This window comes from Meriones unguiculatus, chromosome 20, assembly GCF_030254825.1.
Source record: "Meriones unguiculatus strain TT.TT164.6M chromosome 20, Bangor_MerUng_6.1, whole genome shotgun sequence".
NCBI lineage: Eukaryota > Metazoa > Chordata > Mammalia > Rodentia > Muridae > Meriones > Meriones unguiculatus.
The window spans coordinates 22,443,167-22,587,345 of record NC_083367.1 but is presented as its reverse complement, the minus strand read 5'-3'; the positions used below and the strand labels follow the sequence as shown (position 1 = coordinate 22,587,345).

The 144,179-nt window shown below is 43.6% G+C and overlaps 2 protein-coding genes and 2 long non-coding RNA genes across 5 annotated transcripts; 2 read left to right on the top strand and 2 right to left on the bottom strand.

The window, feature by feature from the left end:
• Positions 1–23,824: 23,824 nt before the first annotated feature.
• Aldh8a1 (aldehyde dehydrogenase 8 family member A1) lies at positions 23,825–47,397 on the bottom strand. The gene is made up of 7 exons (XM_021640304.2): positions 47,185–47,397; positions 43,032–43,179; positions 41,825–41,980; positions 40,053–40,202; positions 31,353–31,609; positions 27,654–27,815; positions 23,825–24,551 (listed from the first exon to the last, which is right to left on the bottom strand). Exons 1-7 carry the CDS (start codon positions 47,320–47,322, stop codon positions 24,099–24,101), a joined length of 1,464 nt encoding a protein of 487 aa, XP_021495979.1. The 5' UTR covers positions 47,323–47,397; the 3' UTR covers positions 23,825–24,098.
• A 6,686-nt stretch (positions 47,398–54,083) lies between these two features.
• Hbs1l (HBS1 like translational GTPase) lies at positions 54,084–119,107 on the bottom strand. Of its 2 annotated transcripts, XM_021640302.1 has the most exons (18): positions 118,911–119,107; positions 116,162–116,227; positions 111,683–111,784; positions 109,707–109,901; positions 81,407–81,515; positions 76,121–76,383; positions 75,533–75,698; positions 72,768–72,885; positions 71,924–72,070; positions 69,765–69,839; positions 66,435–66,552; positions 65,874–65,942; positions 63,837–63,941; positions 61,149–61,239; positions 60,725–60,833; positions 57,141–57,241; positions 55,184–55,328; positions 54,084–54,715 (listed from the first exon to the last, which is right to left on the bottom strand). In XM_021640302.1, the coding sequence occupies exons 1-18, from the start codon at positions 118,951–118,953 to the stop codon at positions 54,704–54,706; spliced, it is 2,034 nt and encodes a 677-aa protein (XP_021495977.1). In that variant the 5' UTR covers positions 118,954–119,107; the 3' UTR covers positions 54,084–54,703. The 2 variants fall into 2 exon arrangements, with proteins under 2 accessions (XP_021495977.1, XP_021495978.1); XM_021640303.2 differs by lacking the exons at positions 54,084–54,715; positions 55,184–55,328; positions 57,141–57,241; ... (9 more) ...; positions 76,121–76,383; positions 81,407–81,515 and adding an exon at positions 103,582–108,381 and having other exon boundaries at positions 118,911–119,098.
• Positions 108,008–109,226, top strand: LOC132649452 (uncharacterized). The gene is made up of 3 exons (XR_009587894.1): positions 108,008–108,136; positions 108,537–108,624; positions 108,816–109,226. It is a non-coding gene; the product is annotated as an uncharacterized LOC132649452 (long non-coding RNA).
• Positions 119,108–119,221: 114 nt separating the features above from the next.
• Positions 119,222–121,852, top strand: LOC132649464 (uncharacterized). The gene is made up of 2 exons (XR_009587912.1): positions 119,222–120,727; positions 121,493–121,852. It is a non-coding gene; the product is annotated as an uncharacterized LOC132649464 (long non-coding RNA).
• Positions 121,853–144,179: the final 22,327 nt, after the last annotated feature.

The window sequence follows — 144,179 nt, the reverse complement described above, 5'->3', positions numbered from 1 at the left end:
TTTTCATGCATGTACGTATGATTACCGCAGGCATGCCTGATGCCTGCAGAGGTCAGAAGAGGGCATCAGATCCCCTGGAACTGGAGTTTTGGATGGTTGTGAGCCATCATGTAGGTACTGAGAACCAAACCCAGGTCCTCTGCAAGAGCAGCCAGGGCTCTGCTTGTTCAGCTATCCTTCAGCCCCTCTCTGCTAGCTTTTGGACTGCTTCACTCAAACAAAGATGTAGAGAATCATGGTGGACACTTAACTGCCTTTTAAAAAGACTATCCATTTGAAAATTAACTGGTTTTCTGTAATAAATTTGTGTTGACCTTGATTTTTTTAACTTTTATTAATTACACTTTATTCACTTTGTATCCCCCCCATAAACCCATCCTCCTCCCCTCCTAATCCCACCTTCCCTCCCCCTTCTTCACACATGTCCCTCCCCAAGTCCATTGATAGGGGAGGTCCTCCTCTCCTTCCTTCTGATACTAGTCTATCAGATCTCACCAGGAGTAGCTGCATTGTCATCTTCTGTGGCCTGGTAAGGCTGCTCCCCCCCTCAGGGGGAGGTGATCAAAGAGCAGGCCAATCAGTTTATGTCAGAGACAGTCCCTCTTCCCATAACAATGGAACCAGCTTGGACCCTGAACTGCCATGAGTTACATCTGTGCAGGGGTTCTAGGTTATCTCCATGTATCATACTTGGTTGGAGTATGAGTCTCTGGAAAGACCCCTGTGTTCAAATGTTTTGTTTCTGTTGCTCTCCTTATGGAGCTCCTGTCCTCTCCAGATCTTACTATTTCCCACTTCTTTCATAAGATTCCATGCACTCTGCCCAATAGTTGGCCATAAGTCTCAGCATCTGCTTTGATAGTCTGCAGGGCAGAGCCTTTCAGAGGCCCTCTGTGGCAGGTTTCTAACTTGTTTCCTGTTTGCTTCTTCTTCTGATGTCCATCCTCTTTGCCTTTCGGGATGAGGATTGAGCATTTTAGTCAGAGTCCTCCTTCTTGATTAGTTTCTTTAGGTAGACAGATTTTAGTACATTTATCCTATATTATATGTCTATATGAGTGAGTATATACCATGTGTGTCTTTCTGCTTCTGGGACAGCTCACTCAGTATGATCCTTTCCAGTTCCCACTGTTTACCGGCAAATTTCATGATTTCCTTGTTTTTCATTGCTGAGTAATATTCTATTGTGTAGATGTACCACAATTTCTGTATCCATTCTTCAGTTGAGGGGCATCTGGGTTGTTTCCAGCTTCTAGCTATTACAAATAAAGCTGCTACAAACATGGTTGAGCAAATGTCCTTATTGTGTACTTGAGCCTCTTTTGGATATATGCCTAGCAGTGGTATGGCAGGATCTTGAGGGAGTGTTATTCCTAGTTGTCTGAGAAACCGCCAGATTGATTTCTAGAGTGGTTGTACAAGTTTACATTCCCACCAGAAATGGAGGAGGGTTCCCCTTTCTCCACAACCTCTCCAGCATGTGTTGTCACTTGAGTTGTCCATCTTGGCCATTCTGATGGGTGTAAGGTGAAATCTCAGAGTCGTTTTGATTTAGATTTCCCTGATGGCTAATGAGGTTGAGCATTTCTTTACATGTTTCTCTGCCATTCGATATTCCTCTACAGAGAATTCTCTGTTTAGTTCTGTTCCCCATTTTTTAATTGGATTACTTGTTTTGTTGCTTTTCAGTTTCTTTAGTTCTTTATGTATAAATATTAGCCCTCTGTCAGATAGAGGGTTGGTGAAGACTCGTTCCCAATCTGTAGGCATTCATTTTGTTTTGATGTCCTTTGCTTTACAGAAGCTTTTCAGTTTCATGAGGTCCCATATATTGATTGTTGCTCTTAGAGCCTGTGCTGTTGGTGTTCTGTTCAGGAAATTCTCTCCTGTACCAATGAGTTCTAGGGTATTCCCCACTTTTTCTTCTAGCTGATTTAATGTGTCTGGTTTTATGTTGAGGTCTTTGATCCACTTGGACTTTAGTTTTGTGCAGGGTGATAAGTGTGGATCTATTTGCATTTTTCTACATGTAGACATCCAGTTAGACCAGCACCATTTGTTGAAGATGCTTTCTTTTTTCCATTGTGTGGTTTTGGCATCTTTGTCAAAGATCAGGTGTCCACAAGTGTTTGGGTTTATTTCTGGGTCTTCTATTCAGTTGATCCACCATTCTGTTTGACCTTGATTTTTTAACAAACCTACTTTATTTAGTTTTATTAAACATTTCTACCTCCCTTTCAACCCCCCAACACCGGGTAGAAGAGAAAGAAGATTAGTGAGAATAGAGTGTGTAGTTCTCTCTGCTGCTTCCTGCTGGGTAAGGTTGTAGAATTCTTTGGGGGGCAATAGCAATGTCAGTCATCCAGAATCCCAGAAGTCTAGGTGACCTGCAAATCGACAAACACCAAATGCAACAGCAGGACGAATGAGCAGCAAGCAGTCCTAGTGTGTTGTGCTCCAATCACAAGATTCAAAAAGACCACCAGGAGTCAAGTTGAGTCCTCCATTGCAAAACACATGAGGAGCTTTTTATTACAAGCTATAGCTTGGGATCACACCCTCACCACCACAGTGGTTGAGAGAAGAGAGCGTCCTGCTCAAGGTAGATGGTTGTTTTAAAGATTCCAGTCCCTCCCAGCATGCCCAAAGCAGGGGAATTCCTGCCTGGCAAGTGTCTATTGGTTGAAACACAAAAGGAGATGTTGCATTTTGAACTGATTGGCTATAAGAAGGCCCCAAACCCATTAATACTCTGGTTTCCTTTGTTTGGCTGTCTTAAGGGAAAGGGGCGATATGGGCTGGTTTCCCAGCAACTGTATCTCTAGTGTCAGGAAAGAATGCAGTAAGGCTGGTTCCTCCCCACGGGTGGCTGGACATTTTCTGTCTGGCCTTTGTTCAGGCTTGTGCTTTAGACTTTAAACCAATAACTCAAAAAAATAATTTTTAATTCTTTGGTCTTTCACTGCAAAGCAACCTGTCCTTCTTCTTCTGGGCTTTCATATTTATACCCCTCAAAGTCCTCAGAATTCAATTAATTCCAGCTGGCAAAGACCACACTCCGCACAAGACCCTTAACAGGTGTGGACAAACTAAAACCCCTGACTTGGAATTTTAACAAAACCATGTTTACACATCATAAACGGATATGTCCACAACAAATTCACCCCAGAATTTCTCCGACAGTTTGGTAGAACCTGCCGTTTTTGTAATGGTCAGTGGGGGGGGGGGGAGGTTATAAGTTATTTAATATCCACAGAAGTGCCTGAATTCTTTGCTCATTTTGTTAATGGCCTTGGCTTCCAAATTCCAAGTCTGGGCTAGTTTTGATCCCATTTGAGAAATGTGTGCAGAAGCTCCCAAGTCAGCTGTCCTAACACCTTTCACTGGTGTATTCACACCCGTTTGAGTGGTGCTAATTAGACATAAAACTGATCTGAAAAAGAATACAAACAAACTTGAAGCTCTGACTAAAACTTTATTCCCAAGTAATAAGCCAGCATGCCCCATGGTTCAGAAGCAGTCACGTGTACTGGGATTCCAGGATCACGAGGTGCCCCGCCTTTTCGCCTTTGAAACCTGAGGTGACAGACAGAGCAGCGGCCAAACACAGGTGTGCGTCCATTCACACACACCTGCTGAGTAATGCCCGCACACTGTGCCATGAGGAGTGACCAAGCTTCTTTAGAGTAATATTTCAACCTATTCAGTCCCCGAAGTGACGCAAATGTCCCCAACTTCATCTGCCCTAATCACATGTAAACAGTGCTAACCTGGAGCCAGCCTGGACCAGCTGTGGAGAGATGATGGTTAGGCAGCCTCTCCTTCGAAACGGTGCCCAGTGACATCACACTCGTGACCTAAAATCAGCCTGATAAAAATGTGTGCAGCACAGAAAAGCTCGACCCGCATAAATCAGGGGGACCCAACCCTTCTTCTTCTGCAGGGCCGGTCTTTAAACCTTTCCCAGCAAGTGACTGCATGTAAACAGCTCTTCCCGTTTCCCTTCTACACTTCAGCGCTCCCAGCTTAAACGCAAGCGAAAACCTCAAGAACCCATATGCAGAGATGATTCCAAAGGTACAAGAACCCACTTAGAGGTCCATGATGAAGACCTGGCCTGAATTCCTTCTACATAAAGTAGACAGAAGGGGAAATGGTTTGTAAGAACCAGAACACACTGTAAGTCGGTGTCTAATAGAAAAAGAGCAAATGTCCTCTGAGCCAAGAATTAGTATAGGCCAGAGGCTCAAAGGTAAAGCGTTCACTGAGAATGGTGTAATGAAAGTTGTGGGCAGTTGAGGGAGACAAGGACAGTGATATGTCCAGAGACCAGCAACAGGGAGGGCAGCAGCCGGTTGCGCAGAGTCAGTCACCAAGAGCTCTAGACCGAGAATGTCCGGAACTGTGTGATGAGGCACACAGAAGCAAGAGAAGATAAGGGCTCAGGCAGCTCTCTTTGCCTACCTCCTATGGCACAGCCAACCAGAGGGCCCAGGGTGAGCCCAGGGTGACACAGGCATCAGGGTCTGCTCTCAGGGCACACAACAGAGAACACCAGGGGGAGACAGACCTGGACAACAGAAGCAGAGGGGAATGGCCCACCCAGGCTTGCACTCTCCTTTCCCTTCAGTTTTCATTTGCTCTTCCTCCTCCGTGTGGCTTCAAGAGTGGGTAGGAGTCACATGGCTCTGCCATGCATTCACATGGTTTGTTTGGTTTAAAAAAAAAAAAAAAGCAAAAGAGTCTTTAGAAAGATGCAATGTGGGTTTGGAGGGCAGAACTCGTTTGAGGCTAGCCGGCTGTTCTCCAATCTCAAGCAGCGCTCAAAGGCAAAGCATTTTCATAATTTATGTAGAAAATCCACACCAATTAGGAAGCAGAATAGCAGAGTGGAAATGCAGGCATGTTTAACAGGCAAGAATAAACCTGGAGACACCCTTCTTTTGAACAGTATAGCAATGTCATTCTAGAAATTCTGCAGCTCCTGACAAAGGGCCAGCTAAGCCAGGGGAGTCCTGGTGCCTCAGTCTGAATGTACTATGGATGTCCTCTTGAGCTTGTTACCCTACAGCTCCTGCTGAGAAAGTTCTCTGCCTCCACTTCCTGCTACAGTACAGAGAAAAAGAAAGTGCATTTTAAGATTGTAAAGGTCAGCCGGGCATAGAGGAGTACACCTTTAATCCCAGCAAGTGGGAGGCAGAGGCTGTGAGTTCGAGGTCGGCCTGGTCTACAAAGTGAGTCCAGAACAGTCAGAGCTGCATAGTGAGACCCTGCCTCAAAACAAAAAATAAAAAAAAAAAGATTGTAAAAGTTGTTGCCGTGGATGTACACAGAAAAATTATAACAGCAAGACTCCTCACTCAGAGAAGCAATATGTGGCAGGCAACAGCTCGACTCACGGTTTGGTCAGTGTTACAGTTGGGTAGGGCTGCATTAAGAAACTGCCACAGACTGGGAGACTTAAACAGCAAACATTCTTTTCCTCCCGTTCTCAAGGCCACAGGACAGAGAGATCGGGTTTCCCTAAAGGCACCCTGCTCAGCCAGTTACCATAGGTTACATATGGCTTCATTTTACAGAGTGGCCGTGCAGCAACGTGATGGAATCTTTTAACACGGGGCTCAGAGGAAGGTCTGCAGATGGTTGGAAGAGTGTACCCAGAAAGACCTCTGCGCTCACCATGTGTTCACCCTGTCCCGCCACTGTGAAGCCACTTTCCGTGAGAACGTCCCCGGAGCTGAACAGAAGCCAATGTGACTTATGCGAAATACAACGCAGGAGTCTCTTTTTGAAGTGCCCAGCCTCGAGCACGTTGTTACAGTAGTTGAAAGCAGACCACTGCAGTGACCAGTGGCTGCTTCCTAGCAGGGTCTCATAGACTCTTCCCTGTGTATGTCTGCATTGTAATCTCCAATGCTTACACAGCTATGAGCCATATTTGATTAGGGTCTGCCCTTATGAACTTGTGGTCTTTGTCATCTCTTAAAAGACTGCCTCTAATTGTGCTTACATTCAGGGGATGCTGAGGGTTCAAGCTCAATGTAAGAATTTTGTAGAAACAATTAATCCCCCAAGAGCCACTCTTCATGTCCCTTCTCTGAGACCATCCCTCATGCCACGGTGACCTCAAGGGAGGGTCTTCCTCTGCTTCACCCCACTCTAAATGTATCATCCCTCCCGGCTCATACTTTCTACCTTCACGTGCTACAGCCAAATTACCTGACAAATTATAGTTGAAAAGGAAGTTAGTTGATTCTTTCAGCTTGTGGGGCTACCAATCTCTGTAGTGGGGGGAGCTTTCTGGAGAAGATGCCAATGCAGACACAGGACTAGAACACCGTAATTCCAAATATCTTTGAGACCAGAAATAGAGATATCTGAGAAAGGAGAGGGCATTGTACTCTGCAGGAGAAACCGTAGAAAGGCCCAAGACAGAGCCGAACACATGGAAGGGCAGGCTGAGTCATTTTAGCTCCCTTTCTTACTGAGGCAGCTGCTGAGGCTGCTAGCTCTCATCACCTAGCCCGCCATCACTGATCCTGATGTTAGTGACCTTTGCCTTCATTCAGGGCCCCTGGAAGTCTACCCTACAGACTTCCAATGTGATTCTATAGAAGAGGTTTGGAAACAGAGAACTCTTCCAAATCCCCCTAGACAACTTCAACAAATTCTTAATGTTCTTAAGGGGAAAAAAAATCTTTAGTTTAATCCTGGTTTTAGAGTGGGGCTCCACAAACTCAAGCCTGGAGGCAAGTCCTACTCTCCCTTTTTGACGATTCTGTAGAATGAATCACCTTCCTCTCAAATGGTCGGAGACACTTTAAACAGGGATGCATGACTCTCGAAATGGTGTGAAACTCAAATGGTGATGTTTTATGAAGAAAAGTTTAACTATGCATAGCCATGGTCATCAGCCTGCATATTGTTTGCGTCAGCTCTCACACGGTATCAGGATCACTTACCAGGAGGACACACAGCCCACAAAACCTACACCATTTGCTCTTTGGTCTCTCACAGGAAGAGTCTGCCAAGCCAAATCTAGGTTGGCAGGTACTTTCTACTTCTACCTCACCTCGTATTTTCCCAGACCTCTCCCCCAGTGCTCATGCTCAGAGCAATGTCATCTCCAGTGTCGTCGCATTGGCATTACCACTGGTTTTTCCCAGAATTCCCTGGTTTTGCTCCCTATGGGCTGACTGCATTCTCCTCAGGACTCAGCTCTAAAACTCTGATCTCCCAAGAGGCTTTCTTTGGACCTTCCCTAAAGCAACTTCCTGCCCTATTGAACATCAGTAGTCTCCTCCTCTGGCTAACCATACACAGAAAGCAAAGTGTTTAAGAAAATTGTACATTTTGAGCTGTTGAAAATACAGCAATACACTGGTGTGTGTTTGTGCGTGTGCAAGTATTATTAGTATTAGGTTATGTATGTATGTACATGTATGTGGACATTGTGTGGAGGTCAGAGGTCATGTTGTCTTCAATCACTCTCCACCTTGTCTTTTCAAGACAATCAATTTCCGAACCTAGAGCTTATGAATTCAACTGGGTTCAAGGGATCCTCCTGTCTCTACCTCACCAGCACTGGGATTCCAGATGTGCACCACCCTGCACTTCATGGTAAATTCTGATCAGAGTGCCCAAGACCAGCATGCCAAGAGAAACGTAAAATGTAGAGGTTGTACTCTTGAGGTTTCAGGTGGGGACTAAGCTAGAAGTCATCCAGGTTACAAAGAATTTGGCCAGGTTTGTCCTGGCAGCCTCAGTGAGGATGCGTTCAAAAGGAACGAGCTAATTCGTGCGGTGGAGGAGACTCTAGCACAGTGTGGTCCCAGGATGCACGGTTATTGCTCACTGTTTATGGTCAGATTTACAGTGAAAACAGAAAGGAAAGGGGAAAGTCTAAGAGTGTGAAAAACATGCAGTGTGGCAAGGAAATGAGTGTGAACTCAGCTAGAGCCGGGAACAAGACAGATTCGTACCAATGAAGCGTCTGCGTCCTGTCCAGTAGGACGACAGGAAGAGTCCCTTGAGAATCAGACCCCCCAGTGAAGGTGTAGCCTGCACAAACACAAACCCTTCCGGGCTCTTCTGGTCCCTCCCTCTCTGGCTTACAGATGGCATTCACAGTGCATGCTGTCCCAGCGTCATCTCTTACTACACTCAGATTGGATTACACTGATTCTAACAACTTCATTTTTAGCTTCATTATATCTCCTAAATCCATCACATACCAGGACACTGGAGGGTTGTCATTCAACGTGTTGGGAAGAGCTAACGGCACAGCCCAGTCTATCAAGCTCCTCCTACGTACTGTCCTTCATTTCATTCTTTATTTCATTCCAGCTTTTATTTCTTCAATAAAGAGCCATTGAAGACTTACCATGGTCAGATATTACAAAGAAGGATGAGGCTGTAACTCTACAAAACCCTTTCGTACACACACACACACACACACACACACACACACACACACACACAGACACAGACTCCTCCCGAATCTTCTAATATTGAAACTGATGCTGTTTCTTGTCACATTATAGTTAGTGGCACATACTTTATTAAGTAGCAGGCAGGGTAAACAGCAAGGCAGTGGGGATAATGGAGACAGCCAAGAGCGATGAGACCCTGGCTTTGCTTCTGAGGTTTTTCATGACTTTGACAAGTGAGTCCATCTTACTTGTAGAAAATGGGAGAAATGGCAACAGATACCTGTCAAAAGGTAATCCCAAGGTGAGAACAAGCTTCCCAATGTGAGAAATGCTAAAATGAAAGTGAAAAACAAACGACAATCTGGTTCTTTAAAACGCTTGCCCAGCGGGTTTGGGGGAGAAAGCAAGAGAGGGAGTGAAGGGAAGGAAGGAGAGAGACAAGGAGAGGAGAGGGGCAGGAGGAGGAAAGTGAAGAGGGGGGAGGGGGAAGGTAGAACACAAGTTTGCAGAGAAACAGCGCCACCTGCTGGGCTGAAGTGAGGCTGCATCTGGTAAGAGAAACATGAAAAATGGCCAGGCTGAACATGACTGAACATGTAATGGAGAGCATAAATCTTTCTTTTTATTTTCTTTCTTCAGTTTTTCACAGTCACACTAGGTCCATTCACATTCTAGAAAAGCTATCTATCACTGAAATTTTTCCTTTTAAAGTTGAAGCATGCCTCACTAACTTGCCCAAGCTGGCCTTGAACTCGGAATCCTCCTGTCCCAGCCACCAAGTTTCCTGGGTTTACAGGATCCCAGGTCTACACCACCCGGCCTGTGAACAGTATTATTAGTCTTAGACAGAAGCTGGGTTTTCTAACTTTTTAAATTTATACTTTTAAATAATTTATTTACTTTTATTTTATATCCACCATTGTTTTGCTCGCATGTCTATCTGTGCGAGGGTGTTGAATTCCTTGGAAATGGGGTGACAGACAGCTGTGAGCTGTCCTGTGGGTGCTGGGTATTGAACCCGGGGCCCCTGGAAGAGCAGCCAGTGCTCTTAAGCACGGTGCTATCTCTCCAGCCCCGCGAGTTTTCAAACTTTAACAAGACTGTGAGGCTGGTGACTTTCCTGCCATATTACAGCCGTGCTTTTTACTTGCGTGGGTGCCACTCTGCCTGCGCACTGTCTCATGTTCTCCATGAGCTAGCCTCAGCGGTATGTACTAGAAAACACCACGCTGCCAAAATGTAAGGTGTAAGCTCGCAGTCAGGCACGGGCAGTACCATTTAACCCGGACGCTGTTAACCCATCTGCTCGTGGCCTAAGTCTCCTTTCCGAGCAAGACTTCAACCTGTGAGGGACTTCAGGCCTTTCTGAGTTTCGGTAAACTCAAGGCAATGAATAGACTGGGGTTTGTGAGGGAACTCTGCCACGCCCCACTGTTCTCGAAACTTTCAGACTTGGAATGAAGAATGTAACCGGACAAATAGAAATTTTGAAAAGTTCCAGTCAACAAACAAAAAAAATGGTGTGGACAGCACGAGAGAAGGTTGTGTGGCTGTGCATGTGGCAAAATGATGGAGTTTGGGAGGCATTTAGTGATGAGAGGTAAAACACAGCAAATACCAAACACACAGCAGCAGATTTAAAAAAAAAATGTCTTAATGTTTTTACTAAGGAAGAAATGAACTGTGCTTGAAGGGCAGCCAGGAGGAGTGATTTAACCTGGGTCGGACTTTTTCAGAGAATAATTTGAGATAAGAGAGGAAAGGGAAGTCAAGACATGGGCAGACAATTCAGTAAATGCAAAGATAAGGAGCTGGAGTTTATGCTTCAAAGCGGCTGGAAAGCGATGAAGATTCTGGGAAAGAAAACAGAGCAGCACGGACTGTGTCCTCGCCTGACTTACCTGCCAGGCAGAAGAGGAAGAAAGTGACTGTGAGATAGGAAAATACACCCCAAATCCATAGACAGTAAAAGAGAGGTTTGAGGTCACAAATATGTAATTAAAATCAGAAAAACAATCTGGCTGTTGATGCATTTCTGTGTTGATGATTATACTAACAAAACATTTCTTAATATTAGACCAAGGGAGTTCCTACAGACGAGGAAGGGAAAAGAAGGGGGAAAAACTGCCAGAAAAGAAAGATTTAGACTCAAAGCCTGAGAACAACAAGGACAGGAGGTTAAAGAAAGCAGCAATTTCTAGAACAAGACTTGAGAAAAGACTTGGTTAAATATCACAATATTTTGGAAATAATTCACAAGTAATAAATAAGCTGGTTGGATATTCAACTTCCTGGCATACAGAAGGGTGGGCAGTAAGGTATGTGGGTGTGGTTCTCCCTCTCAGGACAGTAAAGATTTGGGTGGCAACCTTACAAGTAGCTTCAGTGCTGTGTCCGCTGGGCCCGCTGGCAGCTCAGAGCCTTGCCAGGACCCAGAGGAACCTCTCAGAGCTCGTCTGCCACTCATAATACATTTTTGATTCTAAGGTTCAATCGCTACGCTCATTCTAGATCAATGTCTTTCTGAAAATGAGGGTGAAAACTCTAAATTGCTGGAAGCACCCCAAGAATCAAAGCTTCAAAAGGGATGATAATGTCTCCCACCCACCCCCGCTTGGTTCAGAGTGTAGCCTGGGGTAGTGCACTTTGGTTCTGGGCTGGACCTGACTGAGTAAGGCAAGGGTTTTTATTTTTATTAGATGCTCAGGTAAACAAAGTCCCTTTGGTCCTATACTTTGATTGTACTGATACCAAACGTTACTTCTGATAGCTGCAGTTCTCATCGTTCTGATAAAATGCCTGACAAGAGCACCTTAAAGGATGACAAATTCATTTTGACTCACAGTTTGAAGATGCAATCCATCATGGTAAGGAAGAGAAGGTGTGTGGCAGGAGCGTGGATGAGAAGTTCACAGCTCGCCAGCAGCGCAGACCTGAAAGGCGTGAATTCTGGTGCTGTGGTTGCTCCATACTTTTCTTGTTTTTAATTTTTATTTTATTTTTTTATTAATTACACTTTATTTACTTTGTATCCCCCCTGTAGTTCCTCCTCCTCTCCTAACCCCTACCTTCCTCCTCCTTTTCCACGCATGCCCCTCCCCAAGTCCACTGGTAGGGGAGGTTTTCTTTTTTTTTTCTTTCTGATCCTAGTCTGTTAGGTCTCATCAGGAGTGGCTGCACTGTCTTCTTCTGTGATCTGGTAAGGCTGCTCCCCCCTTAGGGGGAGGTGATCAAAGAGCAAGCCAATCAGTTCATGTCAGAGACAGTCCCTGTTCCCATTACGATGGAACCTACTAAGAGACTGAACTGTCATGGACTACATTTGTACAGGGGTTCTGGGTTACCTCCATGCATGCTACTTGGTTGGACTATCAGTCTCAGGGAAGACCCCTGTGGCCAGATTTTTTGAATCTGTTGCTCTCTCTTGTGGTCCCCTCCAGGTCTTACTAACTCCCACTTCTTTCATAAGATTCCCTGCAATCTTCTCAAAGGTTGGCCATAAGTCTCAGCATCTGCTTTGATAGTCTGCAGGACAGAGTCTTTCACAGGCCCTCTGTGGCAGGCTCCTAACTTGTTCCCTGTTTTCTCCTTCTTCTGATGTCCATCCTCTTTGCTTTTCTGGATGGTGATTGAATATTTTAGCCAGAGTCCTCCCTCTTGATTAGTTTCTTTAGGGATGCTTTGGGCAGCAAGTAACAGAAAAGGTCCCACAAAAATCTGAACAAATGGAAGCAGGAGTCCCTGGGGCCAGTCTGCTCCTCAGTGGGGACCACACCTCATGCCATCTTTTCATACCCATAGTACTTAGCAGGTGTCTTGATCCTGGTACTTTTTTCTGCCACAGTGCCACTTCATCTGCGCCATCATAGGTATGCTCCTGGTGGGAGAACGGGAAGGCAAAGTGGAATTCTGTGCCGACAAGGTCTGTCTCTCCTCTATAAGGGAAGAAGAAAAGGACTTTTCCAGAAGCGTCTCTGTGTTGTCTTATTGGCTACAGCTGGACCCTACAACCGTTCCTAAACCAACTGCCCACTTTTGAGCATCACATAATTTACAATAGTTGAAATCGGTGAACTAGTTTAGAATAACCGTGAGTCCTACAGCCCCCAAAACCAAAGAACCCAAGCAAATGTGATTCTGTTGACAAAGGTACTACTTTTTTTAAGTCACAGACTCCAAATGTAGTGCCATACAGCTGCCCTAAAAACCTTGTTCAAATAGAGTCTGTCGGACTAGATCTCCCTCACCCTTGTCTAGAACCTAGGGGTGCCCAAAAACTAAAGAGGAGGTCTTCCAGAAAGAGAGAGGTGCAGGCTCCAGGGAAGTACATTAGCAGGTAAGGCTCCCCCCTTTCTATGCTCTGACATCTGAGCGGAGGGAACCCCAATTAAGAAAATGCCTTCATCAGATCTGGCTATGGGCAAGCCTGTAAGCCATTTTCTTAATTAGTAGTTGATGTGTCCTGGCTTCTATGAGAAAGCAGGCTGAGCAAGCCTTGGGAAGCAAGCCAGTAAGCAGCACCCTCCACAGTCTCTGCATCTGCTCCTGCCTCCAGGTTCCTGCCCTGTTTGAGTTCCTGTCCTGACTTCCTTCACTGTGGCAGTGTGAGCTAAATAAACCCTTTCCTCCCCAACTTGCTTGTTGGTCAGGGTGTTTGACTGCAGCAATAGTAACCCTAAGACAATGCCACACCCACCTCCTTCCCTTCTGCACACACAGCACACACTTAACATTCTACTGTAATTCCCCTGACAAAGAAAGGCGGGGCTGGAGTCCCAGGCCAGGTCCAAAGCAGGGGCTAGCTTAATTTTAGCTTTGTGCTTCAGCTCTGACACCCACGTAGCAAAGACAGGCCCTTCTTCAGCCTCTTGGGATGACCTTCCCGCTGCCATCATTGGGAATGTGTCGATGTCATCAGTGTTGAGCTGATGTCATCAAGGCTGTGTTAATGTCATTAGGGCTGTGCTGATGTCATAGGTGCTGTTGGCGATGTCATCAGAACTGGGCTGATGTCACCAGTTCCATGCTGATGTCATCGGTGCTGAGCTACCTAGCCAGCAATGGTTTCTTTCTATCTCCCTGTGGGGATTCAGATCCCCATCCTGCATTCCAGCAGGACCCAGCTGTCTCCACTAGACTGCCAGAGACCACATTGCTTGCCAGAACTTGAGAATCTTCTGCCCATTCTACTTTAGCGTTTTACTCCTGGAAGGTCAGGAAGTGCCCTCTACCCTCTGGCTACCCAGGCCTGCCCCCTCCAGGAGATCTGGTGACCTAACCTCCAGCTGGCACTTCCTGTTTCAGCTCTGCTGGTGTCTGACCCTTTAGGACCTGTCTTACTCCTTTCAGAGTATTCCCTGAAGAGTTCTGGCTGTTACTGGTCTGTCACAGGTAAGCAGGCCCAGTCACCCATGACCCTGGGCAGTAGAGCCACCCACTGGAACCCCCCCAGTCCAGGGTTCAGAAACGCCACCTAGGTCTTACAACCAGTAAATAACCCATCACGTTTAACTGGGATTTGTGGATTTCATTTAGCTAGAATATGTAACTCCTGATTGGGGGTGGGGTATTTTGGTGTTTTGTTTGTTTGTTTGTTTGTTTGTTTGTTTTATCCTCATTACTTGTGAAGCTTTGTCATTCACAGTATGACATGCCCCTGCCTGGTCAAGGCTCTTCTGCACCCTGATGAAACTCTCACTGTCTGCAGACTGCCAGAGCTGTAAGCCAGGCTAAAAGCCGAAGTGATTAGATCAGCATCTGCAAGTAAATCTCACTAGGCCTCACCTGTTTCCCTTCCCTTGGAGGGACAGCGACGGGCTGCAGATGGCCGCAGGCTTTTCTCAGTAGCCTGTGTCTTGCAGCCCAGGGTGCTCCAGGCAGTAGGAAAGTGAAGAGCACCCAACAGCTCCTTCTAAGGCTGAGGAGCCCTGCTGAGGGACATACTAGACCCCAGAAAGACCATGCCTTCCCAGCTCTCTTGACTGCCTTTGTTCCGAGAAGGGCATTTCAGCATGAGCTGCGTGCGAGGTAAAGGGTCGGGACACCAGCCAGCCCCACGAGACTTGTCTTTCTGTTTCTGCCCAATTTACAATGGCAGTAAAGGGGGTGTCACCTGGCATATCCCCACACCCTGCCACCCGACCAGAACAAAACCACTCAGCCACTTCCTTAAGAACCACAGTTGCACATAGGCCCCTCTAGGAAGAGGTGCCAGGGAACATTAGCTGTCACGCTCTGTCTCATGGTGTCACAGACCGGTAACCTGATACAGACGCGTAATCTTAACGTCCCATCTTACTCAGTATTACTCAGGGACACGAGCGCGTGAACTCAGCTCTGCAGGTCTGAGATCTGAGCGCTGAGTACAGGCTGTTCCGACCGTATCTGAGAGATGCCTAAGGACAGGGGGCAGGGGAGGACGGAGGAAATTTGGAGATGCAAACATTTTCAAACGCCACGGGTCTGCACACTAATAAAACTGTGTAAAGCACACTGAAAGACAGGAAGGCAAAAGATAAGAGGACAAGGAGAAGGGAGACGAAGGAAAAAAAAGGAAAAGAGAGCTGGTTTTCTAATGTGTGATAAACAACATAGTGGGAAGAAACGTAGGGAGGAAAGGTCACAGGCCCACAGGCCCCAGTCACATCTCAGGGGAGGAAGAGGCAGAAGCCATGATGAAAGCAGCTCGCTGGCTCACTCAGGTGTTCTTCGTGTCCAGCCCAAGCCGACCCACTCAGGGACAACACCACCCACAGTGCCCCAGCCCCTCCTTCAATGACCCACAGGGGCTGGAGAGACGGCTCAGCAGTGAAGACCACTGCCCACTCCTGGTGGACCCAGGTTTGATTCCCAGCACCCACATGGCAGCTCACAACTATCGTAGCTCCAGTTCCAGGAGCTCCAATGTCCTCTTCTGGCTTCAGCGGGCACAGCATACGGGCAGATAAAATTACACCTGTCGCATAAAATTAGAAACAGTTTTAAAAGAAGAAAACGCTCCACAGGCCTAGAGGAAATCTGACCTAGGCAATTCCTCATCTGACTAGGTGACTAGGTGCCTAGAATTTCTGTAAAACTGACAAAGCCTAATGAGCACGCAGGCCCCCTGCGTCCCTCTACCCTGGTGATCGGCTAGCACACCTCACGGACGACCGTTATCACCTGAGGCCTGCTTCGAGGGTCTACAGAGAGAGTTTAATCACGCTCTCAAAATAATAAGCAACTATTTCCCCAGCCGTGGTGGGTAGGTAGGACCAGCCAAGGTAACAAAAATTATCTCAGAACAACACAAAAAAAGCTCTGAACCCAAATGTTCAGGTGAGAATTGTGACACTACCCCCCCCCCCCGCCTTTCCTGAGCATTTTTGATTGGAGTTCATTAAGGTCATTCTCAAAGGGAAGAATTTGAATTGGGACCTGCAGACTCTGATGGTTTTTGTGTTTGTTTGTTTGTTTTGTCTTGTCCTATCTTGGAGCTGAGGCTTCCTGTAGCTCCTGCAGCTCTTGCACTCATGCGCAGCTAAGAATGAACCCTGACCCCTCTGCCTCCAGCTCTCGAGTGCTGGGGTGACTCAAGTGGGTTGCCACAGCTGGTTTGTGAACTACAAAGACTGAATCCAGGGATTCACGCACCCTGGGCAAGCACCTTTGCCAACTGACACACATCCTCCGTGCAGGGTTCTAGTTTCTTCACCGGCTTTTATTCGTCACTTGCCTAAGGCTTGGCACTGTCCAAAGGAGTCCTAAGATGGCCAGCGCTACCTCACAGCCTCTCGGCATTAACCTTTTCTGTGCACAGCACGGGCAGAGAAAGCTAAGTCTTCTTTCTTAGTCTGAGAATTAAGCAGGATTCAGGTCTGGTTGCACACCCAAATCTATTCAGAGATGCACATCGTTTCCATGCTCAGTAAATGGTGGCTGCTGCAGAATTTGTACTTTAAAATCTCATGCCGACATACTTAAGGTAAATTCTGACCCAGAAACAATAAAGAACTGTAAAAAAAAATTAAAAGACAAGACGCTGTTTTAAGACACATATGCCCTCAGATATTTTTAATCCAGAAAAACCATACTTAGTTAAAGCTCGGGTACAAAAATTAAAGTTGGTTGGGAAGTGGGCAAGTTCCAAGTGAAAGAAATGAATATCTAACAGGCCATGCCAAGGTTAAAAGGAGATCAAAATCCCTAGGGAAAGGAATGGGTTTACATGGCCCACATGGCCCAACCATCGTCTGTCCATGAGAGAAAAGCATGGCAGGAACTCAAGCAGGGACAGAGGCTGCTGTCACGGGGCAGCCGCCTACCTGCTCTCCTGACAGATGAGGCTACGTAGTGAGTAGGCTGTACACGGTATCAGAGGACTTGGCCTTTTTTAAAGGACATACATATTAGACACAATTACCTCAGACTAGGCAGAGATGAAAGATAACTGTTGTTTTAAAGCTATCTTTTGCAAAGGCAACTTGATCCAATAATCCCTGAAGCATAGGCTCCTCTTCAGAAAAAGACCAACCACAGTATGCTGAAAACATTCATGAGCACAGCATTTTTCCCCCAGAGCTCCATTGTGCTTCCTTCCCATGGTCAGTTAAGCCTGGGGTCTTCAGACCTCCCTGGTAGCTTCTCAGAAGGCAAAGCTATGTCAGTTTATGGTAATTAGCAAGCCTGCTTTATAGTTTATGTATGTATTTATATGTTTGCATTCTTCTCTATTTCCAGGATCTTCCCATTCTCCCCTGCCCCCACCCAGCATAAAAAGTCCTGTGCAGTGAGATATAGAATCTACATTCCCTCCGGTCTGTCTCCATTGACTAATCCTGTAAGGATGCAATGGGCACCCAGAACAGTCTGGTGCAATGTTGACACCATAGTGTGCTAAAAAATAAAGTCCTGGATGAGATCTCTGCTCTGAATTATCACTGAAAGGATTCCTCCCTGATATAAAATTGTGGAAAAGCACCTTCTGGGGGCAGGGGGGAAGTCTACTTCCACTCTACACTGCACAGTCCTCTCCTGCTGCTTTCTCATGGTAGGTGCACACAGTCTTAGTGGGTTAAGTCACTCTAGCCAGTGGCTCTCTTTTTTCATTTCAGTTCCAGGCTAAGCTTGGCACCAGGAACCGCAGAATTCAGACTGCTTTTGTGCTCAGCCCATGTTTATGTGATTTTCTCCACGGTGGAGGCTGAGAAGCCTCCTTACCAAAGCATCCACTCCCTAACCAAGCTGGTTTCGTTCTCAGAATATATTCCCTTAGCGTTCCAAACGTTTCTTCAGATAGATTTTGTTGTCTATATGGTTCCTTCTTTATGAAGAGGCACACGAAACGAAACTCAGAATACGCCACTCCAGATTGCATTACTTTGACTTGGGAATCATTTTGAGTGCAAGCAAGATCAGGAAGAACCTTCCCCAGTTGACTTCAAAGACCTTGATTCTCTCTGAGAAGAGTCCCCTCACCTCCCATACCAGCAAGAGGGTGATAGCCATTAACAGACAGGAATGACCAGAGAGCCTGTATAAACAGCCCCCACTGAATAACTTGCCTTCCCCTCCTGCCTCATAATCGCCTCCCCACAGTTCACGGCCAGCCCTCTCTCCTTGCTTGGCCATTTTGCCGCACCTTACCAACCGTTCAAATGGTTAGCCCGTGCGTCTAGGCACTTCTCTAAGCCTTCCTTCCTTCTTTTCCTTTTTCCTTCTTTCCTTCCCCTCTCATCATTTTGTGGAATCCCTATGCATATAAAATTAAATTTTAAAATGCCTTTTCTTCTTAATCTGTCCTCTCTCGGTTTCATTTGCCAGGCTCAGCTGAAGAGCTTAAGAGGACAAAACAAAAGCTTTTCCTCCCCACAAACAAACAGGGTGAAAACCAAGTTTATGTCCTTATAGATCATGCTCAGCACTTTACTGGGTGGAGGTGGTCCTTTCGGGACTAACACAGAAATAAAAGAGGTTGGAAAATGGCTTCATGATCTTTTGAATGCCATACCCCAGGGACTCAGAAAACTTTCTGGGCCAGGCTGTTATCTCCTTTTTCCATGACCAGATCATCTTACTAGAAGACTTTATTTCATGGAAAGAATTCATTGTTTTAATGTTCTTTTTCCTGATTTGAAATTCCTACCAAATGTTAATCTGTTTTTTATACACTCCATTCAGCCTTTCTCTTACTGCGTTGACTCACTGGTACCTACTCCACCTCTTGTTTGAAGCTGTGAAGTGTCTGCTTTTTCTCATCTAGATCCCATTACACATTACAGAAATGCAAGGAGTTATAAAGCAGTGGTGATGGACATCACAGCCTTTTCACCACTCCTTGGAGGAGAGGCCCCAGAGGAAGCGTAATCACACTTAATAAATGATCTTAACCCGTGCCCTTGCACAGAGGGCAGGGCCAAGCCACACCTCTTTAACTGGGTCCGTCCCCCAGGATTCAGGTTTGGCTTTTGCCAAGCACTGGCCTCTGGCATCCATGTGGCATTGTCTGATGAGCTTGGACACCTGACTGCACTATTGTCACTTGCTGGATGTCAGGGATGCCCTTGGGAATCAGGGAGAATGAGTGAGTGATTCAACACTTGGTCTCGGCTTCTTTGTAGTCAAGTGTGTGGTTGCTCTAGGATGTGTGATGGCTTGTATACAGATGCTGATATTTTATGCAATCCAGCGCAGCAAAGATTTTTACAGTTTCTGCTTCTGTCTGAGACAATGAGCTCAGATCTATAGTTGTAAAGGCAATCTTGAAAAAGATCTACTACGACCCCTCCTCCTCCTTGCCTTGAGAGAATATGTGCTCTGTGGAGACTTGGAGGAGTGAAACTCATTTTCAGGACACTGGGAAGCTCAAAAATTATGATTAAACATGTTTCAAATTATAAAAGCTAAAGGGAAAAAATAAGAAAAGGCCTGAGACACCCTAAAAACCTTTGAAATATGGCAAAGAAATGTTGCTTTCTTTATGGCTGCTTCTCAAGCAGTCAGCATTGGATATAAAAAGCTTTGCATTGCTGACAGTGCCCAAGTCAGTTTCCAAACTGTATGTGCAGAGACAAAAAGATGCATTTCCCTGCAGCAGAGGAAAGAGGAACAGGAGCGTGAGTATACAATCCCGTCATCGCTGCAATGATTTAGGTGTCTGGATTCTCTGTCCGAGTCTTTGCTTCCTACAGCAATTCTTAATGAGCAGTCTATACAGCAGCAGCAGAAATGCTCCACAATCATCACGCCATGGTGATGTTACAGTCTGTCTATAAACAATACAGGGCAAAGATCAGAGAGAGGGAGAAGCCTGACCTGAAACACTGTTTCCGCTCCCTATCATTTTGATACATGGACTCAGAAGAAAAGCTTTTCCTCTCTAACCATTCCTAACTTTAACATCCAGGGACTTGGTCTTTCTTAAGATTAGGATGCGCTAAATATATCCCGAGGAAAGGGTGCAGTGCCCTTTCTCCAAACTGAGGCCAGGAGATGTGAACTTTCTCCTTTATTTGGGACAGCAAAGGAAGGGGCAGGAGAGGGCCGACGAGGGAAGGAAGGTCAGGAGTCTCAGCTCAGAGTAAAAGCTCCAGTAAGCACCTTGGTATCGCTTCCATGGGAGCAGGAGAGACCCTGATGACTGAACTTGGCCTGAACACAAACCATTAGCTCAGCCCAAGTTACAGCCGGTGGCCCCAAAAACCCAGAGCTATAAATAACCCCTGAGTGCTGCTGTTGAGTGATTATCAGTACTAAGTGGAAGAGTGCATCCCCCTCCAGATGTCTAAAAAAATCAATGCATAAGGGACTTCCAACGGATATAAATTACTGAGCCTTTAGGATCAGACAAACAGTCCCAAAATCCTTTCAAAGAGTAACTACACTGATCTCAATATTCTTGCCTATCTCTCTGATTCTTATACGCTTTGATTTCTCAGGAATGGTGCAAGAAAATCAGCTGTCTCCTGCTTGGAAATTCACGAGCTCCTTCCTGTTCTTACTTCCCGGTGGTGGTTCTCACAACCTCACGTGGGAACACGCAACATGATCCTGAGGCTGGAGAGCTGTGTGCCCCATGCAGGACCTGCTCCCACACATGCAGCGGGCGCCTGGAGCTGCACAGCCTTGCAGCCCACAGGCTGTCAGCAATTACAGAGAAGCGAGACTGCCTCCCACCCAGCAGCCCAACCACCCCTCCGCAGATAGCACCCAGCCTCGGAGTCCTCTGGGGAGCAGACTTTGGTTCTCGCCTGCCACTCGCTCCTCTAAGCTCAAGCATTAGAATGAAGTATTTCTTGTTTCATACATAAATCCAATTCCAGAAGCTATGATTAAGAGTAATTTTGCTTCCATAACTCACCCTCAGTGGAGACAGAGGCCAGCTGCTTAGGATATAGGGGTGAGGACTGTAAACTATGTCTCAGAATTGGCAATTACTTTTTCATTGTTCTCAGACCTTTCTGCCTGAGCGTTTCTGGATGTCTTGTGCATCCCTTTTGATGTTAAGATTTTTTTTAGCAAGCAGATAGCTCCATTTGTGCCTCAGCTGTTCATCTAGAGGAGAGGAGGGTGACCGCAAGATCTCTGGCAATCTAATTTCTTATGATTCACTCACTTTACTTAGGCAGTATTCCTGTGAGTAATTTCCAAAGCTCGGGGGGAGATCATTGAGTCACGCTAGAATTGAATGCAGTTAGGAGATTGGAGTACATTGACATCTCCACGGTGAGCCTGGGCCGAGGCTCGTGGAGGAGGTGTGGGATGAGAAAGCCATAATCAAATCCGTGATGATGGCACATCTTCAGAAAACAGGAAAGATTAGGCTGATGACGGGCACACCATGCCTGACCAGCTCCAATCGGAAGCATGACTCTTAGCAGAGTGGCCTCCCATTCATTTGGCAGAAGCCTCAGAATAGTGATGGGGTTGGGTTACACAGGCTCCGGGGTGAATCAGCAAGGCCTGGGTGCAAGTCAGCTTGGCAGCCAAGACTGATGATGTGAATGTTCCTGGCCATTCAAAAGATAGATGGTGAATGCCAGAATGCATCCGGAAGTCTCCCTTTCGGTACCCACAAGCAGAGTGTCCTAAGAGGATACTTCCGAACACTCACTGGAAAACCCGAACTGAGGGGCTTGCCCCCAGAACATTTGAGGAGCAAATCCACCCACCCACTATGAGTAAGTCATGAGCCGCTGCTGGGACTCCTAAGAACAGGGTATTGGGAACTCAAGGAAGAGACATGGGCCCAGAGCAAACTACACTAAGGGGTTTAAAGATCGGGGATCCCAGAGCCTCATCTCAGGCAGGTGTGACCAGGTCTTCAAATGGGAGAAAGTTGCTCTGAGCCAGTAGAGGACGTGATCCGCCATTGGCCTGACCACAGCAGGGGTGGTGGGTCTTTCAAATAGCCTGTGCTGGCTCACCAAGATGTTAGGCACTCTTGGCCCTCTAAAAACAGCTTAGCTACAGAGATAGAGGCCTGGCATATCCCAGGACAACATAGAACATGGTTCCCTACTTCTGCTTCCTGAAAAAGCATCACATAGGCTTTGGAAATATATGTATCACTCTCTAAAGCAGGCTGCTACCAACACATTAAGAAATGAACCAGAGCCATTCAGAAAGGATGCATTGTTCACAAACGAACTTAAGATGATCTATCCCTGAGCCAAACAGTTCCTTTCACATCCTCAGAAGAAAGAAAAATTGAGACACCCTCTCACCCTGTAGCCCAGGCCAGTCTGGAACTCACAGCAATTCCCCTGTCTCAGCTTCCCAAGTGCTAGGATTATAGACAGGCAGGTGTCACCAAACTCAGAGCAATCAGTTTTAAGTAGCTCTCTGCTTGTAGGTCTCCAACACCATTGAACTACCCAATAGTTACAATATTTATGGACTTCAAACTACAAGTATAAGCTTCCTGCAAAGAGCTGGAGAGCACTGGCTGTTTTTCCAAAGGTCCTGAGTTCAATTCCCGGTAACCCTCCCCTCTGTATCTGCTTTTCACCTCCCTATTTTAAGAGTTTTACTTCTTAAATGTATAGCTTTAAAGAATAAGTATTGAATTCCCCTTTCTTAATTCCTTAATGTTTGGCATTAGCAACCCATTTCTAGCGAATAAGATGAAGAAAGGTCTGTGGCCTTGAACCTCAGCCCCCATTATTTCTCATTCCCTACTAGTTGATCAGTATCTACCCTGAAGACAAGTCCTAACGACCAGAACTACTGAAATCTCCTCCACTTATACTCAGAATCAGTCTTGCCCTAAGCTGACACAGGTTAAGGGCCTCGGCTAGACCATAACAGCAACCAGGAAGGGAGAAGAGAGAGGAAGTAAAAACTAGGAACCAATCACGCCCAACACCACCACGTGCTCTTTCAAAGGTTGGTTGAAATTTCTCAGCATTTGAAAATGAGAAAATATGACAAAAGCCCTAAGCAAGCCAAGGAAGCTCAATCTTAACCACCACCACGCGCCCCTGTCCCATCCTGTGCAACCAGAGAGCCAGAAAGATCTCATCCCATTCTCTGAGCTCATCACAGGCCCCTGCTGTGTGCTGGAATTCAGAGTTCGGGAGGGAGGAATCGAGCCTGGGCCCTTCCGGATTCAGCTGGCTGTGCAATCAGACAGCAAATAAATAGATCCAGTCAGCGAGGAGAGAGCCAATGAGAGAGGAGAGGCAAGGCGGGAGACCTGGAAAGGAGACCCAGAGCCACAGTGCTTCTCCGTACAACCCACAGCAAGGGTCTGTCAGAGTCTGAGGTTCAAATCCCACCTCTTCTCTGTTCCTTCTGTGACTCCGAGACTGTATGGAACCCATGTAAACCTCAGCGTTTTCCTAAGAGTGCTCAGAGGACACGGGGAAAAGGCACGAGATATACTCTGATTGATTAGTAAAAAAGTCCATACTTCTGAGAGAATGAGGATAAGAAGAGAAAGGACATCTCAAGGCACATGCCATACTGTGGAACAATTTATTGGTTCTTTGATGAATTAGAGTTGATTAGACTTGACAGGGGAAATAGATCAGGCTGTTCTGTGTTCCAAGTTTCCTCTAAAAAGTAACTGCTACTGCGTTTTCCTTTATTCTTATCAGACGTATTTAATAGACCTATCATGTGACACAAGCTTCGGACACCATCACTCCCTGATAATAAGGAGCTCAGCCAATTATCAATCAGTTTGCTGGTGGCTAAGGGCTTGGGGAGTCTTTCTCTAGAGCTTCCTTTAAGGCAGAAAATGATGGTGCATTGTTACCCTACAGGTTTGGTGGTGGTGGTGGTGGTGGTGGTGGTGTGGGGGAGGGCGGGGGGTACGTGCCACTATGTCAGGCTCTTATGCTGATGCTGGGGATCTGAACTCAGGCCGCCATGCTCACACGACAAGCACTTTACCCACTGAGCCAACTCTCTCCAGCTTTGTAGGCCTTTATTTTGTCCTGCTTTAGTTTTGCTTTCGCAGTACATTTGCAAGTGAAAATATCTGACATTGGCAGATTTTCAAGAATTTACAAAAACTGCCTCCCCCCACACACACACCCGGTAAAAATACCAACACGTGAAGGTCAGCGAGAGCGAGTCTCCTGGCAGGTCAAGGCCTGAGTGAACACACACTAGGGGTTCTGTTTGCTGCTCCAGCGGCTCTGGGCCATCAGGTGTCAGCCACGGCAGCTCCTCCACGGGACGTCAGTGCTTAACAGTGATGGTTTTTATTTCGGTGAAGAAGTCATATGAGTCCTTGGCTCCTTCTCTTCCTATCCCAGAGCTCTTCATCCCACCAAAAGGCAGGTTCAGCTCCCGGATGAGCCAGCAGTTGGTCCAGACCAGACCTGCCTGGAGCTTTTTAGCCACCCGGTGGACGCGCCCCACATTGTTGGACCACACTGTGGCTGCCAGCCCATACTTTACGCCGTTAGCTCTTCTGATCACTTCCTCTTCGCTATCAAAAGGGACGACGCACGTCACTGGACCAAAGATCTCTTCCGTCATGCAGCAGGACTCATCCCTGATGTCCGTTATCACCGTGGGAAGCATGAAGTAGCCTGCCTGGTTCCTGACCGGAAGGCTCAACTGGTCCACGCCCTCACCACACAGAATCCGGGCCCCCTCAGCACGGGCTTTCATTACATAATTTCTGACCTGGGAAGATAAAAACTGTAATTACAAACCTCTTACCATTCTGGTGTTTTACACACATCAGCAGAAAAATCAGTATTTTCTGATGACTGAAAGCAATATAAGGTCAGTGCTAAAGGTTCTAGGGTTATCTTATCCCTCAGCCGAAGCCTAAAGGTACTTCTCACCAGAGCTTGTATATTTAGCCCTCGTGCAAAAGGTGGGGAGACTATTTTATAGCTAAATACCAGGCACTAGCAAGAGTGATTGCATGTATGGTCACTTAATTCTTTCAACACTCTATCAGCTATTAGCCCCAATTTGCTTGCCTTCAAAAGTATATAGGGATCATGCAGCCAATAAACAACAAGGCTTAATTTACACTCCAGCATAACCTACAGTTAGGTACAAAACAGTGTGTGTGTCTGTGTGTATGTATGTGTATGTATGTTTGTGTATGTCTGTGTGTGTGTGTGTGTGTGTGTGTGTGTGTTGCAGGGGATAGGAGTATGCTCACTCTAAGCAGTGGCAAATTGGCTTATAATGGGGTTACAATGTCATTACTAGACAGCACAACAACAAATAAGACAACCGGTGCCAGGAGGGAATTACATCTGTTGGAGGTATTGGCCAGAAAGTTCTCAAAATTCCCAAAATATGGCAGACTATTGCCTTTGTTTGTGGTTCCCCTTGGCTAGAGAATGTGACCCTGCTACTGAGGACATCGTACTCGAGTCCAGAAATAAAGCTGCCACTGACGTGGAAGCCTGCCCATCGCTACTGCCTAGCTTTCATAGTCATGGACGGTACCAGGCACACTCAGGAGAAGAACAGTAATTGTTACTACTATCCAGCTGTGAACCCGGAAAGCTGCAATGTCAGTGTGCCCAGAAAGTATGTTCACTGGTGCACTACTGTAATGGTACCATTATCAGGGTCAAGAGCCTGAGGTTGGACAGGCCACGAGCCCTAGGGGCAACCCTATCACTATTATTCTGTTAAAGAGACAAAACATAGTATTAAACTGACTCTTGATGGTTTTCTAGGTTAGCACACCTCTCAACCCTCATCAGAAAAGCTTTCTTTCTCCCAGAGGATGGTAATTAACACATAGATCCACAACTAGTTGGGATGCAGAGAATGAGGAACGGAAGCGTGCTCTGACATAACTGGGACATCCACATTGCCCCAGCTCCTCGGGGATCTTTGCAGGAGAAGGAACAGAAAGGCTGAGCGTCGGAGCCAAAGGATGGCACGTGGAAACAGTGTTTTCTGGACAAAACAAGGCAGGTGCACACATGAAGTCACAGCGACTGTGACAGTGTAAACAAGACCTGCACAAGGGCAAGACAGATGAAATTCCATCGTGGAGGAGAGAAGTGGACACCAAGTCCCACCCCTAGCAGAGTGATGACAGCTGCTGGAAGAAGGAGAGTTACCTTTCCTAAGGGTGTGGTCCCTGGCAGATTGGCCACACTCCCGTGACTGGCCATATACCCAAGCGTACATACACCCAAGCATGCACAGGCAACACACTGGGCTCGACACCATAAAAACCGAAGACACAAATTTGGGTGGGGAATGGAATGGGGATGGAACTTGGAGGAATTAGGAGAAAGGGTGGATATGATCAAAATACACTTCATGAGTTCCTCAAAGACTTGATAAAAATGTTTTAAAGAAAGTGGAAAGTGAATGACATGTAAGACTTAAATGCCCAGATGCCTTCAGTATCTGAGCTTCCAGGGGAAAAAAAGGACAAAAACAGAGATCTCTAACTTTCAGTCTTATTACTGATTATACTCTAAAAACAAATGTAGGTAATAGAGTATGGCTGATAATAATGTAAAATGGATTATGCCGTAAGTTAACCCAGTGACTCAGAGAAAAATGACATGAGCACTTTCTTGAACAGAGGGTGGGTAATTGAGTTTGTTTTTCGTTTGGAGTCCATGCTGATTCATCCCAGCAAGAGAGATGTCCAGAACCCACACATTCGGACCCAATTCTAAGTACTTGAAGCCAAGCACCAAAAAGAAAATTTCAAGTAAAATGGGTGCCTTGAGTTTGTGGCATGTAGTCTGGAGCCCAGAGCACAGCGTCACAGTGACTCCTCCAGTGAGTGCTGACAAGCTCTGTGTTCCTGGTGATTTTCTAAGGTCTCGGGACACAACAATGAATAAACTTGGCCACTTTCTGCTCAAGGGAGGATGGCCCGTAAGGGAAGAATGTGTCAGGCAGGGTTAATTACAGAGAGAGTGGAGAGATGGCTCAGTGGTTAAGAGCACTTGACGATCCTGACAAGGGCCTGGGTTTGGTTCCCAGAACACACGTGATGGCTCACAACCATTTCTAGTGTGCAGTGCCCTCTTCCGGCTTTCTCAGGCAACACACACGCACGTACCGCACAGACTCGTTCGCAGGCAAAACACTCACATATGCAAAACACACCTAAAAAGAAAACGAGAAAAACAAAGCACTGAAAAGTTAGGGGAAGTTCCAGGGAGTGTAGTTTTGTACAGGACACACCCGCACTGGAAAGCTCTCTTTCAGAAAGAACCGTTTGCTCTAAGTGTCTGAAGGATTCCCTTCCGCTCCTGGTCCATGAGAAACAATTCCCCACAGCTGATAATTTCTCTAAAGTATAATATTCCAAAGCCTGATGAGCACTCTGATCGTCTCTTTAAGATTTAATTGGTTCTATTTGCATGCATGTGCATGCGTGTGTGTGTGTGTGTGTGTGTGTGTGTGTGTGTGTGTGTTGCCCATGGATATCAGAATGGATGTTGGATCCCTTGGAACTGGAGTTACAAGCATTTGGAGCTTCCCAGTGTGAGTACCAGAATCCAAATTCGGACTAATAGCATGGAGCCACCTCTCCAGTCCCTGGGTATCCTCTCCTCCCCACCCCCAAGCACTTTTTTGAGACAGGGTCTCACTATGTAGCTCTGGCTGTCTTGTGCCTGGGACTCACTACGAAGACCAGGCTGGCTTTGAATTCACAGAGATCCACACGCCTCTGCCTCCTGAGTGCTGGAGCTAAAGGTGTGCACCACCACCTCGCCGCCTCTGGGTTTCTCTTTAATTACGAACTTTCTGGAAGGTACATGGCAGAGATTTACTTACTTTCTCCAAATGTGCCTTACTTATCAAAGCACCCATGCTGGCTGACGGGTCAGAAGGAGCGCCAACTTTCCACTTCCTGGAAGCTTCCACGAACCTCTTTAGGAACTCCCCATAGATGCTCCTCTGGACAAAGATCCTGCTGGTACACAGGCAGATCTCCCCCTGCCAAGAGGGAAGACAGGGACAAAGCTGGGGACACTCTTCTTCACAGGGAGACGACACTCATGTGTCCACTCACCTGCCATGCACCAGGCTCCGGTGCAGGCAACGGGGTCCACCTGTCAACAGGACTAGTCCCTACCACACGGAACACGAAATCTCACAGGAAGGCAGACAAAAGCACGAGTAAACATTCACTACATGCTACAACTCCGGGGAGCTGGCAGAACAATGGCGCTTTAGGCAGATGGCAAACAGGAATTTCAGGGTAGGAGTTCGAGGGCAACGCTTACAGAGCTGATATTTGAAGGGAGTCTGGGCTGAGACGAAGGAGTCGGATAAGCAGAAACCAGGAAGAGAGAGGTTTCTATGGTAAGAGTGGGTGACCCACTGTGGGGCTGAGGCCGGTGTGGGCGATGAAGGTCAGGAGGAGGCGTGGGCGGAGGCGGTGACCTCGTTCAGGGAAGGAAAGAAGATGAGTGGAGGAGGGGAGCCGCCACCACTCTCAAAGGCTCAGGGGGAGTTTGCTTTCCTCTGAGCATCGTGGGAAGGAAACAAAAGGTTTTAAGCCACCGAGTGATGTGACCAGATTTACATCCCGTGCGTACGCATGTGTGTGGCATGTATGTGTGTGAAATGTGAATGCATGTGTGTTCATATCTGTATGCACATGTGTAAGTGTGTGCGTGTGGATGATTGTGTGTTCATATGTATGTGCATGAGTGTAGGTGTGTGCATGTGTGTGCATGTGTGTATGTGGTCTGTATGTCATGTGAGTATGTGTGCAGTTACGTGTATGCATGTGTGTGGTGTATATGTGTGTGATATGTGAACGCATGTGTGTTCATAACTGTATGCATGTGTCTGTAGGTGTGTGCATGTGTGCAGTTGTGTATATGCATGTATGTATATATGTGTGTGTGATATGTGAATGCACGTGTTTTCTTCTGTATATGCATGTGTGTAGGTGTGTGCATGTGCATATGTGGTGTATGTGTGTGCAGTTGTGTGTATGCATGTGTGTGTATGTGTGAGCGCATGTGGATGTGTGCATGTTCATATCTACATGCGTGTGTGGTGTGTGTGCACACCTCACGTGACCACTCAGGAGCAGTTCACCTTGAGTGTTCTTTCTATCGTTGCTTGCTTTGGTTTTTGGTTTGGGGGAACAGGGTCTTCGCAGTGGCCTCGGGCTCTCTGAGGAGGCGGGGCTGACTGGCCCTGAGCCAGAGGATCTGCCATTTGCACGGCGAGGGCTTCCCGACTGAGCCACTTCCTCTGGCCGGGAGGTTTACAGGTATACACCATCGTTCTCAACGTTGTATAGAAAGCAACAATGAAATCAGAGTGAAGGGTGGAGAAAAATCTTTCAAAAGCTCAAGTAAGTGTGGGAAGCTCATACTGCACTAGTGGAAGTGGAGAGCAGCAATGAGATCCCACGGAATTCAAAATTCTCAGACGGACGTGACCCCAAGAGCGTAGGAGACCTACACAGAGACATTAGACAAGTAATGAGTTGGGAAACTGTGTAAAATATAGAACCAACAAGATCTGTTTATAGACCAGACCTAGGTACAGGGAGAGAGAGCAGGACCAGGCTGACCCGAGCTTCGGACCCTGCACCGCTTTGAGTGCAACGCTTTTTTCTCAAAAGGCAAATGGGAGGAAAGGGAATCATCATTTCTGGGAGAGAGATAGGGAAATCAAGAGTTCTGCTGTGGGCATGTTAAGTTCCGATGGCACCAGACATCTAAACAGACATGCTGAATACTCAGAGGACAGGTCCTGGTAGGTTTTGGAGAGAAAAATACTCCTAACTGCCATTAAAATCTAACATTAACTAGTTTATAAACCACATCCAAACATTTCAGAGCAAAATGTATGAAAGTGTATGAATGCATAAATATTAATAACATTTTTCATCACATTTATATTTGGTGCTCATAACAGTCCTAGGGAACAGAATGCTTCTAATTATCTTGGTATTTATACAAAGGTTTATTGTCCAAATTAGGCAGTTAATGTTCTGGAATTATGAATTCTTTCTCCAACAGGACACCGATCAGAACCATCTGCCTCTGTGACTCGGAAGGTGGGCGGGCGAGCCCCTGTTGGGGTCATTTGCATAAGTTCCCTATGCAGAAGAAGGGCACACTGGAGGGACTTGTTAAAAGTTTTAACAAGTTTCTCCTCACTTGGTGCCAGGAAAATGCAGATCACACCGAGATTCAAGAAAACAGGACTCCAAAAGAAAACACAAAAAAAAAACAAAAAACGCCTTCACTGAAGCCCTATGCCAGGCTCTGCACTGATTTTGGCACTTTCTCCCTAACAGCCCTGCACTGTGTTAGAATTCTCAGCACAGTTAGGAGCCTTGAATTAATACATACCCCAGGTCACTCTGAGACTAACCCTCCCTTGCCAATTATCTTCAATTAAGGGAGAAATATGCTCTGCCTGGAATTCATCAATTAGCTAAGCAAACAAAGCAAGCCATGGTAGTTTGCTTAAAACCCACCAATTTCCTCGGCTTGAATATATCCTTTTTCTCGTTGCCATCTAAAACTCCTGCTCCCAGAAAGGGTGGTCGGCCATCTGAGATCCTAGAATTACCTTGGTAGATGAGTAGCCTACAGTTTCCTTGCTTAGCACGGGGCTACCTTACACAAACGTGTCAGCTCAGCTTCCTTCATGTCAGAATCTCAGAGTCTGTCCCTCTCTTTGTCTTGAAGCCCTCAATAGTTAAATTGTTCACTTGATATCTGCTCGTTTTAGCAATTAAATCTGTTGTGTTATAACACTGAATTACCTATCAACACAGTAACACTGTATTTCTAGCCATCTTCATGTGGAATCATGGGAAAAGAAATAACCATCATTACAATCATCATGAAAATGTTAGCTGAAAGTCAAGTTTTACACTAAACATTCACAGAATTCCTTTGGAAGGTGGCAGTGATCCAGTTATTATAAAGGTAAAGAAATTCGGGCCTTGTTCCCATCTGCGGGAGGCCGCCATCCGGTTAACGTGGTCAAGCGTTCTCCCCTGGGGGGCTGTGACTTTGAAGAACCTGAAAAAAAATGATGGAGCCCACAGAAACATGTGTGCTATGACAATAATAGGAGTTGTGAAGATGTCCCGGAGTTCCCTGTCACTCCAAGCTCAGGAACTCACTTTGGAATGTCATGGGACTGAGAACCCGGTTTGTGAAGGCCTCGGGGATAGCTTTGGAAGATAAGAAAACCTACTGGCAATAGGACATGTTGCTGCAAAGAAAAGACAGGCCCCTGTGTGAATAAATAAATGGAGATGCCAAGAGTAGCAAAACCAGTCATTCTACCATGGCTGGTACCTGATAAAAGTTGTGCGACTTCCTTTGAGGAACTTGACGGAAAGATCCAATGACCTTTTCCAGCACCAGGCCACTGCCAGATGCTGGAAAAATAACTGGACCATTGCCACCTGACCCCACCCCTGGACTCTGCATTGTGATAAAAACAGACCCAGCCTCACGGGGCCTCGGTAGGCTAGACCCGTACCTGGTTAGCAAAGCTGGACCTAACGGTTGCCGGGACACACTCCTCCAGATCTGCGTCCTCGAAGATGATGGCGGGGTTCTTGCCTCCCAGCTCCAGGGAGAGCTTCTTGCAGTGGGGGGCACTCAGCTGGGTGATCCGCTCAGCTGTGGGCTGGCTCCCAGTGAAAGAGATCAAGGGCACCTCAGGGTGGGACACCAGGGCCTCACCAGCCCTGGGCCCTGTTCCAAACACGATGTTGATCACCCCTGGCGGGACACCTGCGAGGGCAGGAAAACCAGCAGTAGTGATCGCTGTCCGTCCTAGGCTTACTGAGGACACCTGAAGTGACATTGACACTCCTCTGGGAGCCCAAAAGCTGTCTGGGGTTGAGGGGAGGCTGGGCGACAGCACCTGGAGTCACCCCTGCTTACAGAAGCCACTTGCTGGGGTTTCTCTGGGTGCTTCGGCCTGGAAAGACGCCAGGGAGAGGGCATTCTAAGAAACTGAGTCTGTCACACTGACTGAGCTTTGGGTTAAACAGGTCAAAGATCAAGCAGGTCAAAGGTTGTGTGACACTGGTGGGGGGGCCTTGCTCCAACTTGATACCCAGAAGTTGCAAAGCAGGTGACATCGTCAAGGAGGCGGGTGTGTGAGTCTGCAGAAATGTGAAGAGGTTAACTGCCTTGCCTGAGAGGAACAGGAGGAGGCTTCCCAGCCGGGGGGGGAACTCTTGACTCAAGATCCTGTGCCCTTTGGTGGGTACGGCATCACTGCAACCCGAAATCATGAGACCAATATCAAAAACATACACAAGTCAGGGCCTCAGCCTTTTCTACTGCCAGACCCTTTACACCTAAATCTACACATATACATTTACCTGTTTTCAGGAGTAAACGTTTGAGGATGAGTGTGTGTGCATGTGTGTGTGTGTGTCTGAGTGAGTGTGTGTGTGTGTGTGTGTGTGTGTGTGTGTGTGTGTGCAAAATTGTGTCTGAGCATGTGCCTGCATGTGTCTGAGGAAGTGTGCCTGGGTGTCTCTGAGTGTGTACATGCGTGTCTGAGTGTGCTCATGTGAATGCATGTGGATGCACATGTGTGTAAAGAAATCAACCTCAGGGTCATTCCTCAGAAGCCATCCTTCCAGAGCCACAGCCCCTCGTTCACCTGGAGCTCCCGGATCGGGCTAGACAGGATGAGCATCCGAGATCCACTTCCCTGGCACCGGCTCGCACACCAGGCCTCCTAACCTGGGTCAGCGTGCATCCAGAGCCTCACGCTGTGCGCCCAGGGCTTACCTGGATGAAATATCCCCCACCCATGAATTTACTCTCTGACGCCTGCCCCCCACTGGCTGGCTGAGGGAAGAAATACTGCCTGTGTGTTGTTCTCCGCTGTGCCCCCGTGCCACCTGTCACAGCTGACATCTGCCTCTGCTCAGTGAGCGTCAGCCATTGTTACTAGTAACCTGTGTTTGTCCTGTTATAAACGGGCCTGTTCCCTATGGCCCCAGTCACCAAAGCCACTTGAGGTCTGAAATATTTGTCTTTACACTTAGAAAAAAAAAACCTACCCTCACATCATTTCTTATTATGGTAGATGGTAATACATCACAGCCTTTCCTACTTCGTTATTAATTTCTCATCATACCTAATTTATAAATTAAGCTTTACCACCGGTATACACGTACATTTCAAAGGTACATAGAGAGACGGAAGCCGTCCTATTTCACGAGTCCACTCAAAGTCTGGAAACACAAACCTCACTTACAAGGGAAGACTACAGACCAGTTTTGACCCCACCACCCTTTGAGGCTCTTAGTATTTATTATTAGCTCGCTTTTCTGGTGAGAAAATTTGGCCAAGGCAGAGTTATATGATAATTGGGATCACCAAATCTGGTCAGAGCACAAATGTTAGCAGATGACGGTGAACCAACCAGTCAGATGATGGTGAACCAACCAGTCAGATGACGGTGAACCAACCAGTCAGATGACGGTGAACCAACCAGTGCTCGGCGTTCAATGTCCGACAGAAACAAGTCTGTGACGTGGAGAAGCTTTACATGGCTGTGTTTGTACCTAGGTCATTCCTAGGCCTTGCCTGAGATGGCTGAGTCCAGCCCCTGTCTCCTCAGGTGACTACAGCAGGTGCAGAAATCCTGCATGAGACACTTTTGGAAGAGCCTGGCGCTCCAGCCTCCTCCCCTTGTCCCAGATAAGGCATCCCTCTTCGATTCAAATCAAATGTGGTCTTAAAGTATAAATGACACTTTCACATTAATGATCAAATATTATCCAGAGCCACAGCACATTACTGGTTGCGTCGAGGGAATAGTGAAGGACCCCCCCCACCCGCCCACACTCCCCACGGCAGATCCTTGAAGGAGACAGGCGGGAAGTCAACGCCGTGACATGTCTGTCAGAGACTCACATCTAAGCACTCTGCCTCTAGTTTAGGTTAACCTTGGTTTGTAGGCATAGAGGAGTGCCGTGTGCTGTGTGGAAGAACTCAGTCTTCAGAGCAAAGAGTCTAGAGTGACAGCTGCTCGTAGGACAGAAGCAACGTCAAGGCTTTAGAGGGAGAGTAAGGGCTTGAGGGAGTCTGTTGATATTAATAAATCCTGAATGGCAAAAACGACCTGAGTTGTGTGTGATGTTTACTGTGATCTTTTAACAGAAGCTGAGAGAAAACACAGGAACACGGTGTATCTCTCACCACGGGACAATGAGCTCATTCCTCAGGCTGACTGAGTTCCACACACATTATCCCTCTGGCTGTTTGCTTGAGGTCTGAGGTCAGTGCGGTAAGAGGCAACAGCTTGTCATGATTTCCTAGCACCATCTGCCATTTGAGCCAGGCAGAAACAAAATGTATGCCCAGGTATCTGCCCTCTGAGCTCGTAAGAGATTCTGATCAGAAGAGAAGAAGAACAGTGCAGTTGACAAACAGATATTGCAAAATGGAAAGGAGATAAGCGGCCAGGAGATAAGTCAGAAACACACGAACACACAGAATGAAGCCTTTGCTAAGGCTGGATGACGGGCAAAAAGACTTCAGTTTAAAGGAGCAGTTTGAAAACTGACGGGTGGGGCCATAGGTCTAGTCAGTGGAGACTCCAGAAACAAGATTTAGGACCTCAAGAGGACAGGGAACATTTTAAATTCCTGGAGAGGTACTTGCTGCACGCCTCTTCATGACCCTGTTGCGCAATCTGCTCCCTGGCGAAGTTTCTACAATTGCTCAAGACAGCACAGGTAAACCCACGCAGGATTTATTGCCACCGTACGCTCACTCTTCCGCCCTTTAAGACTCCTCTTTCGGTGAAGCAAAGTAGAATTTCACATGTACGTTTCACACATCATTCTAATCCCAACATGAAAGCAAGGCCCGAGGGGGCAGGAGTGCAGCCTGAGCAGCCGGGTTGTGTGGGGGAGAAGAGCAGAGCAGGCAATGCCAGCCCAGCGAGGAGAAGGGGAGGGCTGCCTTGGCATAGTAGCTCATTAGCTTCCACAAATGAAGGCAATACTAGGCCAGTCACAGGAAAAAGAAAAACCTAACGAGAGAGAGAAAGAGAGAGAGAGAGAATTAGAAAGAAAAATTTAACTGAAGAAAATACAGGGACACGGGTTGGGCCTGATAAGGCCTGCTGCATCTACCTGAGCCTGGCTCAAGTCTGGAGACCTGTCTTTGGCTTCCCATTTGGGAGGCACGGCTTCCGGGCAAAAGGGATTCAGCATATCCACCTTAAAATGAACCCTGCCTGGTAACTGTTACGTGGAGTTTTGTCGCTGGCCCCCCTCTCCTTATACCACTTAACCCTGCCCCTTGACCCAAACCTATAAAAAGAACCCTTAACTTACTAAACCGAGTTCCTGCTTCGACAGATCTCCCGGCTCGGTGTTTTCTTCCCTGGGGCATCCTCCTCTCAGCTCTACCTGCCGGGTACCTACCCGGCAGACTAGGGCCCTGTGTAAGGAACCTGTTTGACAGAAGAACGCTGACGGGCCAACTGGCCTGCGGGTGAGTGTACCCCCGTTAACTATGGGGCAGTCCTCTGCATCTCACAAATCCAACCCAGGTCTGGAATCCCTACAGATTTTGCATAAAAGTAGGGGTTTCACTCTGCTTGATGCTCAAGCCCTTCAAGCGTGGAAGTATAAAGTATAAAGGTTGCTCCATGGCTGCTGGACGAGGGTGCCCTGCTTGACTGGGACACCTGGGACCGAGTAGAAACCCTGGTCAACAGAGCACAGGTCTGGAATGGGGATATCCCCCCTTTGGGAGTCATTCCCCTGGTCGCAGCCCTTAAGGGCTGCTTCCCTCCGAGACTGCCCAAAGAACACAAGGATAAGGGTAGGAGTCAGGAAAGTGGACTGGAGGAGGAGCTGCCTCCTCCCCCTCTCCCTCCCAAAAAGGAGAAAGGCACCGGGGCCAAAACCAGCATTAAGCCAGATGATGGGCTCCCTCCCCGGAGACAGAATATATATCCTTCTTAGATCCATTTGAGAATGCCCGCTGGCCAGCCCCTACCCCTCCGGCCGTGCCGCTGAAACAGGGCTCACTTACTAACCCCTTCGCTGGCCCCTCTATGCCCCCTCCATATTTGGAGAGACTCGTGAAATTTTTCCCGGTCACTGCTGCTCCTGGGGCAGCCGGTGCCCAGCTGCATAAGGCAGTGGCAGACGATGGGCCCAACTCGCCTTGGGCTGAGACCATCATTGAGGGGCTGGCGCGTCATGCACTGCACGACTAGATGGACCTTACCAAGGCTGTCCTTTCAGGGCCGGCCTTTCTTAAATGGTTGGCCTTCTACAAGGAGGAATGCAGGGTCCAGGGGAACGCAACCAACAAGCTAACCCCAGGTGCCTATAACTTACGGAATGCTCTGGGGCACAGCTGACCAATACTCCACAGGCCTCCCACCGGCTGCTCTCCCAGCCCCTTAGCAGGAGCAGGTTAGAGCAGCAGGCTTGGCGGCCTGGAGAAAGCTAGATGAGGGGCCTCTAATTTGGCTCAGTTGGAAGCCTTGTACCAGTCCTCTTGGGGAAGCCAGTTTGTGAGGGTTGGAGAGGAATGTTTCTCATCCGTCAGTTCTGTTGTGAGGTCAGGAAGGATAAACAGGAAGGAGAGCGTATACACCAGCTATTTGGACAAGTTCTTTAGCAGGAAGGAAGATTCTGAAGTGCTAGAAACTGAGCCAGTTGAGGAAGGGAAGCGTGGGGAGAGAGGACGGGAGGCAGGCCTTCTGAGCGGCAGTGTGAGTTCCTCCTGAGCAAGCAGCTAGAGTCCATAGGCACCCCGCAGTTCCACAGTCCAGTGGGGCCCCCACTCAAGTCCATCCAGGCCATGTTAACATCTTCTGCTATGAAATATTCCCCTCAAATTCCTCACAAGACATACAGCAGCATTCTGAAATATCTGAACTAAACATTCAGCAGACATTTTACTTTCAGTGGATACGTTCTCCAATGCATGTTGGACCTCTGCTCATGCTGGAGAGAAGTCCAAACATATTATTAGTCATATGCTGCAGTGCTTTGCCACCTTGGGTCTACCTGACAGTATTAAGACAGACAACAGTCCATGCTTTATGAGCAAACCATTTCGGGAATTCCTATAGACATGGAAAATTTCTCATACTACTGGTATTCCTTATAATCCAAATGGCCAAGCCTTGGCAGAAAGATTTAACCAAACTTTAATGATATAATTACAAAAACAAAAGGGGGAATCATTTCCTCTTGATCAATTGAAAAGGGCACTATTTACTTTAAATATTTTACATTTTTCAAAAGATAACAAGTATCAGTCACCATTTCAAAAACATTGGTCCACGTTCACTCCATATAGCTCTATAAGAGTAGATGGAGAGATCCATGGACAGGAGCCTGGAGAGGACCCGACCCTCTCCTCACAGCAGGAAGAGGATTTGGATGTATATTCCCCGAAGAAGAGAAGAGGTCCGTACGGGTGCCAGCCAGAGATATAAAATATTTGCTACACTAAAGGGTGTGTCGAGGACCCCTCCAGGGAGTTATCTAACCCTGAGAAGTATTCTTTTATTTCCCCAGAAACCAATGAAAATGTGGAAGACGATCCTTTTCCTGGTGACGCTTGAGATCAGTGAAGGGAGATTTGGAGATCCTGCCAAGGCCCGAGAGATTATAGAAGGAGGGGGGCCTAGCTCAGTCTCCCTGCCTTGGCGTGGCAGGACAGAGGGTCCGTTGGAACTATGAGGCCCCCATTGGCTATACAGATGGTGGGGGTGTTCAAGACTTAATTACGATCCACTGGCTTTATTTGAATATTTACTTTAGATATTTTAAATATTTTAAATCACTCCCCCGTTCAATTTTCCCAACCTTTCCACTGGACTGCTTTCGAGTACTACCTCATCCTGATAATAGCAGCATTGATGTTGGGGGTGTCCACCCCTCCCTCTGTCACTGCAACTCCGCCCTGGAGAAATCCCTTCTTTGTCCCCCCCCCCCCATGGTGTTCCTTTTTCAGGGAGGAATGGCCTTTCCATAAAAGACCTCCAAGATCAGTTAGACTCCCCGGCAGAGGTAGTTCTTCAAAACAGAAGAGGTTTGGACCTACTAACTGCCTAAAAAAGCAGCTTCTGCTTGTTTTTGCAGTAAAAATGCTGCTTCTATGCCAACAAATCAGGTATTGTCAGAGATAAAATCAAAATTCTTCAGGAAGACTTAGAGAGATGATGCCAAGAACATCAAGAAAACCCCCTGTGGACTGGCTTTCATAGCCTCCTACCCTATATTCTTCCTCTACTCAGACCCTTACTCCTCCTCATTTTCCTACTTACCCTTGGGCCATGCATTCTTAACAAGTTTGTACAGTTTATCCAGCAGAGGTTAGAGGCAATTAAGCTGCATCAAGTAGAAATACGTTATCATTGGTTAGCTACTCAGGAATCCAACTCCACCTAGGGCCAGGCATCTTCCTAGAAAAGACCCTCCTCTGTCCTCCATTTGACCAATGATGGGTAAGACCCCAGACTGCTGGGGCAATCTAAGGCAGGTCTTGGAGGAGCTCCTGACAAGCTGGCTACATGGTACTCAATGACGGGTAAGATCTCCATGTGGGGGACAACCTAAGACAGGGGCCATGTCCCCTGTCAAATAAAAGAAAAAAGGGGGGAAATGCATATTCAACATGATCCAGGCAGAGAGTGAACTGCTCTGTCTGGATCTGAGAGGTCCCTCAAAGGCCCACCATTGAAGGCATGGTCCTCGGGATGGAACATTAAAGAGCAAGGATTTAGAAGGAAGAAGTTACGTCTCCAAAAGAGTGACCCGGAAGAACATATGGCGACCCTGGCTGGAATTTCTTCTCCTTTGTCCTTGCTGTCATGATGTGCTCACCTCCCAGCATGAGTCACTACCTCCCCACAGACCTAGATGTGACGGAGTCTGCTGGCAGGGAACTAGAAAGTCCAAAAATGAGAATACCAAACTCCCCTACTGTCAGGCCAATCCATCTCAGGTGTTTGCTGTGATGACGAGAGGTGGCTAGCATAGCCCCCCTCCTGCCCCACTGTAGGAACCTGCAGTCACTAAGCCGGCAAGAAGAGGCTTGTGCTCATGGGCACACCAAAGACTCAGTTTTGCAAAGAATGGAATTAGAACGTGGTCCATCTGTAAGGAAGGACAGGAACATTCTGGAAATGGGAGAGGTGGGCACAGTCTCCACCTTCTAGAGACCTGAGGCATCCATACAGGTCAGTTTGAAGGCTGCGATTAGAAGGCCTCACTCCTAGGCCTTGTTATGAGGTCCTCCTAGGACCTCACTCCTGCTTGTAAGGAGCAGACCCATTCTGTAAACTAGCCCAGCTTTAACCCATCATTAAAGTCCCAAGGAATTAGCAAAACATCCCTGGAAGCTAATGTGCATCCTTTTGCTTCTGAGGCATCCTGAAGGTGGGAGTGGGGAGAGAGGGGGAAACAGACTTCTACCGGCTGCTCCTACTCTGGAGGCAAGAGATTGCAGAAGTGCCTCCTCTGCGCCAAAAGGCAGCAAGCACATCATGTGTTGACACAGGCAGAGGCTGAGGAGCCTTTCCCTCACACCCAGTCATCATGGCTGTTCTAGCTATAGCGGGTCATAAGCTGAGGACCCCAATGGAAATGTTCCTTGCTGGGATTTCAATGCCAGGGCAGGGTCAGGTTTCTCAATGCAGTTATATCCCAAAGGGAACCAGGAAGTCTGCCTAAGTGTGGACATTAAACCGTTAGCTCAAAGAGAATGAGGAGCAAATGGGTGGATGTTGATCAGAGGCGGCGTCCATCACCTTCTGCATGGTTCCAAGTACGGAGAAACTGGGATGCGTCTATTTAAATTCCTTGAAAAAGGCTGACTATCAGGCATTGTTCATACACACAAACTCTAGGAATACCCAGCTTCCAAGGCCGACTAGTAGTTCAAACCTAAATTTAAAGCGACTGCTGACGATGCTATCTCAAACTAGTTGGTGCCTGGTGTGGTCAGGCCCCTCTGAGACTGCAATGTTTCCTGCAGTGCTCCCCTGCCCCATGAGGTTCAGCAGAAGAGAACGCGCTGTGGGTGAAGGCACGGCTGGCTAGAAGCGCTCAGGCCTACTAAATGGAAAGACATCACTGGAACCGGGTTCACCCTGGGTGAAGGTTGCTTCTAGCGGTTTTGCCCCAGCTCCAGGCCCCTCCTCGCTGTTCCCACCCTCTGTTACCTGCTTTATCCAAGAGTTTACAGAACAACCAGGCAGTCACAGAGGTCAGCTCGCTGGGCTTGGCTATCACGGTATTCCCGGCAGCGATGGCCGGAGCTATCTTCCAGGTCAGCAGGTAGAGCGGCAAGTTCCAAGGGCTGATCAAACCAGCTGAGGAAGGAGAAGAGAACAGAAGCGTGGCTGGGATGACACTGCCTCAGAGGCAAGGCCGGCTGAGAGGCGTCCTCCCAGAATTCCGTGCTGCACACAGAACACCCAAGCTTCACTTGAGCCAAGTGAAGCTCAAACTTCAGCAATACAAGCCGCAGGGCTGAAGGGCGTCAACGATTTGTCAGTGGGTCCTGAAGAGGGTGCATACTGAAGTCTGAAGACCTTCATAAAGAAAGCCTCCTCCCAGGGCGGTCAGTGTTAAGCTGCTCAGTTGCGCTTCCCTGCCTGTGTCCAGCCTGCTGTCACTGAGAAAGCTCAGGCTTTGCTGAATTACATGTGAAACAGGCACAGAATGACTCCGGCTGCTCCAGTAGGGACTGGCCAGCGGACAAGCTGTGGTCTCCAACACATGCTGTGAAATCCCCTCTGGCAACGCAGAAGGTCTTAAAATCAAGCCCAGCTCGCTGGAAAACACTGCCTTCCAGCGGGCACGTCCATTCTTTTGACTTTGTTGCCCTCCACCAAGCTCACACAACGGCCCAAAGAATCTCCTGATACTACAAATGCATAAGTTTGTCTATTAGGTTGGGCACAACTGATTGCATCTCTATGAAACATTCTTAAACTGTCCAGTTTCATCCACAGCCTACACAAATACAAAGTCTCCCTTTGAATTAAGAATCAAATTCACTTTTTTCATATTTTGCCCTGTGGAAGTAAGTATATCTCACAGTACTAAATTTCCCATAGGGGGGAAAAATATGTTCTTTAAGAGTAACAGAATGTGTTCACAACAAAATATATTCATATGTTTCTTAGCAGGAGTTTAAAACTTCCTACAGTGCCTTGGGAAATGATTTCTAGAGGGTTCAGGGAATCAAGACAGTGCAATGTTTCATTGGCTTCCTTTTTGTAGTCCTAATATTGGTAAATAGTAAAAATAAGGTGTTTCTTCTCAGGGGAAACAGTGACACCTACTGGTCATACCTAGTCATTTCAGACACTTCAAGGACAAGTGGCAAAGGAAAAAACTGTCAGTTAACGCTGATCTACCAGAGAACTGGCATTACTTGACTGAGCACATACTTATTTTGTTTTTAAAGGCAGGGTTTCCTGAGATCCAGGCTGACCCCAAACTCACTGTGTAGCCAGGGATAACCTTGTATTTCTGATCTACCTGCCGCGCCTGCTCAAGGACTGGAATGAGCCAGCCCACTCAGATGAACCACACACTTGCTCATTTACTCAAAGTTCTATTATTGAATCATACAAAGATGAAAGGGAACTGCTGTCCCGGCCTTTCAGAGCACTCGAGTGTGCTGGAGAAGCGGCCCCGAAGCCTAAACAGCGGCACTGTGTGGATCTGATGCTTTCGTATTTCATTGATAAGCGACAGGGCCCTGCCGACATCCCCTCCCCCGGTGACCTTCCAGGATGAAGTTTCTGGAATGGGCAAAGAAGGTGACACGATGAGAATGGAGGAGAAATACTCTCTAAAGCTGACGACTTTTCAGCGGAGGTAGGAAAACCAACCCCTCGCCTTCCCTTGGCCTGCCCCTAGCCAGCGGCTGCCTACAGTTTTCTGAACGTTCTGATCCCGCTTTTCCTTGGCCACCACCTACCAATTCCCACCGGGGTGCGAACGGTGTAATGCATGCAGCTCACGTGCTCCATCTGCGTGCACTCCGCCACGTGGTGCAGAATGGAGGACGCGAAGAACCGGAAGTTCTGAGCGGACCGGGGGATGTCCATGGTCCTCGCCAGCGTGAGGGTTTTGCCTGTGGGAAATGAACAGCAGAAAAGGCTGCCCGTCTGTTTCACGTGGGGTCAAGGTTGACCGCTGCTGCACTTCTGTTGCCACGCTCATTTCCAGCCCACCTGGGCCCTGGTGTGTTAGCAACTTTGAAATGATGGGATTTAAAATAGTGAGTGTTAAGATAGCTGGATGTGCACATGGGATCCTTAAACATCACACAGACACAGGGAGAGCCTTCCAAAGGCTCCTGAGAACCTCAGCCCAGGATGCTTTCCTGTGGGGGGGGCAGGGAGGGGATTCAGAGCATCACTTATATAGCCCTGGCTGCCTGGAATTCACAGTCCTCCTGCCTCTGCCTCCCACCTGCTGCATTCACAGGCACGCACCACCACACTGTCCTTGAAGAACCGTGCTCTTTCCAGAGGCCTGTCAGCTGCTTCCTAACTTTCGGGTGGTCAATGGCAGGTGAATTTTAACACGTTGTGACTCTTCCTAAATGACACCGTGAGGTTTATAGATGTCTACTCTCCCTGTGCTCTTTGGGGGGTTGGGAGGAACATAGGAGGAAAATGGTGACTACATCAGAAAACTAGTCGCTCTTCAAATGGCCTTTACTCGGGAATCCTCTGTCTCCCCATATGCGTACTTTGCTGCAGATGCTTGCAGCTCCTTCCACCAGGTAGGCAGAATGTACCCCCTCCCCCATCACTTAGCTTTATGTTCAGCCACTGACTTGTTGCAATGGGGCAGAGCACATCAGCCACAAGGCTTGGCCTTCTGCACCCTTCATGCCTTTGCCACCATCTCTTCTGTTTGTCCTGAGAAACAACTGTGCAAGCTGGCTTGACGCCTCTGACAGAATGATGTGACTGACTTGCCCTGAGTGTAAGCCATTTTAGTAAAAGGCAGCAGACAAACTAGAGTGGGGGCACTAGGAGCTGATATCTATGTAGTGTCGATATACAAAGGGTGCTGCAGCTCTCATGAAGACACACCTGGGCCCAAACCCAGTCCCCGGTGGTAAAAGAGCTTGGAAGGCAGGCAAGTTCTGTCAGAGACACCCCACCCCTCACCTTGGTCTTTAGATTCTGCCTGGGCTAACTCCTCCAGGGACTGCTCCAGTATATCAGCCAGCCGGTTCAGGACCAGAGAACGCTCCTGGGGGCTCCGGGATGACCAGGCAGGGAAGGCCTCTCTGGCAGCCTCCACGGCAGCTTCGATCTTTGAGGAGTAAACCAGAGATGGTCACTTTAGCACTATCATTCCTGAAAGGCTGGCAGCATTCAGAATCCAGGGCCCCCACTGTCCTCAGGCAAATCTGACCATCTGAGTCATTGCCATCAGGGGCTCAAAGTGATTAGCAGCTAGCCACGTGAAAACCTGTGCCCAAGCCTTCCCTCCTTCCTCCCAATTCCCTTAGGATTTAGTGTCAGAGCTAGCAGCAGGCCAACTTACAAGCCACTGTGCTGAAAAACTGGAATAAACTCTCTTGGGAACTTGTGGCAGCCCAAGACAGGCCAAGAAAGATCCCGGTTCCTGTGAAGGAGCCAGCCCGAGGGGAGCCAGGGGTGGGATGGCAGATCTCAGGGTTCTCAGAACAACTGTTCACTTGGCTCCTGACTGTCATCAGGCAGAATGACTAGTCAGCCATTTCAAAGGGTGGCCTGTGGACCTAGAGAAAATGCCTGTACATCACAGAGCTAAGAAGTGATTCTGACCTGCCCCCTATAAAGAAACTTCAACACTCAACAGCAAAGGCACCAGTTTAATTAGGAAATGGACAAAAGGCATGAGCAAATATTTCACAAAAGATGTATAGCCAAGGTAAATAAGGCCATGAAAGATGTCCAGTCTTTGTAGCCATAGGGAAATGTGCATGAAGTCAGTTTCAACGCTTAAAAGATTCTGGGCTGCAGATGTAGCTCAGTGCTATGGCTTTTTCCTAGGGTGCCTAATGTCCTTGGTTTTGGCCACAAGAACCACGGAAAAGGGGGTGGGGACAAAACAGTGGCCATACCAAATGCTGGGAGGGGTGCCAAGGAGATCTCTTATCCACTACTGGTGGAAATGGGAAAGGCAGGCACACTGACAGAGCATGAGAGTGTCTAGCCTCTTAGTTAGGCAGCCTCCTCACCCCCCACCCCCACCCCGACCCCAAGTCAGTAATATTCTCCCAGACATTTATCCCAGAGAAATGAACACTTATTTTCATGTCAGAAAAAAAAAAGTGTTCGTAGCAAGAGTGTTTGTATCAGTGATAGTTATAGTAGCCTCAAAGTACAAGGGACCAGCTCTCCTTTGCTGGGTGAATGGTAGCCCCCTGTGGCACACCCGAGCTAGCTGCACACTTCGGTGCATTAAAGGGAGCACGCTGCTGCCCACCCCTGAGGGATCTGCAGAGCTGAGGCACAGAAGCGTAGTGCTCCACCTTCACCAACACAGCTTTTCATTTTACAGACAAAGCAACTCTGGCCCAGAGGCCTAAGCCAGTGGGGCTTAACAGGGATCTAGGAGCAACCGAAGGCTGCATCCCAAAGAGACTGATTGAGTAGTATTCCATTGTGTAGATGTACCACAATTACTGAGGGGCATCTGGGTTATTTCCAGCTTCTGGCTATTACAAATAAAGGAAACAAGGAAATCATGAAATTTGCAAGTAAATGGTGGGAACTGGAAAAGATCATTCTGATTGAGGTATCCCAGAAAGACACAGGGTATGTACTCACTCATAAGTGGATATTATACATATAGGATAAACCTACTAAAATCTGTACACCTAAAGAAACTAATCAAGGAGGACTCTGGCTAAAATGCTCAATCCCCATTCAGAAAGGCAAAGAGGATGACATCAGAAGAAGGAGAAAACAGGGAACAGGACAGGAGCCTGACACAGAAGGCCTCTGAAAGGCTCTACCCTGCAGGGTATCAAAGCAGATGCTGAGGCTTATGGCCAACCTTTGGGTAGAGTGCAGGGATTCTTATGGAAGGAGGGGGAGATTGTAAGACCTGGAGAGGACAGGAGCTCCACAAGGAGAGCAACAGAACCAAAAAAAATTTGAAAACAGGGGTCTTTTCAGAGACTCATACTCCAACCAAGGACCATGCATGACCTACCTAGAATTACAGGTAGTTGTTCAACCTTCAAATTCAGAGTTAAAGGCACAGATGGGAGCTGGGGTGGGGAGGTGCACACGCGCCATCTCTACCATGGTATCTAAAATGCATCCGTCAAGTAATTTGGAAGAAGTGGCTTTAATTTTAAAAGTTGAGAATTCTGAATCATTTCCCAAAGAAGGCGACTGTTTTGGCTCTACCATAGGAAAGGAACTTGTCTAGGTGCGTCGGCTCTCCAAAGCTCTCAATTCAGAGCTGACAGTTTTTGAAGTGGAATGCTCTCTGTGACTGGTTGTGAGTGAGGAACCCCATCAGTCTCCGCTGACTAATTTGCATGTCTGAAGGAATGCAACCAACAGCACAGAGCAATAAGCCCTTCTAACTCTGTAGGAAGCTGAGGCACGTGAAGGTCCCGCAGCTCAACAGAGGTCACGGCTACTAAGTGGCAGAGAGTCAGACCCAGTCTCAGGGGTCCTAAGACCATTAATGGATGTGCTGTAGCACCTCGGTTCTCAACCTTCATGATGCTGCGACCCTTTAACGCAGTTCCTCTTGTTGTGGTGACCTCCAGCCATATAGTTATTTTTTGTTGCTACTTCATAACTGTAATTTTGCTACTGTTAGGAATCATAATGTGAATACCTGACAGGCAGGCTGAGAAGGCGATCCACAGGTTGAGAATCACTGCAAAAGCCTAAGGCCCCTGTGGAGTTCCCAAGATATATACATGAAAACAGACGTCCTCTTGCGGCCAAAATGTGATGCACACAGAACACAGGAGGGCTTCTTTGTCCTAGTCTACTTTTCAGATTAGCCCACAGGCTGCAATATGCCAGTTTGCGCTCTCTCTCTCAAACACACACACACACACACACACACACACACACACACACAGGAACACCCACAATTTGACATGTATCTTACAAAGTCAGCAAACACGCAGCTTCTGTGGAACACAGAGTATTTGTCAACTGGATTGCTGAGAAAATAAAAACATACCTATAGAAACAAGTGCAAATATCTGTTTTACTCTACTTCCTGACGAAGTGTGAGCTATTGTCACAATCCACCTGCATCTCATTACTTTGGAAACACCATGAGACTGGGAAGAATGAAAAAGAGAAAAAAGCTAGCTTTCTCATGCAGCTTGGGTCACTGGAAGCAAACAAAATTGCTGGTTACAATTTAACTAACAAGTTATCCAACATTTTGAAACTTTAGCACAGAAGTCTAAAGTTGTTTTTATTCTCTAGAAGATGTATTTAAAGTTTAACAATGAAGAATAAAAAGCAGAATTTTTGAAGAAAACCAACTTTTCGTGTAAGGTATATTTCTATAGGAAGATTGGAATTATAACTGACTGCTTTGTGCCTTAAAAAGAATAAACAATAAGCAGCATGCAGTTGATAACCACACACACATCAGCCACACTTAGCACAGCAAATATATTTTATTCTCAGTGCAATAGTTCATAACTAATCAAATATATTTCAGGTATTTTACAAAATTCTCCAAGTGAACTTAATTCATCATAACTAAGAAAAAAAAGAGGAGAGAAAGAGAGAGCAACATGAACCATTAATATTTTTAAATTGTTAAGAATAACGAAAGGACATGGGAATTTAATATTTAGCTTCATTACTGAAATGGCTGGTTCGGTTTCCCTGGGTATTTTTGGAGATATGAAGAATTATTAGATGATGGTCTCAAATTAACTGCTGAGCTTTTTGTTGCTGTTGTTCTCAGCTGAAGTCTTTAAGACTTATTTTTATACACCCACAGAGTTAGTGGACACTCTAGAGAAAAGGATGAATTTAATGTTGTGATAGCTCTTTTGATTAATACCTTGTAATAGACACCTATTACAGTGTGTCTGAGAATTACAAAACTTAAAACCAGCTGTGCCCACAGCTGTTAAGTTAGCACATAACAGCTTTCTTCTGAACATAGTGAGCTGAGAGCTGTTCCGGCTCCTACCTGTGCAGTCAGATGAAAAATTACCTTAGAAAATTCTGCATTTTCCTCCACCACCACCCCTTTACCTTTAGAAAATAGTTGCTCACAATTTGTCAACACCTTGAAAACATTTTAGTTTCCTAACTGGGTACTCACCTCCTCTTTTCCACTGTTTGGTACTTTGCAATACACTTCCCCTGTTGATGGATCGTAGGAATCTATATATGAATTACAGGGCAAAAATTTCCCACCTATGAAGTTTTCCAGCATCAAAAGTCCCTTTTTCCCAGCCATGTTGGGGGGGGGGGCTGCTCTCCAGCCGGTGCAGTGGCTCACGGCAGCTGCCCTCAGGACTTTGTTCAGACACCGCCTCTTCCACAGTCCCACTGTCCTCATTTGCATATTGGGAGCCAGGAGGCATCCTGATGCCCTCCAGAACATTCCAGATTCCAAACTCCGTACAGTTCTGGAAGGCAACTGTTGGTCCATTCTGAGAAGTGAATAATGTGCTAAACTAACACCAAATCACACACTTGGTCTCCTCAGACCATCCTTGCGAACCAACGGTGCACACGCAGGTGATCACAGCGAGTGCTCATAGCTTCAACACAAGTGCAAAGCATTCTGCAGAATAAGAATTACCATGACTTCCTCCTTTCTAGAGAAGAAATTGAGCCTCTAAAAGGTTAGACAATGTGTTCCAGGTCACACATGAGCCAGGGATGAAGTTTTTTTGTCTTCACTTCTCATCAGTACCTCATCACCTTGACCATGAAGATGGATGGAGGACAGAATCCATTGCTTATCTTTTTCTGTTTTCATCTTGGCCACCTTCTCCCTGAAACATGTCCTCCATCCTCAAGCCAGGGATGCAGTGACAGCTCATATATCTTCCACGTGCCATGAAAATCAAGGTACAAACCGAAAATGTTCTACATATACAGCAAAACACAGAATCTTGCCAGTTCTACAAATGGATAAATGAATCCAGCAGAGACAATAAATGGAATTTGTAGTAAGAGCTCACAGAGATTGGACCACCAACCAAGAACACTCATGGACTGGACTTAGAGCCCCTGCCATATGCAACAGATGGTCAGCTTGGTCTTCATAAGGGTCTCCTAGCAAACGGAGTGGGGGGGTGCCTAACACAGATTCTGTCTCCTGCTTTTAGATCACTTTCTCCCAGCTGGGTTGCCCTGTCTGGCCTCAGTGGAAGAGGATGGTCTTAGTCCTGATTCGACTTAATGTGCTGGAGTAGGTTGGTATGGGGTGGGGGTGGGGTTACTCTTTTTTGAGAAGGGGGTGGAGAAGGGAAAAGAGGGTGGGAGGGTAGGACTGGGAGGAGAGGAGGGAGGGGGCTTCAGTAGCAATGTAAAGTGAATAAATTTATGTTAAAAATCTTTCTGTATCTAAGAGAACAGTTGTTCATAAATGTATTAGCAGACGTTGGGCTCACTGTTAATCAAGAAATGAGGCCTTCTGAAAGGCTCTTCATTGGCTAATTGGACTAGAGAGTATTTTAAACTTTAATATCGGACTGAGAATGTGAAAAGTACATGCCTCTTTCTCCGATGCTGGCAGGGTACACAGAACCCTTCTTGCAGCAACTTTCCAATGTTAATACGCCTACATTGGGTCTAATGACTTCCCTTCAATAAATCTCTTCTTTAAAAATATTTGCTCTCAGACAAATAGATATATGTTCAAGACATCCTATCTTTATAATTATGAGGATGAGAGCAGTCAAGTGTCCATTCTGGACCACAGAACCATGGTAGATTTTTCACAGTTGAAGACAAAGAAGTACTTGCATGGATGCAGAGATGATGAGGATCAGAAAGGGAGCACAAGCTGCTGCCATTATTATTTTTGCTGTTGTTATGTATGGCATGGTGGTCATAGAAGTTTCATCTGTGAGAGAAATAAGAATATCCTATGACTAATTGAACAAACACACACATGGAATACCATTTAACAATTTTCAGTAGATACAACAACTTGGAAGATCTCAAAAGCATTGTGTGATAGCTGATTACCAAGCACAACAGCAGCCATGAAGTGGAGGTGGCCTGAGCCTACCAGACATGCTAAGGGTGCTATGGATGGCAGTCGGAAGTAGGGCTGGTTGGCCAGCCCTTTGAAGCCTGGAGGATGATGAGTGGGTCCCAGGTGTAAGGAACTCAATCTTGTACAGCTGAACATTGGTTTTTGCTTTGAGTTGAACATAGTTGTGCCTTGGTTCTTCCCTCCTAGGTAGAAGAAATTGCTTGTTGATTTTATCGAAGCCCACAGTTGAGATGTTAGAGTTTGAGAGACTTTGGAAATTTTACAGACTGTGACATTTATAATGTTTTATGTTGATATTAATGTGCTGTCTTGGGGACATATGAGACAGGAAAGGCTCTCTCTAAAGAGTGGTGTTTATGCATCAAGTTGGACAAGGAGGCAGTTGTGCTGGCTGGTCTTATGTCAACTTGATGCAAGCTAGAGCCATGTGAGGAAGGGCTGAGAAAATGTCTCCTTAGACACTGGAGCTGTAGACAAGACTTAAGGGCATTTACTAAATTAGTGACTGGTGTGTGAGGGTCCGGCTGGGTGCTTTAGGAAACCAGGCTGAGCAACCCATGAGGCACAAACCAGTAAGCAGCATCCTCCGTGGATCCTGCCTCCGGTTCCTGCCATGCTTGAGTTCCTGCCCTGACTTCCTTTGATGATGGGCTACATTGAACTATGAGGCGGAAGTAAACCCTTTTTCCTCTCCAAGTCACTTCCGGGCACAATGTTAATTCACAGCAGTAGAAATGCCCAGCAGCATTCCTGTGTCCAGTCTTCTCGCCGAGGATCTAAATCAGGTCAGGAGGCTTCTTGGTGAGTGCCTTTACCCTCTAGGACATGTTACCTGGCCCCAGCTGGTTGTGTTTTCCAGTAATGCTCCTTTTTAGTCGTCCCATCTACAGGTTTAGTTCAGGTGCTATTTATTAATTATCATCATCATCATCATTTGGAAGTAGCATGCCACTGCAGTTTGTGTCTGCCAGTAACAGCCTGCATTAGTATAGCTTTGCCAACACTTAGCAACTACTAACAAAAATCTAGTTCGTTCATATTTCCTTAGTTTTTATTTAATTCCTTTCTTCTGTAGGATACAATTCAGGACCCCATGTTACATGTGCTATCAATGAGTTTGAAGACCTCGGTTTTGGGATCAAGCATTTTGCACAACAGCCTTCTAATGGACTTTGATGTTTTCCTCAAGATCAGACTAGTAAGGCTTTTTGAGAGGCAGACCACAGAGGTCACCATTATAACCATGCTGCTACCTGTGGCCAACCACAGAAGGTTCACCATCTGGCTAGAGTCATACCTAACAGGATTCTCCAGTTAGAAATATTACTTCTCAACCACTTTCCCATAATGTATTCATTAGAGAAACGTCACATACTTGGCCCAAATATGGCAGCGAGGGCTGTGAAGGTGGCTCATTGGTAATGTGCTTGCCTGAGTTTGGCTACCCAGAAGCTGGCTGTGTAGAAGTCAGAGCACCACAGTGTACGCCTGTAATCCTAGCACTACGGAGGCAGACACGGGAGGATCCCTGGGGCTTGGAGACCAGCCAGTCTAGCCAAATCTGAGAGCACTTGTCTACAAAGGATAAGGTAGAAGAGACTGAAGAGGACAGCTGACATCAGATGGCCTCCACACACACCTGCACACACACAGAAGATCGAGGAGTCATGTTCTGTGTCCCTGAGGAGAGAACACCAACACAGATTTGGAACACTGCTCCAGAAAGATCGCCACTCCTTGCCCTGCTTGTATTTGTTCAATAACCTGTTTCTATTAGCACGGGCACAGGATGGTATTTTCCAATTTTTGAGAAAATATTTATTTAGCTAATTTTTCTATATGTCACTAACATTTAAGGCTGTAGTCCGAGTTCTTTCCACTAAAGACAGAAATCATGTACACTTGCATGCGTATTGGTTACATAATCATATAATATAGGCAAGCTGTGTGTTGCTGCATGCATACTCTAAACTCTGACAATATATACTTGTGCATTCCACAAGTAACCTGAAATGACATTCCCAGAAAAAAAAAAAAGCACAAAATTACAGTAGGTTAGGAGTGGGGAATATATTGAACAGAACACAAAGCACAAATAAAAGCAGAGATTAGAGTCATTTATAAAATGCTAACCTAAGATCCTGTGTAGTTTGAGAGCTGAGCATCAAATTTAGTGTGAGCTTCCTAGCAGCCCAAGAAGCCCTTGACCATATCGGCTACCATGGGAGCCTAAAAGTTTATTACTGCTTACTGTTTTTATGTTCATTCTTTCTTTTCTATTATTTTGTTTATTATTATGTTGGCATAGTTAAAGCAGCAGGGTTGGCTGTTTGACTCTATAAAGCCTCACATGGAAGAGGCCCAGGGCCTACCTCAGGGTTTTACCGAGAGGGGGGTTCCTGGCAGTCAATGATTAAGCTGCCAAACACAACTCTAACTCCAGGCCCTGATGTCATCACTGTGGACCCCAGCACCAGTAAACTGTACTGGTCTGAAATGTCCCCCAGGAATGGGGAACAGTGGGGCTGCTAGAGGACAGCTGTGCAGAGGCAGGCCAGCCCTGGCTCCATTCTGACCCCCCAGTACAAGAGCCGATTGGAGCTGGAGAGAGGACAGTGCTCCGGAAGCGTGCATCCCTGCTCCACCAAGCCCCTGCTTGGCCCACAGCGCTGATATTCCAACATTCACACTATGAAGGTAATTGACTATTCTGTCACATAGCACGTGAAGACTAAGCTGCTGATAACACAAGGTTTCTTTCATCGCTAATATTTCCTTTTATAAATACACATTCATAAGGCGTTCCCGGCCGCCGGAAGAGAGTATCACGGTGTGGCCACCGACACGGCATCTATAATGTGCCGTAGGATTATACATTTAGTTGAAATTATCCAGCTGTGCTCTGAGGTCTGCTATTGTCAGTGCACCAACCAGCCTATTTAACAAATGCATGAGACTGCTATTTTAACATTAATTTCCCTATTTATTTGTAAGCCACGAGAATTAGAAAACTCACATTCATGAGTCATTCCCGGAGCCTTCCCTTCTCTGAACAAATTATAATTAGATTAAACTTGAAAATTAAATATGCGATGTTCACATATTGGCACTTCTGGTCTCACCTTAAGCAGAGCGATTTAGGAAGCCCAGAGACAACAGAACACTGAAGTAACGACTAGAAATGAGGAGACATCAGCTAAATTCACGCCTAATAGCATCTGAGCCTCTCCATGATCTTGTGGGGACTGCGCATGGGAGCCAAGGAGCCTTTCTTTCCACCTGGGGTGCTGTGGTTTGAGTGCTGTATCCCTTCACAATCCAGATTCCAGCTTAACCCCCAACATCAGTATTTAGGTGGGTGCTCCCGGAGCTGATTAAGATTCCGCTCATGGCCTCATCAGTGTCCTTGTGATGGACTAGAAGGAGCAGACGGAGCACAGTACGGCTCTGCCTGGTGAGGAGGCTGCAGGAGACATCTGGAGGCAGGTAAGATTGACCACACACCAAATCCACTGGTCCCCTCATCCTGCTCTTCCAGTTTCTGGAAGAGCAAGAATGACGTTTCTCCTGCAAATGACCTCATTTCTGGTATCTTGTCACAGCACAGTGGGATTTGTATGTGGGCTGAGGGGCCAGCGAGCGCCACTGCTCACTCTTGTCCGTACGGTAACTCGACAGACTGTGCTTTTCTACTCTTGAATGTTTTTCGTCAGCTTTGGGCATTGTTTGGCTGCTGTGAGTTTGTATGTGGCTGTGCACCCACGCTCTGAAGTTCTGCTCTGTAGAACTTCATATGAATAGACCTTCTCCTTCAGTTTCTTACTGGCCATGAATTTCCTCTTCCTGATCCACCTGGGTGTTCTGATCTCTATTCCAAGTCAGTATATTTGTGCTCCACCCAATCCGTTTAACCACCAGATTGTAGTTTTTATTGTATCTTTTTGCCCTCTAGAACATCGGTTTTCAACCTGTGGGTTGGGCCCCCTTTAGGGGTTCAAATGACTCTTTCACAGGGTCACCTAAGACCAACAGAAAATACAGGTATTTACATGACAAATCCTAACAGTAGCAAAATTAGTTTTGAAATAGCAACAAAACAATTTTATGGGTGGGGTCACCACATGAAGAAACTGTATTAAAGGTTGCAGAGCTAGAAAGGTTGAGAACTGCTCTAGGAGGTAACTTTGTTAAACATGCCTGGCATTTTTTTAGTAACTTCTTGCTTGCATCTCTACCTTTTAAATTGGCTTATGACATTTTCACCAGCTACTTAAATTCTTCAGCCAATACTTCCATATCTGCAGTCCAAGGAGAGACAGTAAAAACCGTTTAAAATGGTTAAAAGCTATTTTAGAGCAAAAGTTTCCTTCCATGTCTAGAGTTGGCTCTGCAGCATTTAACCTGGTGCTGTTAGTATTTACCCATCAGTTTCTTACTTTTAACAGCACGTTTCTCTGCACATATGTTTATTCCTTCTATTTGGGTGATTCCTCTACAAACTCTGATCATGTGACCTATAAGGCAGTATGAGAACTCAGAGCTTCAATCATTTTACTTGATAAATTTCATCATGCATTTTGAGGGTAAGAAATACAGCAAAATCCAGAGAGCGAGGAAAAGAGGAGCTATTAAATTTGGAAATCCATCAATATACCAACTAAAGAAGGGCCAACAAATCCATCAGTAAACCTTTAGGTTTGTTGTTGAAACTTTGAAGAAAACCTGAGTTTTATTCAGGAGGAGCACAGCCTGTCAGTATAGAAGGCCCAGATATGTAAATAATCAATTCCAAAAGAATGGGAAACCCAAGATGTGGTTACAAATGGCTGAGACTAAACTTGATTCACCATTAGCATAAAAAGCAAAAAAGATCAGTCAGTCAGGAGACCCGGGGGTGGAGAGACAGCACACAGTGCCCAACACTCACCTGGGGTGGGCGAGACTCCCTCACACGCTGAAGGAATAAAACACATTTTTGCAATGCATTCAAACTAAGGCATTTTATTAGCTGGCTTTTCAACTTAAATACTATCTTGGTGACCTAAGGACAGCTTTCAGTCACTTCACGTCAAACTTCTGAAGGTAGACTTGTTGACCATGAGAGACGCTTTCTTCTTCAACACAAAACAGCTTTACTATTACCCTCAGGAAACCTTCTCTTAGTGTTAACTAAAAAAAGCACCAGGTCAAAGACTGACGATGTTAAAAGCCCCATTAAGACACCCTTCCTTAAAACAATTACAGAACAGGAGAATGAAAAGCGAAAACGATTTTTTTGGTTTGGCTGGAAGTTGAGTCCATTTCATGATGATTCAAGTGTCTTCCAATACTCCCCACATGTCTCAGGGAAACAGACGTGTTTTTTGCCACCACAGAGGGAGAGGCTGCTTTTGAAATGGAAGTTCAATGTTGGCCTTACTTTGCCAGTTGGCAACTTGGAATTTTTGCAGGAGTGATTATTAATACTTCTTGGCAGCTAATGATAGCTTTAGTTTCTCTCATCTACAAACATTATCAACCACACACTGCTTCCTTAATTGTATCCCTGGATGCCTGCGTGCTGACTATCTCGATGCATCTGGAAACATGGTGAAAACTGGACCCATCACTCTTTTATCTGCAAAAGAAACAGAAAAAAAAAAAAAAAGATGCTGCTATCATCCGGAACTCTTTACAAGAACAACCACGAAAGGGAGTGACACTGGAGTAAGCATGTCTTTTTCCTTCACTAGCTCTCCCTTCCCGATATGGTACTTATTTTGTTCTTTTACAATAAAATAATGATATCAGTCATGAGAATACAGAAGAATATTCAAGCTACTGAAATTCCTTGGCTCAGTTCTGGCTGTTTTCTTTAAAGTGCCACTGTAGTTTGTCATATACAATAGGTTATGTTTCAGAAAATGTTTACAGCTACATTAATTCAAGTTTTTGGATGAATTATTTTAAATACACTAAAAGCCAGGAATTTAGAGAAAGATAATATGGCTTTTTGTACTAAACAAAATTAGGACTCCCAATTCATCAGGTATATTTTTCTCTCCTCCCTTCACTACTTTAACATAAATGGCGCGCAGCCAGCTACCTCAGTGACGACACCGGCAGCTATGGTGGAGCCGCCGTAGCGCAGCATGAATCTCCCCAGCTCCTTGAAGTCCTTGTAGAGCTCGAGAGCCACCGGCCTCTGTGTCTGCAGCTCGACCAGCGCATTCTGGCCCTTGGTCAGCAGCCTGTGAGGAGGGAAGGAAAACAGGAGCAGATGAGCACCTGGAAGGTGAGGAGTCCAGCCCCAACCAGAACCAGCTCAGTCCTCCACCACCAGAAGAAAACGCGCATGCTCATGCTCTACGTGCAAGCCTCTGCCTCTGAACACAAATAGATCTCCATTCCTTCAGGGCCACTACATCCGACCCCTATAATGCCCAAACACCCATCCCGCTCAGCGCTTCCCCACCATTCCCTGAGGAAATCTAGCTTTAGTTATCTAATAAAGTAAATGACACTAAAGTTTAACATCACTGGACTACTAACACCTAATCCTCTGTTAAATGTATTTATTTTTGCAGTTCTGAGGATTCAACCTTGGGCTTCACACATGCAAGGTATATTTTACTAGGATTTTGCAGTAGGTACAAGGAGGGAAAGCTCAAGATTAAATACAATGAGTCAATTTCAATAGAAATGTTCTCCAAATTGTCTAGGTCACAAACGCAGACACAGACAGCCCTGCAAGGAAGAGCATTTACGTAAGTCACTGAGCCAGTTAAGAATCCTGTCTCTGTCTCTTTTGAGCTCCATGTCACTTTCCCACTTCCTGTGAGGGCTGAGGATCCCAGTCACAGGAAAGCACTCATGAGAGGGCCTAGGAAACATGGGTCTTGGGAAATAACACTCTTACACCTGCGGTCTTTCCAGAGCATCGGAGCGGGCAGGGAAGTGAGAAGTAAGCGCAGCCCTTCCCTCTGGAGGAGAAGACTGCCTTCCCCGCGCAGACTCTCCACAGGCAGGCAGAGCAGACCCTGGTACCCTGGGCCCGTACACAGGTGCAGGTGAGAAAAGAAGGGGATTTTGGGTGGGATTCCCCTGAGGGCTCAAGACGAGGGAAACTCCAAGTGCAGGCAGCCCAGCCAACTGGGATGGCCTTAACTTGTCTGTATTTTGCAATATGCACTTGCACTACTTTATTTCCAGTTACAGTATGCTTAGGTTCTCAGAAGGTACTTCCTGTGTCAAGGAAAATTTGTCCGGACTCAGACAGGACACTAACCAGAAACTCAGACAGTACTGATCACCTCAGTTGAAGGCCACGTGGATAGGAGCAAAAATTTCATCACAAGCAGGGAAAAGTAAGTTGGCAGGGAGCGTGCAGATGCCTCTAGACTAGGGAACAAGCCACTGAGCAGGTGACAAAGGTAAGGAAGGCACGGACCGAAGCCTAAAACAAGTGGCAGCAAGCTAAAATTCTCCTTTGAGAACAGGGACTAGCATTTGGGATGTCTTTGGTCATCAATGTCTGTGGCTCAATGCACACATATGCATTTATGTTTAATTTCTACTTATAATTTCCATCACCACCACACATAACTTCTATCATAGCTAACACTCCTTGGCAAACGCGTTAATGTTAGTGTCTGTATGTCTGCACGTGTGTGCAGGTGCACAAGGGCTTTCATGCATGTCAGCTCTGGATGCCATTCCTTAGGCACTCTCCATTCCTCGGGCACTGCTCCCCTGTTCTTTGAAGGAGTATCTCAATGACCTTGCCAATCAGCCAGGCTCATAGGCCAGTGAGGCCTGCTGCACACTGCCATCACAGATGGGCACACAACAGCTTGCTTCCTTCCAGGCTGTGAGGGTCGGACTCAGGCCCACACCCTTGCACAGCCAGCTGACACTTTGCTAACCAAGGATGCACCCACCCTTAGCTGCTCACTGACCAGCAGGAAGTAAACCAGGCTGCGCTTACCCGCTACACAATGAGGTTCTCTGTAAGGGATTTCCTAAACTGTTAGTGTCTGTGACTTGTGCATTACAACACTCACTTGGGCTTCTTCTTTGTGACTTCGCCAGTACTTTTGTTTAGGACGCTAATCAGCCGTTTAATAACAGCGGGCTCACTGACGGTTTGGTAGTGTAACAGCACCTAGAACAAACAAAGTGGGAACACTAAACCACCTGCTACAGCAGCTTCAGGCTCTGCGCTCGGCACACGACAAGCCACGCTCCCGATCACATGGTTCGGTGTCACTTCCTAATGACTGTAGCAGGCCCAAGTCCCTCCAGTGAGGTGCTCCCTCACGCGTCTAGCTGCATCGGTGGAGCCTTCCTGCCCCTCTCCCTGTGAAGGTGAAGACTTAGCTTGGGATTAGCGTAAAGGGTAGAAGGAGCTACTATCTACAACACTTGCCGCCACGCCACACTGTGACGGGCAGCGGGGAAAGAATCTAAGGCTGAATCCAGGCCTCTCACTTGCATTTGTGGGTCAGTGTCCTTGGTGGTAAAAAAGGCTTTTGTAGTATTGCGTTGAGACATAAACAGAAAGAGATAACGATAACGTTCTCAGAAGCACAGATGTTCAACAAGTGAACGGCTTCGTCATGAATAATGGGGAAAGAGTCACAGTCAGCAGCAATCACCGCTTCCACTCTTGGGCAACAAGAATTAGATATCCCATACACAGATAAAGCAGAGATGTCTCTGAGTGTGTGACAGAGTTCTCTTTACATAGGAGATCAGACAGGTTTTTAAGTCTAACAGACGAGGGTTCAAACCACTTTCTCCTGGACCAAGCTCCTTACCTTGTGGACCTGCAGTGGCCCTATGGGAGGTTCCACACGCTACAGTGAGGGTGCTCAGACACTCAGGAAATGTCCAGCCACCTCATGCTCGCACTGTCTGTGCCATCCCACCCTGCGCACTCCCGCTGTCCCTGGCAGTGTGGGATGGCACAGACAGTGCAGGCAGATGTCACCACACACACTGCAGATGGGAGAAACAATTTCAAACGTTCTACGGCTTCAGGTCTGAAAGTGTGCACTGCGATATAAGTGCAAGACCAAGACTATAAGAAACATCTGCTGAGACTCATGGCCAACTGTCGGGCAGAGTGCATGGAATCTTATGAAAGAAGTGGGAAATAGTAAGATCTGGAGAGGACAGGAACTCCACAAGGAGAGCAACAGAAGGAGAAAATTTGAATACAGGGGTCTTCCAAGAGACTCATGCTCCAACCAAGTACCATGCATGGAGATAACCTAGAACCCCTGCACAGATGTAGCCCATGGCAGTTTAGTGTCCAAGTGGGTTACATAGTAATGGGAAGAGGGACTGCATCCGACACAATCTGATTGGCCTGTTCTTTGATCACCTCCCCCTGAGGGGGGAGCAGCCTTACCAGGCCACAGAAAACGACAATGTAGCCATTCCTGATGAGACCTGATAGACTAAGATCAGAAGGAAGGAGAGGAGGACCTCCCCTATCAGTGGACTTGGGGAAGGGCATGTATGAAGAAGGGGATGGGAGGGTGGGATCGGGAGGGAAGGAGGGAGGGGCTTATGGGGGGATACAAAGTGAATAAAGTGTAATTAATAAAAAAAAAAAAGAAACATCTGCTCAGGAACAAAGATTCCTACAGTCATCCCACACAGCTCTTGGGCTTCATGGCCTCTCAAATATCAGAGAAGACAGGCACATAAACCTCATGAGTTCTTTCTACTATCTGCTAAGCTGAATGTGGGTTTAGTCCAGGACTAACAAATGGGTTGTGGAAATATAAGGTTAGATTTGATTGTTCCTTCTCTCTGCATAGCATCATATATTAACTAAAACAAAAAACCTGTTGAACTTGAGTGTCACGATCTATTTGCAAACAAGAGAACTTACTAGTATCTTGATGTCTTAATAAAATACAAAAAATCAAACACCTTAGTACTTAAACAATCCTCAGCGCTGTGTGAATTCAGTGAGTGAGGAGAGTTGGCCTGGCTTAACCACCACTGCCCACCCAGTGACAGCCATACAAGACTCTGCTTTGTCTGTACACTGGGCAGCACCAGCACAGGCCCAACCACCCCCAAATCTGAGCACTCTAAAGCGTCTCTCCAAAATCTGTTATAAACCCATCTAAGCAATTAAGCTCTGTACACCTCACGTGCTACTGACATTCACAAGTTACAGTACAGAAACAGTAGTTTCCGATGTGCTGGGTATTGTCTCTTCCTCTTTAGTCTTACAGAGCATGCGTGCATTCAGCCTTCCAATCAAACCCTTGACACTTCTGAATTCTGAAGTACAGTATCAAAAGGCGTCAGGGATTCACTTTGCTTCTCTGGTGATTATGAGAATCAAATATCCACTGTCTCAATAAGTTGTAATGTTAGTCAACAAAATAAGTAATTTTCCTTATGTAACCTTTTAAAAATATCAGCAAATTTATGGTCATTTGATATTCAACAAAGGTGCCAAGGTTGTTCACTGAGGAAATAAAGGTTTTTTCCCAACAGATGTTACTAGGAAACTAGATGAGCAATGGCGATAAATAAATAAATAAATAATTAAAGCGATGACAATGAAGCTTTGCCCAGCACCACTAACTGCAAACCCAGCCATGGCCTAACCTCACATGAGCAACCTCGAAGCTCTAAGAAAACACAGGCAAAGGTTCTGCAATGTTGGCTTTGACACTGAGCTCATGGACATGACACCAGAGGCACAAATAAGAAAAAGAAACTGGACACTGAGAGAGCGAGAAGGCAACGCGCTGAACAGAATGTGCTCCTAAGTGTATGAAAATCACCCAGGACAGGGATAAGGACGTGAGGGGACCCCACATCACTCAGTGGAGCAGCTCAGGTGAGGCGGCCAGCCACGGCCGCAGAGCAGGTACAGCATGGTCCACAGACACTTCAGCCAGAGCTCCCCCAATGAGGAGAGAGCTCCAGTACACCTGAAATCCCGTGTACACACAGGACAGGCGGGCAGCGAGTGAACATGGAACATGCTGAAGTCAGGACAGGAGATCCGCACAGATTATGCAACCACAGCATCCTCTTTCTCTGTGTCTGTGTGGTTTTCTAATCTTTAGAACCAATTTATCACTTTTATACTCAGAAATACTGAAAATAAGGCTCCTAAAGAAAACAGAAGCACCCAAATTAAAATACTAGGTGAAACTTACTACTGCCCAGTACAAAGTCTATCATTTCCCCCAGAAAACTACATCATCAACAGTTTGAATCAACTGATTATGAAACATCTATGCAGGTTCTCAGGCTCGAGAATCAAAGCAAAGAGGCACTTGAAGAGGTGCCTTAGGGGTTAAAAGCACTGGCTACTCTTCCAGAGAACCTGGGTTTGATTCCCACAACTGCCTGCAACATTAGTGTCGAGATCTGATGCCCTCTGTCTGTGTGGACACCCACTGGTGGACAGATACACATGAGGACAAGCACCCACACACAGAAAATAAATGATGGAATATACATTTTTTTAAAGAATCAAAATTAGAAAAAAAAATTTACTTTCAGATCCTAACTTCTTTTTCTGAATTAGAAAAGCTGTTCATTTGAGGAAACTTAGGACTTCCCCTGAGTTCAAAGAAGCAAGGACAAAACACTGGAGACTTACAGGAAATCCTTTAGTGATGGGAATGTCAATACTGAAGATGAGGATCCGGGCTCTGAAGCGAGTGCAAGCTCTGATGGGTTCTTTGGGCCCACAAAATACACAGCCAACACTGTAATGAGAGAGACAGAGACACAGAGACAGAGAGGATGAATGAACATGAAGACCACTTGTAAACTGACACAGTTAAGCAAACAGAGTACTTTCAAGGGCCCCAGCTACAGCTTCATGAATTACAGCTTTCATCCCAAGCACACACTAAGTTTGTATGCTGACACAAACTAACTCCACCTTCGATGACATTTGCTAAGATTATATTTGGCCACATAAAATTCTGGCTTAAACTAACCTAGTGGATTGTAAAATACACGTACTCTGATGTCCTCTATCTGATACAAAGGCTGTTTAAACTCGCTTTTTTACTCACTTGATTTTGATGATATCCATCCCAACCAAAGTCAGACTAACGTGATCGCCCGCTGCTGCCCAATCGACAGGTTCATCATGCAGAGTGATTCCTGGAAATGAGTAAGAACCAAAGCCTGCAGTGAAACAGCTCTGCACAGTGCACAATAACCAGAGACCTGCTGTGTGCAAGCTCTGCAGGCATCGTTTTCAGTTTGACTGTGAGCACTGAGAAGTGGACAAGCAGAGGAAACAGCCCCTCCAGACCTGGAGCACCTCGTGAAACACAGTGGCTGCTATTTGCCCACAGAGGCAGCTTCCTCTCATTTAGCCAAATATTTTAACCTCATTTACATGATGAAGCAAGTCTCTCGGCAGGCTTCATTTAAACACTGCTATTAGCTTAATGGGCACAGGCACAGTTACATAGTCCAAACAATTCATAATTGCTAAGTTGTTCCTGACACAGTGGCAAAACAGAACAGAAATGGAAGGCTAACACACGTGCCTGACAGTATTTTATTCTTTTGAGCTCTCCTGCCCTTCCTTCCATCCACCCACCCAATGCTCAGCCTAGGGTGGTCTTGAACTCGATTCTCCTGCCTTTAACTCCTGAGCTCTGGGAGCCTACAAATGTACCTACATACTGGACAAACTGTGTTCTCAAGAACAGAATGACCTAGATGAAGCCCGCGTTCTCAGAGGCTTGAGGGGGGGTTGCTGTGAAGCAGCAGTGTTTGGTCCTCAGTCTGAGGATCCACTCAGCTAGCCCTTAACTATTCCTATGCAAAGACGACTCCTTCCCAGACAGTCTGCATAGCACAACTCATTGCTGGAGAGAGAGATCAAGGAAACAGCAACAACATTTAACTTAAGAATAATGCTGGGCATCACCACATCCCAAAAAATATATACCTAGTCACCTCAAAACAGTCCTGAAGTACAATTCCGTGGCCTTTGAAACAAATCCCGTACTGCTTCATTTGATGGTTAGATTTATAGGTTAATGTACTTTCTACTGGAAGTTGGGCTTCTGATGTGCAGTCCAGCCATGGTAGAAGTGTTCTGGCTGACATGTTCTTAATAAATCACATGCCCCTCATGTCCTTATAAAACTATACATGTCCCCCACGAGACATGCTCTTTTAGGGCAATATTCTTAGCTTCAAAAATTACTAATTTATATTATAAATTTAAAATTACTAATTTAAAACCAAAACTGGCTAATTTAAATATTAGTTAGCTATCAACTACTTAAATATAATTCTTTAATGTAACTGAAAAAATAGTCATATCTGTATTTATTAGGAAATAGGGACTTGAAAAATATGAGGTAGTTAATTTAATACATTAAAGATGGCCTTTCGGCAATCTTTTTGAAAGGGAGTTTCATACGTATTGACAAATTTCCCAAATACTTATATTGTTTTTTCCCAAACCACTTTAGTATTCCATATCTATTTTCTATGAACTTTCTCTTGGCCAGCACTTCGTTTGCATCATCATCTGAGTTTCAGCGTTTACAGATGTCCCAGGTGGGGTAGCTGCTAAGTAGCTCACAATGTAACTACATGCAATCCCCTCTTCTCTGCTTCCCAAATGTCTGGATTACAGGCCTGAGCCACTATGCTTACGTGTGCTGTCACTAAAGTGAAAGGGTGACATGGGATTGCTACTTGATGGTAGTCAAGTCTGTGTTCTCAGGGCCAACACAGCATCACTGGCTGGCGTATCCAAAGAGCACAAAGACCCCTCTGGAAAACCCAGCAAAAGCCGTGAGTCAGAGCCGGGGCTAGAACTGTGCCAAGACCCAGGCAAGCCTTCTCGAGCAGAGTGTCTGCCACTGCTGCTACAGCTTCCCTGCACAACTTAGAGGGAATGCTCACCTCCACACAGACGGAGAAAGCAAGCAGACGGGAATAAGGAGCGGGGGGGGGGGGGGGGGCGCCATAGGAACTCAGAATTAAGGCCTAAAATTGTAATTGTAGGATCATGTTCTTAACTCACAGCTACTCAATGTTTAAATTTTACTCGAAAAAGAGCTTATTAACATAGACAGAAATTACTATTTCCAAAGTGTTTCAGTTCGTGTGTGTGCGTGCGCACACAAGCATGTGCACCCACTTGTGTACACAGACGCACACATTCTTAAGCAAAGCACGTGGAGGACAGGTCAGTCAGGGGTTGGTCTTCAGGCAGCAGCCATCATTGTTGAGGCAGAGCCTTGCCAAGCAGGCTAGTCTGGCTGACAGGTGCCAGGCCAGCCTTTGTTATGCGGGACCTGGGGACTGAGCGTAGCAATTCCTGCTGACATGTCAAGACTTCAGCAGCTGCACCAGCTCTGCACCTGGTGCCTTGGCTCTTAATCACCAGGCAAGAAAAAAGGGATCAAATAAAAACAGAATTTGTTTCAATTCCCATACTAGCTTTAATATTGGTTGCGTATATTGGTTGCGTATATGAGCTAAACAGCTATTTAGCAGTTTCCTAAAATGCTGCCAGGCCTAGAGTGGTACATGTCCACACAGACATGTGCACAACAGGAGAAAAATGGCTTAATGCTTTTACATTTAAGTGTTCAACAGTCAGTATCATTTTGACAGTTGGTTACAATTTCAGTAAGAGGATATTCACTCTGCAGTTATAACTGAATGAGACGCTATGCTGTCTCCAGGCCTGTTAGCAAAAGCACACCACAGTGGCTCAATACCTTTCACAGTACACGTTTCATTGGGTGGCATTGCTAACAGTCGGTCACCAGTCTGGATGTAGCCTGCTTCGATTTTCCCAGTCACACAAAAGCCTGATCCTTGATCTGCAAAACATACCAACAGCATATGAAACATACAGCGTGTTCTCTGATAGTTAATACCGTGATATTTATTTCCTACATAGTCACAAAAGGCCAGGAGTCAAATGAACACAAAGCAGTGGTCAAGAAATTTTAATACTTCTACTAAATATGGCACTTCATGTTCCAGCTTTTCTTGCAAATCCAATTATTCAGATTACAAAATGTGAAGGCTCATTCCTTTCCAAATATTTATAAGCTAATAAACACTAGGCATTTTACTAAGCTCTGTGGTAAGAGAAACAGAAGCCATTTTCTGTAAGAAGCTTCGACCTCTATAAAGAAAGACAAAATCTAAGTACACTCAGAGGCCTATTTTAAATCAACAGGATTTAAAATAAACAGAAACAAATGTGCCCCTAAGACTCTGCAGTGGCACATGCAAGGCTCTGTGAGGGAGGACGGCAGACAGAACTATGGAGTAAGATGCTCACAGCCTTGGTTGACATCAAATGTCTATGAGAGTCAGGTGGCCAGCATAGTCGCTATTCTGAGGCAGAGAGGGCACCTGGGAAACATCAAGTTGTGGGCAGTAGGGGAAATATGGACATCAGTTCATGAAGTGTGAAGGGTAAGGGCAATGAGGCATGAGAACGCTATTTCAGAATCTGAAAATGAAGCCCTCACACCCAGAAGGCAGGCCACAAAACTGAGGTGGCAGGAGAAAGTGGTTCACAGAAACCTAGGGAGAAAAGTCTAATGGTGGATATGACAACAAACACCATCAAGAAGGAGGAAAATTTAAGTGCAGCAGGACTCAGAATTAGGGAGTGTGTTACCTCAGCAGGAGGTGCTGAGGGGAACAAGCAAAGGCACAAGCCAGGAAGCTGCCCAAAGTGAGTGCAGGAGGCCATCAAACACCAGTTGAAAGAAACGGCAGAGAAGCCACTGTAACCCTGAGTAACAGCGCAGGGTTGTGGGAAGGCATACAGTGCAGTGCTTATATGGGAGGCAGAGCAGCTATCAGTGTGAAAATTGTTCCGTGCAAATGTACTCCTTATTTTCTGCAAGATAATGGAGATTTAGGAGACAACTGAAACCTTTTATCAATTGTTCCAATCTATCAATATTTCATACCTTTGTTTATATCTTTTATTCTAACGCATTTTATCGTTTTCTAGATAGGGCCTGTAGATATTTTTACATTAGACACATCCTTAGGCATTAGTGTAACACCTTTGCCTTTCTCAGCTCTAGAGAACAGGGTTCCTGGTATTTTCCTCACTGGGTTTTTTTGTTTTTTGTTTTTTTAAAAAATCATAGTTAATGGCTCTGACTGATCATACTACATTTCCCACTTTGTCTGTGTGGTTCTGTGTCCTACACAGACTGACAGATGGCTAGGAGACAGGGAAATAAATGAAGAAACACTGAAGCATGGAAACATGGGTAGACACAGGGCCAATCAGGATCTTAGAATGTGTGTGTGCGTGTGCGCACACGCACACACACATTTTTAAGATTACATTTATTTAGTGTCTGTATGTACATATTCAATCACCACAATGCAAGTGTGTGAATGTCAGAAGAAAACCTTTGAGAGTTGATTCTCTCCTTCTGCCATGTTGGACCAGGAGATTGAACTCAGGCTGTCAAGACTTGGCGGCAAGTACCTTTATCCAGTGAGCCATCTTGCCATCCCTGTGCTCTGGATGTTGTTCAAGGTCAGAAAGATAAGGCTTAGGTCTCTCTGCCCTGAGGTGAATGTGAAGTGGGACGTATGTAAACTGAAGGGTGTTCAGATGCTCTGGACTGGCCATGTGCATGCCACTGCTTGCTGTTCATCCTTACATTCATGCAGAGAACAAACCATGTAATAAAACAATGGAGCAGTCCAAGAAGACACAAGGAGTGGGCAGGCTGCATGATACGGCAACTCTGCAGAGTGGCACTCACCTTTGAAGACATCCGACACACATAACCTAAAAGGTTTCTCAATAGATCGTTGAGGGGGCTTGAAGGAATCTGGCAGAAAAAAATGACAGACGTCAGGTTTAGGTAAACCATGGGACTGTGGATGCTGCTCTGCAGAAGTGCACACATGCACAGCTGTGACGGGGCCTGGCTTCTCTTCCTAGCACCCTCACACCCAAAAAGGACTTTTCCCCCCACTATCTTCAGTGTGCACATTGCTGTCTCTCTTCTAGAAAAAGAACTGATTTTGTACATAGCAACAGTAAATGACTGTCATTCATGTTACATTTATAACCATATTCCCCACATATCACATCATTTATTTTCAACTAGTCAGGAAGACAGGTAGGGCAGGTTCTAAACTCATTAATGTGGCTTCAAAAATCTGAACATTTAAATAGTACATATGATTTCAAACCTGAGAACCTAGTTTCTCTAATTACAAATTCTGTGATTTTTCATATACACTGTTGCTCACAAAGAGCTCTAAGTAATGAACATCAAGTCTACAGCACATTAACACGGGAGTGGCAGGATACGTACCAATCTGTTCTAATAGACATAATCCTTTATACCACGCTGTGAGGTCACTTGACTGTGATCTTGTGATTAAATTTTCACCACTGAGACCACTCGTAGGGATAAACGCTACATCACTCTCCTATTAAAAGGATGGAAGACAGAAACTTAATTACGACATTACATAAGCAAAAATGGCAAAGACCCATCAATACCAAGTCTTGCAAAATGAACAACAATAGACTTTTCAAAAAGGTAACAGGAATCAGGGAAGCAAAGCTCTGGCATTATCTGAGCCATTATTTTTTAATTTGGGGGAAATTTGGAAATTTTCTTCAAACCATAAAGCATGTAACTTGCTGATGTAGACATATTGCAGATTTTTTGGCTGGATAAATTCTTCTCTGTCGGGAGCCCATGACTCCAGCGGCCTGCTTTGATATTTAAATCTCGGCGGAGAGATGGCTTTTAGGAGGCCTTTACTAAAGGCAGAGAAGAACTTGCAAGTCCATCTCTTTTTGTTTGTGACAGCAGGTGGGATAGCTTGTGAGGGTCACATCTCTTCCTCAGGCTCTTTGTGCAAATTAACCTATTGTTCTGAGATGTCTTACTGGCTGAAAGTAACTCCTCACAATAAAAGAGGTCAGAGGGCTGGAGGCAGAGGAGGAGGCAAACTTGAGACTTGCTGCTTGCACTGCAGCCTGCCTTTTGCTGTGGCTGTCGAGTCTGGACCTTTAAAAAAAGTTTCCTGTGTGCTGTGTGTTTATTTTATTAATATTAATCCTCACTCCTGACTCAAGAACCGTTCGACTCTGCTGGCTGGCTCAGGTACTTCTCTACCAACATTTTCCCACGACTTCCTTAAACTTTACTATCTGAACTGGTAGGTAGGGAAAATCTCTTATTTACATAAAACCCAGACCAAATACTCAATATACGCAAATTTTAAGAGTCAGATATATACATATACCAGGAGGAAATAAAAAGAAAAATGGAATTAAACATACTTAGATACTGTCAATACAGAAAGAAAGGAAAGGAAGACAGATAAATAACACTAAGGATTTCTAGACAACCTGTAAGGAATCTAATTTTATATTTCCCTAAAGTCACATACAATCCATGTAACTGCATGTTTATACATATACCTTTAATGATGTTATGCCACTTGGGGTGATAATACTACCCCACAGGCCACAGACTGCCTAACAAAAACTCCAGGACTAAAAAAGAGAAGCCTCCTTTCAAGATGTAGGTGAGGGGACATCTGTGGCCCTTGGTTGTCTCCCAGAACCTGCAGGTAAGACTCTTTTGTTGAAGACACCACACACTTTAAACACAGGACTAAGAGGAACTGAGCTGGATTTGTCCTGAAAGCCTCCTCCCTGTGGACTAGGAAGCTACCAAAGGAGGGAAGCAATCAAGAGTCCTACTCAGCGGTGACACCTCTGAAGCACAGTAATGAGCAGCATGCAAAGATATCCCTAAAGGCTTAACAGTGGCACCTGTGTCTTGGCAGTAACCACAGCTGTATGATCGGACTCAAGGCCTGCTAAATAGGAGAGAAATCATGACTGCTATTGCAAAACTATGCAACTATCCAATAGTGAAGTCACGGATCTTAGTGGCTCTGATATGCCACTTCAGAACAGTATATTTCCTCTGTGCATTCTAAATGCTGATGCTTTTATCCCTAGTTAAGCAGAGCTTCTCAACCCTCATCAATGAAGCTTCTGATTGCTCCAAATAGAGCCCATTACAAAAAGTTACAACTGATCAAAATGCAGAAAACAATCAATTATGGTGCCTACCTCCAACAGATACACCTACAACAAAAACCCCCAGGCCTAAAGCTCAAGGAACATGGTGGAAGAGGGGCAGAAAGATTTTAAGAAACAGCCAGATGCCATGTGTGGCAGACGAGACAGATGGCCAACCCCACCTCCACACCCCTCACACCCCTTGTGGAAGAGCTAGCCCCATCTTCTTGCCAGCTATGGCACCCTGGAGAGTAGCCCACACCTCATCTAGGCAGCACAGAAGAGCTGGCTCTGGTGGTATAGGTGTGGGTGAGTCAGCCTGAAGGCATGAGAGCAACAGAGCTGGCCCTTCCCCCTTGCTGGCTATGGCACTGGGTGAACTAGTCAGGGCTGGAGAGCTCTCCTAGGTAGTGTGGGTGAGGGAGAGCTGGTGATCTGACCAACTCAGCTACCACCAGACACAGAGTTGGCCCACCCCAACATCTACCTCATCTACTAACTACAAGAATGCGTGAAGGGCCACTCCACAGATCCAAAGCTGTGGGGTCTCCATGACACCGGGCATCAACAGGGTATCTGAGAGGAGTCCCAGTGAGGATCCAGTATCAAAGGTGGAACAGAAGCCAGAGGCCTCAGACCAGACCAATGACTCACTGCAATGATCGTTTGCAAGCAAAGATATGGAGACAAAAGGATATATTGTGTGACACACTGCAGCTTCCACAACAAAATGGTTTTTGTTTGTTGTTACTTAGGTTCTTGTTTGTTTTTATTTCTATTTTTATTTATTATTTTCTTTTGTCGGAGGAGGTTGCAAGGTAGAGTGTGGATATAAAGGGACAGGGAGATAAGTGGAATTGGGTTGCATGATGTGACATTCACAAAGAGTCAATAAAAAAAAAATTTTTAAAAAAAAAGAAATAACCATGAAGAAAATTATATGAAGAAAGAAAGAAAAGAAAAGAAGAAAGCCAGAGGAGACCAGGCAGTCCACAGCAAGATTGCCTCTTACAAATGATAGGGAAAAATCCATAAAACCTCGATAATATGGCTGCCTAAGCAAGACCTAAGCAATAATAGACCAACAGACAAATTAACACAGGAGGGGAAATTCTTGTCTAAGGTCAACCCACAGACAAAGAGCATGAACTAAGAAATGCTGAGAGGGAGAAGCAGTCTTCCTCGAAGATGAGCCTCATAATTGATTAGGCAACACCAGTCAGCCCTGAAATCACATATATACAAGCAACTACACGGGCTCAGCAGGTTGTACTTACATAGCTACGTGTGTGTGCGTGTGTGTGTGTGTGTATAGACATATATATATATATATATATATATATATATATATATAACTGAAGAAAAAGAGGCAATGGATTTGAGAGTGAGCAAGGGGGATGAGTATGGGAGGAGTTGGAAGGAGCAGAGGACATAATGTAATTATATTTTAACTTCAAAATTTTAGCAATTGCAATATATAAAAATTTAAAAAATAAAAAGACCAAATCAGAATACTAATATATTAGTTTTTTCCTTCCTTCAGTAAAATGACTTAGAGAAATAACCAAAATAATTTAATTTACAATTATCATACCTTAAAACCTGCTTGCTTGAGAAAGTGCCCAAGTTTTCCAGTAATCTCTTGAAATCTTTCTTGTTGCCAATTTACCTGGTAAAGGTCCAATTTATACATAGAATTATGCTTGAGAATACCACACATAAAATATAACTTCTATAGTAAAATGTACACAGCCAAAATTATATAAAAAATTAAAATTAAAGCCCAGGAAAAAAAATCTTCCCATTCAAGTGACCTAAGATTAGCTTTTCTTAGAACAGGAAGCCAACAAGCATCTCTAATAGTTAAAATCTACTAGTTATGCTAAGCTCAAACTTAGAGAGAAACGTGAGTAATTTATTAAATCGTGCTTTGATCTAACATTAGATTAAAATAAGAGCACCGACACCCACCACAGCCAATCATACTAAATGATGTGTGACATCAACTCTAGGTAATATGCAAAGTTTAGGTGTATATAAACAAGTGTCTAAAACTTATGTGGAAATGCATACCACAGCAGAGGGGGCCGTGTGAGCAAGAAAGTCTAGATTCTTTTTTTTTTTTTGATACATAATCTTTTTTTTAATTTTTTTATTTTTTTTTAATTTTATTTTTTCTTATCAGTTACATTTTATTAACTCTGTATCCCAGCCGTGTCCCGATCCCTCATTCCCTCCCAGTCCCTCCCTCCCTCCCTCATCTCCACCGTGCCCCTTTCCAAGTCCACTGATAGGGGGGACCTCCTCCCCATTCATCTGATCCTGTTTTATCAGGTATCTTCAGGACTGGCTGCAAAGCCCTCCTCTGTGGCCTAACAGGACTGCTCCTCCCTTCGGGGGTGGGGAGGCCAAAGAGCCAGTCATTGAGTTCCTGTCAGAAATAGTCCCTGTTCCCCTTACTATGGGAACTACTGAGCTACCACAGGCTACCTCTGAGCAGAGGCTCTAGGTTATATCCATACATGGTCCTTGGTCTAGTGGCTATCATATAGGCGTTTACCAAAAAGCGCTCACGTTTTTCTCTACATTTGAAATTTTTCATACAAAAACGCTAGAGAAAAATTAAAGCTACATATATAATAAACTACAGAAGAACTAACAGATATTATTGGTGAATATTTATTAGAAGCTAGGTGAAGAAAATACATGAACATAAGTAAAATACATATTTGTATATGCCCAAATAACCAAAATGGAAAATGAGTGAACTATACAAATAATTTCTAGAAAAATATATATTTAAATATTGTTACTGTTCATAAAACAATGAAGTTAACAAACAAATATGTTCTGCATATCAAATTAGAAAATATTTTTTTCATAATAGCTGATTTTCCAACTTAGGGTCATAAATCTACCACATGTATGAAGAATGAATAATCAGCACATTTATGAAAGGCACTTATGTCACAATTAGCAAGTTTCAAAAGGTATATGACCTGAGGCTAAAGACAGAACAAGGCATTCAACAAATACCCACAAACTAGAAATCTTCCAAATGAGACTGTTTGACTATATCGTATCATTAACATGGCCTATAATAGAGCCATTAAAAATTCTTTACCCTAAACAATTTCTGTACTCAAACATAAGAGTATTGTCAACTTTTTACAAAGGAGAGAATCAGATATCATAATCCAGTGGTTGTGACGAAGGGGAAAAAAGTGAAAACAATTAAATCCTATAAAAATGAAATTGGTGGAATGTACAATGAAATGGTATAATGGTGCATATTATTTTATAACTGAAAAGCTTTAAGTTCCAAAAAGTCATTTTAAATATAAGATATTCTTGCTTAAAATTACTATTATCATGTTAAGTTCATTACAAGATAGCAAATTTATTTTTCTTGATACAGCAACTAAACTAATCAATATATACTAGTTCTGCCTGTGGACGTCTATATGTCCACAGTACCCATTTAAAAATGCTTTGTTTATTCTGTTTGCATCAGTGTTGTGCCTCATGTATGTATGTGTATCACATGAGTGTCTGGTACCTGCAGAAGCCAGGAGACAGTGTTGGAACTGTCCCCGGAACTGGAGTTACAGATGGTTGTAAGCCACCATGTGTGTGCTGGGAAGCAAATCCAGGTCCTCTGCAAGAGCAGCAACCCCTGAGCCATCTCTCCAGCCCACAGAATATCATCTTAATCAATATTTACAACAAACTCTCACAGAGCTCTCCAGCTACCTGATCCATTTTATTGACGGCCACAGCAAGCTGTGTCACTCCAAGAGATCGGACCAGAAGGCCATGCTCGCGTGTCTGTCCTCCAGTCTCAAATCCAGCTTCAAACTCTCCCCTGCTCGCATCAACAACTAAAACAGCTACATCAGCCTGAGGAAGGAGAGAGAATCACAGCTTGAAATCATAGCATACTCCTGTAACTCAGTTCACGGCCAGCTCAAATCTAAAGGCCAAATCATGACCACAGCCTGAAGCAAACACCAACGCGGTTACAAAACCTCAGTAATGGTTATATACTGCTGTGACACCAACGGTAATGACATAAAGACCAGGAAGAGTGGCTATGCTGGTCAGGCTACTTGTTATGGGGCCTCATCAGAGACGCTCAGCCTCCTGGATCCAGATGGGGGCAAGAAGGAACTGACTTCCATGAGTTGCCTCTATATGAATGCTTTGGCTCAAACACAGCCCCCCCCCCACACACACATACATCACACACACACACAGACACACATAGACACATATCATACACACACGCACACACACTTCACAACACACACACACACAAACATAATAAAAAATACAAAAAATGCCTATCTACAGGCGGGAAGATAAACTTAAAACATAAAGATGGCAAATTGCCTCAAGTGTCATCTTTACCAAAACAGACTTAAAAACAAAACAAGAGAAAATTAGAACTCTGTATATAATTGTTTTCTAACTATTTAAAGGGAAAACTTTTCATTTAAAAACATTTTTATGAGTTAAAACCCTAGAATTACAAGCTGGGTGGGTGTCAAGACTGAAGACACAATCAGTGTGCCATACTCCGTTAAACAGCAGGTACCTGGGCTGCTCCTGTGATCATGTTTGGAATGAAATCCTTATGGCCTGGAGCATCCATTAATGTAATAACTTTGGTTGTGGTTTCAAACTTCGTCATGCCAACATCCATTGTTACTCCCCTTAAACAAAACATAAAGTGGTTAAAATCTACTGTATAAATAGTCACTGATATGGGCTAAAATTCTTAATAAGCTAAATGACAACCTAAATTCTTCATTATAATAAAGCAAAGTGTTGGACAACTCATTATCCTCATATTCTTTAAACCAAGGTTATACATGGCAAACTCAATCAAAATGATAGGTATTTCCCATTTCCTTAATGTTTTGTAAGAAACTATAATTTATGAACAAAGAAAGCTATATACACACATCTGTAGACAAGAGAAAAATAAATACTGCACATGAAGAAAAAATAGAACAAATGATTACTATCAGGATTTGGCTTTTCACATGTTCTGTTTATGCTTCACTAATTATAGAAATAAACACAGAAAACTTTCACTTGTGAATTGGTCAACAGTTACAATTTGAAAACAAGATGTATGAGAGATGCCCAAGTTTTAGCAAAAATTTAAAAAGAGATAAAGGACAGTTTGATTCATTTCATGCTTCTTAGAGGCCAAGCCAGGACCTTCTTTCAGCAAAGATTCCAATTATAAGAAATCCCTAGGTGTGGCTAAAAGGGCCCAAAGTCACGTGACCTTGAAAACTTAAAGGAGAGATCAGGTGGATCTTGTTCTCAGCCTGTGACAGGAGAGGCACATCAGCTATTGCCATTAGATTCTTAATCCAGCAAAATTACAGCTGTGAAGTAGCAACTAAATAACTGTATGGCTGGGGCCAGCACAACGTGAGGAACTGTAGGAAAGGGTCACAATCAGTCCCAACACTACACTGATGAACTGAAGTGGCTGTGGCAGCATGGAGAGCAAGTCTCCTTACTTGAGCCACTGAGCCCAAGCTGCTTAATATTCTCCAGCACGGCTTCAGGCAACTCTAGAAAAATTTGGAGGCCAAGGCTCATTCTGAGAGCCCCTGTACAGTGTTGTAATCCTGACTCAGCACTTCTCTGTATTTGAGCCTTTATTATCCTTTCGTAAGGATGTGAGGATGTTACCCAGCTTATTACATCTGCTTCTTTAAAAAATAACTGACTTTTATTTTACGTACATTGGTGTTCTGCCTGCTTGTACGTGTGTGAGGATGTCAGATACCCTGGAACTGGAGTTACAGACAGTTGTGAGCTGCCATATAGGTGCCAGGAATTGAACCCTAGTCCTTTGGAAGAGCAGCCAGTGCTCTTAACTGCTGAGCCATCTCTCTAGCCCCAACTTCTGTTCTTTAACATTGATTTGCAAAGCATTTTAAATATTTAAAGAACATATCAGTTTTGAAGTGCCATTCTGCAATATACAAAGGAATGAGCTAAAGTCCTGTAGTGTGTACTCAGAAACTTGTGCTGTCTACAGAATGGAAGTGTAGTCTAAATTACAACATGGAAAAAAGGAGAAGGCTAGCGACCATATCACCACCACAATAAGCAGATGTTACACATGGAAAACTCAAGCGCTTGGTCGTTATAGGAACAAACACACTTAGCTCACTTGCAGCTCAACTCACATTAGGTAAAGTTTACTAAGCCCTCCAGCTTAAACTACACCCTTCTCAGTCTATTCTACACAGTCAGGTTACACAAAGAAAACAAAAGCCACACACTTTGATAGTCTGTTTGTTAGAGAGACAGGTGGGATTCACTTGGGTTTCCCTGTTTTTCAAAATATGGCAACTGACAGGTTAATTTTTTGAATGATGTTAGAAAACAGTTTGCCATAATATGCAGAGAAAAAGATACCTACACAAGGGAGAAAGACCACAATGATACAAATGCCCCAGTTATCAGAAGCAATAATGACTAATACAGCCTGCTTTATGAGACCCACCTTACATTATAATTAGACAAGGCCTGCAGGAAAATAAACACAAGCAGAAAAAATCTGCAAACCCAGATACACTCTCTAATCATACTCAGACTAAAGACATCAGAGACGTTCCAAACTTAACTCAGAACCTTCACGGGGCCTTGTGGGTGTGTTGGTCATTATTCTGACTTAGTTATTATGTATCTGCCACTTCACCTTATTAGGCAGTCTTTGCTTCTTCATCTCTGAGAGGCTTAAATGTGATATACACTTAACGCTATAAAATACTTCAGAAGAAGTACTACTATTCTCTGATCAGAGATGTGTCTTTATCTGTATCCTTCTGCTAGAATCCACTGAAATTAACCCTAAGTCCTGAGAAAGACAGAAGGAATAACTGACAAGATAGACTCAATCATTTCTTTCTGGACCATCTCATGAAAATGCAGAACATGAATTAGGAACTGTGAAGCCTGCACGCTGGACCCACAGGGCATTCCAAATGTGGCACAAGACAGTTTACCCCTTCCTTCACAACCTGGTACAAGGCTGAGTCAAATTCAACTTTAACTCAAAGTCAAGACAGCAAGACTGCCAACGCCCGCCGCCTGCAGCAAAATCAACTCAGGGGACCTGCTGCTTGTCTGGTTTTACTCCTTGTTTAGTTTGGGATAAATATTCTTTTAACCGAGTCTCACGGAATAAGTCATGGCCAGTGTACAAACAAAGCGATTTTTAAAGTTTCCCTAATGCATTTTCCATGTTTTACATATTCGACACACATTGCACACTTATTTTAAAGGCTCTATCATTTCAAACTGAAAATGTTGAAATATAGTGACTACCTTTCCCTTTCTTCTCCAGTCTCATCCAAGACCCATGCATATGCAAATGAAGCCTTGCCAGCCTTTTTAGATTCTTGTTCATACTTATGCATAGTTCTTTTGTTTACATTACCCAGAAGATAAAGCATATGGCCCATCAGAGTACTTTTCCCAGCATCAACATGACCTAAGGAAAATTGATTCAGGGTTAATACTAGGTACATTTTCAGATGTTGTTCACATTGAGGCATTGCATGACTGTAATTTAATAGCTTAGGTCAGTGTTTAGAGTAATAAACACCAACTTTATCACTGTTAAAACACCTAAGCGCAGGGCAGGGAGAGGCCTGCACAGTGTTTTAGAGAGGGCAACTTTTCCCATTTTCTGGAAATGCATCTCATTTTCAAATGTTCAGCAAGTGAACACACCACAGGCCACGCCTGGCGCCTCCTTGCTGACATGGCATCATGTCACCCTGGTTACCAGAGCACATTATGACGCAATGCCTGTCTACTGTAAGTCTATGCAGCTCCAGGGGCTGCCAGCCCAGAGCAGGGCCTCCTGACCGGCAGAGCAGGGGCCTCCTGACCGGCAGAGCAAAGGCATACCAATGACCACCAGGTTGAGGAGCTGCTTCCCGCCCTGCCGCTTCTCCAGCTCAGCTTTCACGTCTATCTGCTGCTTCAGCTTGGCAGACTTCTTCACTGGTGTTGGAGTGGAACTCAGCTCGTCTGACACTTGAACGGAAGGAGACTGGAGGACAGACTTAGGAGTGCTGGTCTCCGCGTTAGGAGCCGTGATGCTGAAATCGTCACCAGGAGGGCCTCTGTGAGGAGTGTGCACACTGTATCCGTTCTCTTCAGAAGTAAGGCTGCAGAAAGCAGATCAGACACAATGTCAGAAAGCCATGTCAAATGCTGCCCTACTGTGTGAGAGGGCAGGGCAGGGCTATCTCTTCATAATCCTTTACATTTTGGATCTTAGCCTGTCTCAGGTCTGTGAAGGAGAAAATAAAAGGTGACCGAAGCCCATGCACACAAATGCAGACTTGCAGTCCTAGGAGCTGGTCTACTAAACATAAAAGTGCAGCCAAGTGTGGTGCTTTTTGTCAGGCTTCAGTCGGCAAAGCTTCTGTATCCTAAGAGGTACAAGCCTCTATTTTAAACTTTTAAACACCTGTAATATCTGAAAATGACCATTCTGGGCCTAAGCTATACCAACTGCTATGACTGAACAAAGAAATTGGTAACATTTTTTTCAAACACTTTCTCATATAATTTTATGATCTTAACTAATTAACTCGATTTCTTATTTCTAAATGACCTTTCCACAAGTGGGACCACCGACTTGTAAATTTAAAGGATTAATCTTTCTTCTTGACCTGGGTACTCAGACATTAACTTATGCTTACAAGGTTAAGCGTGGCGTATCTGCCCTGCATGTGACGTCTGAACGATCCTCCTCAGCAATGCTCTAGAGCTTTAGTTACAATTCTCAATGCTAATAAAGCAGAGTGCCCTCCAAGCACTGGACTACCTCTCACATGTGTACATATAGACAAATGACTCTCTCATCCTAAACAAAGTACTATGTTTAGCTTCCATGATCAGTCAGAATTGGGTATGTATTTGCAATGTGATGGTCAGGATTGAGTGTATTTGTGATGTTATGGCCACAAGTGGATATAGATGTGATGGTACAGTCAGGACTGAGTATATACGCAATGGTATAGCCATAGCCAATGTTTTGGATCAATTGGGCTTTCAAAAAAATTCCACACATGAATTTTATTTATTGAACTCTTGATAACTTTTTTTCACATTTGTATGTGTGTATAGGTGTGTGTGTGTAGGTCAGTGAACAGCCAAAGGGTATTAGGGTGTTATTGGTTCCTGGGGACTATAGGCAGCAAGGCTTAGGGGCAATCACCTTATCACTTCCCTGGGCTATCTTGATGGTCTATTTTTTAGAGTCTATAATTCTGAGAAACTACAAATCTTATATTCTCTCCTCTGTTGCATTTCCTATGCACTCATAGGCTGACCTGACACTCAATGTGTAGTCAGCCTGCCTAGAACTCATAGTGAGCTGCCTGCCTAAGCCTCCAGGACACCAGGATCACTAGCATGTGCCTGCTGGGTCTGGCCTGCATATTAAACTTAATCTGAAAATAATTTGCTCTTTTAGGAGTCACAAAAAGATTAAACTCAAATTAAGCAATCTATATGTTTTAAAATTTTCATGTTCTATTTTTCAAGAAATATCTGTCAATATATTTCAAGAACTGTATGTGTTATTTGTGTTTCTGTGCCTGTGTGTCCGTCTGTTTTGCAGGCAGTCTCATTATGCAGCCCAGCTGGCCTGTAACTTAGGATCTTCCTGACTCAGCCCCTAGAGTGTTAGGATTGCAGGTGTGCAGAATGCCCGACCTCAGGATGATAAATTGCCTGCTGTCCAGTTGTCAGACTGGCCAATAAATCATCTCTCTGTTAAAATGATATTTTAATCCATTTGAACTGAGAGGATCCTGTCAGTCTGAAACACTGTATTATACGTAGCACTGATCTAAACACCTAAAAAGAAATAGAACCAGAATAAATTAATCTTAAAATTATATTATATATGGCATGCTATATATTAGGAGTAACTTGTACACATACAGCAAATGTTCAAACACTCTCTCAAAGGCTGGGTGGGACTCCAGTATCTGGACATAGAGCTGAGACCATGAAACTTGAAAACTCAATCTACTAGAATAGACCAAGAAAGACAACTGGGACATGGTGGCACATCCTATCTCAAGCACCAGAAAAGAAACAAGGTACTGACTTTAAGGCTATGAATTGTGCAATACAAAGATGAAGAGAGAGAGAGCTTAGCAATAACGTCAGTCATTTAAATATTCTGTGCTTTCCGTATAGAGACCATTAGGACTACATCAAGCCTTGTAGAAACTTAAAACTGCTGTAATCAATGTGAGAGTCTTTCCTTGTTTGTGCTTTCTTGAGACAAAACCAGAACAGCCCAAGATTTCATGCAGACTATGACTCCTGCAAAGTATCCCATAAAAGGATAACTTTGTTTGTCTTAAGCACTGTTAAGTGTTCTAAGTTTTCAATTCTCAATCTTTTATTGGACATTTCACATACTAATGATTTTTCCCATTGGGCCCTATCAAAATGTTGACTCAGAGACCTAAAAAACAAAACAAAAAGCTTTACTATATATGCAAATATATTTTTAAAATAATATATATCTCCAAGGAGTCTCATTAACAAATATGTAAATGATGGCTTGTGATGAACATGAAAGGGCCCTTTCTTCATGAAGCATTTAAGCACATGTGTTCTCCCAGCTCAGTGCTTGGATTTTATAAAAGCTATACTTGGACATGATCACCAGCTTGTTGTGTACTGAACACTTAGTTCTAGCCTTCATTTTATCTACTGTTTTACAGGTACTTGTTTAGAAGCTCTATATGTATTTCCAATACAATATATTACTTAAAGCTTATTTGCCGGCTGCTAAGACTTCTGAAACTTTCCACATTGAGATTGTGATGCCTTTAAAGTACGGGTTGTACATTTTATTTTGTTCAATAAAATTCTCCCTAGCTGGACAGAGAGGCACAGGCCTTTAATCCCAGCACTCAGGAGGCAGAGGTAGGTGGCTCTTTTCACAAAGAAAATGACCAGATGGTCTATGTAGTGAGTTCCATGGCCTGTATCCAAAAAAACAAAACAAAACAAAACAAAACAAACAAACAAAAAAACCCACAAAAAACAAAGCAAGAGAATTACAGAATTAAATCTAACTCAGCACATTACGGATAAAAAGGGTACTTGTATCGATTCAACCCTCATGACAAGAGAAAAGGACAGCTTTTACAAGAGAGCCACATCTGACAATTACACAAGAGGTTAAAGTCATAGACAAAGGTTATCTTACCCATCACTTAATTACTATGGCCCGGGGAACCCTGACTCCTATAGACAAAGATTATCTCACCCACCACTGAGATACTATGGCCCGGGAAACCCTGTCTCCTAGACCTGAGTTCTTTCCCACCCAGAACTTAAAATCAAGTGAATAAAGTCTGAATAAAGTTTTAAATCCACACACACACAGAAGTGGGAGACCGTCACCCAGCACAGGGACATATATTCCCATTAGCACAGACTGTTACAAAAGGAGAAAACAAAAAGACTCCTAAGACTATTTCAAAATGCTAAAATACAAAATGCTAAAATCATCCTTCTTAATATTTGATGAATTTTCCCCCTCCTTTATAAAGCTCTGATAGATGAACTATACATACTTTATAAATGTACTTTTTATTTGTTTTGGTTTTTTTTATAAGTCAGAGACTCATGTAGCCCAGGCTGGTCCAGAACTTCATGTAGCTGAGGATGACCCTGAACTCCAGATCCTCTGGTATCCTCCACCTCCCAAGTGCTAGAATAACATTTGAGAATAAAAATCTGAACAATTTTAAAGAGGCTGAATATTAATATTTTACAATCTCATGAGATACACGTAACTCACTTCTCTATGAAAGACTCCTAGAAGTTTAAAAACTAAAAACTTCTAAAATCAGTTTTAAAGATTGATTTTAAAATGGCTGGCACTACCGCTGCTGACCTACAGTCATTCTTTTCTATGTATTCCAAATTCTAGGAGTTTTTAATTGCATGTGTTACTGATACAATGAACCATTTTATTTAGCCATAAACATAAACATTATGAGAGGAGCAAAAGAGATAGCCTACTGGTGTACAAAGTGCTTGCTACACAAACACGGGATCCGTCAGATGCCCGGCACCCATGCAGAAGCTGGACGTGGTGGCACACATCTGTCACCTCAGTGCTGGGGATTCAAGCACACAGACCCCAGGCTCCCTAGCACCTTTGCAGTCCAATGCTAAGGTACTGGCTGAGAGCAACCCTGTTCTTCAGAGTGCCCAAGTTCAGTTCCCGGAACCAACCCAAGGCATTTCCTTCAGCCTCCATACCTGGCCTCCACAGGCACCGGCATTCATGTGACACACCCACACGGACACACTCACAAATTTAACAAAACACGTAAATCTTAAAAATAGGTGGAGAGCAAGGAAGGCACCCATTCATCTCTGGACATATGTTTACATGGGTAAGTGAAGACATACATACATATATATATACACACACACACAAATACATACATGCACACTATATCAAAACTCCAAACACAAATATGCATACATCCACATACTACACACACACACAAATATTCAGACATACTACATCCACACACAAATGTGCAAACACACAAACACACCAAATTACAAGAACTTGAAGGCAATATTTATATTTTCTTTTCAATTTCTTTCCTTTAACATATGGGGATTTTGCCTGCATTAATGTGCTCCAAGTGTGTGCAATGCCTGCACAGACCAGAAGAGGATGCCAGAGCCCCTAGAACTGGAGTTACATATGGTTGTGAGCCACCCTGTGGGTGCTGGGACTGGAACCTAACCTGAGCACTTTAGAAAACAGCCAGTGCTGTTCATCACTGAGCTAGCTCTCCAAGGCAGCATTTTAGTTTTTAAGAATTCACTGAGTCTGATTCACAGTGTGCCTACCTCACCCTGAGGTCTTAAGAATCCCCTCTCAAAAGACTACACTCTAATGTTAAAGTTCACAGTAAGTCACTGAAGTGATGGAACTCACAGCGAGTCATACAACGATAAGACTAAAATCAACACTAACTGCTCAGCCCCGTCTCTGTCCTTTGCCATATTCAAGGTCCAGGAGACTCCAGAATGCTAGTGGTTTATTACACAAAACTGAAAAAAATGCTCCTATCAACCCACAGGGGGCAACGGATGCTTTAAAGGTGAAAGATTGAGTCTCACCCAGGCACTTCAAATCCCATAGTTTGCTTCTTCCCAGACACAGTCATTTTCGCTACTTTTGACACGATTTCAGATTCACTCTGGGATGACCGAGATCCAACTGATTTTCCTAAATAAGGAGTAAAATATAAAAGGACAATTAATTTTCAGAAACATACGGCACATTACAAATTAAAGACTGATTAATTTGCACAGAATTCATGTCTTTGCAAACATATCTCCCTCTTTAAACGGTGAGATTAAAATGCCAAAAGACTATGGCCTGTTCTGGGAAACCCCCAGCAGTCGGGACACCATGTTTAACCCACCAAATCTCTTCCTAATCTTGAGCTGACTGTTAGGTTTCACTATTAAGAGTCAAGGTGGTTTCTGCACTGAGCCCTTCTTCTGACATTCTACCTAGATCTGTACCTACGTCTGTGACCACACCCTTTCACAACACTAAAACTGTCTGGTCAGTTAGCAGATGGCAAAACTATTTTTGACCCACTGAGATTTATCAACTGATGAACAAGTTAAAGTCTGCTGAATGTTAATGGAACAGCTCATGTGTTTTACTTGCTTTTAACAATAGATACTGTGAGGTCTATGAAAACCTTAAATACCAAATAGGACAATGTAGAAAACATGAAAGCATGAAGGATAAGCTATGAGTCAGGGTAAAACTTTATGCATTTGGCTCTTTGTACATAACACTCTGGTTTTAAAACTGTATCTTCTTAACTTTCAAAGAATACCAACAGGATTGGACATACAAAACATGGGAACTACATGTGCTATACCAGTAAACATACATAGAAAGTACCAATTAGGAAAGAAAAATTAATGTACAGAATTTACTAACAAATGCTTATTATTTGCTCACTTTAGGCCAGTCTTGCTAAAAATGCAAAGATGAACAAGAAGAACGTGTTTGTTCTCAGAGAGTCTGGATGGAGAACGTAAACTGATGTTTAAAATGTAAAATTAAACTGCTGTTACTGGTATCACTAGTTCATACATGGTGCCCTAAGAGCTGATGACGGCACACATGAATTAGAAAGCCTCTCCAGAGAAGTGGGAAGTTGAGCTCTCGATGGCAGCCGAGGCGGTCTGTACACTGACCATGTTGAAGAAGAGAGCCATTCGTGTGAAGAACGTGGGCCATGTGAAGCTGAAGAGCTGAAGCACACAGGATCCATGGCCAGGCACAGGACCCTAATGCTTTTCCTATACAAGTGGACACACAGTATGGTATCCAAGTAGCAGGGAGGAGAAAATGAGAGAATATCGAGTAACGATATGAGGAAACAATCCTTCTGAAGATGAGAAAACTACCATGTTAAATGTATTCAGAAATCTGACTGGAGAAGGGGAGAGGGTCACAACCAGGATACAAAGTGAATAAATTGTAAAAAATAACAAAAATAGACAGCTAGATAGATAAGACAGGCAGGCAGATAGACAGAAAGAGAGAAATCTTAGAACTTCAACTGACAAGTAGACACTTTGCCAAACTCATGCAAGGCTTGAACTGGGACACACATCCGTGATCCATGAGCACAGAACTAGAGAAGAACTAGAAATCTGAGAACAAAGACATATTGCCAACAAGAGGGAACAAGTCGGAGTGGTCCAACATAAAGCCCTGGAAGTACCGAGACGCCCAAGTGCCAGAAGGTGGTGAGCCAGAAAAAGGTGACACCAAAGGTGACGCAGGCCTGCTGCTTCACAGGAGCTGAGGCTGCTGACTGGTCGGGGGACGGGAGGCTGAAACCTCAGTGAACATGGCAACTTTAGATAAAGGTCACTGGCAGTTGACAAGAGCATTTAAAAGTGAAGCAGGTAAAGGCAAAGCGAGCTAAAGGCAGAAGGAGAAAGAAAGCTGAAGCAGAAGCACCGTCTTCTCATCTGTCACCAGCACTGACAGTTTTCAAGTTTTAAGAACTTGTTTGGAAGCAAATCTGGCATGAGCAAATGTGAGGCTGTTAATCCACAGCTTCATTTTCGACAGCTCCCTTTTAGGGTGGAAGCAGCAGCAATGAGCCTGACTAGAGGGCCTGCTTGTTACTCAAGCACCAGGCTAGCAGACCCACAGTGTAGCATGCAAATGCTTTTGAGAAGCCAAGACTGGCTCTGACTCCAGTCTGGCTGTGCTAACTTCAGATGAGGACTAGAGGTGTGTGGAAGACTAAGAATGCTTGTAGGAAGCGGAAGTGGTAGAGCACTGTATCCGGATCTAGGGTCCCACTAAAAAGGAAACCAAGAGGGCTCACTGGCCATGCTGCCGGTACTGACATGTCTAAGGAGGCAGGAAAAATCAGGACATGGCAGACACTGAGCTAGAACTGAAGAGGAGCTAACACTACAGAAGGCAAATTTTGGTTTCTTGGAACTAAACAGTGAAACTTTTTCTCAGATTAACTTTTTTTTAATATTATATTTTCCTAATGAAACTGAGAAAATTCTTAAATAAGAATTGAAAATATTTTTAATAACAAAAAAATAATCTTACACATAGAAAGGAATTAGATGTAGCTGGGCATGGTGGCACACAATTTAATCCCAGAAGAGGAAGGAGGAGCTGTGAACTTGAGGCCAACTTGGTCTACATAGTGAGTCCAGGACAGCCAGGGCTATGTAGAAAAACCCTGTTTCAAAAAAACAAAACAAAACAAAGAAAAGTCCTGTACTAAGAAACACAGTGAGAAACTGTACAGCATCTGCCTTTCTGGGTCTGCCTTACTCATCTTCTCTAAGTCCATCCATTTGCCTGTCAATGTCAGGATTTTTAAACAGCTGAATAGTATTCAATTGTGATACGTTACGACATTTTTATTATCCAGTCATGTGTGAAGGACACTAGGTTGTTTCCATTTCATAGCTATAAACTAAACAGGGTGGCTCTGAGCACTGCTGAGCAAGTGTCTGAGAAGTGGTATAGCTGGGTCACGTGCTATTTTCAGTGTTTTGTGAGGGATGCACTATTCTGCATTCCCCACAACAGTGACTGTTTCTGTCTCCCCAACCTCACCAGCACTTGTTGTCCAGTGGTTTTGTTCACCTATTTGGACTGGGATAAGATGAAATCTCACAATTGTTTTGTGTTTACACATTTTAGGTATTTATTAGCCATTTTATTTCCCCTATCAATAACTGTTTAGATTCCTAGTCCATTTTTAAACTGGATCATTTGTTTCCTTTAAATCTTTTAAAAAAATTCTTTGTATATTCTGGATATTAGTCCTTTTTCTGAATCTGGCCAAGATTCGCTATAATTCTGTGTGTTTCTTATGCACTTGGTTGTTTCCTTAGCTATACAGAAAGGCTTTTAGCTCCATATCCTCAAATGTCAGTATACAACATGGAGTATACAAGAACCACAGAAACCAGTAAACTAAAGGGCCATGGAGGCGGAGCATACACACAGGTTAATAGGGAGAAAAGGGGGAGGTCTGTACAGAAGGCAAACACAGAGGGTAATACAGCCTCCAGGAAGCATAGTTTATGTTAGTTAAAATTATATAAAATACATATAATGTATGTGTACACACACACATCCACTCATACACCTTAAAGTTAAGACACCTGAACTATGCTCTCCCAAAGAACCAAAGGCTAACAAAAACACTAGTACCAGGGTTGAGAAACCTCCTTTCAAATGGTCAGGGTAATCCAAATGATTCCTGAGATTTGGGGTGGCCCCTTTTGCTGAAGCCACCACACACGCTGGACACAGGACTCAGGTGACAGGAGCTGGCTCTGACCTGAGAGCCTCCTTCCTGTGCTCCAGCTTCCACGGTTCCTGAACATCCTATGCAAGCTGCCAAAGGGTGGAGGGGAGCAGTCCTATCCAGCTGCAATACCTTTGGACCACAATTCCCAGAATCTTTCTAATAGAGTTCATGGCCCTTCAACAGAAGGGACATCATGTCTGGTACTGAAAACCTAGTCAGCTCCCCCAGCCAGATGAGGTCACGAGGTCATGAACAACAACAACAATCTATTACTACTAGCTTAATTCCTTCCTTACTACACTCTAAATTTCACCCTTATACCCACAGATAAATGTAGCTACCACCCTGTCATCACAGAAGCCTCTTTATAGCAAATGAAGACCATGGCAAGAAATCACAACTGGACACAAGGATCAACAGAGATTACGGGGAGCCCAGCACCAACAGACACCTCCACATCACAGCTCCTGATCCTCTGTACACATCCATGTGGAAGAGTGGAAAGACTGTAAGACAGTGAAGAGCAGGAAATCCACTGTGCAACAGCCTCTCCTAGAAACGGCTGCAAGAATAACACCGTAACGGCAATATCAGCTGGTATGTTAATGTGAAAGGGGAAAAAATCCCTCAGGGACTCACCCCAAACAAGTGTCTACAGGCCACCAAAGACTGCTAAGAGAATAGTAACTAGCCTTTCCCAGGGATGAGCCCCCTTTTGGCTGTTCAGTATAAAGTAGTTAGCCTAGAAACTATATACACACAAATAACAACCAGACTTAGTAGGTTGTGTTGGGTGTGTATATATGTGTGTGTGTGTGTGCACGCGTGCATGTGCATACACAAGAACATAACAATAATAAAGGCGCTTTCAACTTGGGAATACATGGGAGGGGTTCAAGGTATAGTGGCTGGGAGAGGCTGGAGGAGAGACAGGGAAAGTGATATGGTTCTATTTCAATTAAAAACAACAAAAAATTAGGTGCATGGTATTAAGACCCTTTTTAGATTTTCGTGGTAATAAAAATGAGACATTAACAGAAAAGGCACTGACTATTCTATGCAAGGTCAAAGATCTACCCAACAGGTGCCAGGACAAAGTAAAAGCGTAGATACTGCCCTCCAAAAACTGAATTGTTTAAAGACCAGAAAATCTAAGCTGGGTACATCACATGAGAAATGGAGACTACTGAGTGAACAGAAGGGTCTGTAAGTCAAGAAAGACAAGGTCATGGTGGCAATGATAGTCAAAATGGGTGTGAGTCGGTTATTTTGAGGGGGAGGAAATTAAACTGAGTGGCTGCTAAGTGACTATCACTGCAAATAAAGTCAGACAAAAGTTCTGGACTTGGTGCATGATCATGACGACCCAAGATGCACAAGACAACCAAAGGCCAATGGCCAAAGTCTTGAATGAGGAGAAAAAAGGAGCCAAGTGGCTGTAAAGCAGATGACTGTAGAGGCCTAATATAGGCAAGAGACAAGAGACAGAGGAAAAAGAGTTGGAAAATGAATAAAGTTGATTTCTTAGGCCCTGAGGCTTACTGGCTACAAATGAAGGGGAACAAGGAAGTGGATAAATAGCAGGAAAGACTGTGGCAGAGCTACAGAGGGGTTGGCTTTTTATGAGAAAAGCAGTTTCTAGAGTTAAGCAAAAGTGAAGAGTGAGAGAAGGTGGGAGATACTTGGTGCACTATAATAGTGATGGTGGCAGCGATGAGGTGCTGATTATGGTTGTGGTGGTGGTGGTGGTGCTGCTGCTGCTGCTGCTGCTGCTGGCAATGATGGTGGTGGTGGTGGTGGTGGTGCTACTGCTGCTGCTGACAATGATAACAGTGATTGTGGTGGTGGCGGCGGCAGTGATGATGGTGGTAATTGTGGTGGTGGCGGTAGTGATGATAAGTAATGGTGATTGTGGCAGTTGATGCTGCTTCTGCAGCTGTTGCTGCTGATGATAGTGATGATATACTATCGATGGTGTTTTTTATGTACTTAAAGGAGGAGAAACCTGACTAGGTAAAAAAAAAAAAAAAAAAAAAAGACAAGGTGGACTTTGATTTCTAAGAACAAGAAAAAATGTTAGAAAGTCTTACTCCAAGGCCTATAAGACTAATTCTAACTTCCCTTTAGAGTTCATTTTAGTGTCTTCTACAGTTTTGTGAAAAACATTGATTCTTATATATTTAGTATATTGAAATCTATATACTAGATATTTCAATTTCAAATATATTATAATAATATAATAATTTTTATTTTTAAAGGTCTTGTAAGAATAGAAAAATGAGTATAGTGACTTTACACTGTTTTTAGGAATGCAGTAAATATTACTTTGGTTTCAAATTTTTGATTAAGTGAAAGTAAACACAAGGATGCCAGTACTGTAGGCGAGAACACCCTTATCAGAGCCGTTCACCAGCCTCCCTCCCTCCCTTCCTTTCTTCTAGGTCAGGTGTTCCTTTAGAAAGCCAGCAAAAACCAGAGCCATTCTTAACACAGACGAGTTTGCTACCTCAAAGAGTTTACATACAAAGTCATAGTCATCATTAGTACCAGGCTGGATGGGAAACAAATCCTACTGAGGTCAGAAACACACTAACATCTAAAGGAGTCAGTCACAGATCAATAGGAGAAACAATATAAACATTCAAATCTAGACTGACTCCCCGAACCCCTCTCTCATATTCATTGTTTGACAATCCCCCCCCCAAAAAAATTGAGCAGTACATTTTCAGTAAACTTTAAAGTGCAACAGCAGGAAATGAGTACTGAGTAGAAAACAGGTCTTGAACGCTCAGCTGTGCCTCAACTAGCTGTTACCATGCACCTTCACTAACTTAACTGTCCTCTGAAATTTATATCAGTGGTCACAGGTTGCAGCACTGAACCTTACAGGACTGAACCCCTGTGCTATAACTTCTAGCTGGCCTTTCTCAGAAATCTGTTATGAAGTGTATCAAGTTTCCACTTATACAATGAAGTGAAATAAATTGTGAATATTTGAATAGGTAACTTCCAAACACTGAAAAATTCTGTAATTCCAACAGGCTACTATGAAGAATATCAAGACCCACCCATCCTCCAAATCAGGGTCATCCAAAGACACACATTCTGAAGGCCTACTGTTAACGACTAGCATTCAGTCCCTAGAACAGGGAAGTACTGCCTCTTCAAGTAAACCTGAGAAAAACATACAAACTAGATTCTTACATTTTACACATAAATAAGGGCATACAAGTTAAATGATTTCACCATTATGACAGGGTCTACACCTGAAACCAAATCAACTGCCTGCCCGGCTCACCTTCCTCACACTAGAGTTAGAGCTGCAATGAAGCATTCATAGAAAATGGCACCTCCTGCCCTTTGTGGTTGCCCTTTGATTGAGACTTCCTCCAGAACTCCCATTTCCTGGTTAGCTAGCGTGTGGAACTCTTACCCAGAAGACTTTCTCAATGTGTCCTTTTATAAAGAATGCAAAGGTAGACCTCTGCGGCATCGTGTTACTGACTCTTGTTGGATTTAACAGTAGTTATTCTCAAAAACCACTCTGAGACACAAACTATAAAAATTTGAAAGACATTAATACATGAGATAAAATTGTCTGTTGAGTACATAATGCTTCAGTTTTAAAATAAATATTCTGAGAACAGATAATTACTAAAAACGGTTTAGAAAGACGAAGTAAGAGAACAGAAACCAGTGACAGTGGTGGCTTACCCAGGAAAACCCTGTGTGTCAACACTCTAATTCCTGCATTTTTCCCTATCCCACTATACAGGGATTTTCATGTTTCTGCCATAGGATCCCATCTATACCCCACAGATACATAGCTCCACCCAGCAGCCATCAATTTAAATGAGTCTCATATGGACAGAATTCTAAGAATATGCTACCAGAAACTCTATAGGGCACAGCCCTATCGAAAAGCTGAGTTTGTCACACACACAAAATGAACATCTATTTCAGGGTGAAACTGAAATACATGTATTTGCAAGAACACACATAAAAAGAAAAAAGACTTCCATTATAGAGATAATTTATCATTCAGTAGTCTTTTAGAAGAAAGCCTTTAATTAGAAAATAGTTATTGCAGTTTGTGGTCAGCCAAGTCCATCTTTATATAGTATTAAGTATATACATTTCTATGCCCATTTAGCTTCTTCAGTTCTTATGTAACTACAATGACAGGATCAAGAACTGCTAGGATAAACATGAACTGTGCCACAGACAGTAACACAAAGCACTTTTACCTTGTCTTGAACCAAGTTTTGGTGTTTTTGTTTGTTTGTTTCGCTTAAGTGTCATGTAATTAAGTTCCTAGAACACATAACAAACATGGTATAAACCCTGCAGCATGAATCCAGTGAAACTATGTTGGGAGAAACACATGGTTTTGTTTAAGTTCATCTTAGAGAATGAAGAGTAAGTTTAAAATTGGGAACAATGCTAAGAACAATGCTGGGAAACCTGAACTCACAGCTATAAAATAGCTGAGTAAATTAAAATCAGGAAATGTTAGAGACTCTGAATTAACCAAGTAGGATGGGTGCATACACACATACATATAAAGATATCTTTATATTCAAGCATAAACGTATATGTGTGTCCATTGTACACAGTCACCAACAAGTAAACCACGGAGAATACGTGAGAACAGAACCATGCAACCAGCATGTCACTTCCTGGCAGCTCTTTGAATGTTCCAGCAACTGCTGAAGGAGTAAAGGCAAAGGGAAGTTTAAGTGTGACTTCTTTGAACGTGTTTGTCTTGCAGACAAATATTTCAGGGTAAAATCTGTCCTGGACTCATCAAATTCTTGAAAAGTAGGGCTCTTCGAGGCTACTGACATGTGGTCATGTGCTGCTCTGCAGGGACTACCTTCAGCGCTTGTCAGCACTGCCCAAATCTCTCCAGAAAGTGGAAGAGAATTCCTTGAGTGGAGAATTACAGCTATTAATAGTAATTAGCAAAAGAATTAAGCACACAGCACGTACATTATAGAAAACTACTTCCCCACAAACCAGCAATCTTAATAATCTTTTCCATGAAACCTGAGACATTTATTGCTAATTCCCTTCCTCAAATTTTTTTCTATCCAATTAACAATTATTTTACTTTTCTCATAAAAACCACTCAATTTTTTTTTCTTACTTTCTTACTACAGAGGACCAGACGCCTACAGTATCAGGTAGTAGCCTACCTTCTATCCCTTGTTCAACAAACCATTTCTTTCCTCTGTCATCATCAGGGTCTTTTACCCTCATTTACATACTAAAATACATTTAGTGTCCCCATAAAGGGGGGAAAAACACAAAACCACACTATTTTACACAGACCTTTGCAACATGGCCCCAATTTATCTTTCAAAACCCACCTCTACCTTGCTACTCCTGGATGCAGACCAGAGCTCTTTAGCAGCAACATTTTGCTCCCTCACATGCACAGCACATGTTCTATGCTTAGAGATTAATGAATTTGTAATCAAGGAAGCTTCTGCACTGTGAGCAAACATCTTTAGATTTACTCAATAGGAACTTGCTGAGCAAATGAAGTAAAAACCACAAAACTGGCCCCTTAAGTAGCAAGCAGTAGAATACAGCACACATACGATTATACAGGCTTTGCTACCTTGTTAGAGTAACAAGTCTACCCATGCCAAAGAGCCCAAGTTACCAGTCATTTGGAGGCTAGTAACCAATAAAATAGGGGTTCTGCTACCACATACATACCCCAAGTCTGAAGTGAGTCTAACTTATCTCTATGCCTAGTTTTCTATCAGTGAAACAATATTTATGTAGTCTACATAGTGGAGATTTCTGAGGAACTGAAAGAATCTATATACACACAGTGCTTTAAGAAGTTGACCACCAACAGAAAGCACACAAGCTACGGGGTCTCTGATAGCACCAGAATTACAGATACTCTGGCAATAAGTCATTCATGATGGAAAGAAAAGCGCCAAGTGTGTGACATTGGGGTCGGTACGAGATAAATAAGATAATGCAAAAGGAGCTCAGGAGCCTGAAAAGAGCTGCCACAGGGGTGTTTCAACGTCATACTGTGAACTGTAATGATGCAGCATGAAGATAGTACATGAAAAAATGCGGGCATGGAAGAGGCTACCCAATCGTGGAGGAGAATGGTAGTAACAAAAGTGAATCAGAGAGCAAGACAGCAGTCTTGCAGCAAAGCAGCAGCCCCCAGCTGGTGATGCAGTCACCACAGAGTTGACCTTACTAGATACTATGTGCACACTGAGTCTTCAGAGCTCTGCAGGTCAAACTGCGATAGCATCCTGACACTGGGAACACAAACAGGGGCAATAGCTTGTCTGCAGACAGCATTCACTGTAAGGACGTGCTTGACACCAAAATAAATAAGATGGAAAGCAACAGAACAACTATGAGAACTCAGAGAGCAATGATTCCAGATGAACAAATACTGTGGCATGCAAGAAAACATGGGAACTGCAGTGGCTGATAATAAATAAATGTGCCACTAGAACATGGGATGAACTGGGTGTTGCAAAGGGAAAACAACAAAAACAGGAACCTGTGACTTTTATGATTCTAACAAAAGATTCTAACAAAAACATTAATAGGATATGGTAATAAGCTAAGTGTTAGAGGAAAAAACCAAGAACAACCTCGGCAACTGCTAAGACTAATCAAAATACTGCTACCGACACCTGAGGCTGAGACTCCTTTAAAACTCATGAATGAAAACCCACAGAAATCAGCAGACTTTAAGCCTACGGTGCAGAAATCGTGCCTAAGCCACTGAAACACTTGAAAAGACCTATACAGCTAACACAGTGTAAAGGCAAAAAGCAGCTGAGTAAAATTTGAATGGTCGGTAGAGTGCAGCATTCTCCTTGCAGACCAGCTGAGGACTGATGGAATCAAGCTTCACATATCAGAAACTTTGATTTGGTCAAATATGACGACCTGAGATCACACAGATGGTTAATGCAACTTCTGCTCATTTTCTCCAGGCATCTTCCCTTTCGTTCCATTGTGTCTTCTGACTGCACCTCCTCAGAATGAGGGTTATTTTAAAGTAAAATACTCACAAAATAGGCTTGAGTCAAGTGCCTCTGTCCATACCTTGAGTCTGAATCTGCTGAAGCAGATTATAAAGCACTATCTGAGGTAACTCTGAAAAGGTAATGCTGAAATCCATCATTCTGCCAGGCATGGTGGAATGTACCTGTAAATGCAGCACTTAGGAGGTAAAGGTAGGGAGTTCTAGGCCAGCCTGGTCAACATAGCAAGTTCAAGGGCATCCAGGGCTACATACAGAGAAGCTGTCTTAAAATTAATTACAGTGGCAGGTTTAATGTTTGCAAACTCTCCCAAGAATATACCAAATAAACAGTCATACCATTCACTGCTCAACAAATGAAGTTTTAGTGTAAAACTATTTTAATTTCTACTGGGAAACTAGACGCATAGGGTGTTGTTCCTTTAAGAAATATTTGACTGTTAGGATGTGGAAAAGAGGCATTCAAATCCAACACATACACGTTGCAGTGAAATGCTGTCAATTTTAGGCCCCAGATAAAAACAAAAGCTCCAATCAAAGTGAGTAACTTATCTGAGTAATTTATGAATTAAATTTGAAAGGCTTTTACTGTGTATCTTCGTGCTGTATACTCCTTTGTGTATATACAAAATACTAAAATATAGGATGTGTCTTACTTTTCAAACTGGTCTACCAGTTCCACAGTCACTTTTTTTTTAAGTATCTTCCACAATATACAGTCCAGGGAATGAAATATCCTAGGCATTCAAGTGTTTAATGAAAGTGTATAACTGTGCACATGGAAGGGAGCACAAGCTCTAACCTGCGGTTCCCACACTGGGAGGGTGGACAGACTGAAATCAGACAGAGGTGATGCTTAAGTGGGTGAACTGAAAGCGTGAGGACCCAAGTCGGGGCCTGAGCACCCACGTAAAAGCCATACGCGCTTGTAGCCCCAGTACTGGGGATACAGACAGGAGCCTCCTGGGGAAGCGCAGACCAGCCGCTGAAGAACATCTCTAGGTCCCACGAAAAGCACCTTATATTGACCTCTGGCCTCCACGTGCCCTGCGCACACAGCTCCCTCTCTCCCTCCCTCCACCACCCCCCGACACACTAAGAGAAGACAGAAGGAAAACACTGGCACCCCTGCTCTGCCCTCTGAAAACTGCTCTCATCAAGAGATGCTGCTGCTGACCAGCACAGTTCTCTCAGGATTGAAAAAAGGTAGTTTAGAATCACTACACCTGGTCACCAGGTATAAAACTAAATCCATCCATAGAGCAGAGGTTCAGGTAAATTAACCGCCAGGCTGGTTTAACATACGTTGCCAAGTATGAGCACCTACCTCTCACTGAGTGGTTTCAGGCTCATCACAGGTATATGCACATCCACCAAAATCAGGAAACCAGTTCAGATGCCGTTTTAAGGTTCGTCCACTGAGAGTTTTATTTTAAAAATAACAACTTAGCTTACTTGATGGGACTCTCTCTTCCCCATACACAGACATTAATCTTCACATGTCTGTAAAATGCCTGAACATACAAGATCACTACAGAGTACTGTAAAAACTGTTGTCAAGAGGGGAATCTTACTAAACCCAATCAAACCAGGGAGGCCTGCCCCTGACACACATAGAACCCGCTACTAAAATGCAAGAAATACAAGGGTAATTTTTTAAATACCAGCCTGCAGTATCAAGAGGAATTTTAACCAACACTGGTTCTCAAGCATGGATAAGAACCCCGGTTTTGCTACCAGCATCAATGTGAAGGATGCACACAACGACACTTAATTTTTGCTTTAAATTAAAAATGATCTGGCCAATAAAGACACCTGCTGCTACACATGGGGACCTGAGGTCCACCTCTGAGGCCCATCATGGTGGTAGAGGTCCTCTGACCCCCACGGAGGGCCCAGGCCCCTCATCAATAAACACTGAAAAGGGGTTTAAAATGATCTTGTTTCTTAATGTTCTGAATGTACAGTAGTTAGGTAGGTTCTAAAAGCTGATTCCTTATGTAAAACACATGTACAAAAGAGAAAACAGAATGCAAAGCTATAAAGCTAGCATGATCAGACCTGGAAGAGCACAGACAAAGTACCAACCTGGCACCTTCTTAATCTGAGACAGGATCTCAATGATAGAGTTCAGGCTTCACAAGTTCAAAATCTTCCTGCTGCTGCTCCCAGACTCCCGTTACAGAGGACTGCCAGTACACCCAACCTTGTCTATATTAAAATATATTGCTTCCACAACACAAAAGGGCGACTTAAACATTTCAAAAGGAGGAATGCTTCTTTCTATTTATATGCTTTAGAATCATTCAATCTAAATTCCTTTCATGTGAAATAAACTCTTTTCATGTGAAACAAATGTCATCATATTAAGACACTGTAAATTTAAAAACATTTAGGATTAAAAATATAGCAAAGGGTTTTCCAGGTAAGTACATGTTTTTGTCACCAATCATTTTCCTGGAAGGGCATTTCAACATACCAGTCCATATAAATTCACACACACTAAGATTTTCAGAATTTCAAGAAGCTGATGTTAATTAAAAAAAAAATAATTTCACCAAATCTAACCAAACATTAAAATTCTAGTTATCAGACACACACTGAGAAAGTACATCGAGGCAAGAGACTAGCCCACTTCCTTCAACAGGCAGCTGTACTTTGGTCTACATTATTCATTTCAATAGAACTTTAGAGCACAAATCCCCCATCAAATCTACCACTCAGCACCCACCTCCAATAATGAAATGGGAACAAACAAAAAAGAACCACTGGGGCCAGATTTCAATTTTATGGAAATAACATTGAATGCATTAACTTGCAAAAAGAGAAATTTCATGACTGGGGAAATGGTTCCAAGGTTTAATTACTTGATGGAAAAGCCTGAGGACAAGAGTTCAGCTCCCTGGAAACCCATCAAAATGTCAGGTGGGTATGACAGTCCACCTACAATTACAGTGTCAGAAAGCTGGCACAGGAGATTCTGAGAGCAAGCTGCCTAACAAGACCAGCGATATGGGCAGTTCTGGTTCGACTGAACCCTGACTCAATGAAAGGGTAACAATGATGGAAGACAACTCCTTACATCAACCCTGGACATCCGCATGCGTACCACACAGGTGAATGTGCACCTACGTGTACACACATACACACACGCACAAAAGCATACTGCACACACATTCATTCACACACATACAGTAAGTAGATGTCAATCTATGCCAGATTTCATCATAAGCCTTTGTACAAAATTCAAGATAACAGTTCTTGGAACAATAAAATTTCTACTGGTCACTTGGGGAATAACTTTGATATTGTGTTCTAGCAATTATCCTTTAAAAAATTATATCTGAGTTTGGGGAGACAGATGTTGGTGAAGTATTCACTGCACAAGGGAGGCCTGATTTTAATCCTCAGAATTCATAAGCAAAGCCAGAGAGGCAGAAGAGACCCCAGGAGCTCAGCGATCTGGCAGCCTGGCCTAACTGGCAAGCCTGTGTCTTTTTTTTTTTTTTCCTCAAAACAGGGCTCCTCTGTGTAGCCTTGGCTGTCCTGGACTCACTTTGTAGACCAGGCTGGCCTTGAACTCAGAGATCCACCTGCCACCTGCTGGGATTACAGGTGTGCACCCCCACATCCAGCTGAGTCTTAGTGAGAGACCCTTTAAGACAGAAGATCAGCAGCTCCTGAGGTGACACCAAAGACTGACCTTTGGCCTCCATGTGTGCATATGCATACACAAAAACACACATCAACTTACAGAGCTGCACAAAAAGTACATTTTATTAAAAATACTATTGCTGTGACTAAAAAATACAACAGCCTGAAAATAAAGCCCTATTTACATTAGAGAATAAAACAATTTAATCCCTACCCGCTTACTTGCCCCCAAACCTCTAGACAAGTACACTGCTGCTCTTCAGCATTCTGTAGAAGGCTTTTGTTTCATTTGCTCTAAACTCCAGATTTCCTGCATACACCCAAGAATTTCCTACTATGAATATTCTCTCTAACAAGTCACATCCAGAATCCAAGTTCACAAGCTCCTTCTATGTGTTGAGAACTGCTGTCGTGATGCAATACACACTAAGTCATTAAATATCACAACTGCCCTAAGAACTGTTATAGCCTGCTTTCAAAATTAAAAAGAACCTGGGGCTGGAGAAACGGCTCTGTGGTTAGCAGTGCAGACCTATAGGATATGGGTTCGATGCCCAGCACCCACATGGTGGCTCATAGCTGTTTGTATATCCAGGTCCAGGGAATCCAATATCCTCTTCCAACCTGCATGGTACCAGGCCCACAAGTGGTATACATATGTGTAGACAAAATGCACACACACATAATACTGACATTAAAAATAGGGAACCGTGGCAGAGCTAAGTCATCTGCTGGAATGGACCTAAGGCTCCAAGCTTCTCCACATCACTCTGCAAATGGAGTGAGAACCAACAAATTTTAGTCACAAATTCAGAAACATTAAACATGTGGATAAAGAAAAAAGCTGAGAGAATTAAAAATCTCAAGGCATACAACGCTGGAAACCAGAAAATGGGTTACAGACTTCAAATCAGACAAAGATAGCAAATAAACTGTTCTAATGAAGTCTACAAGACATTAATTTCATTAACAGTCTATTTAGGTTTTTACACTTTTTCCTGACATCAAAACACACACACACACACACACACACACACACACACACACACACACACACACAGCTTTCATAACCTCAACCTCACTTTTCCACCCAGGGCTGGGGATCAAAGCTCCAGCCTACACATACTGAAAGCAATGTACCTTCTAGCCTAGAGATTGTCTAAAGAGCTATCTCAGAGAAATGAAAGCCTAATTTGGTAAAGGTATGTCTAAGAATACTCTGCAGAGGTCAATCTGGAAACAAGTATATGAAATAAAATGAAGGAGCTTCTATGTGAAAGACTTAAATGAGTACACCCAAATCACAGCATCATTTTTTTAAAAGCTATAATATCACTCCACTAAAAGTGTTTTTAAAAAGAAGAAAAATGGCTATAACTTAATGTACTTTTCCTGACGGGGAAAATCCCTATATATTTTTATGTGAGTATATTAAAGAATGTATTTTGACTGCTAAAAAATGGCCAAGTGGTGGAAGGTAACTCATCTCCAGAGTGTGGGTGCCTCGGCTAATGGGCTGGATTCTGAGCCGCACTCAGCTCCCTTACCTCAGGCATTGTGCGTCTGAAGATGCTCGCAGAGTCAACGGAAGCTTGCTTCTCAGGTCCTTCTGAAGCCCACACTCCTGTCCCAACGCCCAGCAACACGCTCTGACCTCCACACAAATTAAAACCCACGAGTGTAACACGAATCCTTTACTAAATAGCGTCATCGATGCTACTAGGATTCAAAATTAACTGTAGAGATAAATTGGTATAAAGTTTCTGAAGGGTGACCTTGGCATCCTAACCAGAGCAGCCAGCCTTTTCATCCATCAGTTTCAGTAGTCAGACCTTCCTCGAGATGACCCGGACTGCACAAACACACATTTTTATAGTAGTAAATTTATACAGTAGTTTGACCAAATAAAATCACCAGACACCTCAACAAGAGAAACTATAACGCTCTTAAGGGGTTGGGGAGATGGCACAGGGGTTAAGGGCACAAACAGCCCTCTCAGAGGACATAAGATCAGGTCCCAGCACCCACTTAAGGTAGTTCACAATCACTTACACCTCCAATTACAGAAGATCCAATGCCCTCTTCTGGCCACTCTAAGTTGCATTCACACATCTGTATATATGCAAACACACATAAAATTAAAATAAAATCGTAGAACATAGCTCTAAGGAAGCTAGATGGAGTGGTACATGCCTGTGAGTCCAGCATTTGCAGAGACAGGAGGACTGAGAAGCCACCTGGGTTTCCTACCAGGGCTCTCACAATTCAAAGTTCTTATATATACCTAATATTAGCACATTTTTCTAATTTTTCTATGAAAGGAATATAAAATAATTAAATGCTGGCTGACCTGAATTGTTCGTCCTTTTCTTCCACTGTGTCCCTCACTGAAGTATTTAATAGTACGCATGTATTCAATTTTTACTCCATTAAAAAAGACTTATAATTGTCATAGAATGAAATAATTACATGTAAATATATGATCTAATTATAATCTTGACAATTTTTAAAAACAAGGTAATTAGGATTAAAAGAAAATTCTGTAATAGTCAAGCAACTCATATACTATACTAAATAATGATTAAGTAAAAAGTTTTAAGAGTCTAAAGTGAATTATTTTTAAATGAAGCAATTCATGTTTCAATTTTTCCAGTGTAGGTGTATATAAAGAGAATCTGAGAACATTACAAAGGACTTAGGCTTCTTCACTGAACTCAACCACTTCCGCTCAAAAAACTCCCACATAATATTAAGCACAAAGCCAATTCACCCTTAGTTATCTTTATGTCTGAAATTCTTCTTACTGTTTGAATAAAAATACTCAGTAAATTAGTGAAAAAAAATTCCAAGAAAATATATTTCCAATGGAAAACTAGAAGAGTTGCTTACATAAGCCTATTTTGACAGACTATGAAAACTGAACTGCAGTAAAACAAAATACAATGTAAGCACACTGCTGAAAGGCCACACAGACTGAGGATTCACAGACTCTCAAAGGAACTATGAGTCTTCACACCAGCCGCAGGACACTTCCAAAACCACGTGAGGAAGGAGAGAAGAGGCTGCAGCTCCTCCTACGCCATCCCCATCTTTCTCTTTCACTCTGAAGTCTAAGGAAGCAAAGCAAAAGGAGAACCAAGGGGTCTTAGACACGTGGTTGACTCCTCTAAGAATAACGGCCTGCCATGGTCTAAGGATATAACACAGTCTATACAGTCAACAGCTGGTACAGACATACTACCTGGAGTCTGATTAATAAACAAGAGCTACTACCAAAACATGTTCTTTTGTTTTGTTTTCTTTTTGTTTGTTTGTTATTTTGAGATAAGGTCCCTCCACATACAGCCCTGGCTGTCCTGGAACTTACCATGTAGACCAGGCTGGCTTAGAATTCACAGGCATCTGCCTACCTCTTCCTCTAGAGTGCTGGGATTAAAGGTGTGTGCCACCATGAATATGGGAAGGAATATGCATCAGAAGACTGAAACATCACCCCATGATTTCACTCCTCGCAAATACGCTTTTAACAGCTCATTCATACAAATGCTAACAAAACCATATGGCTAACCTATTCTAAGTCTCTGTACGCTTGCTACTAATATGTTTTAATACACACGTTAAAACAATTATCAAACTAAGAAAGATAGCACTTACTAGACTATTTTAGAAATTACACATATTACTATAAAGGAGTACATGTTCTGCCTCTAAGGATGTGAACCAAGAGTGGAATATAACAAGGTCAAGAATACAAGATGGCCCCAGCTCAGTCCTACACAGCCTCCATTACTCTTCAGTGACACTGTTTGCAGCAGCTGGACAGATGGCTCAGCAGTTAAGAGCAGATCCTGCTCTTGCATGGACTCAAGTTCTGTTCTAAGTACCCATGTTGGATAAACCACGTGTACCGAAAGCTCCCGGGGATTCTGGTGCCATCATAGGCACCTAACCCTCCACCAACACCCACACACATACACACATATTTTAAAATATGAAATAAATATACTCTTAAACTAAAATAAGTAAATTCCCTCTTGGGGATATAGAAAGATACTCTAAGAAAAACGAAGAAAACTTGAAATCAGATGAAGAATGCAGAATGAGAAAAGAAAATGCTTTTATATTCTAGCATATAATGTATAGTAAAGATATGATAGCTAAGAAGAGCTTAAAGGACACAAGATTTTTAAACAAGGGAAATGTCTCAGTAGTTATTGAGCAACTTCTTGTTCTTCCAGAGGACCCAGCTCTGGGTCCTGGCGTCCACAGAGTGGCTTGTTCCAGAAGATCTGAGCCTTCTCTGACCTCAGCAGGGACCAGGTACCCCCACACGTGGTACAGCCTAAGTCCTCAAGCATACAGAAGAAAATAAAATCAACAAGATGGATCCTGAACAGAAGGTCCCCAGCTGGTGAGTGGGCTTTGGAGGGTTTGGAATTTTTAGGAGGTACAGACTCAGTGAAAGGGGGTCACTAGAGGACAAAACCAGGGTTTTATAAACTGACCCTTGTGCTGCTAGCCCCAAACCATAAACCCAAATACCTCCTTAAGTTTCTTGGAAGGTTCATCACAGCATCACAAAAAGTAACTACTATACTAGTAACACACAATAACAAAACATCTGAGGGGCACTCCAGCAAACAAGGGGATCCAACCCACTAATAATAATGTATTAATAAATCGAAAAATATTTTGTGATATTATGAAAGGAAAAGAAGATAAAGGACTCAAAGGGAAAAGACAAAAAGGGGTCTAACCATGAGAAGTCAATGTACTTGAAAATAACTGAACTGGCTATGGAGGAGACCTGTGATTCCAGCATTGAGAAGGCGTGGCAGGAGGATCCCGAATTTGAACCAGTCTTGGCCACACAGCAAGTTCTAAGTCAACAACTATAAAGCAACTTTATGAATGCATACCATCTTAAAATGAGAGCAAGCAGAACACAGCACGGTAGAGAATATTGGAGGTGTTGCACACCAGGCTGGACTGACTACAAGGCCATGTGAACACTAACACGAGATAGTTAACACTACTAAAGCCTTGTGCATGCATGGAAACTGGTCTCTCATCTCCAGAGCTTTCTAATCACTAAGCATCCTTTCTCTAAATTTAAATAGGGGAAAGGAAGCTACTTGAAAATAATTCAGAAAAAGTCTGCAAAAATATTAAAACCTAACAGAAATTCAAAACTATCATTTTGAATATATTTAAAAGTTTACGTTTTAAACTACCGTTTAAAATGTATTAGTAGAGCCACAAGATAAAAGAAAAATTTAGTATGTGTCACAATGGTCTAATCATAAACCTTCCTTTCTGTAAAGAGTAGACTTTGGTGGGGAAACCAAATTTATTACATTAGCCCTTAATGTCACTGAATCAAAGACACAAAAATTAAAAATAATCTGCCAAAGGTATTAGAATAAATTATTTCATATTAATTAGCATAACGAATCAGACTTTCAAAAAAATGCCTTGAAAAGACTGACAAAATTAATTTAAAAACTGAAAAAATGGGGCTGGAGAGATGGCTCAGTGGTTAAGAGCACTAAGCCTCCTCTTCCAAAGGACTCAGATTCAACACCCCATGGCAGCTCACAACTGTCTGTAACTCCAGTTCCAGGTAGTCTGACAACCTTACACCAATGCACATAAAATAAAATTAAAGGAATTCTTTTTAAAAACTGAAAAAATATTATCTTCTAAAACATAACCTAAGAGCTGAGAGTACTAATACTCAACCCAGCAACTGGGAGGCTAAAGGAGGACAGAATGAGCTGGAAGCAGCATGGGCCACACAGTAAACTGTGGGCCAACAGGAATGACAGAAAAAAACTGTCCAAACAAAGGCAAAATTTTAAGAAATGGCAAAACAGGAATCAGAAGTAACAAGTATTATAGGTATACTTATTTCTGTAGCAAACAAATATATAATTATGTTTACAGATGAATACATACACATATAGTGCTGAAAGTTAACTAAAGTTAAAACAGAAAAAGATGTAGACAAAAAACGAGCACTTAGAGATGATAACTTAAAATTATGGAAAGGCACGAGAAAAAGTGTGTCTGTGTCTGCATGTATAAGAACTCGGGGGGTGGGGGTAAGAACACAGTGAGCCTCAGACACATATGAAGACACAACAGCCCAAGGTTTTATAAAACTCTGTCCGATGGCCAATCTGAAGAGAGCACAGCCAAGTACAGAAGGAGAGGGGAAGTAGAAGAGAAAGCTCAACGAGGTGTGCCCATGAGGTTGTAACGGATAAGCAAACACATCATTTAGAGGGGCTGAAGAAGTGAAAGCAGAAAAGTTAGGCAAAAAGAGAGTTACATGAACATCTTCAGAAAAATTACTGAGCCTAGTACAGAAAACATTTTAAGAGGAGATGCACTGTACTGAGATGTTTCTGTAAACAAGTGAACACCTTTTAAGAGAGCACTAGAGACAGGCAGGATGTGTGTCAGGTCCCCTTGACCCACAAACATTGCCGTGCAGGGCACTGCGGCCATCACCCACAGACCTGTGCAGAGCAGCAGATAATGTGGGTCCAGATGAGGCAAACACAGCGACACTGCTCTCATACGGTAAACGTGTTTCTCACAGAGGAGGTAAAACACAGCAACACTGCTCTCATACGGTAAACGTGCTTCTCACAGATGAGGCAAACACAGCAACACTGCTCTCATATGGTAAACGTGCTTCTCACGGTTGATCTGGTGCCATGGTTTTCTGCTTTTCTCTTCTTGGAAGCGGAATACTGACATGTCTAAATCCCTAAGCATCAGAAAACCGTGAGACTTTCTGAATACAAAGTGCACATTAGATGAGGTGTTAGGCTATGAACTGACCTGTGAGCTCACTGTTAATGAGATGCAAAGACACATGTGAAAGAATGTCTCTTTAACAGAGGCATGTGTTACACATGGAGTGACTGATGGGCACGCTACCATGACTCATCAGTTACAGGACAGTTATCACACATGTGCTACAGAGATCGTCTCAGGACATGCTAACTCAGGATTTTCAGTCACTGGGTGAAATATGATTAAGCCAGATAGTAAGAACTGTCCACATGCACACCTGTATACACAAATGCTTACTCATGGGTTAGACACAGAGTAGCAGGTCAGTGAGAAAGGAGTCAGAGATGATGCTGGGTTTCTGATCTGAGCAACAGATAATAGTAGTAAAGATAGAAAAAAGCAAGAAGTGGCAGTTCAGATGAGCAAAAGAAAAGAAAAATATCAGTTTCAGAGTAACAACTGTATGACTCGGTGCATACATGTCTCCCTTCAGCCTCCTCTGTGAAGTGGGAATTCTCATTTGCTCACTTCGGCATAGCACCTGCATCGAAAAGTTGTTTTAAAAAGCACAGCACTTGCCACACACCGCAGCACAGGAAATGTGCATTCAAGTCCTTCTCCTTCAACTATGATCTCAGGAATAATAATCAATGACCATGAGTGCTTATGTTTCTACACGAGTCATAAAATAATAAATCACACACACACAAACACAAGCACACACACACACACACGCATACCCATGTGATCCCATGTAAAAATAACTATAAATCATAAATATATTAGAAGAAATTTTTCACACCCAAGTGGTTTTTTTTAATTCATTTATAGAATGATGAAACAATAGTACTTCCTATATAAATTACCAAAATACCATTCTGAAGTATCAAATTTCTATAGAAACTTCTAATGGGTAAATGTTTTTGTACTTGATTTAAAAGACCTCAGGACTGTAATTTCTTTCAATGTAGCATTTATAAAAATGTATACATACACTCAAAATGTGACAATTTTCCACAGCCTAAAAATTAGTTACACAATTACAAAGTCTTATGTAATTACAGGTACAAACATAAAAAGCTATCACAGAAATTCCCTTTCCAGCCAACATTATATTTGCTTATACACATTCCATTACTAAAATAACAGAAACAATTTCTAAGCTACTATAGAATTTATTTTATAAACAAATATTTATGTATATATACAAATATATACATGTGAACATAAAAGAAAGTTGATACATAATTCGTTTTCAATATATAATGAACCAAATACATGTTCAATGCCAATCTAAAAGACAGCAGAAACTCACAAACTCGTTCTTTTTCTTGTGCTTTCTTATCTGCAGTGCTTCCTTTTATATCCCAGACACCTCCCTGGCATTATCATCGGGGCGACACTAGGTGCAACTTACATAAAACAGCTATTCCTCTTTCTTTTGAGAAAGGTTAGAAGCAAAGCAGGTAAGAAGGAAGAGGGAAGGCACAAAGTGAGGTGCCTGCACTGAATGCACTCGTGGTTGTAGACGTCTCTAAGACCCACGTCCTTCATGATGAGAATGACAACATCCACAGACACAGGTCATTTAAGGAACAAAGAGAGCAAAGAGCAGAGACAATCCTGTTAAGCATCTTCCACATCACTTAGAACTAATTTACTGTATTACGTTGATCGCAGTAAACACAAGTGTCTTTGCATGTCAACATGGATATTTGAAACAGAAAGTAAAGCTAAAACACTCTCAACATCCCTGAGCTACCAAGACAGCAGCAGCTGGTGCACAGTTGGTGTAAACATCCTCACAACAGCCTATCTACCAATGAGCACAACCTGCTCTATGCCAAGGACCACAGCCAAGGGTGGAAGCACGGAGAGGCATTGTGGGCTCCCCGCTCTGAGCCTCAGAAACTGTGGCATGTCACAGTCAGAAGGGCGACCTTGTCAAGCATAGGCCTGACATGCCGGTAGCCAGGAAAAGAAAATAGGAAGGCTAGGAAATTATCTTAAAAAAGAGATTTACACACACACACACACACACACACACACACACACACACACACACACACGGAATAGCAAAGCAACTGCCAGAGGGGGGAAAAACACTAAAAGTGGTAAAAGAAATCTCCTAAGTGGTAGTTTCAATCCTAATCAGCCAACAAAGGGGCACACAGTCCTAAGTATAGCTTACAAGGTACTGTTGTTCTTTATAAAAATTACTCCATCATAAAAATAAAAAATATTTCAATGTGGATCAAGAGCAAATGTGTGGCTTTCTGGGCAAAGAGAACACTTGCGTAGGGCTCATCTCTGAGGAGTAACTGCGAGTTGCCAGCTCTTGATACAATTAGACTCTTCCCTGGCCACTGCCTGTACAGACATCTAGGTGGCAAGTCCTAGATCTAGTTCTTACACTAGAGGAGGTAAAAGACTAGAAAAGCAAAGGCAGTGCTGGGGGAACCCTGACTGTGATGCTAACCCTACATTTTGCATGGTGTGGTTTTATAGCCTCCAACACAATGTGGGACTTGGACTGTGGCTCAGCAGAATACCGGATATGCTAGCTTACATTCAGCTAAGACTACTGGTAAACAATACAAATGTAAACACGCACATACACACACACTATACACACTCAGAGACACGCACACACACACACACACACACACACACAGAGCCACACTCATACACACATTCAGAGACACACACACATTCAGAGATACAACAAACACACACACAAACATATACACTCACAAAGATACAACCTACACATACACACACAGACACATTCACACACAGACACACATATATACACACATACACACTCTCTGACACACAGAGACACTATTACACTCAGACACACACAGACATATACACATACACTCAGAGACACACATACATACATTCAGAGACACATATACACACATACACATGCACAAACACATATACATACACACACAAACACAAATACACTCACACACAGACATGCACCTACAATCAAGAAATAGTGAAGCAGCTGCCAGGAAAAAAATATATTACTACTTAGAGGACAGTCACTCAATTTTTACTAAGAAATAACACTATGTAAGAAATATTAACACTACTTTTTATCACTCTAAACAAAAGACCATTATACCTGATTAATAATTTTTCCTTGATATTCGTGATTATTAGAAATTCAGTTTTATCTACAAGGGCTTGATTACAAAAACTAACAAAGTATTCTCTAAATAATGAAAAGAAAATTTAAAAAAAGAAATTAAGTTGGTCAGACATATTTGGTATTAAAATTTTATTCTGCAGGAAAAGCAGCCTATAGGTGTCACATGGCGACCACCAAGCAAATCCGCTCCCCAGGGCCTCCCTCACAAACACACTCAGCCAGTCTGAAAAGTAGCAAGCGTGGCTGCATTTTGAAAATGTTCTCTGGTGATTCATACCCTTGCTGAGGACCAGTGCCATCCAAGAGGCATCCTTCCTTATCCACTGACTGACTACAAGCATCCTAATGGGCTCTGCTGCTGTTGAGCTTTGTGAGGGCCAGGCACACAGCCATCAGCAGCAAAAAGGAGAGATCCACACTTCAGAACCTACCCTAAAGAGACTGTTAGAGGTCTGGTGAAAACTATTCAAATGACATGCGACATATTCCCAAAATCTCTCTATATATGTTTATTTTAAAAAGGGTGCCTTAAATTCTATAAAATATATACCATATAAAAATAATTTCTGTATTAATCCAACTCCAACACATACATGGTCCCTTAAAAGATTTTCATTTCATCATCAAAAATGCACCTTAGCTATATTTCATAGTACTTTCAAAATTCAAGAATTTTAAAATTTTCTAGTAGAAAAATTCAGTAGTCATCTAAGTAAAACAATAAAGCTAGGAATGATGCCAATAATACTTGAAAATATAAAATGTCTCAGCTGTGCTGTGTATCCTAGGAACCATCTTCATACTGTGATAATCCCAAGTAGTTGCACTTCCATTTAAGAAAAAAAAAAAAAGCACAAAAATAATTCATAGAAAAAACTTAAGTTGGATATCAAATGAAATATCTGAGGTTCAATTCACAATATCATGTTTCCATATGCACAATGTAAACATACACTCTTATGAGCTAGCAACTTCAATGACACCAGTCATTACTCCAAGAAGATAACGTAAAAAAATTCTCAGTGCAGAAATCCTTATCAACCTAGGTTGTTATAACAGACTTAAGACAATTTTAATAAAAATCACAATTTGAATCCCATAATATAAAATGATCCTACAAAGATTTTACATTAAGATTAAAAGCTTACAGCAGTAGCCAAGTTTTCCTTTTGTTCCTATTCTCTAGTAAATGCTTTCCTTTGATTAGCTTTTACAATGTCATCCGGAGATGCTGATTTGAAGTCAAATGGCGTTATTGCTACAAGAGGACTTATTTCTTTGTCTGATACATCTTGAACTTGTCTACTATAAAGGAAAGTCTTGTAGAGTTCAAGAGTGTGCCTTTTGCAGCTTTTCACTGGGTAACGAAGACACAGCGTTGAAGCAAAAGCTGAAGGCCTAGCAGCAAGGGCCTTGGTCCACGACACAGATAAAGGTGCTTTCCTAGGAAGAGAGCCCTTTTTGTTTTTCTTACTTTCCTTAGTAGAGCTGGAATGTTCCCCTAACTTTGAACTTAGAACTTTAGCCTCTGGTGTTGGAGTAACTGAGAGGTCAACTACAGGCTTTGGGACAGGCTCTGGAGTTTTTATCAGGACACTAAGATCGATATTTGAATCAACTCCAGGACTCCTCATTTCAGATAAACTAAGCTCAAAGGAGTCTCTCTTAATCTGAGAGTTGTCTAGTTCAATCGATTTTGCAATCAAATCAGAAAGGGACAAATTCTCCAGGTCTCTCGTGGGAGACGCTTTACAAAATGCCAACGAAGACAGAGAGCCTGTTAACTCCGATACTGTGTTGGAAACCTGAGAGCGGTCTGCCAGGTGTGCCAGGGGAAGGGAGCCCAAGCTGGCAGATGGGCTACACAGACCAGGCAAGGCAAAGAACTGGCTGCGACTGTTCTCTCTGTGTTCCTCAAACAGGTCAGCCAGTGACGGACTTCCACACTGGGAAAACAGTAAGGTGTCATTTTTCACAATATTATTCTTGGCTCCTTGTCCAAGCTCAGTGCTTATATTGGAGTTAAAATTGTTTTCAACTGGGCTAGATAGGTGCAATGGGTTATTTAAAGTTCCCAAGATGCTCTGCATTGGAATACTCCGAAAATCAGGTAGTGAACTGCTCTGAACACCCAAAGAACCACTAGCTGCTATGTTCCCCCGCATTAAGGACTTTAAGTCTGGTATTCCTTTGAGAGTAAAATCATCTTCAGGAGCACACTCAGACGGAGGAGGACGCAACATATCAGCATCTAGAGTCTTAGGGAGCTGGCTCTGTGTACTGTCTGAGGGTGGCAGTCTGACTGACGGCTGGCTTGCACAGGAATCTCTTGGCATATCATCAATCAGGTGAGCTAGAGACAGCTCTCTTGTTAACTTACATGATTCTAGTTCCTTTTCACTTTTGGGTCTCTCAAGTTTCTTTTTTCTATGAAGTAAATATTGACTTGGCACAAGTGAAGAACTGTGTGATCCATATTTTGCTACTGAGCTACAACATTCAGATTTGCTACTGCTATCCAAGTGATTTTCTGATTGAGGATAAGAATGTTGAACATTTTCGGGTGAAACTTCAAAGGAAGAAAGTAAGACTCCTTACCTTACAAGAGCCATTAATGTTCAGACAAGTGAGTTGACATTCGCAGAAGGCAGTCACAGCAACCAAAAGGAGACATGAAATGAGGCATTTAATTACTAAGTGCTTCCCTCGATCTTGACATAAGTAAAGCGATACTTGTTCAATATTTAGCAACAGGACCATAAGGAAAACAAAGAAGGAATAATACCTCTAACAACCTAAGGTGACCTTCATACTATGTTCACTGGAGTATGTAATGGTAAGTACCTATGTTCTAATTGTCATGTACTAAATCATCAATTTCATGAATGTGAAGCTCTGTCATAGTGAAATTATCATGATTACCTCATTAAAACTTCTTTAAAAAATTTAAAAAGTGGGTTGATTTTGTTCTATTTTAACACATTAAAAACAACAAGCAAATAACAGCTGTGATTTTCTGTGTTCCAGGGACCATCAATACAGAAGACATCATCATCATCATGATCAATTAAAAGTACATGCCTTTTGATACCTAACATCAATTAAAAGCCCCTTCCCCACAGAAACGCACTGACTTCAATAAGCTGTATGTAATTTTGCAGAAGTCTGCCCCCAACATTGAAGGACATACCAATCCAGTTAATAAATGATCATACTCCCAGTAACAGAAACCATGCCAATTAATACAACTGTACCTCAGTTGTCTATGTCCACAAAATTCAACACCCCAAACCCCACACATTTAAAACTAAAAATCTACTCCTGTTTTCTTACATGTTAGCTAAAAATCAAAGTGTGAGGAGTAGAACTTCAGTACTTACTATTCCTTAATGACACTTCAATTACCATGAAATTACAATTACCCATGATGTAAGTACAGAGGGATTTTTTTTATATTAAGGACTGGGTTCATATCTCTGTCTCATCTCCTTAGGATTAAAAATGGCAACAGTTCAATAAGAAACTAAGGGAAATGTTCTCTCTGATTTTGTTTCCTTTGTGCTGTTGTTACACAAACACTGAAACAGGAAGGGTGAAAATTCCCAAGCCAGAGGCTAGAGTTGGATCAGTGGTAAGGATCACTGGTCCCTCTCCTCCTGCGGAGGACCCCAGCACCCACACAGTGTGTCACATCTACTGACTCAAGTTCCAGGGACTGGACACCTTCTTCTGACCTCCAATAGCACTGCACATGTGGCGCACAGATATAAATGCAGGCAAAATACTCATACATACAATACAATAAAATTTCAAAACTTAAAAAAACTGCAAACTAGAAAGCCAATTGATAACAAGTGAGCTAACTAAAGCGTCCAAGCACCACAAAAGGGCTGAAAGAGAGCGCAAGTGAAAGCATACCTTTTGATGGCTTTCCTGCAGGCACGCCTCTTTCGCTCTTCCCCTTCAAATTCTGCACACTCTCTTGTTCCAAGACCATGGACAAAGCCTTCTCCACGTCAAACTTGTGCTGCAGAATTGCTTCAGTCAATATGTCATCAGGCACAGCATCCCCCAGGACCTCTCTCATGTGATCCAGGCATGAATAAAGGTGAGCTAGAACAAAAGAGATTAAACAGCACCTTAAAAGAGCTCTAGATCTTCTCATGTGCCCAGATTTTTTAATTATACTAGGATATTCAAACTTTCCTTTCTTTGGTAGAAATTATTTGTAATGGTTATATTTTTTTCTACTACGTAGCTGTCTCCTCACATCTCATTATTATGAAGAAATCAAGGTAATCAATGTTTCTGAATAACACCTGGAAACATATATAGACGAGTATACAGTAACACCCACTCTTGGTACAGGATGAGGTTGCACCATGTCTCCACAACAATACTGCCTACTGGTAAAAACCACAAATGGGCAGAGCTGGAGAGGCGGGTCGGAGGGCAGAAGCAGGCACACTTCTCCCAAGCACCAGGCTGGGCAGGTCAGATCAGGCCAGAACTCCAGCTCCAGAGGATCCAATCAATATCCTCTTTGAGGTCTATAGGCACCTCAATCTACCTATGTGCACATGCCAACACACAGACATATACACACAATTAAAAATAAAACAACTTTAAATGGAACACTAACATTTGACAGTGATGGTGGAATTTATAGCAATCACTTCAGCATGCCTAGAAAAGGGAGAGGGACTATGAACTTGGAAACCACATACATGACTTGGTGAACCCAGTTCATCACTATTTCTTACATGTCAAAAATTACTACTTAAAAGGTTTTTTTCAAATTAATGATGATCTCTGCAGAGCCAACAAAAATCATCCTCTAAAGTTATTAAAACAATTTAGCATGAAAATAGTCAAGTCCAAAAATTTAAGAAGAAAATGAACATCATTTTTAGAACCATATTTAAACCTGGGATTCTGTTGGTTAAAGACTATAAAAAGTCAGCATAAAAAGTTAGTGTAACACATATCAGTCTTCATATCCTTAAGAGTTAAAAATGGGACCAGGTACCTAGAGGCTAAAGAAGAAAACAAATCCTCATTCAGACATTTACAGCACTTGAGATTTTCACCCCGAGCATCTCCAGTCCTCAGGGGACTGTGTTTGCCAGGCATGTTGTACTGCAAGCTTCATGCACCCCAGGAGCTCCGATGCTGAGCATCTAATTTGAGGCATTTCTCATCAAGGCTCCCTCTGTAAATGTTTCATTTCATGCTTCGCTGTACTTTTGATTATTGAAATAAATTCCTTAAATACCAGGAAAATCTTTTCTATGGCTTGAATGACACCTGAAGCAATGTCAATGTGCAATTTATTTGTAAAAGAAAACCAAAATATAGCCTTCTCAAACGTTTAAAAGAGTTGAAAATAAGCAAACAAACAATGCTGTTACTCTTCACAGGTTCTACTTTGAAACGTCACTCACACAGACATGACCACCAGAACAGTTGCAGGCTGTTACTCTGGTCTTTAATGCCTTTTTCCTTAAGCTTCTGAGAAGCCATCGTTCTGGTAAATAAAGCAACTCCTATCAATTAACCATCAGCTCTACAAAAGCTTGTGAACAAAGATTCTTTAAAAATTCTTTTAACAAATACCTGGACTTTTTCTTCCATGTAAAAGATGAAAGGATGAGAAAACTCAGAATCATAAATCCTGTTACTCAACAGCTGTTATGCTTAATGTAATCAATCTCTCAATCACAGAGACTTCTCACAAAACGCATAAGACAAATTTTCCTTCAAAGTATAAGATATGCTTGTATCATTGCTGTCCATGATCATGACTATGAATAACTTCAATAAAATTCACAAATCCTTACTTGGCGAGTAAACACTTTCTGCTAATGAAGACATGTGTCTTTAAGAAGGCATACCTTGGTCAATGTCACTCAACTGGTGACTTGAAGACTCTTTCAGATCTTCATAGCTGTACTCTTCTACAGGGTTGTCACGTCGAGAGTAAATAAACTGAGCAGCTGGAATAAAAACAAGAAGTGCTGTAGCACAGCCAGTTCCCAAGGTTTCCTCACGCTACAGCACAAGTTAAGATAGGGAGGGGCTGTAGCTCACTGGCAAAGCGCGCCCCTAGTATGTGTAAGGACCTCAGCTTGATTCTCAGCACTGAAAACAAAAGCCAAAAACTAAAAATTCTGAGGCGAAGCGGATGGCTGGGGTTAAGAGTGCTGTTCTGCAAGCATGGTGATCTGACTGTGCACGCCCATGCAGAACATGCTGAACAGCAGCAGGGCTGCACATGCCTGTAGCCCCTGTGCTGGAGGACAGAGACGGACGACACCCAAGAGCAGCCGGCTGAGCCTCAACAGCAAGTGTACAGCTCAGCGAGAAACCCTGTGTGAAGGCGCTAAGGCAGAGAGAGGAAAACCTCAGGATGTCCTGGTCTGGCCTCTGCATGCTCATGCACAGGGAAAGGCATCTGCACACCTGCATGCCTGCATCACCCACTCACTCACTCATGCACACACACATGCATGCATACACATTTACATACATATGCACAAGCACACTCAAGCACACACACAGGTGTGCACACACAAAAGCACAACACACACATGTACATACTCGCACACACATATTTTCATACTCACGTGCACAAGCACACTACACACACATACACTTTCACGCACACACATAGGCATGCACAAATTTGCATGCATGAATACACAGCACAAATAGGAACATCACTCACAGTGGTCCATATTTGACAAGAGTGATGAAATTAGAAATATTCCAAGATGATAGTTCTACAAAAAGGTCCTTAAAACTAAGCACTCAGTAATCCCTTACTCGTCTTCCTTCTTTCCCCTAATCTCCAAGACCATTCCATTAAAAGTCTCACTAGACTTTCAGGGTGAAGCAGAAGTTATGACTTGCAAGCTCCTGCACCACCAGCTAGAAGCCTCTGTTTCTGGGGCGTTTCCTACTGTTCCACCTTCCCAACAACAAAAAGAATCCAATGTCAGACTCCCAGACTCATACTATGGCCACTGTTCTAGACGTCCTTGCTAGTGGTTCAGACGGCCACGGAGGTTAGCAGAATAAGGAATCAAAGAGGCTGAGGTCAGGCAGGTGGCAGAGGGTCAAGGACAAGGGCAGCCCAAACCTTGAAGTTGAAATCAAAACCCAACAGCAACTACTACAAATAAAAATCAAAGCAGAGCTGAGAAAGTAACAAATGTACAATACTTTCCTTTAAATTTTTAAATCTCAAGTTTCAGGGCATTTTCTGAAAGTTTCCCATAGTAGCTTTTAAGTTTAAGATCCTCTGACATGCTTGAAAGTCCAAGAATTCCAAGTCCAGAACCTGCCTATGATCAACTCTTAAATGCCTCCACATAATAACTTTGTGTGCACATTAAAGACACAGCTCTTGGCATCTTCCCTGGAGCATCTGATAAAGTGGTGCTGGAAAATAATTCTCTGTTCTTGCACTCCGCCAGGGAGGCTTAAGAAACACTGTCCTGCTGGCAGTGCTGGGGCATACCTTTGATCCCAGTTCTTGGAGGCAGGGACAGGTGGATCTCTGAGGTCAAGGCCAGCCTGGTCTACAGAGTGAGCTCCAGGACAGCCAGTCTAGTTTGTACATCATCATCCGTCACCTGCTACACGACATCCCCTCCCTGCTCAAATACCTCCAGTCAAAGCTCACACAGACATAAGATAAAAAAGACCTTTCACAACGGGTTCCCACTTGCCCTCCAGTTTTCTCTCACACTGTAATTTATATGAATTTCGTGAGTCTCCCAAAACAAACATCACTCAGTAGTCGCTGCTGTACCTACATGCTCCCCAGTTCTTCAGCCCCACTCAGCCCTCCTGCCGAGCATGCTCAGACTTAGGGCAGATTCATTCTCTACCCTCAGACTACAGCAGCACACTGTCAGAACAGGATCTTACACAGTAAAAAGAAAAAGAAAAAAAAACTGTTCTGTAATTGAAAAAAAAAAAAAAAACATGTAATTGATGCTGAGTAAAAGTTCAGAACTAAAATATATCAAAGGACTACTTCCATTTGAGCTGGCTGAAACAAATCCACTATTCAAGTTGCTTTTCCTGGTTCTTTGCTATGAGTGCCCTGACATGCATTCAATAATCAGTACGGAAAATTTTTCTAGAGGAAATTTTTAAAGAGTTGCATTTAAAAAGAATCACCTTTCGTCAAGAAAAGTATGCTTAGAAATCAAAAGTACATGCACTGTGGCTAAAGCTTAGAAGTTTCTATTAACTGGGAAAGCAACTCAACTCCAGGCTTCAGTAGACCACGAGTGTAGTCTGTTTGCCTCCTGAATGACTAGAAGAAGGTAGACTTAGTATTCCATTTAGCTCAGGAGAAGAAGCACTCTTGTAAAGAGTATGCATGCACTGAGGCGCCTGGTCTTGGCTATGGAAGAAGCCTGTGCACATGTCTGTGAGCCGTGTTCTTTACCTAAACTCTTTCCTCCCCATCTGCTTTTGCTCCTAGTATTTTATTTACTACAGCAATGAAGAAGCCAACTGGGACAGCCTATGCTGGCTGGAACCTGACATCCAACCCAGGATAAGCTGAAGTCTGGGCCTCCCTGCCGCAGTGTCCCCAATGGTAGGATCACAGCTGCCTGGTGTGTGTCGTAGGTTACTTTTCTGTGTATATTCCCATGAGATAATTCCAACGAGAAATGAAGAGTGTTGGAACAGTTTGTTACTTAAAGCAGCAGCCTGTGGCAGAACAACAGATCTGCTGCTGTGGCTTTGTTGGCTGCTTTGCGAAAGAGAGCCATCTTTATGACAGCTGTCACTGCTGCTGTACTCTGAGGTGATGTGACTGCTGCACCACAAATTTCCCTCATCCCGGACTGGTTTTGGATTGGCGGTGTGTTACTGCTAGCAGGGTGATAACAGGAGTCACACCCTGGATCTCTCAAATGCCTACTAAGCTACAAGCACGCCTACTAAGCTTTATGCCCCGCCCTGTAAATGTTCTAGAAAATAAGATTCCAACTTACATACTTTTGTTAAAAGTAAATTTATCACATAAGCAAAACCATTTAACTACCTCCTGTGTGATGAAGTCAACAGACTTCCGACTGTGCAGAAAGTAACCCATACTAGGGTGTCAGCAGTGTGAACAATGCCAGACACAGGTCAAGTCTGTGATCAGCCATCAGTAAGCCAGGCCACATGTTCTCTTGCGGAGAACTTCCGCAAGAACAGCTGCGGTGCAGTTAGCACACGAGGTTAAGTGTGGCCTGTCTGTAGACGTGGGTCTGTTTGTGAGCAGGCTCTGCTGGACCAACAGTCCACTTTCATACATCCCATCCTCAATACACCCTGTCGGGCCTCTGTAGCCATGCTGGCCAAGAACTTGCTATATACACCAGACTAGCATCAAGCTCACAGAGAATAGCCTGCTTCAGACTCCTGAGTGCTGGGAGTAAGAGTATGTGCCATTATCGCTAACAGACCTCAACTTGTGTAAACCTCTCAAGCCTGTCTAAATACTACTATTCTTTTCCTAAATGAATGGTTCCAAATGCCAGTCTAATATTCAAGAGATTCCTGATATAGAATTTATTACTGTCTGTAGAGGTTTTAGAATTTCACTAATGGTCCTCTATCATTTTAGCAGATTTATATTAAATCATGTTACATAGAATGTTAGAAAATCAAAGTCTTCAAAGCTTTCCTTAAACTGCTTAATTTTTGTTTAATACGTCTCAACTCTTATAGTACAAGCATGAGGTTCTGAGTTCAAAACCCTAATACCCATCAAGGCCAGGTTGCCCACGCACATGTCTGCAAACCCAGTGTTCTCTGAGGATTGTTGGCCACCAGCCTAACTCACAGCTCAGTGAGATCCAGTCTTAAAGAACTAAGGGGAAGCACGGTATAAGATCCCTGGAGGGCCTCCTCTACAGCCCCACGTAAACACAAAAAAGCATACGGGCATTCAGGTGCGCACATACATCAAGGTGCTCATGCACATGAACATGCAGACACAAACACATGCACACAGGCACGTACACACATTCAAGCACACACACGGAAATAAAAACAAAAATTACTCATGGGCAATGAAAGTAGTGTAGGTGAACTTGGTGGGACATACTTGCAAACCTATCTAAGTGTGGCCGGAGCTGGGGAACCACCATGAGTTCAAGGCCACCATGAACTACGTCAAGTCTATTTTTTTGTTCTCAAATACGCTGTTATAAAAACTTTAAATGTTAACATGTGTGCTCAAGGACAGATACACATATACATGTCTTTATCAACTTACATACTATAGTCTCATGAACATTCTGGCCCAGGATGGCAATCACATATACTTGACACTTTTTTTTTTTTTAATACCTTACCGGTCGATGGTGAAATACAGTAGTCATCCTCCACAGACTGGCTGTACAAATCATCATCTTCAAAATCTAAAACACAAAACAAGTTCATTCACAAGTTAAATCAGTCTTCTTACTAATGAGGAAATGTCTGAAATATCTACAGAGTAAGTTATAATATCAACTTTCAATTTCTTGTCTTCAAAGTACAAAACATGAGAAATTACTACAGCTCCTTCCCGGCAACACTTAGTTGAGCTAAGTACCTGCCAAACATGTACACTAAACTAATGTGTCTATAAGTTAACACATCAAACTGTTTAAAATCCCGCAAGGAACATAAATAAATAAATAGACATTATAAATAAAGTTATACCAAAAATAAAGTTATACCAGAGACATTTCAGTACAAAGTGTGTAGACATCCGCAGCTTTCTCAATCCCAGAGATCTACCGGACCAGAAAAGGCTAACCACAAAACTGTATGAATGCTCAGCATGGAAACACAGAGCGGTCTGGGAGCACATATGAAGACAACTCAATTTCCCAGGAACAGACCATTCAAATCAACTCTAAAGGACGGAGTTGGCCAGCTTCCTAGGGCATTCACACAGCAGGAATAGCATGCTTAAAGCCTAACACCAAATCCTGTGCCAAAGAAAATTTGTATGACTGCTATTAATGAATAAAAATATGTGAATCAATGAAACCAAACTCTTATCCCAAATTTAAAAATGATATTCACAGACATAAAATTATATATATATATACGTATATATATACACACACACACACGTTATCTTTAGATATTACCAATCACTTTTACTAGTTCAGCTGACCTAAAGTGCTACAATATAAATATACGAAGAGAATTCTTCCCTGCAATCTTCCTAAAGTGGTTCATTTATTCAACAAAATATTGGAGTGATTTACTACACACAAGGTATCACACTACACCTAAAATTAAAGTAAGACTTTGAAAAGAGTGGAGACAGGCTGCAGACAAAGCTCAATTTCTTGCCCATTATGCACAAAGGTCACCCAGCTCTTGGGAAACAGATTCAGAGGCAGGAGGATTAGCGGTTCATCATTCTTGGCTATACAGTGAGTACAACTCCAGCAGGGACTACATGAAACTGCCTTAAACAAACAAACAAACAAACGAACAAAACTAGTACTTGAGGCAGTCACGAACAGCACTCGAAATTACACAGAAAAATAAAATAGGTGTTAGACCAAAGAATCACCAGGTTTTAGATCACAGACTATAATGAAATGAGAATACTTTTGTGATTTTTTTTTTTTTTTACTTATTGAAAGTCCAAAGGGAATCCCAAGTGGGAAGAGGAAAACTACACATTGAAAATGAACTAAACTTTTCTAAGCAGGAAAGGAGAAACATTCCAGGACAGGACAGCCTGGTTATGATGTCACCAATTGTTACAAAGAAATATAACCTGCCCTCAAGTAGCCAGGACAGGAAGGTATTTAGTACTCTCGGAGGACAGGGCAGCTCTCCTCAAATACTGTGCCCAGGAATCCTGATCTTTCTGATCTTACATAGCTCCCACAGCACTGTCATTACACCACGTGGAATCTCTCATGCTTTAACCACGTCACTTTTAAACAGTCCTCAGGAGCGGTTTTAAGTCCTCAGCTGTCACTGCATGAGGAAATAAATTTCTACAGAAATGAGTGTCCTTTATTTCATATCTACAAAACCTCTCCCAATCTAAAGTCACTTCTCAGTGGTAGTGGTCCGCAAGGCCGTCTTGTACAGCTAGTACAATAGTCTCTCGGTGAATGTCTGCCAAGTAAGACATTCCAGATCAACTGGGTCAAAGTCTCCAAAGAGATGCTGCCCAGGGTGTTAGGGTGTTAGCTGCCCAACCCTGTTGAGTACAGGAAAGTTCCCAATCTCGCAAGGGCGTCAATTAACAACTGACTTCTTAAATAGTACACGTTCCCCGTTTTAAAAAGCAGTGGGTGTCCTTTCCAACAGTTCACGTGTGTTTATTTTTAGCTTCTACGATGCTTGATGATGCTTATTACATCCATTCATTTCGTGACATACTCTTCCTAAAACTGCTTTACCTTAACCCTAGAGAATATGCACAAGCATATTTTTTTATTAAAAACAAGATCAGTGAGTCCTTTTCTATGACCTCCCCGCCAGTGTTTCATTTCCCTTTTAAAAAAACATTTACATTAAGTATTGTAAGTCAGTAAATGAGTAGACACTTGAGCCTTTTCAACCTGAATCCTTCCTGTTTCTTACATCCCCGATTTTGAAATTCGTTGAAAATTCGCAGTCAAAACGCACGGACACGGGCAAAACATTAAATAAATCTGACAGTTAAAGCAGGCCCACACTAAGCCAGCCTGTTTTATAAGCAAGTAAGGCCTCGTGGACATGTCTGAAGGAGGGCTTACGAGGCAGAGGCCAGAAACCGGCTCCCGAGTCCCAAATAAGACAATGAGAGAAGAGGTAGCGCTTAGGTACCGCACAGCATCGCATCCCAACCTCGCCACACATCCCTAGGCCTTGAGACGCTACACTCCCGGACCGTCCGTAAACGAGCTCAAGCCAAGAGGCCGAGATCACGCAAGCTGCCTTCCCTGGGGCTCTGATGCCCAGCTCGTTTCCCCACCGTCTCCCTCCCCGCCACAGACCCCAGTTCTACTGTGGCTACCGGGTCCGCGCGGAGGTAGAGCGGCCGGGACGCCAGCTGGGAGAGCTAAGATGACGGCCCGGTGCGGCCCTGCCACCCACCTTCGTTGTAGTTATAGCCCCGGACGTTCCGATGCCGGGCCATCGCGCACACAGGGCGTCTGTCACCGTCCCTTCCAAAGAACTCGGCTCAGACACCGACGGGGCACCCACCGCGGCCCGGACACCTCTTCCGCGCCATCTTGGCTTCCGCCAGGGCTCTCCGCCGAGTGTCTGCGCATGCGCGACGTCATACCCGCGCACGGCGTGACGGCAAGCGCTCAGGGTCATAGCCGGCCCTCCGGAAACGCATGCGCACTCGCCAGCCCCCGCGGAGCAAGGTCCCGCCCATAAGCAAATTGAGTGACGTGGACTTCAATGCCGGAAGTTCAGCAACCTCCACGCCGCTGAGCAGCGATCTTTCACCTACACCGGCGTTCAGGATTATTTTCCAGAATTGTTTTTTGTTTTTTTGGTCGTCTGAAAAGCTGCCTCTTTCGCTCAATGGAAAACAAGGACTTTGTTTCAGCTTTTAAGCTTTAGGTAAACTTGATGGGTAGTCAACAAACGTGTGTAAATGTGGCGTAATAATTAGGGAAATTGCTTCTTCCGGTTGCCCTTTGTGGCACTGTCCTGAGTGATGACTGAAGGGGGAGCTTCCAATCTACTCCCTGACGGCCTCCTCTCCAGATAGCTGGACCTAGCTGAATAAGAAAGCTAACTGAGCCTGAGCCACAGTGAGCCAGTAAGCAGTTTTCTTCTATGGTGTCGACTTCAGCTCCTGCTGACTTCCCTTATTTAGGAGTATGAGCCACGTAAGCCCTTTCCTCCCCCAAGTTGCTTTTGGTCAGTCTTAACACAGTTAAAAGATGGGTTTGTGTGTCAATTTAATACAAACTAGAGTCATCAGGGAGGAGCCTCCTGGAGATCCAACTATAAGGCATTTTCTCAACTAGTGATCAATAGGGAAGGGTCCACCCATTAGAGGTGGTGCCATCCCTGGGCTGATGGTCCTGGGTTCTACAAGAAAGCAGGCTGAGCAAGCCAGTAAGCACCCCTCCATGGCCTCTGCATCAGCTCCTGCCTCCAGAATCCTGCCCTGCTTGGGTTCCTGTCCTGACTTTCTTTCGGTGATGAACAGCAATGTGGAAGTGTAAGCTGAATAAACCCTTTCTACCCAGCATGCTTTTTGGTCATGGTGTTTTGCTGCAGCAATAGAAACCCTAACTAAGACACGGCAGAAGAATGAAGGCAAAAAAAAAAAAAAGAAGAAGAAGAAGAATGAAGGCAGAATGCTATATGTTGATAGTGCTGTTGGAGTAACTTTGAAAGCAATCAACAGTACATACTTAAGGTCTATTAATTTGAAATGTTTACACATAAATAAATGCCAGCAAAACCAGTAATCCAATCAAGACAATGAACGTATGCAGACTCTCAAGCATTTATATACAGAATGTAGAAATCTGAAAGTGTCCAGGGCTCCTTCTGCCCTCCATGGCTCCCTAACACGGCGTTTGGCAGCAGCTGGTCAGCTTTCTGTCGCTAAGAAACCATTTGTATTTTAGAAATTTTTGTGTTGATGAAATCTGACTATGTGCTCCTTCACTATTCAACTTAACTATTTTGAGATTCAGTCACATAGATACTAAAGAAAGAACTCCACTGTATGGAAATGTAGGGAAAAATGCAGGCACGGCCTGGCAACCAGCCCACGTGACACACTGCACTTCTAAATAAGAGGTATGCTATGCCCAGTGCCAGAGCACTGAATTCTGAAAGGGTGCGAGTAGCGGGTTGCTGGCCTGTGAAGAATCTGCATCTCCACGGTTCCTTTAATGGGCTGCTTCTGCATGGGAGTGCTCACTCTCCAATCTGAGGTAACGTAACATGCTCACCATCACGGTCCATAGCTTCCACTATATACGTGGTTGCTCATACGAAGTAAAGCAGATGCTGTTCCCTGAAACTGTCTCCGGAGTGGTTTATCTCCATGCCCTTTACCAGCCACGGGCATTACTGTCTTCAGGGATCCCCGGTAATGACGCATAGAAATACCACAGTTTGTATTTCTTTCATTAATCAATTGATACCTGCTTTGGTTGTTTCCAGTGTTAACTACTGCAAAAAAAAAAAAAAAAAAAAAAAAAAGGCTGCGTGAAAATAATGTCTATATTTCCTGGATAAATAGCTAGGCACAGAATGGTTAACTGATGTGGTTATCATTTACCGTTCCAAAAAAAATAATAATAATAAATGCCACTGCTAAGGGTAGAAATCAGTGGTAGAACAATTGCCTCATATACACAGAACCACAATTACCATTCCCAGCACCATAAAAGGAAAAAAAACAGAAAATACTCAACAGTTTCCAAAAGTGGTTGGACAATTTTACACATCCCTGAGCAATGGACTCTTTCACAGCCTTCCGAAACTCCGCACCATTTGAAGACATTTGATATTCTGATGAGCTCTTCCATGAAGTGTCTGTTTGACTCTTCCACTGGTTGATAATGAAGTGTTTGTCTTTTTATTTCTGAGCCTGGAGAATATTTTTTATATCCTGAATATAATTCCTTTATCAGATGTATGATTTGACATTATTTCTCCCAGCGTGTGACTCGTCGTTTTATTTCTTCTTGTAGGTAGAAGACGGAACTTGGGACCTTGAGGGTGCTACGTGGGCACTGAGCTGCATCCCCAACAATTTTCATTCTTATAATAGTGTTTTGAAAAGAATTGTTTGGGATAAAGTCCCATTTATTCATTTTTGTGCTTCATCGATTTTGCTATTAATTTTCCATCTAAAAAATCTTCACCAGAATAAAGGCCATGCAAATTTTCTCCTGTTTTTATGGTTTACATTTAGGTTTACGATGTTATTTTCAATTGAGGTTGTGTATGTTGAAGGCTTGGAACACAGTCTATTTCTTGGAAAATGGCTGTTTATTGCTTCAGTACCATTTGTTGAATGAATTCCCTACTAAATCCCATCTTCATCTTCATCAGTGAAGTTGTTCTTTCTGTGTGTTATTCTTGAATCAGCAGAAATAGAGTAGCTTAATAAATCTTGAAAGAAGTTGTTTTTTTTTTTTTCTTTCTTTCTCTTTATATTAGATAACACCACACTGTATAACACAGGCTGGCCTTGAACTCACAGAGATTCGCATGTCTCTGCCTCCCTGAGTGCTGGTGTTAAGGTGTGAGCCATTACAAGCAACTAAAATATTCCAACATAGGTAGACTTTCTCAAAGTTCTCTTAGCTTTGTTAGACTTTTATTATTTCCAAATATGCCACATTAGCATAAAATAGCATTCTGAGGTACCAAGATAAACACAAGGAAAGAAGTAAGAGATTGACACTAAAGCTAGGAAGCATTACTGAGAAAGCTAAAGTCAAATTAAAAGCTAAGGACTGACTGGAAAGGTGGCTCTGGTTCAAGAGCACTTGCTGTTCTTCTCAGGACCGAGTGGGTTTCCCAGCACCCATGTTGTGTGGCTCTCACCCTTCTGTAACTCCAGTTCACAGGATCCCATCTTTTCACCAGGCCTTTGCAAACAGCCGAGGACACACACACACACAAAGTTAGTGATATTGGTGATGGTGATGATAAATAAATGAAAAAAAATGGACCATGTTGATGACTTCAAAGTATTACTTTGTCAAATGAGAAAATGTTAGTTCCCCCAAATTGGTCTCTAGTCGGTGTTATCCCAATCAAAATCCCAGCAGGTTTTCGGTGGACGTTGCTAATCTAATTCTGCTCCTGCTTATTTGTTTCGGTGTAAGAGACTGAACATAGGGTACTGTGCATTTTAGGTTAACTACTCTACCACTAAACTTCAGCCCCAGGTTAACAATCAGATTCTGTAACTTAAATTTTAAAATCTGAATGTAATTTAGGGGGCTGGGAAGATGACACAACGAGAACCCACATAAAAATCCAGGTAGGAACTGCAGTGTGCACCTGCAGTTTCAGTGCTGAGCAGGCACTGACAGGGGCATCCCAGGAGCTCCCTGGTTAGCCAGCCCAGTGGGCAAGCTCCAGGCTCAGTGACAGGTGGAAAGCAATGAAAGAATACATCCAACATAGATCTGCCTGGCCTGCACACACACACACACACACACACACACACACACACACACTTAAAAAGTGTAATTTAGATATAAAGTTCCTAAAATAATGAAATATTCAGAACAAAGAAATGACATCATCTCCAGCTAGAGACTGCACATACACAAGCAGGCCAACATTGCACAGTCAGAGACATAGTTTGAGCAAGGACCCAGGCACTGGATCCTCGCCGAGCCTTGTAGAGCAAGCCAAACTATTCTATGGCGACAGAAAGCAGAATGTTGGAGATTTTTTAGATACGCTTTAATAAGGTTGGGGAGAGAGAACTAAACAGAGCTCTGTGAAGCCAAGTAAGGTGACACACTCCCGTAACCCCAGCACTCACAAGGCAGAGACAGGAGGATTACAATTTGGAAGCAACCTTGGCTGCACAGCAACCCTGGTCTCAACAATAAATACATAAACATATGGTTACGTGGGATTCTGGACATGTTCTATACATTGATATGAGTGAGTAAATCGGTCTTGCAGCTATGTAAATTTATTATGCTAGATGCCTACAGTTTATGAACCTTGTACCACTTAAGTTATACCCCAGGGGAAAGTGTGAAAGTGTGAAAACTAAAGAAAAACATGCAAAAAACCCTAACTAAAAAATGCCTGTCTTGGGTCAGAACACGAGGAAAAGAGGGAAGGAGATATGACCAGGATGTAAAACAAATAAATAAAATTAAAATTTAAAAAAAGTAAAAAAAAAAAAATGCCTGTCTTATGAATATCCATGTTGTATCTATTTGAAATGTTTATTTTAAATGTTTTTCTTATGACTCTTAGCATACAATTTTAGACAAATAACTTTAAGTCACTCAACAGCCGTTCACTTTACAGCCTGTCTTCTGTTTCTTTTTTTTTTCTTTCTTTCTTTCTCTCTTTTTTTTTCCTACTCTGAAGTGAACAGTATTGATCCATGGAATTTGTACTAAAATGACTTCGTTGTGGCTGAAACAGTCCTATTCTTGGTACCCATATGCTTTTTTATATAAACTACAGTGATTTCTCTTCTCTACGATTATTTTTGTTGGAAAGGAAGTGGGAGGGACGATAGTTAATAATTACAACATTAGACATGACAGATCCTAAAGTTTTATAATTAGCCTCCACTCCAACTTATAAGACGTCCTGAGTCTTGGGCCTAGGGAGATAGCGTAAGTCTGTCAAGTATCTGCTGTGCAACCATGAGGACCTGAGCCTGGATCCCCAGCACCTACGACAAAAATCTGCTACAACAAGTATCTGTCACCCCAGCACTGGGGAGGTGGAGACAGGAGGACGCTGGAGTAGCCCGGCCAGCTAGTCTAACTAAATCCGTGGACTCCAGGTCCCTTGAGAGATCCTGTCTCCAAAACAAAGTGGGGAGCAGTTTAGAAAGACACCCCAACACATATGTGCACATACAACACACACACACACACACACACACACACACACACACACTGTCCTAAATCCTTTGAGCCTTTTCTCCTTCTCTGCAGATTACTTAGGGGTTGTAATTTTGCAATAACTAAAACAGCTAAAATTCAGGCATCTTTACTATTGTTGCCAGTAGCTGCGAAAGCGATAAACAAATAACTGTTTTCTCACTGAGCTTCTAACTCTTCTCAGCCTTCCGTCGGAGCTAAGGATGTTTTTATCTCCTGTGGAATTTTTTCTCACGTTCCCTATGCTACTTGTTTTTCTTTTTCTAACAACATTTGTCTCTTTTCCTGTTACTGTTTTTTTTTAAAGGCAGGAATGTAGCTCACTAAAGAAGAGCAACATTCCGTGACTCGATGCTTGTATCAAGGCACAGCTCTAATCCCAAAGGGCGGTGCAGAGGAGCGCGGACGGCGTAAACAAACAAACACGGAGGTGCCGGAGGAAGCCGAACGACGTCTTCAAAGAAGGCTCCGAGGGGCTCTTTCATTTCGGTGTGGTTTTTGTGGGGCGAATACGGAACGAATTAAGAGGGTGGGAAGGGGATGGTGAGTCATGAACTTATCGAGCAGAGAGATCCCCGCAAGAACAAAACGGAACGCGGAGTTCCTCCCGAGACAGGCGGCTGCAGGGGAAGCAGCCGAGCGCTCACACCTGCGCTCAGCCCTCTGCAGCGCGCTGTCAAGCCCCGGCCCACGCGGCCCGGCTGTCAATCGCCAGTTCTCTACGAGAGTCACTGTTCAAAAGTTCGTGTTGTCCTAAATGCTCTACTGAGAGTTAATCCTCCCGATTAAAACCTTTTCAGTGGAAACATCTTAAGCCCAAACCCCTAGAGAGACAGGATTCCTACGGTGATTTCATCACTGCCTGCTTTGTCTCTTCACCTGCCATTACTCTGTTACCCAGCCAGTGGCACTGCAGGTCACAGATCCCACTTTTAAGGTTTCCAGTCTGGCTATGCCCCAGTAGGAACACCTCTTCGACGCCCGCCAAATTCCCTCTGCCTCTGCCTTTGCACACAAATGTTCTAACTCTGATCTTCCCCTGTCAACCTCCTAACTGGACTCGAGTTTCTCAAAGGCAGGCATGGTCGTTAGCCCGTTATCCCTCCAGCAGCCATTACCGTGACTGGTACAAAACTGGACTAAAGAAACGAAAGTGTTCCAAGAGATTTTTGTTCGTTTGTTTGTTTTAACAGACATTTTTATTTCACAGGGATAGATTACATATGGAAAAGCCAAATTCCTGCAATGATGTCTTTATAAAATTCCAGCATAGATATTTACAAGAGAAGAAAGAATGTTTCTGAAGTAGGTAATAATTTTATTACCTAGTGTTCTAAACGGCTGGACTGAGGCTGCCATGGGCAGTCTGGGTTAGGATTGCATTGCTCTATAATTTAATAATTTGGTGTGCAATGTGAAGAAGACTGCATCTTTGGGATCCATTATCTAGCAGCTCCATACAGGCACTAAAATTCAATTGAATTATTTGGTCTTATTTTTTAATTAATTATTTTATATTAATTACAGTTTATTCACTTTGTATCCCAGCTGTAACTCCCTCCTTCATCCCCTTCTCAATCTCACCCTCCCTCCCTCTTCTCCTCCCATGTCCACTGATAGGAGGTTATAAAAGAGCCAGCCACTGGGTTCATGTCAGAGATAATCCCTGTTCCCATTACTAGGGAACCAACTTGGACACTGAGCTGCCATGGGCTACATCTGTGCAGGGGTTCTAGGTTATCTCCATGCAAGGTCCTGGGTTTGGAGTATCAGTCTGAGAAAAGACCTCTGGGCCCAGATATTTTGGTTCTGTTGCTCTCCTTGTGGAGCTCATGTACCCTCCAGGTCTTTCTATGTCCCCCTTCTTTCATAAGATTCCCTGCACTCTACCCAAAGTTTTGCTATGAGTCTCAGCATCTGCTTTGATACCTGGCTAGGTAGAGTCTTTCAGAGGTCCTCTGTGGTAGGCTCCCGTCCTGTTCCCTGTTTTCTTCTTCTTCTGAGGTCTGTCCCATTTGCCTTTCTGAGTGAGAATTGATCATCTTACCCAGGGTCCTCTTTCAGGCTTAGCTTCTTTAGGTGTACAGACTTTAGTATGATTATACTATCTTATAGGTCTAGTATCCACTTTAAGCGAGTATATACCCTGCGTGTCTTTCTTCTTCTGGGATACCTCTGGGATATCTTTTCTAGATACCACCATTTGCCTGCAAATTTCGTGATTTCCTTGTTTTTAATTGCTGAGTAGTATTCCATTGTGTAAATGCACCACAATTTCTGTATCCATTCCTCAGTTGAGGGACATCTAGGTTGTTTCCAGATTCTGGTTATTATGAATAAAGCTGCTACAAACATGGTTAAGCAAATGTCCGTGTTGTATACTTGAGCATCTTTTGGATATATGCCTAGGAGTGGTACAGCTGGATTTTAAGGTAGCACTATTCCTAATTATCTGAGAAAGTGCCAGAAGATGGCTCAGCAGTTAAGAGTTCTGTCTGCTCTTCCAGAGATCCTGAGTTCAATTCCCAGCAACCAAGTGACTCTTGAATGTAAGCACAACATATAAATAAGTATGCTTTGTAAGGTATAAAAAAAAATTACAACTTAGAAATGTTCATATAAATGGGATTCTGGAAAAAGAAACTGTTTGCAGTGACTAGGCAAGTGAATAGCGGAAACACAGGCTATTTCAGTGTTGGTGTCTCACTGTGGGGTAAAGAAATAAAGACGGAATAGAAATGCTTAGAGTGTTATGTATCTACCCTCAAGAAATGGAAACGTGTGTGCATATAAAAATTGTACATGCCCCCTGAGGGGGGAGCAGCCTTACCAGGACACAGAGGAAGACAATGCAGCCAGTCCTGATGAGACCTGATAGGCTAGTGTCAGAAGGAAGGGGAGGAGGACCTTCCCTATCAGGGGACTGAGGGAGGGGCAAGGATGGAGAAGAGAGAGGGAGGGGAGGATTGGGAGGGGAGGACGGAGGGAGCTACAGGGGGGGATACAAAGTGAATAAACTGTAATTAATAAAAATTAAAAGAAATTTTTAGAAGTTGTACATGGATATTTATAGACGCTTTACACACAATAATCCACAGGTAGGGTTGAAACCTCCATTAGCTGATGACTAAATACATAAAATGTTGGATGTCCATGCAGTAGAATATAACATTTGGCAATAGAAAGGAGGGAGGTTATGGTGATGGGCTGTAATATGGATAAACCTCCAAAACAATACATGAAGGAAGCAGTTAACAAAGAGCACATATTCCATTAACATGGAATACCCAACATGAGCAAAACTGTAGAGACAGAAAGTACAACTGCACTGTTCAGGGCCGGAGGGACTGAGCAAGGGTGGAGCTCTTGGGTATGTGGGGGAAATAGAGAGTAATGGGAATAGGCAGAGGTCGTGCTGGGGCCGATGGAAACATCCTAAACGTGATTATGGCGGAAGTTACATATAGAGGAATTTTAACTCAGAACGTGGCTGCTCTGGCAAGAGACCACATCCAAAGACCTTCTAAGTCTGTATGATCCAGCTGGAATACGAACACAACTTTAATCCAGGAAACAGAGGCAAGCAGGTCTGAGTTCAAGGCCAGCCTGGTATAGAGCAAGTTTCAGTTGAAGAAAAGCTTAGGTCCAGGTGTGGTGGTATATGCCTTTAATCCCAAACAATGAAGGTAAAGTTAGTTGGTGTTTGAAAGTTTGAAAGTGATGTCTAATTGAGTGGCAGAAACAGTGACAAATCAGAGAAAGACTTGACAGATAAAGATACACCCAACTCTCACAAGAAGAGACAGGAAAGGGAAGCTATTTAAGGAGGCATGAGAGAGAGAGAAAGCAGTTTTACCAGGACAGTAAGAGAGAGACAGGTTGCAGAAAGACACAGGTGGTGGCAGAATGAGCCAGATTATAACAGATCACCTGAGTTAGTTTAAGGCTAAGCAGAGCGATTCAGAGGCCGAGAGAGAAGCAGATTGAATCAGTCAGCTGGGAAAGGAGTTTGAGCCAGAACAGCTGAGTTGAACCAGCCAGCTCAGAGCTCAGGAGGAATGAATGAGAAAGGGTGAGCTTATTAAGCAGTAGGTCTCAGAGGCTGAAAACGTTCTGGACCTAGGTTAGATTGTAAGGAGGCTACAAGCTTCCAGGACTAAGCCTAGTGTAGCAGAGAGAGGCAGTAAGTCCCCAAGACAATTGTACCAGGCCAATAAAGGTTCTTTTCACAGTTACACAGCACTATACATGTTACAAGAGCTACTTAAAGCTGTATACTTAACTGTGTACCTTGGATATATTGGTTATTCAGCAATAGTGATGTTATCTTTTTAAAATAACTTTGAGAGTGCTTTTCAACAAAGTTTAATGAATACTCAGTCTGGTTGAAGGCAGACTCTGTGCCACCTGCATGAAGGAAACGAAGTCTCTGTGACTTGAAGACAGAGGGGACCTGTCCCACACAGTGGCCATTGACTGAAGAGGTTATAGACCATCTAAGCCACACACCCCATTCTGCCACTTGCCAGCAGGATACGGCTTGAGCTGGTTGCTTCTCCATAAGTTGCCTTCATTATCATCCCTCAGCATGAAGGGATAGAAATTGAGACATCTAGAGCAGCTCCAGTCTTGAGTGGCCCAGCAATGTACACGTCTCCTGGTTCCCTGACTCAATTTCCAGGCAGTAAGACAGACCCTGTTGGCTCTGGGCTGATGCTTGGTATAGAAGTCACCTCCCCGGCCCTTGAACTATATGTTGCCTTCTTAGGCCTAATGATGGTTCTCCACTGCTTTCTCAGCTCTCTGAGCAGCATGGGACACCCAGCGAATCTTCCCTCCCTCACTGGTATTGGTCTCCAGCCAGGAGTCTCACATTCTCCTGCCTAACTCTCAGCATCACTTCTGCACGGTGGCGAGTGAGGGCTTTGTTGCCAGACTTTTCAGCTTGTACAAAGGAGGTTAAGGCAAAACAAAACCACTTGCAAAAACTCCAGGATGCATTGAACCTGTGTGGAAATCATCTCTCTCTCTCCCCACACCCCCACTCTGAGATGTTGCTGTGTAGTCGTTGCTAGCCTCACACTTCTAGGCACAAATCATCTCTGACACATCCCCCTGAGCAGCTGAGAAGATCTTCCCACAGTGGGCTGCTCCATCTAGAAATCTTAGCTGCTACTTAGGTTAGGGAGAACTGTTCTTTATGGATGCAATGTTCTCTCTGAAAAAGAATATGTTAGTGAAAGCTGAACTGTAAATCTATAAACTTGGGGTCTATCTTGGTCTGAATGCACCTAGTTGCACACCTCTTGTTAGCATTCATGCAACTTCTAGGGTGTCTAATCTGTCTGTTTGTGGGTGTCATTGTGAACAGTTTCTGTGTGAGCATCACTTAGGGGTTCATGGGGTCCTTCAGCAATGAGTAAGAGTTATATCCACAGGGCAAAATGTTTCAAGTCACCAACAAGATGTTAAAGAAAAAAAAAATCAAAGAGAAACACATTTCTAAATCCCAAGGAAAAAAATACAAAGCCAAAAACAAAATCTGTGAATAAAAATTTAAAGCATAAAAGGAGGGTTTAATGGGTAAAAGAGCCTATGCTCTCGTTAGAAGTCATTTAAAACAGCGAGCTGTTGGAGGAATTCCCCTCCTTGCCCTGTCTTGCTCTGTGTCTTTGAAAAGCAGATGGCGAACATTGTCAACGTGTTCTTAGGGAGCTGAAACCTAGAGAAACTCTGAAGAGGCAAGAAAAGGATGGTGTCAGTCAAAACCACCTTGGCCTCTGGAGATGGCTCTTTCTTTTTCTCTGTTTATTCACTTTACATCCCTATTATAGCCCCACCCTCCTTCCATCTGCCCTCTATCCCCCTTCCTCTACTCTTCAGAAAGGGGGAGCCCCCACCCCCACCCCAGCTCAGTAGCAGCACACCAAGTCAGATCAGGAGTGAGCAAAAGTAACCTCTTTCACTGAGGCCTGGCAAAGCAGCCCTGGCAGGAGGAAGTGACTGAAAAACAGGCAACAGAGTCCATGTCAGAGTCAACACCTGCTCCCCTTACTAGGGAACCCACATGAAGACTATGCTGCTCATGGGCTACATCTGTGTAGGGGCCTAAGGAGTAAAATGGGAAATGTGTGGAGTTGACGGTATTTCTCATCTTGAAAACAGGACACATGTCATTCATAAAGCAGTGTGGTCTGCATGCTGATTGTAGGTATTGCAAACTCTCCCCAAACAGTGACAGTGAACAGAAGTTACTGATGTTACATGTATGCAATAGGGCTCATTCAGGAGACTTTGCTTTTAATTTCCATTTTTTCTCAAGGAAGTAGTCAAATTAATTATACAAACTTTTTTTCAATACCTTTTCACAAGAAAACAAATTACTCATTTCACAACTTCTGGTTCTAGAGTTAACCAGTGAAAAACTACTTCTGACCCTAGTTAGGAGAGTCTTCCCACCTTGTGATGCTGACACACCTGTTCTGACAGGTGGGAGCACACATCCACCGAGAGACACTTCTGTCAAAGCTGGGTCAGCCCGTGCCTACAGGGCAGCGGTACCATCCACCTGCTAAGGTCAAGCTGCAGAAAGTGATGCATCTTCCACCTGGTCCCTTTGGGAAAGCTCCCTCTGGAAAAACCAGTCACCATGGTAGGAGGAAACCAAACAACTTTATGGAGAGCTTACGTGTAGTGTTTCAGCAGTGCCTCAACTAAGGGGCCAGGTGACAGTCGGCATCTATGATCGGATGCACCCACGGACAAGACTTCAGACACTCCCAGCTCCCAGCCTTCAGCCGATGCTCAGTGGAAGAGAGGCAGCCAGTCCTTCACAACCCCATCACCAAGAAGTCTTAGGAACAAGTTCAATCGTGGTCTTTATTTCAAAACACTGGCTTCTACGGTGATTTGTTGTGTAATAACATAGAACTTGAATAATTATTAATACAAAAAAATCATAGGAGGTATCTACATGTGTCAATAAAAAGCTTCAAGCCTACAGTCTCATAATGTATAAAGATGTCAGTTGATTAAGTGGTTAATAAGTACAAGTGACTGTGATCATTTGTGAGGTAAGAATCAAAGAGTAGGAAGTGTGCTTTCCATGAGATTTGCTTCAGTCATAAGCGGCAGTTCTAAAACCGCCTCCTGGGTGTGCCATGGGAACTCACAAAAGAGCTTCTTATTCTGTTCTGCTGAAACGTAATACCCAAAGGACCCAGGAAGGCGGATATGTAACAAGGACTTGGTTCTCTGACTAGAAAACTCACATTATGAAATTCTGTAGTCCCTGCTCTTTCGCATTACCCAACATATCAACTGCCTGAAAGTTTTAAGAAATGGCTTTATGCTTTAAAAAAAAAATTTTAAAAAAAGCCACAGCTCAACAATGAAATGTTTGATAAAGCGTCTCCTTCCCAAAGGATGGAGATGAGTGTTGTTTGTGATGTTTTTAATTACTGTGGGGTTTCTTCATTTCGATTGTGCTGATAATTGATTCCGATCTACCTCAAGGACTGCCTGTTCCTTAGGCTACCTTTTGATTAGTGATTGAGAAAGAGCAGGAAATTAAATAACGGGTGATTTGTCATGTTACCAGGACAGTCCTGATCAGATTTAATAAATACAGCAGTTTTCCATGAGAATGCTTTCAAACGTTCTGGAGGATTCCAAAGGATTAATTATTCCCTTCCAGGTATTTCAGGACAAGCAAAGGCGGGGGTGATTTTGTTCCCATGCTCGAAGCATGGTAGTGTACATACATGCTCTTAAGTGTACAGATACAGATTTGCTAACCCATTAATCATAGTCTAGTGCTGGTCAATGAAAACCGGTAAAGTGCTTATCAGAAAAATGATACTAGACGTTATGATACTGGGCAGTGTGACTGGCGAGATTTCAGCAAGAGCCAACCCTTAGGTAGCCATTCTTGGCCATCTTTCTGTTCAACCCTAAAGGTAGGAGTATTGGCTCGATAAAATCTGAATGGTTTATAGAGAGAGTGTGTCTTCTGACCAGCTCACACCGATTTGGCCAACAAACCTCTCAGCAGTGTGCTAACGTTTAGAAAAGAAGCATCCCGGAAGAGGAAACCTAGAGATGCTCCCCACATGTCGAGGAGGCAATGGGGAGCGAGAGGGAAATGAGAGATCTAGAAAGAGCCCATCTTTGTGAGCTCCTGCTGTCCTCTAAATCAGGACAAATGTCTAGCACTTAATGTGTGTCCCAGAGAGCCTAAAATGACCCCTCACCCTCCGGTATAAACAGCAGCTGGAGATTTCTTTTCAAGGGTGAGAAAAATCAGGAAGAATTCTTCATTCTCACCTCCTTTTAAGATCAGCTTAACGTAAATAAAGGAATATCTGACAATGGGGTACAGACACTGGGTCTTCTCTGTTTCCTAATCTATAACAACTCTTTCGCTTGTCTCTGCTTGGTTACTAGTGCTTAAGCCGTTTTTATTCCTAGTTTCTAAGTTCCTTCTGAGTTGAACATTTCTGTGATTCTACGAGTGCAGCAATTGATGCTAGCGCCTATTATCTCTGAATGCAAAAGCAGAAAGCGCGTCGTTTTAATCCGGATGTACAGCGTTCCCCAAGCAAATGTGTTACGTGGTCCTTCAGTAGTTTTCTGAGACAGGATCACGAGGTGTTTGATTTCACCAGCTGATGAACTCATTCATCTATCCACAGTTGACCAAACAACTTGGAGGCGTGGTTCACTTAAAGGAAGAGGGTTGCTTGTGCACAGCTTCCAAATGTGCACCCTGCCCTTGCCCCTGCCCCTCCCAGCCCGCGCCATGAGGTGAGCGGGCGCCAGCATCATATCTTTCCTACCATGTTTGTCTTGCTTCAGTTCCAAAGATGGCTGATGTCAGAGCCATGATCCAAAGTAAAACACTCCATGTTAAGTTTATCTTTTTTCACACTAGTGGTATGGAGGTAGCACATGCATACATAGAGTTTTTCACTAGCTCTAAAAATGTTAATATAATCCTAGTTTAACAGCTTAAAATAATCTCATGTAATTTTGTACAAAAATCCTTATAGATTACAATGAACAATAAAATATGGACATTTATAGACATTAATTTCCCATGTAGAAAGCTGTTTAGAACATCTCATCTTGATATCTACCTTGACAGTTACTTTAGAAGTAAATGATTTCCCGGTTTTCTCCATCTTTTAATGTATTACAATTGTGAAATATAAGGGCTGGGGCCTGGGAAAATAAAGGTTCAGTCAGTCAGTCAGAAAAAAAAAATGGTTGAATAAGAATTAGGACCTGATTTTGATTGCCAGCACTCACAGAAAAAGCTGTGTGTACCTGTAACCCCCGTGCTGGGGTTGGGAGGTGAGGTGAGGGTGGGAAAAGTGCAGGCTGATCGTGAGGCTCAGGGGCCAATCAGCACAGACAGATCAGTAACACTATGATGCTGTCTCAGTCAGGATTTCTATCGCTGACATGAAACACCATGACCAACAAGCAAGTTGGGGAGGAGGGGGTTTATCTGGCTTACACTTCCAGATCATAGTCCATCACTGGAGGAAGTCAGGACAGGAACTCAAGCAGGGCTGGAACCTGGAGTCAGGAGCTGATGCAGAGACCATGGAGGGGTGCTGCTTACTGGCTTGCTTCTCATGGCTTGCTCAGCCTGCTTTCTTATAAAATCCAGGACCACCAGCCCAGGGATGGCACCACCCACAAAAGGTTGGGCCTCCCCACCAATCACTAATTAAGAAGGCACCTTACAGGTTTGCTTACACCCCATCCTATGGAGGCATTTCCTCAATTGAGGCGCCTCCCCCTCAGATGACTCTAATTTGGACTTCGGGTCAAGATTGAACTAGCTGTTCTTTTAGAGCAACTATTCTAGCTATTCCTTAGTCTTAAGGAACTAAGACTATCTTCAGACAGCAAACTAGGGCTAGAAAGATGTCAGCAGTCACTGCCTCCCGTTCTCCCAGAGGACTCTGGTTTGGTGCCAGCACTCACACCGGGTAGCTCACAACCACCTGTAACTCCAGCTCCTGGGAATCCACAGCTCTTTTCTGGCCTCCAGGAACAGGCACACACACACACACACACACACACACAGAGAGAGAGAGAGAGAGAGAGAGAGAGAGAGAGGTTAAGGAATAAACAAATAGTTAAAAATGATTACTTAAGACAGAAAGACATTTCAAGTATAAAACAGAGTGAAAGAAGTTAATAGAGTATACGGGCGAATAAGCAGAAACGTACAATAGGAAAGATAAGATCAGTAAGCACACTGGGCCAGAGAAAACAGAGCTCTTTGACCTTCGCTCTGAAGGATCCTTGATCCAAAACGCAACCAGAAATGAATGGGTTAGCCAGAATAGAGAGCAGGTAAGTAAGAAAGCTGCTATGATGTCAGACAAGTGTAACTGCTGATCCTGTGGACACATCAGGATGAAGCCGAGAGGCAGAGCCGATTGCAGCACTCAGGACTGCAGCAGTCAGGGAACTACGCTTTGCTTCATGCTCAGCACTAGGAGGAAGGGGCGAAGATCAGCAGTTAGTGATGTCGATGTTGTAGGAATTTAGATGAAAAAAAAAAGACTCAGTTATGGGCTAAATCACTAGGCATTTTTTTTTCATTAATTTTGCAATTTATTCCAATGGGAGAGTGTGAGAGAAGGTGGAGACACAAGTAGATGAGGAGATGTGTGGACTGTCAGGAAGATGAGGGGTTAACTCTCCAAACAGCCTGCAATTTGCACAGCTTTTCAAATTCAATTTTGCACAGTGTTCCTAGGCATCAGTCCAAAGGGATTCCCTGTCTGAAACGTAGCTAAAGCTCGCACACACGTGCACACATTAATGATTACAAAATGTTTCATCTGGTGTGCTAATAAACATCCTCACATCCCAGCTAAATTCCAACTCAAACGATTACATGCTACCTTCCCAAATCCTCTGCTGCGTGACTGCAGGAAGCCATACTTCACTTCCTTAAAAGCCAATAAAACATGTCTAAAGTTGTTTATGTAATTACAGACCGTATGGCAATATGATTCTTAGATATTTTTTAAAGTGGCTACAAAACTCCTTATATCTCTGAAACAAAGAATTTTTTATATTGTGTCTGTTTGACTTTTCCGCAGAAATATTTTGGATATATATATATATATATATATATATATATATATATATTTGTATGTATGTATGTATTTTGTTACTGGTATGTACTGATGAGCTATGGTCACTAGAGGATATAACAAGGCATAATTATTTTTGTGTAATAATGTTTTTTCTTTTGTAAAGTTAGATTGGTAAAACATAACTTTCCAAATTTCCTCTTATTTTATATGGTTCTCTGTGGAATATTATTTAGGTTCACAACAGTCTTATCTTGGAACATAGTAGCGCATGCCTGTAATGCCAGTACCTAGGAAGCTGAGTTCCAGGCCAGCCTGGGCCTGAAACCTCATCTCAAAAACCAAAAGCAAGCTGCGGTGTGTAACTCAGCAGTCACAGAATGTTTGTCTAGCACAGTGTTTCTGAACCTGTGCTAGATAATTCCCTTGGGTGTCTGACAACCTTTCCAGAGGGGTCAATATCCTGCAATCAGATATTTACATTATGATTCATAACAGTAAAAAAAATTACAGTTATGAAGGAGCAATGGAATAATTTGATGGTTGAGGGTCACCACAACATGAGGACCTGTGCTAAAAGGTCACAGCCCTCTAGCATGTGTGGAACCCTGAGTTCGAAATTCATCACCTCCAAAAGATTAGATCAGTACATATGTATATACAAAGAAAGAAAACACAAAAGAGGAAAGAAGGGAAGGAAGGGTGGGAAAAGGGAGAAGAAACGAATGTCAGTCTCCTTCCTTCTTCACCTCTCAGGTGTTAGGTGTTCTCTGACTTCTCTTTCTATCGAGACAAGACCTAACTTGGCTTCCTTGTGAGAAAATCATGGGAAGGTGGGACTTTGGCCCTGGTCCAGTAACCTTTCATGATAATTCTCTTTCAGCTTCATTCTGGTGGCTTAGCCTGATAACCAGGAAGAAAAGAGCTGCTTAGCTACACGTCAGCTCACTATCTAGCTTGCTTCACGCTTCGAAGATGTAAAATCCTATCACCCAGTTCGAGGACGGGTGTCATATCATACAAAGAGTAATCTCGCTCAACGGATGTTCTTTTGAAATGCCCAAATCTACTTGAGAACCAGTCTGATAACAAAACCATCCCTGTGGAGGGATGATTCTGCTGTATCAATGTACTTGTCACTCAGACCTCAACCAAGAAAATTAATAATGCGGTGGGGGGTGGGTGGAGGTTCAAAGTGTGCACAGTCTTGATAATAGGAAAACATCAGCAAGAAAAAAAGAAAGACAGAAAAACCAAAAAAAAAAAAAAAAGAAAGAAACTTTTCTAAAAGTCCACACAAAACGCTGTCTAGTGAGTTTTTAGACTTTGTGGCATGAACATAAGACAAGCTGTTGGTTTGCCTGAAAATTAATACATCTTAATAAATTTTTCCTTTGCTTCGACTGTGATCATGATTTCTTTGCTTAAAACGAGGCTATGCATTTTATCCTTCTGCATTCTCAAACTGCAGCTGGCAGAAAGTGTTTTTGAAATTGGAATTATACTTCATTCATGTTTCGGGTATCGTATTTAATTTGTGTAATGGTAGGAAGTGGGGGCTACTTTTTTAAATGCACCTTCAGAAATTAGAGTCGGCCTCCTCACTTTCTCCAGATTCTTCCTGTTTTCTCACCTCAGATACTTTCATTATTTGTGAGTACAGTTTGTGTGTAATATGATTTTACTTATATAAATTACTGTCCACATTAAATAGACTAAAAATGAAGGTGAAGGATACTATTTACACATTCTTTAATAATGTGTTAAGATTTTTGGTTGTTTACATTTCCATGTAAGGAACTTCCTTTAAAATCTAATTGAAGAATACTGAGGTAGGAACATTTGAAAGGTTTTGTTAAGTTCTGCCCTTAAGAAACCAGACTGTGGCCTAGCAGGGCTGCTCCTCCCTCAGATGGGGGAGGGGGTAAAAAAGCCAGCCATTAAATTCATGTCGGAAATAGTCCTTGTTCCCCTTACTAGGGAACCCACTTGCATACTGAGCTGCCATGGGCTCCATCAGAGCAGGGGCTCTAGGTTATATCCATACATGGTCCTTGGTTGGAGTATCAGTCTCAGAAAAGACCGCTGTGCCCTGATATATTTGGTCCTTGTGGAGCTCCTGTACTCTCCAGGTCATACAGCCACAGAGGAGGACTTTGCAGCCAGGCCTGAAGATACCTGATAAGCTAGGGTCAGATGAAAGGGGAGGAGGTCCTCCCCTATCAGTGGACTTGGAAAGGGGTAGGGAGAAGATGAGGGAGGAAGAATGGGATTGGGAGGGAATGAGGGAGCGGGATACAGCTGGGATACAAAGTTAATAAACTGTAACTAGTATTAAAAAAAAAAACCATATTGTCTTAATCTATCTTGTCCCTTGGCTGGGCATAGTGGCACACATACCTGTAATCCTAGCACGCAGGAAGCTGAAACAGATAAGCTGAAGGTCTTGGCCAATCTAGCCTCTATAGTGAGTTTCAGGCCATCCTGTCTTAAAAATTAAATTTCATTAAAAACAAAATTTAACCATCACTTCTGTATTAGCCACTGTTCTATTGCTGTAAAAAGCACCAGGCCCATGACAACTCTTATAAAAGAAAGCATTTAACTGGGTGCTTGCTTACAGTTTCAGGGGTTTAGTTCATTTTCATCATGATGGAGAGAATGGGTTTGGTCTGAAAAAAAAGAAAAAGAAAAAAAGAAACCCTCCCCTATCAGTGGACTGGGGGAGGAACATGGGAAAAGAAGAGGGAGGGAGAGTGGGATTGGAAGGGGATGAGGGAGGGGGCTTCAGCTGGGATACAAAGTGAACAAATTGTAATTAAAAAAAGAAGCTGGGAAAGAAATACAAACAAAATGAATGTACTTATACAATAAAAAAAGTTACACAGTTCAGAAAAAAAAGAGAGAGAGAGTGAATGATTTCTAATAATCACGCAACAAAGTCAGCACTAGGCTGTCTTGAAGTTTCCTTTGCCAATGCCATTAATCCAAAATATCTTCAGTTTAGCCTCAGGCAGTTTTTTAGTTCAAAGGCAAAAAGCAGCCACAACTTTGTCAAAATGTCACAAGGACAGTCTCTGGGGCACTGACTAATATTCTTGTCCTCTGAGGCTTCTTGGGCTGTCACGACCTATACTCCTCTCAGCACCGGTGTCTTCCATGTTCCTACCGCTGTGTTCCGTCAAACCCCACACACGTGTTCAACTGCCTTCCTAATCCAAAGTCCACACTGCCAACAAGCAGCATGGTCTGGCCCGTCACAGCAATAGCGTTCTCTTGGCACCAACTTCTGTCTTAGTCAGTGTTCTAGTGCTGTGAAGAGACACAGTGACCATGGCAACACTTACTTAACGAATAAAATCATTTACTTGGGGGCTTGCTTACAGTTTCATTACAGGCTTACTCATTTAGTCCGTTATCACCAGGGCAGAAAACATGGCAGCTTGCTCACAGGTACTGGAGCAGTACCCAAGAGGTGTATCCTGATCTATAGGCACGGGGTGGGGCTGGAGGAGAAGGAGGGAGGAGAGGGAGAGACAGACAGACAGACAGACAGACAGAGATTGAGAGAGAAAGACTGGGTCTGGCATGGACATTTGAAACCTCAAAGCCCACCCCAGGGACATAGGGATTTCCTCCAACAAGGCCACACCTCCTAATCTACACAGTTTCACTCTGGGTTCCAAATATTTAAATATAGGAGTCTACTGAGGCCATTCTTATTCAAAGCACCATACCCTCCATCTGAGGCAGGCAAGCGTAAGAGACAGGTTAGTTTGGTTGTTTTTGTTTTGTGTGTGCACGCGCACACACACAGACACACACACACAAACACACACACACACACACACCCCTTGCACTTGGCAGTCTAGCTCCTTCTGCCGCGTGCACTCTCCATACACACTGCTCCCCCAAACAATGCACCTCTCAGCCTCAGACTCCCCTAACACACACCTGCGTCAGGTCACGTTTCCATCCCCGAAGAACAGTGAGTTCCCACCCCAGTACAAATCAAATAGTAAAAGGTTCTAGCTGGACTTATGTGACATCCTAAAGTTTATTTTCTAATGATCTATTTCAGTGTTGAATGGACTTAGGTTTGTTCCTTTCACTCTTCCCTCCCCCCGCCTTTGGAGAAAAATTTAAAAATTTTAATTCTCTTTTAATTGCCTTTAAAATTATACTTCTGTGATTAGTTTGTTCACTCTTTGTATGCTCTCGGGATTACACTTTGCATTATTAACTTAGTGTTATCTAATAAAAGTTATCATTTGCTATTTCAAAAAAAAAGTATATCTTCAATGTATGCCTCATGGAAAACACAAGGGCTGATTCAGTCTGCGCTGGTTTGGGGTGTGCATGCAGTAAAATGAAACTGCATCCTCTAGTAAAATTTTACTTACGACTGTAGGCTCGTGCATAGTTGGGTGCACATAGCATTAAAAGCATTATGGAAAGGGGACACATGCAGTAGGAAAAAAAAATGAATAATTGACTTGATATGTTAACCGAAACGAGGTCTAACCCGAACTATTCCCTTAGTAACTGTCCCTCCCTTCGAGCCCTGGGCAAGAACACCCTCACTCCCGTTGCCCACTGTCGGTCTTCACAGTGTGTCCATCTGTCACTTACTCCTTTGCTTGGAATAGTAATTTTGCTTCTCTTGAAAGCTCCATGAACATCTAATGTAAGGAACATTCCCTTACATTAGAAAGCACACAGAGTCAAATAAAGCCGTATGCGATCATCTGGCAGAGGGCTCAGTGGTTTCTATTGTTCCTGGAACCTGAGTTTGTGTTTAATTATATAAACTAGGTTAGCATCTTTGCTCTTACAGTTAGGCTATGTAATTGTCTATCAATTTATATTTATTTTTCTTTACAAACTTGCGTTTGATTGCGATAGAGAAATAGAATTATTTTTCCTTCCTTTAGAATATCAGAAGGCAAAAATCATGGTAACTTAGTTTGAGGATTAAACTTGGCTTTGTTTTGGTTTCTAGTGATGTGTGCTCTCTGTGTGTGACAGGGTCTTTCTCAGCTCTGGGGGGGGCTAGCTTGTGGAGGGGGGGTTGGGTCATCAAAGCTGCCCCGACCCAATAGCTTTCAAATCCATTATCTCACCACCACAAATGAGAGTGATTTCAAGGAGTAGGCAAATGTGGGTTTGTTAAGAAAAATTGAAAAAGGAACACTCGGTCGAGGGAGGGCTCAATGGCGGGCGGCATATCACTGTGCTGCCCTGCCCAGTCAGATGGAGATGGAAGTAACTTCTGTTGGGATTGGTCATTTCTGGGCCATGGCAGGCTGCTTCTCCTGAAGACCTGGGTTCAATTCCCAGTACCTACATGACAGCTCAAAGCCTTCTGTAACTCCAGTTTCAGAGGTTCTGATGCCCTGTTCTGGCCTCCAAAGGTACCAAATACACATGCAAAGCGTAGACATGGCACATGGGCAAAAATGCTTTAAATCAGCTATATTACAAGTTCATTTAAAGAGCTGAAACAAAATTATGACTAAAGAATAGAGTTCACAAGGGACAATGGTGTGTGGCTGAAGTTCCGGCTACCTGGGAAGCTAAGTCAGGAGGAGTGCTTGAGCCCAGGAGTTAAAGGTCACCCTGGGCAACATAGTGATAAGTGATTTCTTTAAAAATAAACATCATTGCCTGGCATCGGGGCACACACCTGTAATCCCAGCACTCAGGGAGGCAAAGGCAGGCAGATAACTGTGAACTCAAGGCCAGCCTGGTCTACAAAGTGAGTCCAGGACGGCCAAGGCTACATAGCAAGACCTGTCTAACGTCCTCATAAACTTCCATACTCCCTGCTCCAGATTGAAGGGGAAGAAGATGGAAAGGAAGGAAGGAAGGAAGGAAGGAAGGAAGGAAGGAAGGAAGGAAGGAAGGAAGGAAGGAAGGAAAGAAGGAAGGAAGGAAGGATCCCGACTAACCTGCAGGGCATCAATTTTACCGACAAACACAGTACTGATGGGCTTACGGCCTATACAGATGAATCATAGCAACGTCACAAAGGAAGAGAGTTATAGGTAGGTAGGCTGTGGAGCCTCTCCAACAGCTCACATGCTGACTTGGTTCTCAACTGCTGGCGCTCATTGGGAGGTCCTGACACTTCCGGAGTAGGGTTCTAGCTGGAGGAAGCAGGGTGAGGGTGATGTCTTCCTGGAGGCTTTGTCTTGTCACCAGGCCTGTTTACCTCTTCTTCCTGCCTGCTCTGAGGGGAGCAGCTTCCTCCACATGCTCCAGCCATGCAGCGTTCTATCTCAACAAGGGCTCCAAATGAGCCAAGGACTGAGGAGGGAAATTTCTGAGAACACAAGCCTTAAGTAAGTAAGTAGGTAAGTAAGTAAGTAAGTAAGTAAATAAATAAATAAATAAATAAAGTGAATCCTCAGCCCTATAAGTTGTTTCTCTCAGGTATCTGTTCACATTTAAACAAACTGACTAATTCAGAAAAGGAGTAGAGTTTCACTGGAGCAAATTATTTGTATAGTATTTAAATTAACTCACTAGACTGTTTTAAATTTACATTTTTACATAAATAATATAAGTAGATTATGTTATTTATAGTCCTTAGGAAAACAGTAAGAACGGTATTTCAGTGAGCTGGAGAGGTCACTCAAAGGTTAAAATAACTTGCTTACCCTACCAGTGAACTATACCTCTTGTCCCTAATTTATATATATATAATATTTTTTTTTGAAATGGAGTCTCACTATGTAGCCCTGGTTGCTCTACATATGTACACCATGCTGGCCTGGAACTCTGTATGTAGCCCTGGCTAGCCTGGAGCTCACTATGTGGACCAGGCTGGTCTTGAGCTCAGGGAGATCCTCTTGCATTGAGGGTTCTTAACCACTCGGCCATCCAGCCCCTTGGATTGCTTTTCAATGTTAGCTCTTAAAACAACTTTCTTGGTAGGGAACCTTCACATACCAAAAATAATCTCTATAAAAATCAACCTATTTTCCTGTGTTCAAATATTTAAAAATAGCAATGATGATAGATTTGTGTTTATTGTTAATGTCTTGGATACTTTAAAAACTAAGCTCTTTTCCAATGGGTCTCAGGCCAATTTAGATCTACTTTTCCCTTCCTTGGTGCTAGAGTGAGAGAGGCTTGCCCAGCAAGCCTCTTACTGAATTATCCACCTCTGTGGATAGACAGACAGACTAATACCGCAGACCGACTCTCGAGATGAACCAGTGGACATCAGTCAACTCAGGGATCTGCTTTGAGTTGTCCCTGTATGTCAGACATACAATAAAAAGATACAGTCAAAGCCTCTCTGCTCACTTCAGCACATCCAGTTCTCATCCAGGCTTTCCACTTTTGTTGACACAATAAGTTTCCCCAGATTGACTTGGTTCTAAATTTGTTAGGAATTTGCTAAAGTCTCCAAACTTCATGTTCTTATATTACACATCATAGGACAGTTACCGCTATTGTGGTTATACATTCTGGATCACAAGGTCTCATAGTCAGTTGTAGGAGAGTGTGCTTAAGTATCCCATGAGCGAGAACTCACTCAGCAAGCGTAACTTATACTTGAATATGGCAGGTAGCCTAAAGAGGGGTCCGTGCAGGAGTTCTGGATTCTTATAACTGAAAAAGAATCTTCCATACTGATCAGAGTCCCCAGGGCACTGCAAACGAAATCTACTTGGTTAGGGACAACTGTGATTTTCGGTTGCACCTGTCTGTCTATGAGAGGACAGGAAGTAATATCTACATCTTAAGCCTGAAGAGGACCTGGGGAAGCGCTGCCTAACCCACTGCGTCACCAGAGCCACCCGTACTGCTGGCTTCTTCACTTCTAAATCTTCTGGTGGACCTGGGTCATGGACTGCCGCTTCTGGGTGACCGACCCCTGATGATCTTTCACGGCGGCGTCTGTGAAAGCCTACTCACCTTGTTCTGGGCGCTACCTGTCCATCACTGCCCCAAACAACAGAAAGAGAGCGCCCTCCTCGGGTTGGACATGGTGGTCGCTGGCCTGGGAAGCTGTGCACATGGGTGGCACTGTCCCCTGGTAGCCCTCGGGAGGTCATGCCTGGAGACCTTCTGGAGAGTTCTGAAAGGAAAAGCAGGCGGTACCAGAGAGGAATGTCAACGTGAGTGGACTTCTCTGTGCTGAGCTCCCTCTAACCTGAGCTCTCAGTCGGAAAACAGCGACTCTCTTTGTCTATTCAGCGGCTCCCTAATGAAGGCTAGACTGCCCAGCTTGCCAAACACTGGCAGGAGTTTCCAGGGTTAAGCTAGTCAGCAAAATGAAAGTAGGAAGATAGAAAACAAATACCAGTTTCTTAAAAAAATAAAATAAAACTATAACTTTATAAGTAAGCAATGCTTTTTATTTCTTTTTAAAAAAGATTTATTTATTGTGCCTTGGTGTTTTGCATATATATATGCATATATATGTCAGTATGAAGGTGTCAGATCCGCTGGAGTTATAGACAGTTGTGAGCTGCCATGTGGGTCTGGGAATTGAACCTGGGTCCTTTGGAAGAAAAGTCAGGGCTCTTAATTACTAAGCCATCTCTTCAGCCACTGCTTTTTATTTCTTTTGAGATAGCATCTCATCATGTAGCCTTAGCTGGCCTGGAACTCACTGTGTAGACCAGATTGGCTTTAAA

Coding starts and splice junctions, on each gene's coding strand:
- Aldh8a1 (XM_021640304.2), bottom strand. CDS start 47,322: ATGGCTGGGAAAAAGGGACTTTTGATGCTGGAAAACTTCATAGGTGGG. Junction 40,203..41,824: donor TCGCACCCCGGTGGGAATTG/GTAGGTGGTGGC, acceptor CTCCTTCCTCAG/CTGGTTTGATCAGCCCTTGG. Junction 24,552..27,653: donor GTAAGGCACATTTGGAGAAA/GTAAGTAAATCT, acceptor TTATCTTCCCAG/GTCAGAAATTATGTAATGAA.
- Hbs1l (XM_021640302.1), bottom strand. CDS start 118,953: ATGGCCCGGCATCGGAACGTCCGGGGCTATAACTACAACGAAG. Junction 66,553..69,764: donor TCAAGCAAGCAGGTTTTAAG/GTATGATAATTG, acceptor TCCTTTTAATAG/GAGAGTGATGTAGCGTTTAT. Junction 57,242..60,724: donor CCATCACTAAAGGATTTCCT/GTAAGTCTCCAG, acceptor TGTTTGTTCTAG/GTGCTGTTACACTACCAAAC.